Below are 126,023 nucleotides of genomic sequence, written 5' to 3'. Positions count from 1 at the left end.
TCACGGCTACGCCTCTGACGCTCCATGAGTGTTTTCGGGGAATCCAGTATTTTTCTAGTAAGATTGGATATCTCTACTTTCCATATATACCAATATTGCCATACTTTTATTGGAAATAACCACCCGATAAATACTTTTCTGGGAACCCATCTTTAAAGCATGAGATAAAACCACCACACTTCACAGTTCTGCAAGTTGAATAAATTTAAGCTTCCATATTTCATCAGACATTCGCAGGTGTTGAGTACAGTTGACTTCTGACTCGACAACCATTTATACAGCTGCCTGAAACAGAAAGATTACCTACAGACATTTGTAGAACATTTGATAAAATAAAGTTTTCATCTATATATCCAAAGAAAGTCGATTAACTGTACTCAGAATAATAATATCGTCGACGCCCGACTTTTACAATTATAAATGACGCGAGTAAATAATCTTACAGATTAACTTAAACGTTATTAAAGAATCACTTCAATAACGATATAAAACAGGGACGTAGATATTGAAACTATATTTTGCTCCGTCTGTGATTCATTGTCTTTATCACATTGTCTTAAAAAGTTATAAAAATTGGAAAATATTTCTTCTCTATGACTTTTAAGGAGTGATATCATGGCGTACATTAATATTACACTGAAAGCGTCATAGAATATACACGAAAATACACGCAAATCCGGTTAATTATGAATTTAAACATGATTTACGTCCTACATATGGTGTAAGTGATGCGATTGAAGGTAAAGTATACCCGGAAATATTAGTTAACTAGGTTGATATTCTTAGGCAGTTACATAATTTATTTTAGAAAATATTCCAAGATATATTCCTATGTAAACCCTGACTACAAATGCCTAAGTACATGTATATACTGAATTACATTTGACAGTTGAAATTCTAAGAAGATTAGGCGCAAATGTCACTGCTCGAACAGGTTTGGTGCCGAAAAGTAAGATGTAAAATCCCATTTCATTAGTGGATTAATTCTCTGGGACATTGACACACTTGTTTTGTTGTTATTAAAGAGACGAGTGTAAATCTTTTTCATCATATATCTTAGTAGTTTCTGCTTCATCATCTGGAACAAATGATGTGGGTTACATTGATCTATTATAATGTTTATTTATATAAGATGTGTTTTAGACATGTCGACTAATATATATTACAACATACTATACATGGGTGAGTATAATATTTCCATGCTTATCATGCCCGAGAAGATCTTCTCGGGCGTTTCTTTACATTTTTACACAAGAGTTTTGGTCGGAAATTCAAGATTATTTAATTCAAGAATGGAACAAAAATGTAACTTGACAATGGATGGATTTCAGAGCATGGCATGTTAGGATTAAGGTACATATACAGAAGAATTTGAACACGGGGTTATGACTTATTACTTGCAGAGAATGTGATTTATACAACTAGAGCGTCCACAAGATTTTTCAAGGTGATCAAGGGCCATAACCCTGGCAGTAATTATCGGAAATCGTTGAAAATCGATAGGCTTCTTCGTCTCACGACCTTAAACACTGTGTATAAATTTCAAGTTAATCCGATATTAAATTTAGTCTCTAGAGCGTCCACAAGATTTTTTAAGGTGATCAAAGGCCATAAGATTTTTCAAAGTAATCAAGAACCATAACTCTGGCAGTAATTATCGGAAATCGTTGAAAATTAATAGGCTTCTTGGTCTCATGATCTTAAACACTGTGTATAAATCTAAAGTCCATCGGATATTAACTTTTGCCTCTAGAGCGTCCACAATGACGCATTGTGGACGACTGACGGGGGGGGGGGGGGCGACGACAATATACGACCACATTTCAATGTGGGCGTATAAAAACACCCCTGGGGAAAAGAACCCACAAAGGGCAAGAAGCAAGTAAACTATGCCTTAGATGCACGAAAGTAACTATCAATAGTCGGCTATTGCATGCATGACCCAACAAATCAAGCGAACAAATCAAATTAGGTACGTTTTGGCAATCCACACTAATTTGTTCAATCTATTTAATCGTGGAAAGTAAATTTTAAAACAAATATGCAACAGGAAAACCGTTTAAGCTGACTATCAATGTTACCATTCATCGTGCAATATGGCGTCCACAAGTCTAACCATGTGGATGCTTTTAGTTTATCGATCAATATCTTGTATATCAAGGGTGTCGCGTTTCTAACATTTCCAAATGACATCTTGAACTCAACCTTTAATTTAATGTAGCGTTTAAACGGAGATTTCTAGACAGAATTTGTAAGTTTATCCTAGTAGCTGTTGCCATCCATCGAATGTTAAAATATATGAATAGGTGGACCATCTCCTTTAACTCAACCTACTCGGATGGCGTAAGCGAGGCATACTGTGGAAGATACAGGAAACCTGTAAATTTGTAAAATATTCCATATGAAAGGTTAATGATAGTAATTATGTATATGATGAGTTGTTTTAGATTTTCTGGCACGTTAAAACAGCAAGATGGATGATATTTCACCACTCATCACATCACAAGTAAAACTACGGTATCTGTAAAATGTAAGAAACCTATGTAATGATTGTTTTTATTGTAAACTATTTCACTAATAAAAATGTTTACTTTTTCTACAGAAATATTATGAACTATGTTTTCATAAATCTATTTCTATATTCAGAAAAGATTGATGTCTTTAATCCCCTGCGCCATTATTACACTCGACAATTTGGTTTGGATTCTTGTAATGGTTGTGGATAAAATAATATTTAAAGTCTATATCCGGGGACTGACTGGTAACCAATGATGGGTTTGCGAGAACTGGGATTATGTGACAGCGATATAAGGATCTTGTGACCATTCTTGCTTTGAGATTTTGCAATCGATGAAGGCGATTTAGTTGATTTTGAGGAAGGCCGGTGAAAAGACTGCTACAATAACCCAGACAAGATAGAATCGATGATCGCGCAAGAGCTGAAGCTGAATCATATGTGAAAACATGGCGCATGGAACTGATGTTTTTCAGATGACAGTAGCATTTTCTACACAGATCATCAACTTTTGTAAAGACCAGGGCCCTGTTTCACTAAATTTTAACTTAAGATAAAATCCGAATTTTAGTAGATACTTCAATTTTGATTGGGTAAGCACTAAAATCAGTCTAATATTATCCAATCAAATTACTAAAATTTTTATTTTATCTTAGTTAAAATTTCGTGAAACAGGCCCCGGGCTACTATTCAATAATACGCTTAAATTTTTTACCACTGATGTTGGTGGAAATTCAATATCTCCCATGTCCAATTTTAAGTGCAAGAGGTTCGATAATCGAGTTTTTGGGACCGAAAGGGATAAGTTCGGATTTATCCGCATTTAGTTTCAAGCGATTTAAATCCATCCAGGTTTTAATTTGTCTGATCTGATACTTATAGACATTTTTGTAAGCACCTCTGTTTGATTTGATACATGAATAAACGAATCTAAAAGTTGAGTATAGTCAGCATAAAGGTGGTGACAGTCAGAATTTTGATTTAGAACATATTCAAGTTGCTTTGTATACATGGTAGATAAAACAGAGCCTCGAGGAACACCACACACTAAAGGAACACATTCTGATTTGACGGAGTTAGCAATCACAGATGAAAGATAAGATATGAAACATCCCAAAACATTGCCGTTAATACAAAAGTCATTGTAATTATGTGAAGCAGGTTTTGGTGTCAAAAGCTGTGAAAAGATCTAACGAAACACGTCCCTGGTCGACACACATTTTATGGTCATTAACAACTTTGTTTAAGGCGGTTGCAGGTCCATGATGGGGTCTATAAGCTGACTGAAAATTTTAAAATAGGCTGTTTTTCTCCAGATGATAAAATAACCGTGTTTTGACTGGGGTTTTTTTTCTCCAGAATCTTGGATAAAAACGGCAGATTGGAAACCGGTCTTTTAAGTTTTAAGAATATTTGGATCGAGGGATGGGTTTTTGAGTAAAGGTTTTACCACAGCTGATTTAAAGAATGCGGAAACAGTACCGTATAAATTAATAATAGGTCCCTAACCGAATTCCCGCTATGAATGTTATCTGAACCTATTTGATTACTCTGCTGAAGTCTTATTGGTGTGTATTTTGCATTCTGTAAAAGCCTTGTTTAATGATAACCCCAGCTTGTTTATTACCCAATATGATCAGGGACCTATTTCACGAAATCCAAATTTTAGTAATTTGATTGGATAATATTCGGTTGATTTTAGTGCTTAGCCAATCAAAATTGAAGTATCTACTAAAATTTGGATTTTATCTTTAGTTAAAATTTCGTGAAACAGGGCCCAGGTGTTTATAATAATTACACTTATTCTAATTCCAGAACCAATCAGTGTCCAAATCTGGGAAGTGTGCTGCCCATGTTCAATGGCAAAGTGGCCAATGCATAAGAATTGTCTATATTCAAACAATAGACAAAAAAGTACTTTTATAAAAACTCAACAAGTTTATTCATCTATTAAATACATATATAGTGCTAGTAAAAAGAAGAAACAGATCTGAGTGTATAGAAACATACAAGTCTAAAGGCACAGTCGTGGTTTTATATGGATTCTTTCTTATACGTAAACATCAGAGCTGTTTCAAACAAATTATTTATAATAATACAGAGATAGTTTACACAGTAAAATAATACATAATATAATTACGCGGTCGTAATAATACCAACCAACTATAATTGATAATTTATGTCTTGTTTAGTAACAGCATTTCTGAAACTCCTCACCCGTACCTTGGAGGGATTTTTTGAATTTGACTTAGATAAGAATTGTCATAAATCATTATAAATTCTCCCTCTGCTCAAGAAGATTATCCAAAAGACCATATGTTTTTGCATTACAGTACTCGCCTGTTTCAAGCTCGAAGGTAACTTTCACACTATACAACACCAATGGATTTATAAGAGATAATACTCAAACATCCAAATTATCTCATATTTTATTGCATCGTTGTCACAAAAATTGAAAAAAAAATCATTACGTTGGTTGGTAAAATACTAAAACATAAATTTGGCACGATAAATAATAATTCTCTAAATCCGCCAGACCATTTACAATAAAAACAAATCTATAAATTGTTATAAAATGAAACAAATTTTATAAAATCATACCCTAACCTTTCATCAAACTAAACATTGATACCACTTCAATCCAAGTGTAAACTATTGCTCCATGTGCGCAAGGCAAGGTATGCTTACTTTGCTAGACCAACCGACGACACTTCTCATTTTAGGAGTTCGTGTACTTGACAATGTTTGTAGTAATATTGCATCTTGATTTAGATACTATGAATAACAAATCAAATTATCAGCATGCTGATAGATATCATTGGCATTATAAAAAAAATCATTTATTGAGATTCAGCAAAGTGCCACCGAAAACATGAATTTTCAGAGAAGTAACTGTACAGATCAAAACTAAGATTTATTTTCGAGACAAAAACAAAACTAACATTTAACATAATACTGAAAGCATGCAAAGTACAATATCAGATTATAATGATACTATTTACAAACATACATAGATTATATTTAGAAACATGTTTATAATGGTATAAAATGATGGGTGCTACGTTTTTGCTAATGTAGACTATCTATAGATTGTCGGTTCCGTATAATTTTATAACTCAAGATCCCAAAATAGGCTTACGATTTTCTCTTTGTGTGTGTATGTGAGTACGCCCGTGTGTGTGTTTGTTTTTTAGTTTATATTGACTAGACCTGTTTGAATTGGAGAAAAATGAGATAGTCGAGTTAATAAAGTTTAATGTGTAAATTTGCTTTGTAAAGTCAGTCTATGTCAGCATAAAGTTTTTAATGTTCACTGATACAGCCGATGTACAGACATATCCGTTTTTGTGTTACACTGTCGACAGTCGAAAACAAAACTAAAATTACTCAACGGAAGGACTTTCGCCTAATATTTCGCAACGAAATGTAATCGTATATATTGTGGTCGATCACTGTTTGAAAGAACAAATCTGATCAACCCAATTCAACATTTTATTCTCAACTAAATCAACATGTTAAGCTCCTTTAAGGGGGTTAATTTATAAAATCGCCCAGAACCGACAAAATACTAAAAGTACATACAAATGAACTGGCTATATTAATTTTATTATATTAAATACAATGATTACCTAATATTTGTAAGTTATATCAATATAAACCGAATTATCGCCAAAACATAAGGCGATTGTCCAAATTTAAGTACAAAAAGCAAGTAAGTCTGTTTAAAAATTATGTACACAATTATTAAAATTTCCATAATTTAAGGTTCCAACTATGGTTAATATATATATATATATATACGATAATGTTGAGTGAAGATATACGTATGTACACTAAGTTCAACAGAGACCAAAAACGTCACTAGATTTGCTAACGTCATTGTTTTCAGGGTAAAAGCTACACATTTAATTTTGAACAGAACTGATCTTTCAATGACGTGTTATGAAATTAATCTGTTCCCGACTGATAACTAATATTAAACACTGTTCCAGTTCACAAACGAGTACTCAGAATCTAGCTTTAACTAAATACAGTCCAGTATTATACACGTATACACAATCCTCGTCCTTTCAAACTTCACAACCATATAATCACGTTACTTTCATATAACGTGGTTGGAGTGTGCTATACAGCCCTCATGTCAACGCCAGAGTTACGTTTTCCTGAAACGTATCTTCGGAGGATGTTATGTTTATGTGACTTTAGTGTTAATTTATGCTTATTATGAAAATTCAATTGTTTTATTTCATTTGATCAAACACGCGGTAAGCGAGAGCATGTGCTTACCAATTAGTTTTTATTATCGAAGTTATATCGTGGACTAGAACTTCACACAACGTCGTTGGTGATTTTGGCAGCGGGCTTAGGGCGGTCGGATGGCTTAACCATCATTTCTACATTCTTTAACGACGAATACATGTGAATGCTGTTCCACTGAATACCGTCGCGCTGGAAGTAGTTGCTGTGGAAACCTTTGTGGTAATATTTGCCGTTGAGATGAGAATCGAAGCAGTTGTTGAACCACCAGGCACCATGGTAAGCCTTTGCGCAGTTGTCATAGTAACGACCGTCGTTATCTTTATCATGCGTACTGAACATCATACCGTCGTGATTTTCCCAATATGATGTCAGGGAATCGCCAGCGTTTCCGTGGTAACCACTAACATGGAGTCGGTAGTTTTCCTTTTCCCCTTCTACACTGAAATGGTCGTACTCGGCATATAAATGTTTACCGGTCCAATCTTCCATGTCCATGTGAACCATTGTGTCGTCTGCAAAATATAAGAGAAGAAACAATATTATAGTTTGCCAAGTTCAATAACCTTGAGGAACATGAAAACATAAAACAACTCTTCTTTCAAACCAAATTATTTGTTATTTCAACCGGGTTAGAGTAACGCGAGATCTGTTCAGCTTCAATGTAACCGACATGTTTTAATAACAACCTTGAAACATTAATACACGTTGCCAAAATGCCTTAAAGCAGGTTATAAACTTTGTAATCTAATCTTCTATACAAAGGGTGCATGTAGTCTGATTTTGCTAGAGGTTCTGCGACCAACCCCCAGTTCGAACTTTCTTTTTGAATTTGTTGTAGGCCTACTAATAAATGTTTTTCTAGATAGCGAAAAAATGATTCCTGCACATTGCTCGACGACCCCTTTTAATACCTTAAATGCCACGGAAGATTACCAGGACCAATCAAATGAAATAAATACATTCTGATTAACTCGTAATTTCTTTTTCGTCATCAAACCCTTTGATTATTTCATCGCCCACCAGGGGAGCGATATCGCGACTATTTGGGAAATACGGCTCTCACACCTCACTCCCAATTGGTTACACCACAGACAATCGAAATATAGATCTAAATCAAATGTTATCATATGTTTCTGATATCCGATTCCTTTTGTATTGTGGAATTAATAAATGGGGGATTATTTAAAGTATATTCAGATCTAAATTTGTTTTGATATTAAATATATGTTTTAAGTTCACGCAGGGCAAATAGTAAAATGAATATAATACTTATAAGAATAGTTTGAAGTAGGTTCTATATATTTCATGCTCTAATATTTCTTTTGGCTTTCAATATCCAGGTCAATATCCAGGCTACAGAGTTATTTCAACAGGCTGTGATTATTCAAGCTTGTCTGGTAAATGGTATTGAATAACTGTGTTAGATATTGAATTTTCTTTTAACAATACATGGTACGTTAACAATAATCTACTCTTCATAAACCACTTAAAACTATACTCCGTTCACATTTTGAGATATATAAGATCTCTATGTTATTAGCTTTACCTATAATTTGTCAAGAGTATTTTTTAAAATCCCATTTCATAATCTTAAAGAGACATGTTGCTTAGATCAAAATGTCAGATGCGTCGTTTAAGGGTTCGGAAAAGTGAGGTGTTGTGCAATGTTGCGGGTGTCTTGGGGAACCATGCTTAACTATGCCTGAAATATGTAATATTTCAAAGACTGTTTGGAGCCGCGATTACTGGACGCCGAGAGTAACGCTATTTCCAATGTTGCAGATCTATACCCAAAGTCTATTTTACAATATACCTTTGATATCGCATGCCACAATTGATATATGACGTAAATAAGAACCCAAATAGTATAATTTATTTTACGACATATATTTTTAAAACTCCAACAAAAATACAAAATAGATAGCATGCTTTATGAGGGATATATAATATTATCAAAACTATCATAAAACTAAGATCATTTTACAATATCCTGTATCAGAAAATAGACATTTTATCTATTACGTAGATTTGTGCATTTTAAAGAAAGGTATACCATACACCTAGATCTATCTATTGGAAGTCCCGTGTGTATATTTTATAATACAAGTTTCTAAAGACTAAATACAACAGACCTATTGAAATCAACCTTAATAGTACACTCACTAAGTTTTCTTTGAAATGATTTCATTGTTCGACAACTCAACTAATGTAAATACGTAAATAATCACTTATGTATAGGTAAAAGCAAAGTGGGGCGTGTTTTACAAAGCGCGACTCGTCCCTTTGACAAATCGGTCGCTGTCGACAACCAAATATTGAATCAATTATATCCGAATAGTTGTTATGTTCAACACAGAGGGGTGAACACCTTAGATCCGCCATTAGAGTGTAGTGTTCCGTCTTTCATGTATTAATAGTTTTAAGTTTAATTTGGGATAAATTGTGATGAATTTCAATAAAAATGCAGGTGTAATTTTGGGAATATTTTTGTGAACATATCGTTAAATGACAAAATGTATCGGCGTAACGGACCACCATCTCGAAAGGAGATGGAAACCCCTCGTTTAGAACTAAATGTATGGAGGGAACCCCGAGAAGATGGCTGGGAACACACTAGGGTAGAATTAATGGATCTGCACGACCACCATGTTCACGGTATAAATTGTGGATGTTTCCCGAAAACCAGCAATAGTTTTATTCCTTCCATGATCTACGACGATGTGCGCTGTCCCCATTACGAGAACGAAAATCTTATCCAACCCGGACAGCAACAGATGCTGGCGTATCCATGGACGGTTCAGACGTACGCACCACCTCGGGATTTGTATGGGAGAGAAGCCAGGGGTTCCAGTAAGATGTCCATCGGATCCTTTTACCGGACACCCTCAGTTCAGTCAGCACCAGCGAAGGTTCTAGATCGACCAACAGAATCTGCTTCCCTGAAGAAACGAAAACCACATGCACCGTTCACGGCGCCGGATAAACGCGACCGTAAATTCCAACCACCAGCATCAGCAGATTCATATAAATCGCAACAACGTATTGCGGTCACTCCCAATGTAACGACAGCTGACGGAGACGATTATTCTATCATGAATCCTGAAATCAACGACCCCGACAAACCTTTAGTGACGCAATTTGATAGTGTTAGTCAAGTTGCTACGATAGGTCGCCATGATTTGGGGGATTTTAAACAACCTAGAGATAGAAAGCAGAGGGGTCCACGCCTTGACAGACAATTTATGTTAACTCCTCCGCGACCAGCTCTCTCTACACCAGACCCGAGACCAAACAGTATCACTAGTAGTTTTAAAAATAGTCCAAGAAGAATATTTACAGGACAATATGTGGATCCAAGTAAGTATTAGACAGTTTCCTCAATATCAATTTCTATGAAATTATTATATTAATAATTTTATGTTTTAGAATTACAGGAGCCACAGTGGTTTCGTGAATATTATTAAGGAAGTCCCGGTGTTGGCCAAGACAGTTCCTATGAATTTTTTTCAGCCTGGTTTTTTAGTCGCCCGGTATTTGACAAAAAAACCCGTACTTGTTGGCGTGCACTGAAAAGAACCCCTGCTAGATGGATTTCGACGAATAGATCTGAGGAAAATCTCCTTCATAAAACACTCCATAGCATTAGCCCAGTTGGTGCAGAAACGTGGTTAATTCGTAGAATTATATCAACACTCATTAAATTAACGCCCATTTCAGTGATATTTATTGGTCTGTGTTTTCTAACTTCAGGAAGTGGTCATAAATATGAATACGACATTAAATATAAAAAACACAACGTACAGGGTAACAGGAAAAAAGTTCTAGCCGCTTTTTAATGGATATTTTATAAAAGTCTGAACTGGTTTAAATAAATTGAACTGATCATCAGAAGATGAGTTCTTTTGACAACGGCCTTGGCCTGTCTAAGAGAAATAACCAATTAAGTGAGTTGTGTATGCACTTGTATTTGAGATTTGATCACATGCAATTTTTAACATGATATCTTTAAAGATGTAACCACGTGAACCTGTGTTGAAGACTCTTCTACAACGTAATTAATTGAAGGGTTGTGTGAGATTTTTCTAGAGATGATATCAAGTGGACATTTGTGTGAGATTTTTCTAGAGATGTAATCAAGTGGACATTTGTGTGAGCCATTTTTAGAGTTTTGTTTTGGAGTGAATAGAGGAGAGCAGCCTTTCCATTAGCGTGGTTAACTACATAATTTTTCGTCGGATCTTCAGATGTGATTCTATATATTTTATGAAACTAATTATGTCAATTTAGACGATAAATTGAACTATAACATATGAATATTTTAACATGTAATTTAAAATTTAAGTACATGTCATTACAAACATTATACATGATTATACAAATAATAATTACATACTTTGTTTTGTGGTGGGTAATGATAACTAGAATATGGTTTAGTATGGAAGCGTATAAGGGTCAATAGCGCGATGGATACCGCGATATTAATAAGGTAATGTGTCAACATATTATGATCGTTGCAATTATTTTAACCCCGAAAAGACTACTTTTGCTGAGTAAATTAAATCAACGCACTATGTTGTTGGTCATCATTTCGCTTTAAATGCGCACGTGTGCTTTAAGATATTTTAACGCAAACGTTCACATTGTTATAAGTAAATGACGACATACAACATACATGTAGCTCGTTGATTCAATTAACACGGCAAAAATTGTCTTTTTAAGGCTAAAATAATCTTTTCAGGTGTAAAATCATAGCAAAGATCCCAATATGTTGACATATTACCGCATTAATATCGCGGTATCCATCGCCTTATTGACCCCTGCTTTCATAGTTTAGCGATATCTTTATTTTATACAATTGAATTGCGTTAACACGATCTCAACAATCTCGAGATTCTGGCGAAACATTGTGTTGGTCCCGCTAAATTAGTTCCATAATTCAACTAATAATCTGTCTATAAAATTAATTGGTCTATCTATACGCTTGTCTGTCTTATTTCGAGATGATTTTATGGTATCGTGTGCATAAATATGGTATCGTGCGTTATCATCATATATATAATATAAGAAAACAGAAATGCATTTTGATATTTAACCAAACAGCCCGATACCTACCTTGTGTTGTCAAAGCATGGATGTAGTCATTTCCTAACCAAAATTCACCTTCTAAATTACCAAAACCTTCTTTATATTCCTTCCATTTTCTGAAGAAATCCACTGAACCGTCCTGTCGTTTCTGGATAACAGTCCATCCTGTTCAAGAAAGACAAATATCGTTCAAATGAATTCAGACTAGGTCATATTATGGTTAAAAAATGAATTACTTAAATATTGGACGGAGTAACATAAAATAACAACAAATGGACACGTACGAAAACATCAAAGCCATAATGAACTTATATAGCATTTATAATAGTTTCCTAATGGTCTGTGTGCAAGGGCAGACAAATGTTGAAAATGATTAAACTTCACATTTCCTGTTCAGGCTAATAGCAACAACATCGACAAATGAATTTTAATTCGTACATTGTGCCACGTATTATTAAGCAAAATAACTTTGTACGCGCTATTAGAAGATTCTAAATGCCAAGATATTTACTTATTGCGTGGCATATTTATTTCACATGCGTAAACTTAATGTAAAGCCTTGCATTGTGCTATACAATATCTACATGCAATAACTATTAAGGGCACAGCACAACAAGACATAAAATAAATATTTATAGCTTAAAACAGTACAGACGACACGTACAAGTGCATTGCAGGTTGAAAGCGCGGTTAAATGAATGTTACTACCCTTATAGGTATAAACAAATTTATCTATATTTATATACAGATTGACCGTAAATGTAATCATTTATGCAATCTGCCTTCAAGGAAGTAACCACCATATTTCAGCCATTAAAAAACCTAATCACCACTGAATATAAATGTTTAGACTACCCAGAATTGATTTATCTATGATTAACTGACTTCATGTACACGAACAGAATTTACTAAACGCAAATCATATTATTTTGAATCAATTACTATGAAATGCTAATATAATGAAAATTACGTATTATCTCTCTTTATAGAAGAATTTCACCACGGTAGCTAAGCATAAAAGTTTATTTTTATGCGATCTGTCTGTGTACTCTCCGTTAGTGAATGGTGTTTAAATATACGTGCCAACTCCCTTAAGTCAATGAAGAGTAAAATATCCAAAATTATACTTTTCCTTATTGTGTAGTTACAACTATCTAACGTAAATGAAAACACGTACAAATAAGTAACGCAACGCACCGGGGCATACCAGCATGCTGGAATTTGAACCTAAATGTTCTGGATTTGATGAGTTATTAATAATCCAATTTATAAGGATTTTGTAATTATTTTTGTGATAATTTTCTTTATTCAGAACACGTGTAAATATGCCTTAGAACTTTAGAACTGTGGTTTGCTTTATATGAAAAACAACTGAAATACTGGTGGTTGATTTGCACTTTCCGCCCCTTTTGGCTATGTTTACTGAATTCTTATTAATTATTTCATATAAAACACAAAATATAAAATCGCAATAATTTGAAATTAATAAATTGGTGCGATCACAACATAAACTGAATGAAAAAATATACTTATACACTAAGTAAATAAAGTAGTTACTTTCGGACTACTTTTTGTAAATAAATTGTCAAGCCATGCTTTTGCAAATTAAGAAATGCAACACCTATAGTATAGCACACAAATCTACATGTAAATGACACACAACCGTGCAAACTGCAGACAACAAATCAATGAAAAACATATAGGAAACGAGTAAAGTAAGTAAAGAAATTAAAAACAAGCCGGTGAAAACATTCTCGCTTCATGCAGACATCCTTACCTATCTGACAACTATATAGATAATATACCAACAGCCTGTATACTACCATCGTTATGTATAATATAATAATGATATATTTAAAAGGACAGTCCATGATGTCTCTGGAAACCCTCAATGTATGCAAATCAAACGTCAAAATCCGAAAAAATAACCATTTGTCTGGTCTAAAAGTTGAAAATTCAAATATTGAACCGTTCGGATATGAACGAAAGATTTGTTTAGTTATTAATAGGTCTACATGGAATTTGGCGACGATTGCTTACCACTATAATATTGATTATCCAGCCAGATACATATCGTGGAGGCAGGCTCTTACGGCCAGTGAAAACTAAGATTTGGATTTCTTCTACAGATTTCGGTCAATTGTAAATGGACTAGGAACACTATTTCTATCAAAGAATAAGCAAGTTTTATTCCCCAGAACATATCTAAGACTGTCTGTTTAAATTAAATCGTAATGATCCTTCATCTGGATGATTACATGTACAATAAATAGATATTTTAATTTAGAATAAATCGACCACTATCAACTTAATAACCCTGTGCTATCAGTCAGAAACATCTAAAGAAACGTTGTCCTTCTTCGCTAACATCCCTTGGGCAGGCACTTATCCGCGATTGTGATTTCCGGAAGTCATCCTTTGACAATATAGACCTCTGAACCGACAGGTATCTCGAAGTACTTCTGAACCGATCAGTTATATTGAAAGGTTTATGAAATGATCCGTTAACTTTTGAACCGACCGGCTATAATATTGATAGAAGTTTGCGGGTGTGTCTCGACATAACAAACTATACTTACCTGTCAAGTGCATCATAATGTGGAAAGTTAATTCATATTTTATAAGAATAATAAAACGCGATACATACCTGATTTAGCCTTGTATATTATATATACTATATATATTATGACACATTTAAACAATTTATGAACTTGCTGTAATTTGAGACTTGCTAAAGGTGCTTTGGAAAGAATGCATTAGATTAACAATCCAGTAAAAACATTCAACATACAAACATCAAAATACACAGGCGCACATGTCAATTCGGTATACACAATATAAGAATCAACTTGGCCTCAAAAAAAAGTCCCAACCCTTCTCTTTATATTTGTAAATTACAAATCTGAATTTCTCATTTAAACAAACATACAACACTTTCAGGTTATTTAATTAAGCGGGTTGCTATTTGTTTTCATGGAGAATTATGTGGATCGAATTGACATTAGATACACTCAAGAAAGAAAAGAATACAAGAAAGGAAATGAACATAATATTAGTGGGTGAAAAGATGGTTAGTGATTATTAGTGTACACTCTAGTATAATATGGTGGTCAAAGGATGGTGTTGGACATCTATTTCAGTATTACCATTTATCCACAAGCTGTGAACAGCGTTGTATATGAAATTCCATTTCAAATACCGTCATATATTTATGGAATTCAATATAGATGCACTGTTATATAGCGAAGATTATCGGTGTTTACCTGAGTTATTAAAGACCTTGCAGTGAGCTTTAAAGGGTTTGTCTAACCCGTCTGGTTTAATCATGATGTAATAGTCTCCCTTGAATTTCATGCCATCCCAATTATACACTTCGTGACAATCTGAAAAATTCAAGAATAAAACATTAAGCGAGACCATTTATATTTTAAGCAGTTAATCAAATCTAAAATGCGTCCATCCTCATAAGCTTTCTCGCAATTTAAAGTAGTTTTTACTGCAAGGAGTAACCTATTTCCCCGCACTGGAGAACCAACGGCAATCCATTTCTTAATAAATAGTTATGTCTTCCAAATGGAAATTCACATTTTATGAACACGGCACCATTAATCAGAAATTATTGTTTTGTTATGTCACTTTGGCGTGGCTTTGCAGATCTCTATCGATAATGCTGATTATAAACCTATTTTATGTAATGTTCATAATAATCCCTAACAATTGTTTTGTTATTTCACTTTGGCGTGGTTTTGCAGATCTGTATCGATAATGCTGATTATAAACCTATTTTATGTAATGTTCATAATAATCCCTAACAATTGAAGGGACACAACTCTATTATGACACGAGGGAACGCCCTTCAATGAATGGCTATCGTCCGTTGAGATGGATGTTATGTTGCCAAGATTTGTTCATTACTTTGTCAATATGACAACGAGATAAAACCAGAAACATCGGCTCAATAACCTTTATGTTCAACAACATTCAACATTTGCTCAGACGATACGATTAGTAGTGGCTCTCGTAAGTGATAATTTTGTCAAACAGGCGGTGAGATAATATCAGAAGTTCGTTGACAGATGATACGAAAAGTTTTGGCTAAGAAATAAACAATCAGAAGAAGGGCGATGACAGAAATGTGCGATAGATATTGGCAAAAGTTCACTAGGTTTCAGTTAGATTACCACATCCCATACTTCAAAGTGTTTTAAAATAGGAGCTTAGATTAGAATCTTCAGTATTATAATATTTATCAGTCACATACCACCTTAGAAAATTCAAACTAAAACGAAATTCAACAAAAACAAAACAATATGTCACATACCACCTTAGAAAATTCAAACTCAAACGAAATTCAACAAAAACAAAACAATATGCCACAATGTTCATGCAATTACTAATTAAAATAATACATGGTATATTAATGTGATATGACCGAACCGATCATGGTTAGGCTTATTTAATTGGGTGACATTATGATGCAGTGTTTCATTGTGGTGTTTTATATGTTCTTTGTTCAAACAGTTACCTATTTAAAGAATTTCTATAAGACGTTTCTTAAAATAACTAATTGTTGATAAATTGAGGTTCCATTTAGATTTGAATATAAATAATCTATGTGCTGATCAGGGCCTAAAATAAGGTTAACTTCTCAGAGCACGGATTTAGAGTCGACCGCCCACGAGCGCCGCAGGCGCGAAACGCGCCGGCGGGTGGTCTGGGGGGCTTCCCCCAGAAAATTTTGAAAATTGAGAGCTTGAGAGCTGTGGACTATTCTGGTGCAGTTTACATAGGAATTTATTTTGTCGCGAGCAGCTTTTTTCGCATGAAAACTAAGCACTAGGAAGACAACACATCACTTTCGTTACGAGTGAGCCAGGTGATCTGATCTGATCTATGCAACTGACCACACCACAAGAACACAAGAAGAAACACCCAATTAGGGGTCAGGAGGCATCGTTGACTACACTTTTTTTTAGAGCACTACACCATTTTTCTGAGCACGGTTTTTTTATTTTCGAAGCACGGGTTTTTCATTTCGAGGCACGTTCGTGCTCCAAGGCACGTTATTTTAGGCCCTGGTGCTGATTGACAGAAGACATATTCATCATTTCCAACAACTTAAGTTGTAATTAGAAATATTTAAACGCAAACGGCAGACTTTTAGAAGAGTGTTTATTGGGGGTGGCTAGATGCCAAGGCGCTGTGATGAAAACGTTTATCCTATATATAAAGTTTAATATACCCACTTAAAGCGACGCCCCGCGTCTTATCCACGGGTTTGGAATAACTCTGTCGGAAACCATGATAGCCTGATTCTCATTTATTGTACATTATCATCTCATAATCCTCCTATTCTTATGTTTTTACCAGAAGACAAAATGCATTAAAGCCACTTTACCAGCACTTTTAAATCAAACATGGTGCAGATTCGCACTTTAAAATGTCAAAAGAAACGAATCGAAATGCTAGACTCCTTTTGATAATTTTCATATAAAGATGCTGGATATCAAAACTTAATCGATAAATTGGGCCACCCGATAAGTTGGGGGTTGGCATTTACACCCCTTTTATCTTCTGGCTAGACACATAATTCACAGGGAACTTACTGTAGAGTGGGCAAATAATCAGAAAAGACAGCTTAACAAAATGATCAGATCGGTTATAAGAATGGGAGAAAATACGAAACATTTCAGTGTTCTCTATAAATTTATGTTAAAGGAGCTATATCGCTATTCTTTTGGAACTGGAAATGGACATAAAATGGGTCGCGACGTATATAATAATGTATTATGAATGTATATACTCTGATTTACATTCAATCGTTTCTGTTTTCCTGTAATTTCTAATCATTTATGTTCAGCGAAATACGCGAAGTGTCCGAATTGAATGGCAGTCTTTGGCGTCTGGTTATTCCAGTTTACCGATAGTATTCTCCTGTGGGGTATGTTTAGCCCCGTTCATCGAGTCGCCTCAATACAAATGGCGATCGAAAGCATTCTGTCATGTGATTCGCGTGCCAATTTCAAAATTTTTATTTTGTCTTAAATATTGGACACGAGAAGCCCATCTTTTCGCGGTAAGATAACAGCATCAATGTTGATTTAAATGGACCAATAAGTCGTGCAATTTTGAAGACTGTGGATAATATTTAGTTAGCGACTAGGCCTTTAAAGTTTAAGTTTGTTACAGTATATATTAACGTTTTAATAAAAATAACAGCAATTGCACAAAATCGCTAACCGATATTTGCACGTACGATAATAACTTGAAACCAGTGGCAACAATCAAGACCACATTCGAAGAAATAGGGATTGTAAAATTTGAGCTATTTTCGCTTTAGTTTGGTACTTTAATATGCTGTTAAATACAGAGAGGACTTGTTAAGTTCAGCTTTTATCCAAACTAAAAAAGCCATTTTTATAGCGGTATAAGATGTAATAAAACACAACTTCAATCAGCGAGATAAAAGTTGTGTAGAATAAAATAAATATACTCTATGACACGTGTTTATTAAAACTATATCCACTCTGTTTCTTGTGATATTTCTTAAGGGAATACAACTACGATAAAATAGAAGATATTTGGATACACACCCTATAGAACAGGCCACCTTAAAGATGTGTAACGTGCATTTAGTGCCGTCTACCATCTTAATTCTAAACACCTTGTATTGAAAGATGTATTGTTTTAACTTGTTTTTCTTTCGCTTGATTAAACTTTGTCTGAAACAGTAAATGTTATCAGACCTTTGACATCATTAGTTGTCGCCTGTACAAAAAAAACGTCGTTACATTTTCTTTAAAACAATTTCCAATTTCATAGAGTATTGGTGTCCTTGAAGAACAACCCAGTCAGTATGCCTTCACGAACAGTCTGGGATAGAAAAGAAAATGTTTCAGTAAAGGAAGCCACGTTTTCAAAGAACATCAAGAGGATTAAAATTCCTTTTAAAAGTCTAAAGGCGAAGGGTTTAAACTAAGAAATAACCATTACTAAAATAATCTCTAAAGGCACACCAAAATATTCAGGATTACGTGAAATTTTTCTCAAGAAAGTTTACGTAGTGCGCATTTATTATTATTTTGTTAACCGTTTCCATTTCTGCACTTATTCTATAGCCAACGAACAATATGTCTACTATGTGAAAACAAAATCGTAAACAGTCTATGAGCCTATAGATGGCAAACGTGAATAATATTTTAATAATACCCAAGCTGAGACATTTGAATAACACATATGGCGTCTTCGTCTTTGATGAAAGAGCAATGAAGAAAAAAAATGGTTTAGTTGGCGTCTGCTCCTCTATAGATCACTTGAGATTAGCAGACGATATCTACCATTGACTATCCAAATCACCAGTTTACTACCTTTTAAGGCTTCGGTGAAAGAAATACAAATGATAGTCTATCAACAGCCGGCCCATTAGTACGGCCATTTTGACACTCTTATATTCAATCAAAACGCAATAAACTGTAAATTATTTCTGACCTACACGATTGTTCAAAGCGACTGTGTGGTAGAATTGTGGATTTGCCGACATGTTTAACAATAACGAACAGAAAATCGTTAGATTAATCAGACAATAGTTTCTTTTTACGGCCAGGAATTAAAAAAATTGACAAAAGTAGAAATAATCTTTGATGTAGATTAAAATGTCTAGATAATTCTCTTTTTTTTTGTAAAATCAGATTATATTCGGTACATTCATTTCATGGATTTAGGACTTATGGCCAACAAAAGTATATTATAATATAAATTTATAATATAAATATTGTATTATAGTGTAGGTAATAATCTTAAGTCAACATAATAGAAATTTTGTACATTGTAATGAAGGTTTGTTAGTTGAAAACTCTCATAGGTTAAGAAGTTGTATCAGGAGAGAGAGAGAGAGAGAGAGAGAGAGAGGGCGGGGGGTCTCACTTAGAAGAAGATGCTGCTAGGTAGAAAATTATAAAATGAATACAAAACTAAAATGAACCATTGATGTAAAACGTTTGCAAAATATTAGTCTGATTACAATGCACTAGTCTTCGTTAGTTCCACTTTAAAATACCTATCAGTGACGTGACAAAACTTTTTATCAATGAAATTAAATAATGTTTGCATCAAATAAATCTCTTATAAGTTAGTCGAAAGAAACAGCAAGATCATTATGGTAATGGCGCCCATCTATCATCAAAATGTCTGGGTGTTTAGTTTTACTTGTACAATAAATTCTCTCTTTAAATTTTATCTCATTCAAAATTGCCAGATTTCAGCACTGAGTCACATTATTTTATTTTTTTTAGAGATGTCAATCGTGTGCTCCCACGACCTTTGAAACACGAAGTTACTGGTGTTGCTATATACAGGTATATGTAATTGTGAAGGCGGTTATATAAAACAACATTGCCAGTATCCTTGACAAACCAGGATCTCTGTATACATTTTTAAGTCTGGTTCTTTTCTTATTGACAACCAGTACGCACAATACCAGTAGGCCCAATACACGGATTTCAAGTCGTATTTCGTAATCTCGTAGTCGCCTAGATTGAAGATTTGCAACATAGGCCAATAAACTAATTAAAAGTAGATCTTTATTTCGTTTCGGTTATTATAATATCGCCTGCGGAGTTCAAAGGTTAACTGCAGCAAAGTAAGGCCTAACGTTAATTATACTGCAAAACATCGAATGAAAGAGACGAAGAAAGAGCCAAGAACACACTAGCTATATTAAATCCCCCAAATCCCGGTCTATGTTATAGCTCCAGTTATCTATAAGTATTGGCTCGTTTGGAAAAACGAGGCACGGTATGCTAACTAGTTCGGGAACACCTGATGCCATTTGTTATTGAATGTATTAACAAAGCTTACTAATTTTTGATATATACTGTTGTATTTGCAGTTGAATAATATGAAGAATAATAAAATTGAAAAGGTTTAATTCGTCTTTTTGTATATGTGTGTAACAGATGTGAACCTGAGTATACAAAATAGTATACTAATTGTTGGATATGGCGGCCATTTAGGGAAGAGATGGATCTCTATGTGCATAGTGGTTAATAACACGACGTTGCAACAACAATCGAGCGATTAATACCCGCGAAGCCATATTGTCAGATTAGGAGCAAGGGCGAGATTTCGCATAATTATGCCGCTATCAGCCACCATAACCATCAATAAATATACACTTGGTCGTTATGCCATCTGTAAAACATAATGTACTTGCACAATCACACCAATGACAGGCTTGGGCATCACTATGACAATCTGATTAAAATACAGATCAATTTCGTTTCGTTTTTTTTTTTCATACTGTCGATGGCCTACACTACATGAAGATCTGACGAGTTGTACTTGGGGGTCGCGTCAGGGGCTTTTGACCCTGTGACGTCAGACATTGATTAATCAATCAGCGTTGATGTTTCTAGGGGTTTACCCACATTTGCGTGCAGAGCACGGCAAGAAGTCGCCTTAACAGACCGTTTCATTGGCCAATTCCTCATATCAACTAGAACGCCTGTTATATAACAACTCTTCCAGATTCTAGTCTTGTAAGGAAAAGTAAAACGAAATTTTGAACTATAAAAAACGAAAGGAAATAGGATCTGTGTGTTAATCAGATTGTCACTATGAATGTTTCGCATAAAACCATTACCTAGCCATACCAATATATATATATATATATATATATATATATATATATATATATATAAGAAAGATAGGTTGCCAGGCAACGAAACATACGCCCACAGCAGCTAAATCCTCCGGGCAGTCAACAAGAGTTGTCGCATACTTTTACTTTTTTCGTTTTCGGTAATGTAACATTTATAATACATGTACACTAAAATCTGATTAGGAGTAACAACTCATGAAGTAATTATCAGAAAACCATTAGAATTTGTTGTTTTTTTATTATAAAGTTTTGCCCCATGCTAACGTTTAATATACGAAACATTTAATATCATGGATTTAGTTGTTCAAGTCATAAAATTCATTGAAAATCAATATACTTGTTCGTCTCAAGACCTTAAACTCAGTGTATCAATCTGAAGTTAATTGGATGATAACTTTAGCCTCTAGAGCGTCACAAGATTATTTGAAGTGATAAAGGGCCATAACTCTGGCAGTAATTATCGGAAATCACTTAAAAACAATAGGTTTCTTCGTCTTATGACCTTAAACACTGTATAAATTTAAAGTCAATCGGATATTATCTTCAGCCTTAAGAGCACCCACAAGATATTTTAAAGTGATCAAGGGCCATAACTCTGGCAGTAATTATCGGAAATTGTCTCAAGATCTTAAACTCGGTGTATCAATCTGAAGTCAATCGGATGATAACTTTAGCCTCTAGAGCGTCACAAGATTTTTCAAAATGATCAAGGGCCATAACTTTGGCAGTAATTGTCGGAAATCGTTGAAAATCAATAGGATTCTTCGTCTCATGACCTCAAACACTGTGTATAAATTTAAAGTCAATCGGATATTAACTTTAGCCTCTAGAGCATCCACAAGGTTTTTTGAAGTGATCAAGGGCCATAACCCTGGCCGTAATTATCGGAAATTGCTGAAAATCAATAGGCTTCTTCGTCTTCTCATGACCTTAAACACTGTGTATAAATTTAAAATCAATCGGATATTAACTTTAGCCTCCCAGGAGAGAGAGAGACGAGAGAGAGAGAGAGAGAGAGAGAGAGAGAGAGAGGGCGGGGGGTCTCACTTAGAAGAAGATGCTGCTAGGTAGAAAATTATAAAATGAATACAAAACTAAAATGAACCATTGATGTAAAACGTTTGCAAAATATTAGTCTGATTACAATGCACTAGTCTTTGTTAGTTCCACTTTAAAATACCTATCAGTGACGTGACAAAACTTTTTATCAATGAAATTAAATAATGTTTGCATCAAATAAATCTCTTATAAGTTAGTCGAAAGAAACAGCAAGATCATTATGGTAATGGCGCCCATCTATCATCAAAATGTCTGGGTGTTTAGTTTTACTTGTACAATAAATTCTCTCTTTAAATTTTATCTCATTCAAAATTGCCAGATTTCAGCACTGAGTCACATTATTTTATTTTTTTTAGAGATGTCAATCGTGTGCTCCCACGACCTTTGAAACACGAAGTTACTGGTGTTGCTATATACAGGTATATGTAATTGTGAAGGCGGTTATATAAAACAACATTGCCAGTATCCTTGACAAACCAGGATCTCTGTATACATTTTTAAGTCTGGTTCTTTTCTTATTGACAACCAGTACGCACAATACCAGTAGGCCCAATACACGGATTTCAAGTCGAATTTCGTAATCTCGTAGTCGCCTAGATTGAAGATTTGCAACATAGGCCAATAAACTAATTAAAAGTAGATCTTTATTTCGTTTCGGTTATTATAATATCGCCTGCGGAGTTCAAAGGTTAACTGCAGCAAAGTAAGGCCTAACGTTAATTATACTGCAAAACATCGAATGAAAGAGACGAAGAAAGAGCCAAGAACACACTAGCTATATTAAATCCCCCAAATCCCGGTCTATGTTATAGCTCCAGTTATCTATAAGTATTGGCTCGTTTGGAAAAACGAGGCACGGTATGCTAACTAGTTCGGGAACACCTGATGCCATTTGTTATTGAATGTATTAACAAAGCTTACTAATTTTTGATATATACTGTTGTATTTGCAGTTGAATAATATGAAGAATAATAAAATTGAAAAGGTTTAATTCGTCTTTTTGTATATGTGTGTAACAGATGTGAACCTGAGTATACAAAATAGTATACTAATTGTTGGATATGGCGGCCATTTAGGGAAGAGATGGATCTCTATGTGCATAGTGGTTAATAACACGACGTTGCAACAACAATCGAGCGATTAATACCCGTCAGTTTACATTGTCGTGTCGTCGCTCTAATACTAACGCGAAGCCATATTGTCAGATTAGGAGCAAGGGCGAGATTTCGCATAATTATGCCGCTATCAGCCACCATAACCATCAATAAATATACACTTGGTCGTTATGCCATCTGTAAAACATAATGTACTTGCACAATCACACCAATGACAGGCTTGGGCATCACTATGACAATCTGATTAAAATACAGATCAATTTCGTTTCGTTTTTTTTTTTCATACTGTCGATGACCTACACTACATGAAGATCTGACGAGTTGTACTTGGGGGTCGCGTCAGGGGCTTTTGACCCTGTGACGTCAGACATTGATTAATCAATCAGCGTTGATGTTTCTAGGGGTTTACCCACATTTGCGTGCAGAGCACGGCAAGAAGTCGCCTTAACAGACCGTTTCATTGGCCAATTCCTCATATCAACTAGAACGCCTGTTATATAACAACTCTTCCAGATTCTAGTCTTGTAAGGAAAAGTAAAACGAAATTTTGAACTATAAAAAACGAAAGGAAATAGGATCTGTGTGTTAATCAGATTGTCACTATGAATGTTTCGCATAAAACCATTACCTAGCCATACCAATATATATATAAGAAAGATAGGTTGCCAGGCAAGGAAACATACGCCCACAGCAGCTAAATCCTCCGGGCAGTCAACAAGAGTTGTCGCATACTTTTACTTTTTTCGTTTTCGGTAATGAAACATTTATAATACATGTACACTAAAATCTGATTAGGAGTAACAACTCATGAAGTAATTATCAGAAAACCATTAGAATTTGTTGTTTTTTTTTTATAAAGTTTTGCCCCATGCTAACGTTTAATATACGAAACATTTAATATCATGGATTTAGTTGTTCAAGTCATAAAATTCATTGAAAATCAATATACTTGTTCGTCTCAAGACCTTAAACTCAGTGTATCAATCTGAAGTTAATTGGATGATAACTTTAGCCTCTAGAGCGTCACAAGATTATTTGAAGTGATAAAGGGCCATAACTCTGGCAGTAATTATCGGAAATCACTTAAAAACAATAGGTTTCTTCGTCTTATGACCTTAAACACTGTATAAATTTAAAGTCAATCGGATATTATCTTCAGCCTTAAGAGCACCCACAAGATATTTTAAAGTGATCAAGGGCCATAATTATCGGAAATTGTCTCAAGATCTTAAACTCGGTGTATCAATCTGAAGTCAATCGGATGATAACTTTAGCCTCTAGAGCGTCCACAAGATTTTTCAAAATGATCAAGGGCCATAACTTTGGCAGTAATTATCGGAAATCGTTGAAAATCAATAGGATTCTTCGTTTCATGACCTTAAACACTGTGTATAAATTTAAAGTCAATCGGATATTAACTTTAGCCTCTAGAGCATCCACAAGGTTTTTTGAAGTGATCAAGGGCCATAACCCTGGCCGTAATTATCGGAAATCGCTGAAAATCAATAGGCTTCTTCGTCTTCTCATGACCTTAAACACTGTGTATAAATTTAAAATCAATCAGATATTAACTTTAGCCTCTAGAGCGTCCACATGCTATTGTGGACGCCGGACGGACCGACGGACGGACGGATGGACGGGGGCGACGACAGTATACGACCACATTTCAATGTGGGCGTATAAAAACGTATAGAACAAAAAGTGTCAAATTACTGTTCTAGAAAGATATTCGTCTCTAGTATGCCGAGCGATAGTTCGAAATTAGGATAGCAGAAGCCGATGGCGTTGAACAAAATATCTGTTTGGACGGAATTGTGAAGATCAAAAGCCAAACCTGGTTTACGATATCGGATGAAAAAAACAAACGCGGTGACTTATCTCTTGATAATTAGACGTCAAGGCAACGCCAGATAAACCATGTACAACAACATACGCCATATCTCAACTCACCTATCTTCTACTACAGAAAATCACACAGAATTAGTTAAATACGAGTCATGTTTACTTCACACTTAATCTGTGTTTCGTCTTCAGTTTATAAATAACTTTTCTACTTTTCCTTGAACTATAAAGTTCATTGTAAGTAATGAAATACAATCGCCATTTTTTGGAGTAGAAGCTTGGAAACGAGAGTAGGATTCATTGAAGAACAAAGCATTAGGATATGAAGATAAAACGTAAAACTTGTGGGGGTGAGATTTACGGAGGATTTCTCCATGTGCGTTTACTTTTTTATCCCACTTCCGAACCTTCACATAGAAGTATAAGTAGGTTGCCAGGCAACGAAACATACGCCCACAGCAGCTAAATCAACAAGAGTTGTCGCATTTTTTACTTTTTTCGGTAATGAAACATTTATAATACACTAAAATCTGATTAAGAGTAACAACTCATTAAGTAATTATCGGAAAATCATTAGTATTTGTGATAACTTTAGCCTCTAGGGCGTCCACAAGATTTTTCAAAGTGATCAAGGGCCATGACTCTGGCAGCAATTATCCGAAATCGTTGAAAATCAATATGATTCTTTATCTCATGTCCTCAAACACTGTGTATAAATTTAAAGTCAGTCGGATATTAACTTAAGCCTCTAGAGCGTCCACAAGATTTTTCAAAGTGATCAAGGGCCATAACTCTGGCAGTATTTATTGGAAATCAATAGGCTTCTTCGTCTCATGACCTTAAACACTGTATATCAATTTAAAGCCAATCGGATATTAACTTTAGCCTCTAGAGCGTCCACAAGTAATTGTGGACGCCGGACCGACGGACCGACGGACGGGGGCGACAACAATATACGACCACATTTCAATGTGTGCGTATAAAAAGCAACATAATTATCAAATTTAACTTAGGCCTACTATTTTAAAAAAAAGTATATGTTAATAAGTTATAGTTAGTCGTATACATAATCGCTTACAAACTTACCCCACCCTTTCTAAATTAACCATATAATTTCGCCGCTAAGTGCATTGGCTTTTCTATAAATTCGCCATAATGATAAGCTGTCTAACAATTAGCGACGTAACTCACGTAATGTATGCATGCACCATATATGTAAATTCATGATCGTCTAATCTTATTTCTGGAATGTGTTTCAATATTGATATTTTTCGGTTTGTTTGCTAAATGTTTAATTTAATTTATCGTTTACTCGAACCTCTGTTCTCTTTTCAAGCACGTCATTTAGGCAAATTTGGGAATGAAGCAGTTTATTGATCAGTCAATACAAACAAATCGAACCGACACGTTAACTTTGATTAGAACACTTGATTAAATCACTGCCCAGAATTCCTGGAATATCATGAAATGTGTAAAATTCTTCTTTTGAGAAGACGTTTGTGGGTGCCCGTGGTGGTATCGTATTTCTAAAACGGATGTGGGGTGTGGGTGGGGTGGAGGGGGAGGGGGAGTGGACTGTAGTTACTCAACAGGGGATGTGGTGATCCTTGATGGTTGATAAAGAAGTAAACACAAAAGTTGATATCCATGTTACTCATAGGTGTGACAAGGGTGGCATCACAGACAAATCGAGAGGGGTTAAATAGACCATGCCTGTTCTTCCACCCCATTCATTTATGAATAAATTGTTGTTTATAAAAAAAAAAAAAATGAAAATTGTAGATCTTCACAATTTTGCCCAGGTTTGTAGAGTTGGTTAATATACCGGAACCAAAATAATAAGATACAATATTTTATATGACATCAAAGAATGAGAAACTCAGTCCACAGTGTATATTTACCTTAAAGCAATATACCCTCAAGGTATAAAACATATTTGTTGGTCAATATATGTATAATTAAGTGAATATAAATTAATGCTTCAGGGATCGACAAGAAAAGATCAACGGACATTCACATGATCTAACAACCTCGCGACTGAAATGACCTTATACTTAATATACTAAACATTTATTTTAGAAATAGTAGAGGCCCGGGAAGATTTTTGATGTGTTTTTGCCAAACACTCCAAAATTATAATTGCGTCGCTTGGCAGTTGTTTTTAATACATTTTCCAGAAATATATAATGTTGTAAATATATACATTTCTTAGAAGTTTTGTCTCATTTAAATCTAATAAGAAGTAAATTAGCCGCTGATTCATGAACAAGTCCAATCAAATACTAACAAATTACCGTGCAAACAGGTTTCTAAAAGAAATGTACGATATTTATATGTAAAGCCTTTAGTGGATAACCTTTTTACGTCAAGATATATAAGTAACAGATATGCTATTTATGGAACACTATGGCTTAAAACATAAGTAGAGTACTTGAATATTGTATCAAAACCGCAACAATTAATTTTGAGAACACTCTAATATTCTTTCAGAACTAATCGATATTACCTGCAACATTTTCTACCTGTTTTATTGAATTGCAGAAATCAATAGGTTCAGTTCAGGTCAGAGTAGAGTAGCATGCTTGCAGGTTTTCTTTTGTGGGATAAACAAAGTAATACATATAAGGGAGAAAACAAAAGAAGAAAAATCAACTCATAAGTCTAGAGAGACATTGAAAATGAATCCGTTATCATTCGACGTGGTACTGATCTATCCCAATCTGACAATCATCAGCAAATTCCAACAAAAAGCAACTTGTAACTTTTAAAACGTGCGCTAAAGATAACTCAATATGCCATCATATCTTTTAAATGTTTATGGAATCGTATGCATGGCAAAAATTATATCTCTTCTAAAAATATACAAGATTTTAGTCCTTTTTATTAAAGCGTATCCTTATCGTACAATTTGCTACAAAAAATGTCTTTTTATAGTAATAAGAGTGCATGTTATCTTATAAAACCACGGGAGGGTGTTAATGTAAGTATAATTAATATAGGTATAAAATGAAATGAAATAAAATGGAGTTTAACGTCCTACTGTTCTGCTCGGAACTGGACTAATGCAGACGGGCATACGCCATACATGGTGCTATGAGGAAAATTTTGCCCGGACAGCGGCACTACGGCCTACTCTTATATCGAATTCCAACTGTCAAGAGATTTTTTACGTTGCACGCCAATGTGTACACGGGGCCTTGGTGTTTCGTCCCATCCGAACGACTAGACAGCTGTCCTTGCCACGCCCTCCGTCTTGCATCACTGACAAGTGGGAATCACACGGGACAATCTGGATGGACTTTCTCGGCCTGGCAAGGGACAGCGTATAGTCGTTCGGATGAGACGAGAAACCGAGGACCCGCGTTCACATTCGCGTGCACGTAAAGGATCCATTGGCAGTTGTATTCGATCAAATTTCCCTCATAGTAAAATGTATGACACATGCCCGTCTTCATTAGCCCAGCATTTCATTTCTGTTCTCGTAAAATGTATGGACAGCGTGGTTATGAAGTTGGTGTCCGACCTTAGTAATTACCAAAATTTAAAAGAACACATGTTATTATAAACTTTATTAGAAATACTTTCAATGACAGGTTTTAGAGAATATAACTGCCTTTAATACCAAATCATGACTGTATCGGGTAGGCTAATGGTATTGTTATATCCCAATCAAGTCCTTTTAATAGGACAATATACTTGAACACTATCTTATCAGTGTATTGACATATTGCCATTATCAAACTGTTTCTCTTAAATTAAATATACTTGAATGCAAAAACACTGATATACATACTATAATTTATGAATGACTGGTGTGTGTAAAAAATTCCATTTGATAACATTATTTGTTCATTCATTAACACAAACATAGGGCCTCCAGGGCCGGGCTGTAAATACCCCATTTTTAAGGAGATATTTTACAATAAATGCATTATCTAGACAAAGCATGGGATATATTGAAATACAATTGATCATATAATCACACAATGTATTTAAAACAAATCAAAATCTTACAATTTTATATTGAGTATGGCATAATTTTCATCTGTCTAGGCCAGCCGTCGATCATTGGTGTTCAACGCCCATTCCTACTACACACACCATGTTTTCCGAGACAAAACTGCCTTTGTATGTTTAATTTGATTGGGCACGCTAAAACTTGAAGATTCGATTATGTTCATGTTGCAACGATTAACTAATCATGTAAGCCTCTAACGTGATTGTTTACGAATGTCGTTAAAACGACACGAGTTGTACGTCAGGAGTTCCCGCTAACAACACGAATGTGATTAAAATTTAAAATTCTCTATGAAAATACAACAAGGTGATAATCCAAATAGATTCCCATATCTTTGGAACATTATACTGCCATAACACGGGCTTTTAGTTTGGTTACTTCCGCTTCTTGTTAAATGGAAGAACAACACACTGCAGAGTCACCTCTTCTGATGATTGTTAACCACTTGCAGATTTTGGCACACCAAGATCTTGTCGTTAGAGGGGAGGCTGTATCAGAAGTTCCTCGCGACCTAGCAATCTTCACAGTTCCCGTTCATCAGAAAAATGCGCCCTTGCGGAGTGATTGATGCTGCAGATTCCACAGAGGACTCTTCCAAAAAGACACGGCAATAGATTTGTCTCAGATTATTTCATAACTACTGACCCCATCCTATATACGGAGTAGAACGCAATACTAAATGTTTTAGTTAATCCACATATAATCCAGACGTACCCTTTTAGAATTCAGGGTCATCAATTGAAGACTGCCATGGGCCAGAATCAGTTCAAGGGTTGTTCGGGCTTCTTCTAATCTTCCCGTGCGAATCTGAACGGTCATTTAGAGCATTGCGACATGTAGACAATAAATCTAACGTCAAAGTAGTGATCAGCGCCCTTTAATAGAATACGTCGTCAAGCAAAAGAAGAAGAAAATTGTTTAAGTTCGAGCTTTCATCTTATTATCATCCTTTTGTTTTTAATACAATTGTTTCCTTCTTTTCTTTGTCGACATGATTATCTCATAACAAATATTTAACTTAATGAGTCAGTACTCAAAGAGACACAAAGAAAACTAAGTGCCATGTTTTGGACTGAAAGAGGGTAATTGGAGAGTTCTGTATGTTTTGTTCTATTTGGGACAAAACACGAACCGTTCTATTATAATAGTAATCAGTAAGCTGGTTAAAATGGGGTCAAAGTTAACCAGACCCCATTACAAGAACTGGTATTGAAATAATGGGGTAATTTCCACGAAAACACTCCATATTCTTGAAATGATATAGACGAAACGGTTCCATTTTTCATTTTCGTCTTCTCCTATCCTCGTCTCGCCCATCACTTATAAATTACAAGGTGTTTTAAACCAGCGGCTGCCAGGCAGGATACGCCGACATTTTGCAAGAGATGGATAGAGAACAAGCTAAAAACAAACGCGATTTTTTGTACAATCAGGGGAAATAATCCAGAAAGTTATGGTCTGAAATGCGCAAATTAATATCAAAAGGGGCTGGGATCTTTGGGATATAAAGATATAATTTAAGTTTGATCAAAATCGGATAAAAATTGTGACATCTAGAGGGTCCACAAACTTCGTAGTACATACTTTTACACAATTTGCGTACAAAGAGCGGCCATTTTGTTGGCTAGTTTCATTTCAATTTTCCCGAAATTCGAATTCAGCCTTCAATATGATGGAATGGACCTTCAGTATGGTGGAATGGTAATATATTTGAACGTTTTTTAAAATCAAATCAAAATTCTTACCTCTAGAGGTTTTTAAAATCGGAAAAAATGTGACTTCTAGAGAATCCACAAGCTAAAAATGAGATTTTTCGAACAGTCACGTTCGGATATGCACGATTATCAAAAGAAACTAAGATCCTAGTGTTTAACGGTTATATATTCACACGTTTTTTTTTAAATCGGATAAAAATTGTGATCTCTAAAGGGACCACAAACTAAAAACGTGATTTTTTGTACAATCATGGGCCATAATTAAGGAAGATACGATCTGATATTCGCGAATATCGATAGGATCCAAGATCTTTGGGTTATAAACATGTATTTCAAGTTTCATTAAAATCGCATCAAAATTGTGTCCTATAGAGGGTCCACATCCTTGATATACCAGATGTTTACACTATTTGCGTACGAGGGGCGGCCATTTTGTCCGGCAGTTTTGGCCCGATCTTCACGTAATTCGAACTCAACCAAACTTACGGTGTAATGGTGATATATTCGAACGTTTTTTTTAAATCGGATAATAATGGTGACCTCTAGAGGGACCACATGCTAAAAACGCGATTTTTCGTACAATCGAGGGCCATAATTAAGGAAGTTACGATCTGATATACACGAATATCGAAAGCAACCAAGATCCTTGGGATATAAACATGCAGTTCAAGTTTCATCAAAATCGGATCAAAATTGTGACCTCTAGAGGGTCCACGACCTTGATATACCATATATTTACACTATTTGCAAACCAGGGGCGGCCATTTTGTCCGGCAGTTTTGGTCCGATTCAGGAAATTCGAACTCAACCAACATTATGGTGTAACGGTGATATAATCAAACGTTTTTTTTTAAATCGGATAATAATTGTGACCTCTAGAGGGACCACAAGCTAAAACGCGATTTTTCGTACAATCAGGTGCCATAATTCAGAAAGTTGCGATCCGATATGCGCGAATATCGACAGGAACCAAGATCCTTGGGTTATAAACATGCATTCCAGGTTTCATCAAAATCGGGTGAAAATTGTGACTTCTAGCGTGCCAATATCAAAAGGAACCGAGATCTTTGGGAGATAGACCTACATTTTAAGTTTCGTCAAAATCGGAGAAAAATTGTGACCTGTAGAGTGTCCAAAAACAAATTGTGGACGGACGGACGGACGGACGTGGGGACGGACAGGGGCGACGGCATAATACGTCCACATGAAAATGTGGGCGTATAAAAACGTTAGGCACAATATCACTCAGTTTAAATGAACGCCAATAAGCACAATAAAACAGTTTCGTTTATAAAATTCGGCATCGTTTATTGATAAAGACAACCCGTTCTATCATAATGACTTACAAGCCATAACTGCTATTTTGATTTAGGTGTAAAAGCTGTAATTTCTCGATACTTAAATGTCACATGTGACTATAATATGATAAATACATCTTCCTACATATGCACCGAAAACAAATCGGTAGCACTAATTGAGCATGATGCCTGGAGTCTAATCAAGGTGTTCGGAATTCCACGTAAGGAGAACCTCCCGTGGTTTCATTTCGCACCGATTCACACAGAATCGGTGCTCGTCTTATCATTCCCACCTGTCGAGGTACCTTGCCTATAAGACTAGAACAGACGTTATGTTGCAGTCATCGCGAGCTGTTTTTGTACGCAAGGTTTGCCTCAGACGAGCCCATAACGCCGAGCTGTAGTTGTCGGACAATATTATTTGAAGATACATTATGGGAGATTAGATAAAGAGCTGACAGTGCCCACTAAAATAGTTGAAAACTAGATAAGGCAAAGGGAATTTGCTGGAAATTTCAGTCACATTGATTCACTCTGAACCGAGATTTTAGCGATTGAATTTTTGGCCTAGCCTCGATCTTCATTACTAAAGTCGGTACGATAAAAACATAGTCTCGATTATCCATTTCATGATTAAATTACAAATGGAAGTCGAACAGCAAATCGGAACCTAATCCAATGAACATCACAGGCTAGCGATGCCACCGAGAGTTGATTATGGTCTGGATAAGTTAATTAATGTCTAATTAATAATTTAGATAACATTTCAGGCCTAAAGAAAGACCTGCAATAGGCAGATTCAGCTCTTGCATAATATATGTTTAACTGAACTTTGGTCAACAATCACATCCCCGAGGCAAAATTCTCGCAGAAATAAATCGGAGATGAATTTAGTCACAAGAATATAACAATAAATATGGTCATGCACGCTTACTATACAATATAAAGGTTATATTTGGAAGATATCCGTATCATGGATTATGGACAGGTGACGTGTTATAACAAAAGCAACGACAAATCTTGAAGAATTGAGACCAGATATCATTACCTTGCCAACTTCAACTGAACTTGTGAAAATACGAAACATATTCACAGGTATATTTATCATAAGAAAATGGTATACGTAAGAATGAACCAACTGAAATAATAAACATTATCAACATACATATCGATAACAAAGTAGAAAGCCTTTTGATGTAAGTATGGCTGATACAATAGGAATGGTAGTTAAATAAACAATCAAAATAGTGGTGCCATATTTCTTTGGAAAGAGTAAAACTAGCAATATTATTACTAATTTGAAAAAAGTCCCAACCTCTACGTGTTACATTTTATGCGATAATGATGTACATTAAGTACTTGCCCTTTCTACATAATCGTTTATCGAGATAATTCACTATATATTTATTGCTTATCGCATTATCATGTTTTGTGATAGTTCAGTTAGGTTATTATATTTAGTGAGTGTCCAGGAATTAAGGCATGCAGCCCACGTATTCATTTCTTTGTTAACATTTTCTGGTGTATTTTTATAATGAATGAATGAAATGTGGCTAATGGCACGTCAGCACCAACCCGGCTCTAATGCACCAAACATATGGTGGGTGTATTTTTATAACTAGCCCCAACTCTTATTTACTGTCCAATATCGTTATCTCAAGGATCTAGCATAGGAAGTTAAACAATTACAAACCACCAACTCGACCGCAACTATGCATATTTTGATTACAAACTGGGTAGCCACTTCTTTATATATACTATCTTATACCATGTTTTGGTAAACATGTTTATGATAATTTTCTCTCTATATTTTTGACAGTATTCCAGAACTTACGAGAAGTAGGTTAGGTTTACATCCGCACATTAACGAAGATGAAATCGTGGCTGCTAATTATTAAAAGATTATAAATAGTCATGAAAGATACGCTTAATCATAGTTATCAAATATCTGTACGTTTTCCGCCTCTTCTAGTCGATCCACTAGCATATTTTTCAAGCTGTTACGCGTATAAGACACAAACAAAAGATAGGTTACCAGGCAATAAAACATACGCCCACAGAAGCTGAGTCATCCGCGCATGCCACAAAGTTGTCGCATATTTGTTTTTGGGTACGGTAATGTGAGAATTTATAATCTTTTAAACACAGAGTAACCATTCATGAAGTAATTATCAGAAGTAATTAAAATTGAAATGGCTTCTAGTTCTTCCTAGTAGTAACATATATGACATTTATTATACAAAACACGTACCGTATTTATAACAATAATAATAACTAGATCTGCTAAGCAGATATTAAAGCTTTCATATTCACAGTCACTGTCACATGTCATAGAAATAATATGAACAGAAAAAAAAAATCATTATAATGAGTAAAAATTTGGTGAAGTTAATTCGATTTTTCACTGGTAAATAATTAAATAGACAAGTGGCATAACTTGACCCGCATCCCATCAGCTATCCTGAAAAATGCTGGAAAAATTAAACAAGTAAATTGTGTTTAGTACTGGGTTAATTAAGACAGGCATATGCCTTTGCTATACAGGATGACATGAGGGAAATTTAGCTTGGGAGGTGTAGGCCTGCAGCCAAAATTTCTAGCTAGCTTAGAAACACAACTCCGCTACACGGTCTTCCATAAAAGAAAAACTATACATTTTTGGAAAGCTTATGATGCCAGGAAGACAAAATCTGGGAGTTCCAAGCAAAATGTTTGCAATTTATTGATTTAGGGCCAGATGAAATTCGTCAAAATTGTCAAATAAATGCTATTTGTGTACTAACAATTCTAAAGTTGACATAAAATTAAATAGTTGGTAAAACACCTCATGCCTTCATCCTTGGCAATGAACAGTTTATTGGACAGATTTTGATGTAAATAAAAATGCTCAAAACACAAATGTCATGGGTGAATAAAGAATTGTGGAAATTCATTAACGGTAAAAAAGAATTATCTCCCTTTCTGTCAAATGCCTGTAATTGATAGACTATCAGGTCTTGTATGAATCATAAGACCAGGTGTGGGCAAACAAGCCCAATAATTATTTTGTTTGTTGGATCTCAAGGGCCTGTTAGGGTTGGTTGTTGGATGTTTGCTCAGAAATTATCGCTTGTATGGAACATGCTAGAGTCGATTTGTAGCATATTCTAGCCAGGGGATATGTTTGACAGTAGTTGAGTGATATGCTTTTGAAATAATGGAGATCAGTAGCACTTTATAAGCATTGAACCACATGATTTTTTTCCACTAAGATAAACATTCTAAACCCACATACATGTTCCCTTTCAATTAGCCACTACAGTATTTTTACAACTGTACATGTAGCTGTGAACTACTATTTCGGATATGATTAATGGTCAAATTACAAACATACATGTAGATATAAGTTAAAAAAAATAATTGTGTATCTGGGCTGGAATGAAGGGAAAGGTTAGAAAACAGGATGAACAGTTGTGAAATTATTTATTAAAGTGAAACAATCATTGAAAATCAAAATTAAACAGTTACTCTGCACATCAAATGTCATCAAAGTTAATCTTCATTATCATCATCACTGTCACTAAATGTATTAACATCAAATTCGGTCTCTTTAACAGTTTTTTTTCATTTTCACATTGACTACACATGCACAGGTCTGTACAAGAAAGGGGGGTTGGGATGGCCTAGAGTGCCGCGCTTCGACCTCTAGCTGGTCGGTCACCTCTGGCTTGTGGCTGTGGCTTTGATCCCAGGTGTGAGCGTATGTGGCATGGAGATAGAGGCGTCTTCTCAACCTCGTGGGTTTCCTCCGGGCACTCCGGTTTCCTCTCACTGCTAAAGACCCATACGCGCAAGCGAATTATTGAAATAAAATTGAAACTGTATGTTAGTCCCAAAATGACCTAGTTTGTGTTGAGTGGACTTTAAACCCCATTTCTCTCTCTCTCTCTCTCTCTCTCTCTCTCTGTACAAGACAACTTTGCTGGCCATTTATGATTCTTTCTCTTATGACATCTTCACAGAATATATTGTATGTGGTTTAATATTCGACGGAGGGCTAGTCATCTTTGCTGAAAAATATAAATAAACATATACATGTACACAATTAAAACAAAATTCTGGAGCTTGGTTTACTCTCATTAATTTCGTACAACAGAGGAAAAAGACACTTTCACAGGGGTTAACATCTTATTTTCATGCAGAAACCAGCTACTGAAGACAGGAAGGCATTAGCAGTACAAGGAGAGATAGAGAGGAGAATTGCGGTTTAACGTCCACTGGACAAAAACATAGTAATTTCAGGACTCACCCATGGTTCAGTTTTATTTGAATAATACCAGTGGCAAGAAGGCGGAGAATACAAATAAAAAAAACATCACAAATATTTACCTTTCTGATAACTGTCTAAGAAATTCAGTACATTAGCCACAATCCATGCGGGTGCTGTGAAATTTCTAGAGGAGGGAGCTGGAACCCATGAGCCCGTTAAATTCGCCACTGTAAATGAGCAGAGCTACATCAAACCTAATTTTGAGTCCCTCAGTGATAAATAACTTGATTCAAAATCGTATTATAGCCCCAACGACGATTTGATGAATGGAGACCGTAACGTTACGACAAAGTCTAACACTGTAAGTACCAAATAGTCATACGAGATATGTGCATCTCATCAAATTCAGCTTATACCATACCCACAATAATGTTACGGAGTCAGTGAGTTCAAGTTAGACAATACGCTGACCTTCCACTGACCATGCTTATAATATAAAATCTGTCAATGACAGCTGATTCATTGTTTAGTTTTTTATATGATATATTTAATATCAATAATATATGTATATGCATGCTTTATTTTACTTTACACGACCTCTAAAAATGCCCCAAATCGTAAAAATACGACTTTTTGGATTTCGATCTCCTTTTTTCGGCTACCCCGGACATTTTCAAAAAATGATACAATGAATTCACACAATAGGCCAGCTATTAGCCTCTCGATTGACAAGAGTTTCATCGCCCTCCATTCATTATAACCAATGTCATCGTGCCCTAAAGAATCAACAAATCAGCTTGCTTATCTCTGCTTACCCTAGGCAAAAAATGCTCATCTTTGAACTCAATCATGACATTGACCTAGTGAACGCCTACACCAAGTTTGAACATTCTAGCTTAATTAGAAGGAGAGTTCTTGTGTTCCAAAGTCCCGGCCCTTCTATTTTTCATTTTCAATTCAAAATGGTGACCATCACGTGACCGAAATCAAAATTCTGATCCGATAGATTTTTAGGCATTCCTTCCAGGATTCCGAAAATATGACGCCCGAGTCTGTAAGTAAAATAGCAAAAAAGCCTTTTTGATTTTTCACGTTTAAAGATGGTGGCACTTCCGGTTCGATCGACAAACTCCATATTTTGTGTACGAATCAGTAATTACTTGTCTAGTATCGAATTTTTTTTTTAGGTCATTCTGACCTATATTTCGACGATTTTTTTGAAAACTTTGATCCTTAATTTCACCAAGGGGAGATAATTTAGAAAATTTCCAAGGACATCATTGAAGTCGCATTGGCAAGATCTACTAACATTCTAAATTTCACGAAAATCGCACAACTATTAAAGAAGTTGTCAAATTGGTAATAACTTCCGGTTCGAAATGACAGCGACGAATTTTTGAAATGCCAAAATCCGAAATTGCAGATTTGAAGTAAATGTTTCAAGATACTCAAAGAAAAAAGAATTAGTAAAATAGGTCAAATAGTCACAAAGTTACAGCATTGTAGGTCAAATGCATTCCTTCGTAAAATTCGGTGATTTCGGATTCGTAAAACGTTTTGAAAATATATTTAATCAACAGCCACCACCCATTTTTGGGGGGATAGGTAAAAGTTTCAGAACGATCCTATGGTTAGATTCTGAGAAATCCGATTTGTGGACAAAACACAAAAAAAAAATAACAATAATAATCTTAACAGAAACAATAAGCTTTCATATGTAATATGAAAGCTTAATAACAACAGATTTATATAGCGCAAGATTACACTAAAGTTTCTAATGCGCTTCCAATTAACCAACACTATGAAAGAACTAAATGTTGAATAGGTGTGTTTTTAACTCGCGTTTGAATTGGTCAACAGATTTAATCATTCGTAATTCTTTGGGAAGATTATTCCATAGGTAGGGGGCTGAGAATGAGAAAGCTTGTTTTCCTAGTTCTAATTTCACAGACGGAGTTAACAGTTTATTTTCTGATGATGACCTCAAGGTTCTTGTGTTGTTCTCACATCGTTTTAACAGTTGTTTTAAATATAATGGTGATTTGTCATTCAATGCTTTATAATTTTGCAGCAAGATTTTGAACACAATTCGTTTTTTGACGGGCAGCCAGTGTAGGGAACGGAGTACTGGGGTGATATGATCAAATTTCCTTGTTATAGTTAAAAGTCGTGCTGCAGAGTTTTGAATGTTTTGTAGTTTTTTAACTTGATAGTCGGGAAGTCCATAGAGCAGGGCATTGTGGTAGTCTAGTTTTGTCGTGATGAAGGCGTGAATGAGATTTTCTGTTATTTCTGAAGTGAGATATTTCTGTATTCGGGAGATCTGTTTAAGGTGGTAAAAGGCTGATGAACATATTGACTGTATATGACACTTGAATGATAGACTAGGGTCAATGGTAGCTCCAATATTCTTTGCTTTTAATGTAGGGATAATTGTTTCTTTTAAATGAATATTTATTTCAGCGAATTTGGATTGTTGCTGTTTTGTTCCAAGAACCAAAAGTTCAGTTTTGTCAGGATTCAATTTTAGAAAGTGTCTTGTCATCCAGTCATGTATTTCAGCAAGACACAGCTCTGTATCTTTAACTGTTTGTTTGCAAAAATTAGTATCAAAGCACAAATATAACTGTGTGTCATCGGCAAACAAATGTATTGATAATCCATGTTAATGGTTTAGTAAAGATGATAAATAATATGGGTCCTAAAACTGAGCCTTGTGGTACACCGCATAAAAGAGAATATAAATAGATGATATAATTAGCCGTTCGAGTTATCGGAAATCTTGAAATTCAATAGGATTCATCGTGTCATGAACATAAAAGCTGTGCATAAATTTCAAGTCAATCGAATGCTAGTGATTATTCAAACTGACCAAGTAAGATACCAACGCCAACAGTGTATTGTATCGGTATATCAATAGGATTATTCGTCTCAATAGCCCCGTTTACACTTGGCCGCGATAAGCGTGCCGTTCTGGGCCCGGTACAAGGCCGCGATAAATTTACTCTTAATCAGATTTTAGTGTATTATAAATTTTTCATTACCGTTGTGTATCATGCATGTAAGAAATAGGTGCGTGGCTCACTATAGCTAATATAATGAGCGATCAATTCTCCAAAGAATTTCAATATCAAAGAAGACGCCAACTGCACCGACATATCTTGAAACTTGACACTCATATCGACCCATTAATGGTGTAACTTGTGTCTAAACACTTGTTACTCTACTTGTAATTTACTTCGATGGTAACGTGTTTGTCATCAGTAAAATAACTTATAAGAGGGTAATTCCCAGGGTTCACATTTCCTTCTATATCTCTTCTATGGTGTCTATTAATATTAATACATGTTGCCAAGATAAACATTTTATGCTATCAATCTATCGCCACATCGTATAATATAGATATATATATATACTCTTATTGTTTCTTTACATCTAATTTATCTGTATTTTTGTAACCCGTTCAATTTACCTTGTGTTTAATATAAGCATCCTCATCCTTCATTTAATATCTCTGAGATTTATATGGGTACCCATTTGTCAATATCATCCTGCGTTTGAATAAGCTGACTCATTCATATGTTTTCGTTTTCTTTTGCCTATTAATAGGTACCATTTTTAAAATGAAAAATACTTTCTAGAAATGCGGATAGGAAAACAAATGCACATTCAAGCAGAATATGTGATCTTTTTAAATATACGACCACATTCCCATGTGGGGATATAAAAATGAAAGTGTAAATCATTTAAACGTTTAATGTACATACATCACCATAGACCTTCCATAATATTAGGATTACGTAACTATTTATTAGGAAGGTTTGTTCAAAAACAAATTTTGAAGTATTTTCAAAGTTATTTATCATTAATAAAATAATATATATCAAGATCAAGGTACATATAGTCGCTGATGTTAGCGGTGAGTTTGGATGGAAGCCAAATAGATTAAAGAACATTATTAGAGATATTCATGTGGTTTACATTTATTATTATTATGTTATCGTATGTACAGTTAGTTTATATAAATAGTGATGCTAGTACCGATCATATGGTCCCTGTATTCTATCAAACGTACACTGGCGTGCACGTAAGACGGCCCTTTACTATTTGAATTCGGAAAGCCGTATGTTAGTCCAAAAATGACCATAATATTATTGTGTTTACGAGACATTAAAACTCATCCCGTTCGCTCCTATGAAATTCAACATTCATCAAAGCAAAATTAGAGAGAACAAAATCATAATCGTATGATGATGAATTATTAAGATATCATATTTAAAATGCTGCCAAAGCTATAATATTAGAACATTTCAAGATATTAACAAAAACAAATAAATTTGATAAACAAAAAACAAAAACAAAAAAAAAACGCATGGAATTTCAATTTAATTAGCACGTCTTGATCGCCATTTGATAAATTTTACATGACTCCACTCGTAGATATAAAATCATTTGGTAATATATAATACTTTGATGTGCTATGAATAATATTAACCGTAAAAATTATTTTCACCATAAATGATAAGTGTTTTGTTTTATATATGGAATGCATATCTTTAATTTGGTTTGCTTTATATGACGGCCTTCGATTGATTTAATGACACTTGCAGGGTGACTCAATCTTTCTAGAAAATCTGAAACCATTTCCCGTTGGTGGACAAGTGACTATAGATAGCAATGGCTCACTGACCAGGATGTCCGATAAAGTTCCTCGGGATTTTTGTAATCTAGTTGTGCAGGACGGGAGAGTCTGCCAAGGAAAAGGGTCTAGTCGTTCTGATGGGACAAAAACCGAGGTCCACTCGTATAGGATTCAGCGTGCATGTAAAAGAATCCTTGACAGTTAAAATTCGATGAAGAGTAGGCGGAAAAGCAAAATTTATCTCATATCATACTGCATGACGTGTGACCATCTTCATTAGCTTGTCGGTGCAGAAAAGTAACACTTGTGTGGGTAGGTTGCAAGGATTTGTTGTACTTTTGTATATCGTACATACATGCGTTTATTGGATATACATTATGCCATTTCCATTTTATTCACGAGCAGCGAACTATAGCTATCTTGACTTTAGTACACAAATTATGCATTTCTACCAGTACGAAACACCGGAAAACAATTATCAAATTGTAGTAGGCGTATCGTTGAAAGTGATAAACCGTTTTACATAATATCTATCCTTTCATCGTGCAAACTCGTTCTGAGTAGAAGGTCAATTATATTGGACATAAAACAGTTAACATTTCAGACCTGGAATCCCTATAACTTATATTGGGATGCAGGTTAATTAGATTTAATATCTCTAAATACTTTTAGGATTCTTAGGTTCAGTATCTGTTAGCTTTGCAATTCTTTGACATATAACATTTGTGGCGGAACAGTTTCACGGTATTTTAGTGGGCGTTTGTGATTCCCATCTAAGATATTACTTATCATGCTGAAACTAAACACATTCAAAGAAAGGTAGGCATGTTCTGTACATGTCTTACCCCTAATTCTGTTAGCCTCGTGACCTCTCAAGCATGTTTGAAATGTGAACGAAACGACTTAAAACAAAAACATCATTTACCGTTAACAATAACATAAAGATTCTTCTAATAATGTTTTTAAAGAGCTCAGAAAAACGTAAAGAATATCGAATTGCAAGAATTATTCACAACTGATTTAACGAGATTGGTATTAACCCTTATCCGTTGGTCAAAGAAATGAGGTCCGTTTGTCTGCTAATCAAAATAGTTTAGGTCTTTTTGGCGGGTTTGATGTTTCAGCTGTGAGCAATTAGCCTAGATGACCACTTATTGGTTTCAGATCAACACTTCAAGAAGCTGGTGAATTAGGTTCCAGACGTTTTCTACCAGAAAAAGAAAAATATCAATGTATATTTAGAGTGCAGTAGTAGGTCCTGTATATTATTAGAACGTACTCTAGTAAGTACAGTTCATTAACTTACTAACGTCCACTAAGTCTTCCAATATATAAGATAAACATTCTACAAAAGCAACTGCTCCACCTTTCTGGTTATCAGGCAGCATATTGTGTGCCAGTATACAACTCTATCGCCTCAGGGCTTTACATCGGGTGATTTTAGTCTTTATAACACAGTAAAACAACTTTTACTTTAAAATAAAACCAAATTAATACAAAATTGTCTAGACCATTTATTAATTGCAATGTAAGCATTTTTCTGAATATTGTCTGTCGCGCAAAGTGCACAGATAGCGGATAAAACTTTAAAGAGTACAGAATCAAATGATAAAGAATTAGCCATTCCGATCTGATGTCCAGAAAGTTGATTTTCATATCTAACTTTGTAAAAGAAATGAAATTTCTATGTCTGCTATTATAGTTTACACTATTTACGAAATATTGCTTGATGCACTGTCGCTTGTGGCGGAACTCAACATGACTGAGTTCAGCTGTTTTATATCTACTTTAGTTTATTTTACTTACAAATGCAAAGATTATTTCAGAAACAACAAAGTGCGCCAACGTTTGCAAATACTTCTGAATAAAACCTACACACGCATTTTGAGAAATAAAACATCCAGTGATATGTTGCACCGCAAATCACTTTACTTACATGCGTTAAAATGGCTGTGAGTAATATGTCATCATTAATTAGCCTTTAAATAAACCAACTGATGAAAATGCATATCAATTTAACAGTTTAAACTCGCAACTGTTGAAAATGCATATCAATTTAACAGTTTAAACTCGCAACATTCTCATCTTATGAACTCTAACCTTCTTTTGGTTGCTAACTTATTTAAGAAATAAGTTTAAGAATTCCAGTATTCATACGTTGCATTTGAGAAATGCAAATGTTTGTTAGATGCAATAAGTTTGTAGATCATGAACATAAGTGTATATTCCATGGACCTGGTTGGTTTTATAAAATCATAAAAATAACGCGACTAATCTAGTTGGTCTGAAGTGGTTGCTAATTAGAGGTTCCCGTTCAATATACACATTTAACACGGGACATATCAGGTTATATGAAAAGTTTATCAAGTAATAAGCTAACACAATCTAAGTGGTTTATACCTAATTATGTGTCAATTTTACAGTTTTTTTTATCTTTAGAAATTAATAATATCAATTTACATTATTAGATAAAATAAATATTGAATACGATTAGGGTATAATATATAACATAAATAGTGTATACAGTGATTAAATTTCAATTCCGGTTTTAAGTTATTATGTCGTAAGAATGTAAAATATGCTGTTATCAGCTGGTATCTAGAACAAAGCTAGTAGAAGGATTTCCGTACTATTGTATACTCTTTAGACAGGATTAGGGTGCAACATCAGATATTGGTTGTATCAGGATACTTACAACGGATGAATACAAAACGTAAATTCGAAAATAAATAACAAGACGTTCCATGAAGAGTGCAAATATGCCCCTCCCAGATATAACTGTTTCATAATGCCAATATAAAATAATATTGTGAACCAGATTTAACTGACAAGAGGAAACAATAGAAATTAATCATGTATGCATATTCAATAATACTTATTCATCATAATTCAATATGAAAGTAGAAGTTTGATTGATTATGACAGCATCAGTCACGCTTCCTGTATTGTATATTTATGTAAAATTATGTAAAACAGTTTGATTGACAGTTGTATATTTCACAGAAGATAAAATTAAATGTAGAAGGTTGTAGTGTAATGGACGTTAATTTATTTCCGCCCAACGATCGTGTGAATCGCGGAACGTGATCCGATGCAGGTGCGTTCTTGATAATAGTTTCATTAATACCACAAACCATGGTCTAAGTACTAATACATTTATAAACACATTATCTTGGTGACATGGCAATTACTTCACGAACTTCCACAATTCAATTTTAATATCTAGCTTAAATTAAGCACACGTCTTGCAATTCAATAAATCCATCAGAATATCTTAACAAACCAATATTATTTAAATAAAATGTAAATTTATAATTTTCTCTTCAGAATAAAATTTCCAATTAAAAAAAACAACAAAAAACCCCATATAAGTTGGACATAAAGAAAGGCTATTTTCAATCAGACCATAGCTGATTGGATGTGACGATATGCATATTAAAATATATCATGATAATAAATAAATATGACAGATACTCTTTTCAGTCACACGTTACAAATAAAAGAGCAACCTATTATTGAACAAGGGTTACGGTTGATAGACTAGCGTAGAATCTGGCTAGACTTCTTTTAAAGGACAATATTGGTGTGAGTCATTATCACATGTGATAGAACTGGTTAAGCACAATTCGACGAAATAATTGACTGTCACTAGATAAGAGAAAACGAGAAAAATAGAAAAGGTTCGTGCATTACCATGTTTTTATTAAGTATAAAATTAATAAAAACAAGGCAATGTACGGACTATTTCTAATTTTTCTCGTTTTCCCTTATCTAGTGACATTCAATTACTTTTTTTGAAGTATCAGATATCCTACCACAGCCTCACATAACAACTTTTGGTCTTCGAAGCAATTATTAGTGAGCAGAAATTCGCCGGTGTATCTGTTATCACTCGTCACTTCAATCAGTTTTATAGAAGGATAACTCGTGTTTTCCTTTTGCGTTCGTCACTTCCCTTTCTTGAAATCTTCATAACGCATCCATCGTAGCAATGATTTCTGTGTTAAAATTATATTTAGAACGTGTTTAACCAGTTCTATCACATATATGATAATGACTGACACCAGTATTGTCCTTTAAATGATCTACATCCACATATAGAGAAGTCACGGTTTAAAGCTATCATGAACTAACAACCATCAACAAACTCATACCCAGGTGTTTTGGTTTTATTGGGGTTTGCGGTTTTAACCTTATCTGTTTAATAAAGCTAACAATCAGTTTCCACGCAAGATACGCCCACATTTTGCAAGAGATAGACAGAGAATAAGCTAAAAAGATAGGTTGCCAGGCAACGAAACCTACATCGTCCGGGCAGTCAACAAGAGTTGTAGCATATTTTTACTTGTTTCGGTAATGAAACATATAATACATTAACATCTGATTAAGAGTAACAACTCATTAAGTAATTATCAGAAAACCATTAGAATTTGTTTATTTTTTATAAAGTTCTGCCCCATGCTAACGTTTAGTATACGAAACTTTTAACATCATGGATTTAGCTGTTCAAGTCATAAAGATTCATCGAAAATCAATATACTTGTTCGTCTCAAGACCTTAAACACTGTGTATAAATTTAATGTCAATTGGATATTAACTTTATATTGATAGGAACTGGGATATTTGGGATATAAACATGTATTTTAAGTTTCATGAAAATCAAATAAAAAATTGTGAACTCTAGAGGGTCCACAACCTTGGTATGTACATACTTTTACACTAATTACGTACAGGGAGCGGCCATACTTTCTAACAGTTTCAGTCTGATTTTCACGAAATTCGAACTTACCGTCATTATGGTGTAACGGTAATATATTTGAACGGTTTTTAAAATCTAATCGAACTTGTTACCTCCAGTGGGTCCACAAGCTAAAAACTTGTTTTTCGTAAAGCCAGGCGACATAATCCATTAAGTTATGCGCCAATTTCGAAAGAAACCGAGATCTTTGGGTTATAAACACACCTTTTTAGTTTCATCAATATCGAATAACAACTGTGATCTCTAGAGGGCCCAAAAGCTAAAATCGCCCCTTTTCGTTCGCACAATCAGGGGCAAAAATCCACGAAGTTATGGGCCGATACGTGCCAATATCTAAAGGAACCAAGATCTTTGGGATATAAACCCATATTTCAAGTTTCGTTAAAATCGAATCAAAATTGTAGTGGGTCCTCAAACAAATGTGAACGGATGGACACACGACAATATACGTCCACATAAAAATGTGGGCGTATAAAAAGATATAACGAAATGACTTTTGGTTAGTTCACGATAGATTTAATGCTGTAATGATATGGTCATTCAAAGCAAATCTCAAAGTTGTTTGTGTGTTTTTTTTTCAAAGCCTGTTTCGTTGAGATACATAACTTTTAAAACTATTATCACTTATCATTTAAAAATACTGCCAGGTTTAAATATTTGAAGTCAGTTTGTTCTGTTCTAATTGCGGCCAAATGAATGGTGTCGACTCGGTAGTCATTTAATGGACAAACGAGAAGAACTCCGGTCGCTTTAATTTAGACGTTGGCTTTGTCATTTATTTACTTTTGAGAGGACATTGCGCAAATCGTTCTGAGATGCATTAATTAATTAATGAGCGCAAATGGCGTAATTTTTTTATCGATAAACAAGAAGAGAAGAAGACCTATATTATATCCCATCCACATTACAAAAGAGGAACGAGGCTCTGCCAGGCCCTGGAACTGTACCCCTAAAATTCTTTAGTGTAAATGGATATAATATCTTGAATTTTATCCGAGCGATGAGTTCACAAAGCAATTCCAGACTGAAGCTGTTCGCCTTTTTTTACCCAAAATATAGCCCTTTATAAAACTTTTGTTGTTTTAATGTATCAAATACGTCAATAAGAAACTATGTGAAAGTTTTATGCATCTGGATCAAAGCTATTTCTTATAAACAGTAATTGAAAGTTGAGTAAATTCTTAACTTAAGTCTGAGAATGCTTTGATAAGGTACGTTTTATCAGGGTCAAATGTAAATGGGTTTTATATTTCGTATTTTCTGAACAAGGACACGATTTGACACATTCATTATACATGTACAATACTCCAGAGGCCTTCATATAAAAGAACAATATCATTGGTTTTCAAAAAAGAAAAAAAAAATCCCTCGGGTTTCGGGCCTGACGTCCCTTAATCTCTTTAAAGACATAGGGATTATCATTGTCTTTCAACCTATCAATAATACATATAAACTGGCCATTGATCTCATGGCGATCTATGTTTACTATTTGTACATTAACAAAAGGTATATATACTCAATCAAAACTGTTCATTTATTCACGTGGAACGGTTCTGGTTCATTGACCAGCTGTAGTGGTAAAGATGCCAAGAACAGCGATAACTAAATTTCTCCCAATTCATATTAATTATTCATAACAGAAACAGCGATGCGGATTAAAAGCTGACGTTTTATATGACGCATGGAGAACAATTCAAAAGCACACAAGGCATGACGAAAGCGACGACACCCCCCCCCCCCCCAAAAAAAAAAAACAACAAAAAAACCCCAACTAAAAACAAAAAAAAAACACAAAAAAACCAACAAAAAAAACAAACCAAAAACAAACAAAAAAAACCAAACAAACAAAACAACAACCTCGTACTCGATTTTGTACAACGAAAGATCCATGCGATGTAGAATAGTTTAGACCTTTTAAGGTAATTAAAATTATTATGTTGAACGATAAATTTCGTCTGTAATGTCACGAAAATGATAAAAGCAAACAGCGTAAAGCATTGTTTGTTTTTTTTTGTAATATTTGATCGCCATGATGTCATCGTATGACTGATGTTTTGTCTTCATCGATTTCATTGTTTTGTAATCAGTGTAGTTTTCAGTGATATCACCAGAGAAATCATGACGTGTCCTTAATTAAACATTCATTAGATGCGAGACATCCATATAGACTGATACACTTTAAAAGATAACTGGCTTAATTGAAACGTGAATCATTACATGTGAATCACTATTGTTCACAGACTACAATATGCACTGCCAGTATCATTATCTTTTGGTGATACGGGATTGGAGCACTACACACAGTCACAGAGAGAGAGAGAGAGAGAGAGAGAGAGAGAGAGAGAGAGAGTCGGGGGGGGGGGCAATTTACGAAAACTGAAAACCGTGTACGAGGCAGCGTTTGCTTGGACAAAAAAAAAATCATTATTTTTTTATAAGTTCACAATATAACTAAATTTTGATGCACTTTTGTAAACAGAATACGAATTAGTCTAATTGCAGTTTCGATCTTTTGTGTGTATACATCCGAGGCTATAATGGAACTATTTCATAAAGAAGCCTGGTTTCCCACCTTGTGATACTATAATCAATTAACTATTGTTAAATCATAAGTTATCATTAAATTAATCTATAAAACTAGTGTTATTACTCATCAAAATGGAATTAGAATTCGGTTTCATGTCGGTTCTTAGACCGACACTAATGCAACATGTACAAAAGCGACACACGTCTGACAGAAAACCATTTCAATTCATGCCAAGATGGTGAAAGTCTTTGGATAATCAGGCGCATCGCGGCGTCACAATGGGTATAAGAAGCATACTATGCTTGACCATCACAAATCCATTGACAACGGTCAGTGAGTGGTCAGGCCTAACATAGATGAATGAATGGGAACAAGATATCTAATCAATGTCCATTTGTTCTGCCATTCTGTGTATCCGTAATTAAATGCTCATTATAAAGTTATTCATGACAAATGTCGACACTTTTAGAGGTCATTCGGTGCAAATCGGCAAAATGAAATTAACTCATTGTTTCCGAGTACCGCTTACAGGAAATATCTGTGCAGACTACAATATGTCCCGTCAGAGGATCATTATGGTTCGCACTGTGATTTCTAAAAAGTAATTTCTGAGATTATAGACGCACTTACTGAAACACAGTTTTAGGACCAGCGGTCGAGTATAGCATTTGTTATTAGATTGAGTTTTTCCATTATCGAAAATTCCTATAAACATATTATGAGATTATAGGTTTAGTAGAAGGCAATTTCCTTTTAGTCAGACTACGCCATACTGTATTGGTAAGTTAGTAATTGTAAGCCGTAAACACTTTGGCACTAGTATGACCCGATTGTAAATCAAGACAGGATGATTCTTGATAATTCTGAAATGATTGGAATTACAGATTCTAAATAAATATAATTTAATGTACTAATTATTGATCATAGACTGTATGTGAGTTGTAGTTTTGATCGGGTAAACTACACAGATGATGATAATGGTGAGAGGGGGGTAGCTGGGACACTTGTCCAGTGGCCCGGAGTTATGCCGAGTAATTTTTTAAAAAAAATTGTTGGCATAAATTAATAAAAAACAATACACTGTTACTTAAAAGAAACCCGGTAACTTGTCTCAATGTGGGTACCTAGTGGAGTCGGTAGGATTAGAATCGGATTCTGTCAGTCCACTTTTTTTGGAACCAGCGGCTGCCAGGCAGGATACGCCGACATTTTGCAAGAGATGGATAGAGAACAAGCTAAAAACAAACGGGATTTTTTGTACAATCAGGGGCAATAATCCAGAAAGTTATGGTCTTTGTCCGGCAGTTTTGGCCCAATTTTCACAAAATTCGAACTCAATACACATTACGGTGTAACAGTGATATATTCGAACGTTTTTTTTTAAATCGGATAATAATTGTGACCTCTGGAGGGACAACAAGCTAAAAACATGATTTTTCATACAATCTGGGGCCATAATTCAGGAAGTTACTATTCGATATGCCCGAATATCAATAGGAACCAAGATCGTTGGGGTATAAACATACATTTCAAATTTCATCAAAATAAGATCAAAATTGTGACCCCTAGAGGGTCAACAACTTTGATATACCAGATGTTTACACTAACTGTGTACGAGGGGCGGCCATTTTGTCTGTCAGTTTTGGTCCGATTTTTACGAAATTCGAACTCGACCATCCTTAGGGTGTAACGATGATATATTCAAACGGTGTTGAGTAAATCGGATGAAATTATGACCGCTATAGGGTCCACAATCTAAAAACGAGAATTTCGTACAATCAGGGGCCATAATTCAGGAAGTTACGGTCCGATATGGGCGAATATCGAAAGGAACCAAGATCTTTGGGTTATAAACTTACATTTCAAGTTTCATCAAAATCAGAAGGAAATTATGACCTCTAGAGGGCCCACAACCTTGATATACCATATTTTTTACGCTATTTGAGAACGAGGGGCGGCCATCTTGTCTGTCAGTTTTGGGCCGATTTTCACGAAATTCAAACTCAGCCCCCCTTAGGGTGTAACGGTGATATACTAAAAGGTTTTTTTTTTAAATCGGATAAAAATTATGGCCTCTATAGGGCCCACGGGCCAAAACGCGATGTTTCGTACAATCAGGGGCCATAATTCAGGAAGTTACGGTCTGATATGCACGAATTTCAACAAAATCGGATAAAAATTGTGACCTCTATAGGGTCCACAAGCTAAACCGCGATTTTTCATACAATCAGGAGACATAATCCATGACGTTACAGTCCGATACATGCCAATATCGAAAGGAATCGAGATCTTCGGGAGTTAAACCTATATCGGATACAAATTGTGACCTGTAGTAGAGTGTCCACAAACAATTGTGGACGGACGGACAGGAGTGACAACAATATACGTGCCCGTGCTTTCAGATATACGCCAAAATGACGCTAGAGACCAAGTATCTTGCACAAATTTTCGAGCCCTGGGGGGGGGGGGGGCTCCGGCTCACCCCCTGGCCAAGTTGCTTGTTGCGGGCCCTGATATTGATAATGTTTGTGATGATGATGATGAGGATCATGTCTGTGGTGTTAGCCTCAGAACGTTTATATATTTATTGAGCTAGGTCCTGCTTCACACGTAAGACATACATACATATTATAATAAATCTGATCCTTTGCTCTGCTGAACTCACGTGTCCCTATCTTCTTTTTTACATTACATGCGTTTCACGAAACAGACCCCTGGAGTTTAACAAGATTTTAACGATTAATGTTTTGGTACGATTGCGCCAGTATTGCAAACCCTTAATTTGTTTTTATCAAACTAAACATTTCTAAAGTCATTTTAATTTTAGTTTCGTCTGCAGTCCTCAATTCATGATTATATTTGTCAATTCATGAATCAACTTGTAGAATATGACGCGTTAAAGGGACTATCTCAATTTGAACAGAGTCTCAAAAATAAAGGTCCGTGTACGTATGAAATACAGATGAATGGTGTATTTACCTTGTCTCAAAATTCAGCTCAAAATATTGAGTAGGTTGGACGTGAACGTCAAAACCGCATATCCGGACACGTTACCCTTTTAAGGTTTCGGGTCAGTATTTTCGTTGGGTGCCCTGATAAACGATTGCCGTTCCTTTGGAGGCCTATACAGTGCATCACCCAATTGCTGTATTTGATAACGAAAGATAAATTTCACGTACACGTTATTTTTATAAAGTAAAAGTCTGGTTTTATCCAGACACCGTATAATACAGCTTGGGACACCGGTCTCCATTCCCAGATGAAACTGACGAGTTTATGTTCTTTGAAAACGTATCACGTTTATTGAGTTAGTTGCTCGGTCCTAAGGTAGAGGATTTTAAGGGCTTTTAACACAAATAAAGCAGCGCTATTCTCCAAAATATAATCGAGATTGGCCCTTTAATAAAAGAAATTGTGTTCTTTGGTTGGATCGAATATCTAGTAATAGGGGATAAACTATTCATAAGATATGTTATAACAAGTTAATACGATTTTAATAAAACCTCAATATTCGTTTCTGGCATAACTGTGGATCAATTGTCAATATCCACCACATATTTGGAATATTTGACAATTAACAATAAATCTGGTTAATTCATAACTAGTTTACATGTAGGCGATTCGTACAATAGAATGTTTCAATTTAGAAAACAACGTTAACTCATCTGTATGGATATGGATATGAATATCATATAAACTACACTTAAAGGGGGTCAAGAATCTTTCAAATCTCGAGAAAGGTGATGCGATGCATTCTTTAGCGATTCAGCTTAGGCGTCGATATTTAAAAACTAAAACAGATGTAGTTTCGGTATTACCTTGCTAGCCTCTTAACAGAAAGATTTATATTCCCTGCTCTTTGAATTTTTTAATTTTTTAATACTACTACGGTAAAACCACGAACAACCATATATTATGTAATATAGTCCGGCAGAACCATGGCTGAACCTGGAAATTATATACAAAGTTTTTTTTATGATTGATTTTAGTAGCCGAGTGTGTCCTCATTCAGAATCTGGAGGGTGAACCTCGGTCACCCTTGGGCGTTTTGAGAAATTCAAGATGGCGTCCAAGACGGTCGACATTTCAAACAATCTAGGATGATAATTTTGTTGTCTAATCGTATGTTTTGGGGGCCAAGGAATACACTGAAATCGTTCATTATGTTGTCGGATGATTAGATGATAGTAAAATCAAAATTGCCAGACAATATGACCCGCTAACTCGATAGTGGCGGTTGGGGACGATTATTTCACCTAACCAAACATATCTAGAGGCAAACTATATATTTCGGAGCACAGGAGCATATAAGTGATACGATAACACCACATACATGCCTATCGACACGGGACGGCACTGAAAAGGGGGGCACAAGCTGTTTTTTGAACATTTAAAAAAACAAATTTTACCCACAAAACACGCAAAATAACCCCCACAAAACTAGGTAATATTCAGTTTAATCCCTTAGTCGTGTTTCTGGCTGCAACCAGTCAACTTGCTCCGTAGTCTATCATGTGGTTCATCAGATGCAGATGGAAGGGTGACACCCCATGTAGTACATTGCTTGTAGCTGCACTAGGGATGGCTTAGAATGTATAGTATTTTGCGCTTGTGCTGTCACAGGTTGCAGCCAGAAACACGACTAAAGGATTAAACTTAATATTACCTAGTTTTATGGGCGGTTATTTTCGAGTTTTGCATATAGAATTTGGTTTTTTAAATGTTCAAAAAACAGCCCATGTCCCCCTTTTCTGGGCCGGCCCATGTAGCCCTGGAACCCCTGATAGGCATGTGGGTGGTGTTACGTAATACTCATATGCTCCTATATCCAGAAATATAATATAGTTTCTCTCTAGATATAGTTTGGTTTGGTGAAATAATGGCCCCAACCGCCGCTAACGAGTAAAAGGGCCATATTAACTGTCATTTTGGATTTTACTATTATCTAATCACCCCACTATATAATGAACGATTTCAGTGTATTCGTTCACCCCAGAAACATAAGGTTAGACACCAAAATTATCATCCTAGAGTAAATAATATGGGGATTATAGGGGGTTATTTGAAAGCGTCCGCCGTGGACGCCATCTTGAATTTCTCCAAACGCTCAAGGGTCACCGAGGTTCACCTGGCAGATTCTGAAAGAGGATACACTAGGCTACAAAAATCAATCATAAAAAACATACAATTTTCAGATTCACTTGAAATATTGGGTTTGGCGACAAGACTAATAGGGAAAGTAGCGCCGGTAAATCGGACTTAAATTTACTTTAAATTCTATTATTTAACCTTGATCCCGAACTTGACTGTAAGAGAGGTAATAAATTTACGCAGTCGTATTCACAAATCTTTCAACTAAATTTAACACTAAAATCTTGATTATTTAGCAATACTTCAAAAATGGCCAAGGATCAATGCACGAAATGTTGGTTCGTATCTACCATCACCGTCTTTAATGCCAACATGACTTACAGAATAGATATCTCTACTCTAAAGTATAATTATTTAGACTCGTCAGTAGTCAAATACTCAAGCCAGACACAACACGCCGTGATAGAACTGACTGAAATGGACCAATATCGACAACGATCGTATTTGTTACACAGAGTAAATTGCAAATCTGTCGATAATTTTAGCATACATAACAATCAAAGTGATGGAAATCTGACGAGTAGATATTCATTTTAGCCCAAACCAAATATTAATTCTCTACCAATGTCAATGTTTATATGAATAAGGTCGGACTAATATGAATTCATCATTGCCAATTGCCTGACGTATGTAATTACTGGAAAATTACTATAACGTCTTCAATCGACATGGTCAAATATTTCCCCGTATTGATGATGCATAGTTTAACTAAAGATGGGTCGCCAGGCAATGAAACATACGCCCACTGCAGATACGTTGAATTTTCATTAATTTTTATCAATTTCAATCGGATGATAATTTCAGGCCGACAGATGAGGGTGACGACAATATACCGCATATCAAGTTGGGCGTTTAAAAACGCAAAACAGAAATCTGCTTAATCCGTCAAAGTGTATTTTGTGGGTAAATTTGGATCTACAATGACTCTTGCCTATATGTACCATAAAGTTGGATGTTTTTGCTATAAGTATCTATTAAATCATTTTAAACGATTATACCTCCTATGGGGTTATGACATTATAAACAGATTTAATAATAAAAACATATGATAAGGTAATAAAATTGCTTATAAAGTACTCTAATTTACTGTAATCTGTATACCATTTGAGTAAATTAATTATTTGACCAGACGCATGTCTATAAATGAAGTAACCATTTCTTAATGGCAATAGACCTTATAGACCTTAATATGTATGATACAGCAGTAGAGTCAGTCAAGAACTTGCTATGTTCTATGTCAAACGTATGTAAAATATGTTTTGAAAGATATGTTATATGTCATGTCAAATTGTAGGCATTATTCTATTTATAGAACATTGGAATTCTTAGCGCTAATTTCACAGTCTTGTATTAGAGTATTCTCGCACACAATTATAAATTTTCCAAGATTAAACTACCAGACATGCTCATTTTATTCATATTTAGTTTCAATATTGGTACGAGGTATTATTGTCATGTTTATCTGTAACTGACAGACTTGAGCATTAAAAACAAACCATTGTAGACAGAAAGATTAAAAAAACCCGGGTTTTTTGATTGGTTTCCAGTGAACGTTTGGTGGGCTGATATGCCCATGTCTTGACATGGGCGCTATAATGAGTGGTCGTAAATTAATTTGGATACTAAAATTGCGCGTTATATCTTCTTAACCGTTTCATGCCAAACATGCAAGAGATAACCCTGGTTCTAATTCGACATAACTGATGATAAAAACACATCGTCACTGACTAATTCGTAGGTGACCAAAGATATGGTTGTGGTCATTTAGCGGTCAACTGGTCACTATATATGTGTACCTTATCTACCAAGAACTGATAAATACATTAATAAGTAGCCTGAGTAATTAAGAGTGGGATTTCATACGCGCCCACTGATAATGACGAACACTGATGAAAGATTGATTGTCCAGATTACAGATATTTATTAAAATACACAAGATACTTGAATAACTTAAACTATATTTCAGTCTAATAGATAATTCAGGACAATTGCTCAAAAATACCGACATAACAAACGTCGCTAGAAAAAGAAAGAACAGATTAGTGTACATGTTGTTGGTAGGAGAAAATTGAGCAAAAATAAGTAGAGGTACGAAAGTAAAAAAAACCAATTTGTCAGTTATGTGAACTCCTCAAATAAGAATTGGTATCAGGAGAAAACAACATTGTAGTGAACCAATGGTGAAAATCAATTGGTAAATTACAATAACATCAAGACATTAGCGTCCTTCTATTCAACATCATAGGAAAAAACAACTATTCGACAACAACAATTTTGAATTCGCAGCTCCTTTATGCATATAAATTAAGCATGTTATTTTTTCTCGCCGAATTTTCATCTAATGCTGATTATGAAAGAGATTAGCAAGATCCATAGCGAATTATGCTGAATATCATTTATTTAGGTACCCCATTTTGACTGCATTTTAAACGAAGTGTATTTAATTCGAAAACATATCACAGTTTCTTTTTAATTGGTTCCGTAGAATAAAAAAAAATAGTAAAGTGAAAAGAATGAATGACGCGAATGGAAATTATTTTCGTTAGGAATCTTATTCTATACTGCAGTTGTGTTATTGGTATTTCAAAAGCAGGTAATCTTTTAGACTTATGAATATAATTGTACTAGGAAATAGTTGCTATTTCAAGAATCACTAAAACATTTCGATTCAAGACAATTATTACAAAGTGTAATAGAAACACGCTGAAATTTGACCTTCGTTATATATATAGACGAAGCAGACGGCTATATAGATTATACATTTTTATTTTACTGAAGTAGAATATATTATTAAAGTATTCTACATTCCAACGATCTCAACTAACACGATGCCAAGATGTTAAGACGCCAAAGAATTGCATTTGTATATACACGTACAAGCTATTGTTCAACCGTATCAGATAAAAAATAGTATGAAGTTTTGCAAAGTGGTTCTGTAAATTTAGAGATTTACCGGAAATACAAAGTTTGGGCGTTTATCGGATGGTGTCCATTATAGGCCCCGTGTCTGTGGAATATATACATAAAGATACATAAAGCAAGTGTACATTGACTTACATTACAAGTGTGCTATGGCTACAAACATTGCTCTTTCACATGCAATTCTATAATTTACCATGTGAGAACCAGCCATACATATTTTCTTCAGCATCAACAACTTCGTGTTAATGAACAATAAACAACAGGGACACAAACCGGATGCTAGCCATGAGTTTATGCAACTTGTAATGAATATGTAAACAATATCATAGGCTATGGTATTAACTATGGTTTGATTTGAGGGTAAAGATAGGTTGCCTGGCAAGAAAACATACACCCACAGAAGCTAAATCGTCCGAGCGGTTGAAAAGGGTTGTCGTATATTTATTCTTTTGTGAGTAATTGGGGGCATTTACAAGACAGTTTCATATAGATCAGATTATAATTTTTGTCCTTTAAGGGTTCACAAGGTTCTACAAACTGAAACAAGGGCTTTAACTCTGAAAGTAATTTACAGAAAATTTTGAAATTTGACAGGCTTTTTCGTTTCACTAATTTAAATAATGCATATGAATTTCATACAGATCGGATGACCACTTTTGTCATTCGAACGTTCACACGGTTCACAAAGTAAAACAAGGGACATAACTATAGAAATAATTGACGGGAATTGCTGAATTTCAATAGGCCTCTGTTTGACAAATTTAAATGATGCATATAAATTTCATACATATCGGATGATAACTTTTGGCGTTAGATCGTTTACAAGGTTCAACAAAGTGAAACAAGGGCCATAACTATAGACGTAATAAAAGGAAATTGCTGAAGTTTAATAGGATTCTTGTTTTTACTAATTTATGCTGAAATTAAATAGGATTCTTCTTTTTACTAATTTAAATGACGCACATAAATTTCATACAGATCTGCAGATAACTTTAGATGTTAGAGCGTTCAGGTGTATAAAATTCATACAGAGCAGAAGATAAATTTTGATGTTAGAGCGTTCACATGGTGCAACAAACCAACAGTGAGGCTGGTGTCCCCCGCCGAAATCCAAAAATAAGTAGATGACACATATTAATTAATCGCACATTTATTTTTGTCAAAAGTATCAAGCAATCAAACCGATTATAAACTATACACCAAGTTTCATCACTCTCTATCAGATAGAATCAAAGTTATCAGGTAACAAAGCACCGACCAATAAGATTGCTTAGCCCTGTTTAGCTTTAGCTTGAAATGTTAATCATTGAACTCAGTCAAGACATTCACCTAACGAACATCAACATCAAGTTTAAACATTCTACCTCAATTAAAAGCAGAGTTGTTATGTTCCAAAGACTTGACCAATCAAATTGCTTATCGATCCTTAGCCTAAGCAGAAAATTCTCACCATCAAACGTAGTCAAGGTAATGATATAATGAATCTATACTCGGAGTTTCATCACTCTCACTTAATTAAAACCAAAGTTATTGGCCCCAAAGCATCAACCAATCAGATTACTTATCTCTGCTTACCGTAACAGACAATGTTTATCATCGATTTCCATCAAGGCATTTACCTAATGAACGCCTACACCAAGTTTGAACATTCTACCACAAATTGCTTATCGCTGCTTACCCTAAGCAGAAAATTCTCATCTTCTAACTCCGAACTCCATCAAGTGTGAACATTCTAGCTCAATTAGAATGAGAGTTATTGTGTTTCAAAGTCTCGACCAATCAAACTGCTTATCGCTCTGCTTACCCTGAGCAGAAAATGCTCATTATCAATCTTAGTCCAGGTATTGATGTAATAAAACTGTACACCAAATTTCATCATTCTCACTTAATTACAACTAAAGTTATCGTGTCCCAAAGCATCAACTAATCAAATTGTTTATCTCTGCTTACCCTAAAAAGAAAATGCTCATCTTCGAACTCCATGAAGGCATTGACCTAATAAACATCTACACCAAGTTTGAACATTCTGGCTCACTTAGAAAGAGGGTTATTGTGTTCCAAAAAGTGTGACGGACAGACAGACAGACCGACGGACGAACCCTTCTTCGAAAGGCTGGGGACAACAAAGTGAAACCAGGGCCATAACACTACAAGTAATTAACAGAAATTGCTGAAATTCAATACGCCTCTTCGTTTCACTAATTTAAATATTGCATATAAACTTCACAAAGATCGGATGATAACTTTTGGAGTTAGAGCGTTCACAATGTTCAATAATAAAGTGAAACAAGGGCCATAACTCTAGACGTAATAAACGGAAATTACTAAAATTAATAGGCTTCTTCGTTCCACTAATTTAAATAATGCATATAACTTTCACAAAGATCGGATGGTAACTTTTGGCGTAATAGCGTTCACAAGGTTCAACAAGTGTCATAACTAGACGTAATGAACAGAAATTATTGAAATTAAACAGGCTTCTTCATCTCACTAACGTAAACAACATATATCAATTTTAAAACAATCGGATGATAACTTTTGGCGTTAGGGCGTTCACAAGTATATTGTGGACGACGGACGGACCGACGGACTCACAGACAGACGGACGGACGACGAACGGCGGCAATATGCGTCCACATTTCCATGTGGGCGTATAAAAATGATGGGGAATCCCCAATGTGTGACGACATATTAAAAGTTTTTAAATGAGATTAAAATATAGACACGAACTTTGCAACGGGACGCAAATACTGAATTTTGAAAATGGCTTTTAATCAGTGGAATCATTAAAGAACCAGCTGCACACGGGAATTAAACATATGTACGTAAAGGTATTCATATGCTTAGTTGGGTCCTATGAAAGGAAAGCATCCGAAAATCCATGACCATGTAATGAGCAAGCCCATCCTATGTTACATCTAACCCCCAACCTTAAATAATAAATTTGTGAGCTGTATTATGGTATTACAATGTGATGGCAATGCGTGCAATTGACATCTGGCATTAATTACGAAGCATGTTATGTCTGTAGTTACTGGCAAACAGTCGGTATTTCTTTCTTACCTAAATACGCTAATGATATTTTGCAGGGAAAATTAATAAAGGAGGTCTTTTTCTGTTTCGATCGGTATAGACAGGGTGTTATTTGTTGACAGAAGCATGTGTCACAATTACAAAATTAACAGCTTCCTGAAAACACGTTGTAATTCTGTGTTTTTTAAAATATTACTGCTGGCATTCGGTAAAAACTCCTACTTTGGATGTTGACTGTGCATGCAAGCATATTTATGTTTGTTGTTTATTGCTTGCAAGGCCTGTGCATATTGTGCGTCTTGTCCGTGGTTTTGACTTATGGGTTTTATTTATGTGTGGCGTGGTCTTCGTGCACTTACAATTAATAATATTAATAATGAGGACTGTCTAATGGCAGGGTCGGATTAAGCTTACACGGGGCCCAAGCTGAAAATGTCACTGCAGCCCTTGCATCAATAGTGAGAAGGTGGCATATTCTGGATTTTGGCCATTGTCCACCACACTCACAGAAACACAAATGCAATTTGTATGTCGGTATAGCGGTAATTTGTGGTCTCCTTTAACTAGCCGCAGCCCCCTCCTAATCCGGCCGTAAGTTTGTTTTTTTTTATAAAAAAACTGGGTATGTAACATTATACATTCCTTTTATTTATTCGTCTAGAGATCTTTCAGTTTATAGACTGGTATGTCGGCTGGTCTTTTTCTTTAGAATAGTCGAAAAACATACTACGTCGTTCACTTCTGCTCCGAGTGATTACTTAAAGGCGAGTTTAGCCAGAGAACTACATTGTAAATCATTCCGTTTGAGTTTACAGGGAATAATTTAAAGGGATGGATATCCTTATCGATCGAGCGATATTGTAACCACATCCAGATTTCGTTTGGTTCGTTAATTTCGAATAATCGTCTGACATTAGCAACCAATGTTATCTGTAATTAAATACCAGGCCGTGTACGTGTAGTATGTCCTCTTATTTAATTTTGCGGTTAAGAATGAAATATCCATGCACCGTTTGTCTAAACGCGCGATTAAAACGTTCCTCGTAGTTAGTTATAATATCTTCGTTGCGAATTATTTTCGTCTAATATATTTCGCAATTATCCTTGCACTCCGTTCTAATTACGAAAGAAGTTGTTTCATTTACGTAAGCGCCATTTTAAAGGCCTTAACGACTGCGTGAGCTTTTTCGTTTAGTAGAGGTTCAACCCACGCGAATCTCACGAATCTCATGAGTTATAATTCATTTACAGAATAAAGATGTGATTTGTGTGAACTGACCACCGGTTATTACACGATTTCCCTGCAATCTTTTATTCTCGGGGTGATGTAAATTGCACGCGTCTTGGATCCGAAGCTATGTCAGCGATATCACTTCGATGGAAGCAGACTGCTTCGGATTTTTCGCTTAGTAGCGCTTCAACCCACCCGAATCTCATGATGTGATGTCATTTCGATGGAAGCGGAGTTAAATAAAGCTATTTTAAACGCTTCGAGGCCATTTCTGCCATAATGTCCATTCGTTTCTGTATAATATGAAGATCATATGACTAATATACGACTTGCGTATTTCCATATCATTTTTGTGTGGTTCATTTCCCAGTGTCCGAAAGAGAACAGACGTGGCTGCGTCTTATGTGTACTTTAGATTGTTTCTTTCAATAAAAAATACCATTTAAACATATGTATAGTACAGCGACCCATGCACAGGCGCTACACAAAAAACTGCACCGAAATATTTACATGTCCATCGTGCCATGTCAAAAATGTCAATCAATTATTTTGGCACGAATGACAATTGACACCATTACGGAGAATGATTCAAGCCGACAAGAATATTGTAAATTATGTTATGTTGTAAATGGGAGGTGTTATCAGATCTTTGAAAGGGTACGCAAACCCTGCAATGTGCACGATTTATAGCGATGGTTTGGGTTGCAGAGGCTGAAACCACATTAAAGGCAATGTAATATAGAAATAACACTTGACATTTTGACCGTAAGTAAAAAATATGACGGTTTCCAAGATACTAGGAAATTACTTACTTAATCATAATCAACCCACCTGTATGTATTAATACTAATATCTAGTTTCTGTTTCAGCTCCAAGAAACCACGATTCAAATGGACAGTATATGTATAAAGATAAATGTCGCAAAAGATGGTGGTGGACGCTGTGCAACTGGTGATAAGACGATATGCGATTGCGATACCAGATAAAACAACAACTAATAATATTATTATATATTTATATATTTACCAATGTTTTTATTTAAAGAAAATGATTTTGACAAGCATGGCAGTAGAACATTATGGAAGGGTATCGCTGCCAATATTAAATGCTCTGCTAAAATGTCTTTTCCATTGATTATATGTAAAAAGTACAATGTACAATATCCTAAAACCGGTAATGATGACGTCAAAATACCTCTAAGGCCAAAGTTAAATGTAAAACGTCAAATGTAATATGTCAAATGACAAATGTTTGATTGGAAAAGGCTGTTTTTTTGACGAGTCTACATTTTACATTTCCCTCATTACATTTTACATTTGCGTTCTGTCGCATTTCATTTGATCTTCACGCTTTCTACATAGTATCTTACGCAGAGCACTAACTATGATATGCAAATATAGGATATCACGTGACTTATTAACATATCTGGAAACGAGGCCGAGATCAACCTGGCACACTATAAGCCAGCACACGATAAGGGGAAATCAACCTGGCACACTATAATAAATTTACTTACCTTGAAAAAAAAACCCGATCAAATTTGGATGGTACTAAGCTATATTACCATGATTACGGATAGGGGGGGGGGGGGGTATGCAATGTCAAAATACGAGTAATAATACGATATTTACGCTATCATGTTACATATCAGTGAAAAGCACGTTCAAGTATACTCTTTCCTCTAGCCTACATGTATATTCATTATTTGTTGGGCAGAATGATTATACTTTTTTAAAAAAAATGGATTAAAGTTAATTAGCCTGTACTAAAATTTAGAGAGAGTTATCGTGTTATATACATCACTGGAAAGTATGTTTATATGGCTCTTTGAATCTATCAGTTATTTCCTGGCACATTTAGAAATTTTGAACTATAAAAACGAAATGAAATAGGATCTGTGTTTTAATCAGATTGGTCAACAGAAATGTGTCGCTGTCCGACAGTAACCTAATTGCTAAATATAGACTATACTGTCAATTTATGTTATTTGTCAAAGGCTCGGATTAACTATACCAATCATATGATTTTATTGCAGGCACGGTCGTCCCGTGAATTTCTTATAGGTTGCCATGTTGATTGCCTCAATATCGTGGGGTAAATATCTTGTGTGTGTGTGAAATAGCTTTATTTCACGCCTGCTTCCACCGAGGTGATATCGCAGACAATGTAAATATCTTATAGTGTGCTGGCTTATAGTGTGCCAGGTTGATCTCGGCCTCGTTTCCGTATATGTTAAGTCACGTGATATCCTACATTTGCATGTCAAACTTGGTGCTCTGCGTAAGATGTTATATAGAAAGCGTGAAGGACAAATGAGATGCGGCAGAACGCAAATGTAAAATGTGACGAGGGAAATGTCAAAAGTAGACACGTCAAAAAAGGCACTTTCCAATAAAACATTTGACATTTGACACATTGCATTTGACGTTTTACATCCAACTTTGGTCTTAGAAGTAATTTGACTTTATTATTACCGGTATTAAGACTTTGTACATTGTAATTTTTACACGTAATCAATAGAAAAGACATATTAGCAGAGCAGTTAATATTGGCAGCGATACCCTTCCATAGAACATGTGCTAAATAAAATAGATGAAACGTCGAAGTTAGACTTTCATAAACAAGTTAATCATGCATGGCCCATCTCACTATTGATAGGCGGCGGAACGATTTACCCAATACTACCCAATACCACCCTAATACCACCTCAATATCACCACATACTACCCAATATTACAACATAATGATGTAAAATGTGCATATCAATTGAATTTATTCAAAAATAAATAGTTATAGCGCGGGAATTGTACTTTAAAGGCGATTATCGATCTCTGGCTGTTCCATTTGCCCCCCTATATTGGGTAAATCGTCCCACCCATTGATAGGCAAAATGTTAAGACGTTCACAGAAATACATATTAAAAATGTTAAACATACATTATGCAAGAGCTAAATCTGTCTATTGCGGGTCTTCTTTAGGCCTGAAATGTTATCTAAATTATTAATTAGACATTAATTAACTTATCTGCGATCTTTAGTGGATTATGAGCCGATTTACTGCATAACGTTCCTTCGCGATTTAATGATGATCGAGGCTAGGCGGAAATTTCAATAGCTTAATTCTCGGTTCATAGTGGATCACTTTGAATGAAATTTTCAGCAAATTGCCTTTACATTATCTAGTTTTTAACTATTATAGTGAGAACTGCCAACTCGTTATCTAATCTCCAATAATGTATCTTTAAGTTATATGCATCCCATTTTAAACTAAGTATCCTCTTTCTTTTTCTTGGATGTCTTCGATTCGCGGTTTTGTGGGTCCATGATCGGGGGTGTTCCGGGAATGCCGACAGACGTTGGTGTCCTATTTTGCCGCTAAACCAGCGTTAATCTGACCGACAACAATGGTGTTATAAACTATAATCCATTTCTCACTTACAGCAGAAAACTGCATTGATTGTAACAAATATAGCCTTTATTAAATAACATTAAATAATTTACACACAAAAAATGCGTTATATAGGATAAAATATAATAACAGGGCCGACACGTTCATGCTAATTGCTTCAATTAGTAGTTGTAACTTGATTCACGACATTTAAAGGCCATCTTGTATCAAAAAACTATTTATTTCTTTATCAAGGATTGTTATCTTTTAAGACGTCTAAAACTAGACTATTTATCAATTGAAATGGCATGAGAAACTGTAGACATCTACTTCACATGTGATTAATTATGTCTATCGATGTAAAAGATATTCCATATCTGTATATTCTGTACATATTTCATTAATTTGATTTTTTTCCCTTTAAAATCTAAAAAAAAATAGCTGCCTATTAATGTTGTGAAAAAAATGTCTTTAACAAAAAATGAATGGATTATCTACCTCACAGGGCAGAAGATATGTGTGGTCGTGAACTTTGCTCTCGGTTTATTTCGGTTGTGGCGTTGGGGAGAAGTGATATTTACGTAATGACCATATGGTTTGTGTAGCGTCATATTACGTCGCCATGTTGAATGTTTACTTTCCTCGCCTTCCATCACCGTTTCAAGCTATATTTAATTAAAAGCGGTCGGAAGTGATAAACTATGTTAATTGATTCTAATATTCCTAACACATTTGGGGGTAAGACTTCTTAAAGAAACACCGCCATAAACCCCGTGTTAAAAGTCATCGTCATGTATGTGTATGTACTTCTAAATCCAATGCTCCTATTACTTTTGTATTGGATTCACTTTGAAAATCTGAATCATAAAATTCAATTTAGAAAAGGTTTTTAAGTACATTTTGCACGTGTTAATAAAGTAGATAAACTTGTAACAAATTTAGAGCTCGATTTTAATCGACTGCACAGATTGAAAACAACTTTCATCGCTACATGTCACTGACCCTAACGTGTCAGTAAGATGTTAAAACACAATTTTAATAACTCCAAGGACTTGGCTATTAGACTCATTGTAATCTCTTATTGCCCTTTATTTCATTTCAGAAATTTACACAGATCACATATTTTGAGTGCGCTCTTATAGTTGAACAATTTTACATTTTTAGTAGTATACCATTTTGACAGCATTGTTCACATGCAATGCATTACCTTTCACTATTGTTTTTAACTAAATCTTTAATTGGTGCTGGTATGCCAAGAGTTTCTCATGTGACGCTAATGGGAATTCCTAATTCCAGTTGGTTTATTTGACAAAAACAAACCCCATTAGGTACATATTATATAACATGCCCCATGACATTTCTTGTCGTAATGTCGACCTTTCGGTATGACACTAGGCTACTGTTATGAACTAAAACAAACATTAATCTGAATATACTCATTCATGTACGTGTATATATATATGGTATTTCCATAGTGTGTGAAAACTGTATAGAATTATTTAATTTCATTGGATTTTGTCATGTTAAAATTTTACAATGAATTGTAACTGTAATCACTGTATGCTTTTTATTCTTTTAAACTAAAGACATGGCTGGAGCAGTGAGTGACGTGGTAGGGGTGGGGTGGGGCGTACATGTGCGGGTGTGTCCCGTTTCAAATTTGTTCAATTCTATCGAGTTTAATCTTCAGCCGGGACACCGATGAATATTATTGCAAATTCGTTTTATTCCTCAGCAACGTTATTGCTAACTTCTTTTTTTTTTAGAGGAAAATGAGCTTATGACCTAGTGGTTCGGCGAGTAATGCACCGGCTTGCCAACCAGGGGGTTCTGGTTCGATCCAGATCCAGGTAAAAAACTTTATTCGAGATTTTCCAGGATTTTGCCGGACAGAGGCCCTGCAAAGGAATAGCGTCAAGTCGTTCGTGGGTCCCGGGTTCACGTGGGTGTGCACATAACAGAACCCTTGGCAGTTGGAATTCGACGGCCATGTACCTGTTTTCATTAGCCCAGTAGATGCAGGACGTTAAATCCCATTTCAATTCAATTAGTTCCAAAAGGATGCTTCTATGATAGCTAGGAATAGAACCGTAAACAATTTAAACAGGAAAATGGGTTCGCAATCACTTTGGGATTGACATAAAACTTTTATTAAATTCAAGCAGTAAAATTACATAATAGTTACGAGCACATTTAACGAAAAGGATTTTTGTTGGTTTGTTTGTTCAGACATGCTACAGGAGTTAATCTATGATTATTTAAGTCAGTACTGGTAAATATGACTCTAACTCTCTAACATGTAAAACATAAATACAACTGTAAACCGCCAATAAAGCGTGGGATAAAACAATAACCAAGTTAAAACAAACCAGCAGACCAGGAGAGAATGCGATGTACGAATGTCTTGGCAAACACTCTCTGAGAATGGGTTGTGTTTTGTCAAAGGTGGGAGCTAAGTCGTTCGGGTAGTACACAAGTTTGTTGCTTATTTAGACTTTAGTGGGTACGACACAATACACTAAAACTGACCCTGGGTAACTATCTGAGAAGTAATTATCAGACATAATGTTTAGGTTTCTATGTGATAATTTGAGCCGTTCGAGTTATCTGAAATCGTTGAAAATTAGCCTCTGTATAAGTCAATCGCATGATAACGTTAATATCCCTAGAGCGTTCACAAGATTTTGTAAATCGTTCAATGGCCATGGCTTCGATAGTAATTATCGATAATCGCCTCATGAACTTAAACACTGCGTATAAATTTCAAGTCAATCGCATAACACCTTCAGACTCTAGAGCGTCCTCAATATTTTTAAAATTGATCAAGAGCCATAACCTTGAAGTAATTATCAAGAATCGTTGATAATCAACAAAGTCCTTTGTCTTGTGAAGATGAGCACTGTGTATAAATTGCATGTCATGTTCAGCCTCTAGATTGTGGACAACGGGTGGACAAAAGGAAGTGACGGCAATATTATGCTACCACATAAATTTTCTTGTGAGCGTATACAAACCAATCTGTCGAAATTCCGTCTAAAGCAATTAAATGGATAAGAATTTTAATCGTTACTTCTTCGGGGCTGATCTTTGAATCAAGCTGACAGTTCATCATATCCAGATAATCCTAGGGTCAAGATCACCAGAATAAACTCATTGTTCCTTTTATTAATAACATATAGTTTGACTGGCATGCGGATTAGGAAGAAATTAACACTAAGTCAACGATTAGAGCCCTGCCACAAAGGCTTCTTAAAAGGTGCTTGTTTAAGTTTAATGACACTTTGAAGGAACATTAAGCCGGCTATTAAAGGGATTATATGAGTGTCAGATGAGAAAGAAAAGCTTGTCGCGTGGTTCATCCTACAGATATTTGGAAAGTGGACAACTTCACTTTGAATTTATACAATGAGATAGGGTTGCTAATACAGTAAATATAATCCACTTACACGTGTTTAGGCAAGCCTCGAAAGTTTAATTAACTAATATTCCGTAAAAATAAAATAAATCAACAAGCCAGAGCATTCTGAATTATGATTGTGATATCTACAAATCACAAGAGTTTAATTGTAATTATATTTTATGATAATCTATTAAAACCCTGAGTCTTGCGGGAACTGGTAGACACCTGGTGTATTTTTCAGTCTCATTGCATCATTTTACATTTCGCTATTGAGATTCCAACAGTTATTACTATTTCTTCTATAAGTCCATTTAACAATAGTTGATTTTACATCTCTTTTTTTTAAACCAGACTATTTTGCATGTAAATACATTGTTTTATATATGACTGTTTTGATATGTGACACTTTAATAACATATACACCTCTTTCTCTTCTGGGGGATGGGTGGGTGGGAGAGTGTGTGGTGGATGGCCGAATGGTTAGCACGTGCGCGCTGTATCTTAAGGTCTGTCATTGAGTCAACTGGCGTGGTTTCGATTTCGATTGTACGTGACAAGGAGTAGGGTCGCCTGTCCAACCTCGTGGGTTTTCTCTGGGTCCTCCGGTTTCCTCCCACTGCTAAAAATTATTAAAATAAAACCCCAAGAAACAAATGACGTTGATTCAATGATCTATTTGAAGTATTTAACATAGGCTCTCTATGTGGCGTGTGGCGGTCATTTCAAAATAGAGCATTATTAAGAGACTTAATTCAATATTCGCCAGCTTCAAGTTTTGTAATAGACACTCACATATCCCTAAGTTTGAACGATTCACTAATCCAGGGTGGTCCAAATTTCAAACGAAATTTAATCATACCGTTTAATTTCATTTATATGTTTTTCATTCAAAGTAAATGTTTTTATTTTTTTTATTTACGCTTGAAGTCAAAAACCATGTGAAAGGGGCCTTTGTTCGTCGGGATTACTACGGTATCAATAACGCCTGTTCAGTAGGGTGGGGCTGGCAAATATATATAAATACATGCTGAATTGATGGGTCAAGGAGGTATTGAGTGTGTGTTTGATTAGATATTCCACGACTAAACGAAGCAACAGGATTAAGAGTTTCGCACAAATGTTAAAAGTACCGAGGTCATTGAAAGAAATAGTTGAATCTGAGTCATTTAAAGAAAAGAATCAACCCATGGATAAACTATTGCTTGTCAAAATATGTACACCATTCTTGCACCAAGGTGTGAGTTTATTTTTCACATATTAAAGCATTTACTGCACCAATATAAAGACATAGTTATTTGACGCGGGTTAAGTATAGGCAACATTCTTCACAGCTCGAATCGATGACTTTGGGTAAATCATTTATTTTTTGTTGCTGCTATTCTTTTGACGATATCAAATCTTACTTTACTGAACGCCGATCTATTCAACTATTATGCATCTTACGGAGTTGATAATTAAAATGACAGCGCTGATGAAATACAGTGAAGTAAAATCTATACAAAAATAATCATTGATCATATTGAATTGTCCAGTAAGTGGTAAAAAGGAGAATTCCCTCCTACTGAAAACTTGCATTTTATTCAATAATAACATATCTCGTCTTTCTGTGTATACTTGGGTAATTATTTTGGACTGATATAATAGTCTGCTATATGCTAAATTTACACAGCAAACAGTAATAACTCTTTAAAGATGGGCAGATGATCTTAATATAAAGACAACAAGGTAGCTAAAGAGTTGACTATTTTAGATACTAACCAAAGAAATACATCCTTTTGATTTTTTTAAATATCTAGGTAATTGGTGAAATATTGGAAAGTTAAACCCAGGTGGATAGATATTGAAGCTCATAATGGGTTCATTTGAAAACTGAGTTTAGATAATAGAATAGGGTTGTCTTATCCACCATTAAATCGAGGATAATTCCAAATGGCTGCTCACCTAATGAGAGATGTTTCTTGATGACTAGCTAACAGCCTGTTCAAACGCTTAATTTAAACTGATTTTAAAAAACCGGGAGATCTTTAAACCAGTTTTACTTTGTCGTCTGAACGCAAATGTGGGACAAATAAACCAGTTTAAACCCCCCAGCTGGCGACCTGTCTTCGAGAAGGCTTTTTATTTTAAACCTCTTAATCTTAGCCGTCTGGACGGGTTGGCTTTAAAACCCCGGCTCCAGCTGGCTTTGATCATGTGCAGTACGCAGGTAAGTTACATTCCTGGGAAAATATCGGGACCAGGCAGTGCCAGTGTTATCGAAAGCGTGCGAGGACCGAATAAAGAATATGAAGCTACCCATGCGTAGTTAACTCTAACCTCCGACCGAAGAGGTAAGAATAGTTAAACTGGTTTGGATTATAGTATGTGTGAACGCAACACAATCCTGTCTTAAAAACCCCCGCGATTTGAACTGGTTTTAAAATAGGGGCGCCTGAACGGTATTTTAGTCACGACCATAACAGATAAATCAATGGAGTTACAGCAAAAAACTTACCACATGGAACCCACACTTTCAATTGTCAAGTCATTAATAAGAACGTTTTAATTGGTACCCAGACAACCTCAGTAATTGAAGTTTGGGATCTAAGCACTTTTATTTACACGTGTGATTCCAAATATTACCCATGACGAACGAACTGGATAACGAATCTAATGAATACTATAGAAAACTACACGCACCACCGGTCGACTTCTTTCAGAAAAGAACCTGTCATGTGCTCGTATCTGAAAATACTTGCATAAACAGACACACAATTACCTCTTTCAGCTGATTCTCACAACTACTTGTCGCAAGTTCAAATGATTTGATAGTTCATTACTTTTGTTCGATTATTTTGCCTCTGTACTAGACCCATTTGACATTATGGGCTACACCACATTCAGTTTGGTTACACATTTGGTATATAGTTTTCTGTACGTAAGGCATTTATAAATATACACAAAGCATAGCTCGGCGAACTTGACTCGTGGCCAACCAGAGATTAGTGGTTATACCCAACACACCTTTTAGTCCATATGAAAGAAATACAAATTTCAACATATTTTCAATTCTTCGGCTGTTCAAACCTTTTTATGTACATTTAGATATGACAATGTAAAAATACATACATTTAAAGCGGCAAAAGTATGTTATAATTGCACACATTGAAACATATATTTCATTCTAAAAGACAAATACATACTTAAAATCGATATTATTCCAGAAAATCTTAAAATGTATCAATTCTACTTTTCACTGATTTTATGTCTTCATCTTGTCTTGTTTTCTCTAAGATCGTAAACTAATGCCTGGCGTATTGGAGCTCTAAGACATTCTCGATTTATAAGCATTTTCCAAACATAAAATTCATTTCAAGAAGCACTATATGTAAGAGCTAAATCTGCCTATTGCAGGTCTTTTTTCTGGCTTCAAATACCATAAATTATTATTTAAACATTTATTAACATGACAAGGCCATAATGAACTCTCTGGGAAATCGGATGGCCCCGGTTTGAACTAGATTAGAACACCGCGGCCATTCAAGAGTTTAACGATAAAATAATCGAGATCCAGTCTCGATTGTCAAGTACCGTAGCTACTAAACAATCTACGCTATAGAATAAAGTATTTTGACTGAATTTTTCAATATATTTTTTTTTTTCATAATCTAACGTTGAACTATTATATCAAGAACTGTCAGTTCTTTGTCTATTTCTTACATAATACATCTTTAAAATAATGGTGCACCTTTAAGCTATTTGGGTAAGCTATTTTTGAAATATGCGTGAACCAAAGATGCGCTTCCTTTAAGTAATATGCGTGAACCAATGGGCATATTTAAGTTATTTGGATATATTTGAAATAGGCGTCAACTATGTAGATGAACACATGCATTGTATTAAAGAGAAAATAGTATACACGATGATAAATAAGTACCAGTGCCAGAATACGTCAATTCTAAACTTGATGAATGTATTACATAAGACATTTTAGTACCTGTGAAAATTCCTATTACAACAAAACCTCATATTTCCAAATATACAATTCAAACAATTTGGCAACTAGATGCAAAGCCCTAGGTAAACTAAGCTTTCGAATTATAAGTTCCTAGAATTTGGTTGCCAAAAATGTGAGCTTTGATTTTCTACAAAATGGTTTTGGTGTGATCATGTCGACGATGTCCAAGAAGTGAAGTGTGATCCAGTAAGCACATATACTTCGTCAAAGATGCCAGCTTCAAAGAAATATGCTAGATTCACAAGAGGTGATTCACTATAGCCGTTAAGCAAGTTTAGATGGTTTATAAGAGATGATATACTCGACTTTAGCCAGAAACACTTAGCTAGGTGTTACCTAGGTCATCATCCTAGTCAAGATCATAAAAACTACAAAGAACCAAGGAGAGATACTATCATGTCTATGGATTTCGTAGTCTTCCCAGAACACGAATTTCCATTTCTTTTCAAAAAGCAATATTATACTTTTAACAAAACCCACACGTTTATAATATAATATTTTCTTAATCATAAGGATTCTTTTTAAGTAAGGCAACTCCTTACAATATGGAAATCAATAGCCGCACCAATTATCTGTTCAAATTCGAATTAGCATCAAATGTCAATGGAACGCAGTGTTAAGTTTGTATTCAGTGCTATTTTAGACTTGTTTAGCACTCTTTAAAAAAATAATAAAAAAAGAAACCCCAAACTCGGTAATCTTATCCACAACACAGTTCTATGGATAACAATCACTATACGACGTTCGACAAGATTTCACTGGTCGTATCAAGCATACAATTATATTATGTTCAATCTCTAAATGCCATTCAAGGTCCATGCTATGCTATTTTGTAAAATAAAAATGGTATGCCATGTCATGACGCGAACGGTCATCCTTTAATGTCAAGTGGAGTCCTGCTGGAGTAGTATCGCGTGTATAGACAGAAGGTGGTGAACTGGAACTATTAAATTTCAATTAAGAATCAAACCAATTAAACAGTAGTTAAAAAGGTCTGGAAAAATGGTACATTGTTCACGTGGGTAATTTCAATTCTCACCAGTCCCACTTCAAACAGTAATAAACGACACAGAGAAAATGTCGTTTAATTTTTTTCTCTCACGAGAGCTCATCAATTGTCTGAATCAATTTAACTCGCCAGTTGGAGCAATTCGGGCCGATTTCGCCTAAAGTACAATCATAGTAATAAAAGTGACATAACAAGTTAACCCCCTGGTTATTCAGTTTGATCTTTATGGTTGTACTAAAGGGTTAACCAGATGGCTCAAATGTTTTATGACGCACACACAGTCAAAATTAAAATTAAAAAATGTATATATTAAAGAAGTCAAATTTATTTGTTTGTTTTTTTATATCAAAAATATATTTAACGAAATCGGATTGAGTGATATATTATATCTTCTTTAAGTGGCATTTAGTAATTGAACAGTAACACACTAACACTATTTATGGAATAACAATTACTGGTTTATTAACATGCAACGTTTCGACGATGATACTCTCGTCTTTATCAAGCAAATGATGTCGAAACGTTGCATGTTAATAAACCAGTGATTGTTATTCCATAAATAGTGTTAGTGTAATATATTATATAACCGAATTCCACATACTGTTAAATTATGGTTAAAGTATCAATATAATGAATTGTGGAGAAGTGAAATCAGTAACTCGTCGAGGGGTGTTTATTATTGTCTATTTTAAAACAATTTCAATTTTGAACAATATTTGTCAATTTTACCGAAATATCTTATTAAACATCTAACTAAACTTTGAATAACAACAACACGCGAAACCTGTAGATGGATTCAAGTTCCAAAAGAAGACCGTATTTGTCGTCCATGAGAAAGTGACTTGGATAATGAATTTCATTAAAAATGAACTGACTTCTTGAAGTAATGCTCGAGCATATGCAAAACGGACCCAATTAGTTTTGTCTTTTATATTGAAAGATTATGTCAAAATTTGCCGTAACAGAAATAAGTAAAGGAAGACAAGGTTAAACAAAAAATTTAAACATCAAATAAAATAGACAAATTTAACATAACACATATTTGGAAAGGTAATGGTGTATCACAAACCTTTGAAAAACTACCTGAATATAGACCAAAAATAAAATATGTAATAAATTTTGTAGATACGTTTACACTGGATTTTAGATAATTTTGTATGAAGATATGGTTACACCCTTCATAAAACGCATGTACGGTTTATGTAAATCAAATCACAAACGTGTGATAAAATAACCCGGTGTAAGTGCCCTAGAATTTCTGATATGTCATCCTTAATAATGATTATTTTACACTATGAAATGAACGATAGAAAGTATACAGTGTGAATAAAGAGTGTGATTTCATTAAGTTGTTCAACCATTAAATTACTAGTAAATCTTTGAATGAAGTGAACCATTTGGTGTGGTATCCTGGAGACATAATTCAGTCTATGTGATAATCTATTCTACGAATTATGATCATCCGATCTTTTACATATTATACATGCAATCCAGAGCTTTTTAAACGTTATTTGATATTTGTACCAATGAAAGAAGGCGCTGGGTATTTATAGAGAGACATCCAATGGTTAGTCGGAGCCATAGTCTTTGGAGAACTATTTCAGCAAGCTTCAAGGTCGTCGGTGAAATTGTGGGCGGGGTACAAATTGTTGCATAGTTTAATCTCTGGAGGTTTTTTTGGGATACACGTAGGTGGGAAGTGCATGGAATGAAATGATTGTCAGGTTACAGTTCATCAAATAAACTTTCTATTGATTATCCACAAATACTTTCTTTCGGGATCCTTTGATGAATTCTAGCTATTTCAGCAGTACGTTTAAGTTTGGCTAAACATTTGTTTTTTGTCCATGTGGGAGGACATTTTTATCAACTTTCGCGGCACGTAAATTTATCCCTCACAAGCACATGTTCAAAAACTATTGGCATACTTGGGGAAACTTAAACTGTTGTACAATATCGTGCACACAAGAGCAATGACCAATTGACAATGGAACGTCTGGAGTGTCTTGATGTCTTTGAAGTGAAACATTTTGTTTCTTGAGAGTTTAAATATTCTGTACAATAAAAAAACAATGTGGTCCTTTATAAGATTTACAGGGATTGGCTTTATATTAACATGTCAAGTTGTCTATGGTTTTATTACAACAACTTTCTAATGGTTCGGGATAACTAACGTATTTTGTTTTACATACAGGAAAATATTGGATTGCGGAATATGTATATAGATAGTTGCTTTCGGAATAATAAGGAACATTTTAAGCCAGGTGTAGTATTTTCAGAATTCTTTTCTGGTCTATTTTTTGATGATAAATTTTGTAAATTTTTGTACGAAGCAAGCGAAGATTTTGGTGTATAACCAATATGTCAATCATTAATATACAAATCTACAGCATGTGATGTAAAAATATCAAAGCAAAGTAAATATGAATAAACTCTTTTATCATATTGCAATGGATTCTAGAGATTTGGAGGAAATCTATTAGAGTAGAGTAACCCAATAGTCATACAGTAAACACACTTGGATTGGCACTATGCATAACGCTTTTCATAATAATGCGAGAGATGTAATGGTCTAACTTGGTATATATTTCTAAAACTTTCAATTGTTGGAGATTTGAGATTTCGCGTATTGAATAAAATACCAAGGGGAGGCAAACATCGTATAAAGCATTAGAAATGGTCATGGTCCTCTATACCGGTGGTCCATTGCATTTCATGAGAAATGTCAATATTTAACACCAGGGCCATGTTACTTTATCTTATTCCAAAACTATGATATTTTGTCACAAGCTATGTTTACTGAAATAAACAAGCGAGGTCAGAGATATGGTTATCTCGCGCGCTTCAATCTTTGAATCCATTCTTATGTAACAAAATGTATATTTTGTGTATAACTGCATTGTAGGTATGTAGAGTGATACTAAGGTGGGCACGATACAATGTAAATAGATTTACAATGCACTTACTTACAGAGAGGTAAGATCGGATGTTAGTACATATAAACATAGACCTATAATGACTGCTTCTGTGGGCTTTGTATATACGTGTGGCCGTATGCTATATAAAGCATTAAAAGATAATGTGCGAACCGTTATTATAGTATTAATCTCTTATAAACTTTGTAAAAATAGCTTTGGTTTTTACATACTGAATTCTAATTACGGAAATTAAGCTTAACGTCTTGTGAACACATCCTGTGGTTTTGAAACTAACTAATGGTAATGCGGATATAATTCTGCCACAACTGGAATTAAATTCCAATTGGCTCTTAGTCTAAAGTAGATTGTGTAAAGCGAACTTATAATTCGACAAATTCCCTAAATTTAATAGCTATTGCAATTTCTAATTCTTGCGAAACATAAGAAAGATACATTCTTTGAAAATACCTTTAATTCCGGAAACAGAATGGTGAGTTTCAGTTTGTATATGGAATACACGTTGATATGCTTTCACTATATATTAATATAAACTGCTGTGGACAAACATTGATTGTTGTTGGCACTATCAATGTGTATAATTTATGATGATCTATTTCAGGCACTTTCGCGCGGCCGTTGTGAAAAATAGCGACTTCGACATTCATACAGTATGCCGGTTACATGTGTCTAGAAACAACCATAATACAAAATCTTTGTCTGACATAGTATAGTTTTTTAGAAGCAAACATTGTCGTGAACGTACATCTAAGACTAAGACAGATATTTTGATTTGAAGGCTCCTTAGACATGCGTACACATCATTAATGAAATTCCATCTAGAAAAGGGGTCGCGTGATGCGAAAGACGACGTTTCGGTATTTGGATAGCGAAGTGTTAAAAATATAGCGATGTCGGCTTTCTTCTCCATAATTATTTAACCCTAAAAAAGGCGACGCGAGGGCGACGTCGTTCTTTTCGTTGAGCATCACTTTTTAAAATGGCAAAGCGCGAAGTGGCTGAAATAGAACACCATAGTAATTAGTAGAGTCTGTTCTTTAGTTTATCACTCGCTGTACAGAATGGTATGGTGGTTATTTCATTTATGTTGTACTCTGTCAGACCCAATATACTAAGATGGGAGATTAAAACAGCAAATGAGGGCCACGTTGTTCTGCCTTTGAATAAAATCTCAGTACACGTATTTCTGTTTAGATCACTATGTTCTAGTCAAGATTACCATATACAGAAAATTCCCGATTATTTTGGAAATAAGAGCTCAGGACCCTAAACGTTTTGGGTAGAACGTTTTATTTGCTTCAACTCAAATTGTACTCTGATTTAGCCCCTATAGCGTCCACAGGCAATCCCGAAAGGACAAACGTGCGGACAGACGGGGGTGGCAACAATCTACAAACAAATTTTAGTATGGGAGTGTGACTATGAAATGGGGTTTATGACCCTGAACATTATTTTACGGCGTAGGATATGCCTATCAATGTATTGTTATTGTAGCTTAGCACATCTATTATTCACATATATTATATTCGTAATAATATTAACATGTTCAACGATAGCCTAATAAGTACTCTCTGTCTACAAGTTTTAGATCTCCGCAAATATATACATTTTATAATTGATGGACAAATCAATTGATTTACATATCCAATACAGACAAATCATTGTTCCTAATGATACGTTTACATAATAAACCCCTGGGCTTTTTAACATGGGGGTAAATCAATCACGCATGAATGATTATGAATGACAACTTATTTGGATAAGCATGCAAGTGTATGTTCCATGTCATCAACATTATTACAATATATCATATGTGAAATGTGTATGTGCTTTATTTGTAAATTTAACGAAGCTTACCTCGTGGGTATCCAGGGGGTCGGGTAGATATTTCTGTAAGTGGGGACGGTTGCATTCGCAGTTCTCCCTGTGCTGGCTGCATAACCTCAATACGATGGACAGCCTCGGTGAGGTTATTGACCACACCGTCCATTTTATGCAAAAGGGAAGTCAGTGCCGAAACATCATGTTTCTGTGTTAAGAACTGGTCTTTGATTGTGCGGATTGTTGTGTTCAACCTAGAAAGCACATCCTTTGATTCCTTGACATCGGCGGATAATTTTATAAATCTCCGATCCGCCGCCGAGGTCAATCTTTCGGAACCCGTTGGCATTCCAGGCAAAGCTGAGACGAAATATTTCTCTTCGAACCTTTTCAATTTCTGATCCACTATGGCATTGACCTCCGTCATGTATTTCTTAAGACACTTGCATCCTCTTCGTTTCTTTTTCGGAGGATTTTCATCTTGGGCAAACACCAGAGCAATACATAAAGTTAGCAAAAACACTCCACGAAATAATCCAAATGACTTCATTTTATCAAACTGATATTATCACAAATTCAATATCAATCAAATGATTTCAACAAATAAAGTAACTCCAACTTTACACGATTTGTTTCCTTTTAACAGACTTCAATAACGAGCTGAAAGGACCGTACCCCTATGTCCATACGTAGATCTACAGGTTTTCAATAAATAAACACTTGTTATAAATTAAAGTAATTCCAAGTCAGTTCGAATGATAATGCTTCGATTATTAGCAATTCACAACTTAGCATTCGGTCGATCAAATTTTAACTGACTTAAAGCCACAGACTTGGAAGAAGAGAGCGAGAGAGCTCGAACACGCGTGTACACCACAGCGGCTATGAACGCTATACTGACTGGCTCTGTATATGTTTACTCAATCAAACTCGCGTTACACTCATCCTCTTTGGCGATTCGCGGTGGGCGCAAGTGTTAGACATAGCCGGTGTTATCAAATTATCAGCTTGTGAACCCCAGGTTACGGTTCATTGAACAATCTGTTCATTTGGACTGTACCTTTGATAATTATTTTCCGTCTTAATGTATGGGACTGATTGAGTTTGATAGTTGTACATGAAATCAGACATCACCTCATTCTGTCTCGGACATTCATGAATCCTGCAATAACCGAAATGCCACAGATCGTCGGTAGGAAATGCCTTGTGACCCTGTCACTAATGGCACAAAAAGTCAGATCATTCACATATATCTCAAATGTCAAAAATATGTAGGCCTACTAATTTAATGCAATATTAGTCTTATTGTGAAATTAAGCACGGTGTCTTCGTGAATATAATGGGCCGTGGCGTGATTTCAATAAAAACTAATGTGTGAAATGATCACAAGTTCGAATTGATTACCTTTAAAGTAGCTTTAATTCAGTATCATCCACAGTCTTCGACATTGCAAACACAACTTATTGGTCAATTTAAAACAACATTGATGTTGTTATCGTACCGTGAAAAGATGGGCGTCTGGTAACCAATATTTAAGACACAGTGAAAATGTAAAAGTTGCAATTTCATATTTTTAAGTTATAGTTTTAAAATTTATTGAAATAAAGCCTTAAAATAGATGGTATCTTTAAACAGTCCTACCTTGTTAAAGAATAATCCTATTAATCCTATAATTCACTATTGCCTGTAGAGAAATTGGCAAAAATATCATTTTCAACTTCAAATTCATACGTTTGAAGATAGCTATTCCATGGGGGGGGGGGGGGTAGAAAACAAGGGAGGTAATTGTGTTATTCTTTCCGGGGTCAAAGGATTTATAAGTGGGAGAATAATACCTATGATCGTATAATAGTGAGTTGACAACCTATTGAGCAAAAGACATACAAATAATTATGTTTGTCTTTCTTAGAAAATATGAAATATTTGAGAAATTGTAAGTGGTGTAGTTGTGTCCCATGGTCTACTTTAGATATATTATTTTGACCAAAAGAATGGATCTTGATATCCAGGAACATAAATAATTTACATAAAAATATTGCTTCAAAAACGCTTCATTTTTCCACGTTTAGATTTTCCAAATACTCAATATTTGTGAATAATTTTGTTTGTCTAATGCATGTAGGGGTGAGAGGGTACGCTCATGTACATAGTAATTCACCTTACTGTTTTTATTTAACATTTACATATTTCAATTTTCACATATTGAAACATTCCTGAAAACATCTCGTTTGTTGTCGTGTTAGCACATATTTTAACAATTGTCATACGAAGTTGTGATGGTTCACAAATCTTTTTATATTTATTGAGCGCAGGGAAAATAATCTATATAAAACCACAGACGTAGGTAGTCGCAACGCAGTGTAAATTGTTGAACAAATTTATTGGCAAGGCGAATCGAAGTCACGTGTCCTTTGTCATTTATTGGTGTATGTGAACTCGTGATTTCAAATATGTACACGTGTATCTAATTTTCAAGGAGAGTTGGCACCATAAACATCGATATATAATATCAGTATTATACAAACAAACCTGGTATTTGCAAGGCTATTTTTTGCACGTTAAATAATAAGTCTATAAACGCCAGCTATTTAATGAAATATATTGCCTGGGCAGGTAGCAAATATAACAATTTACTGGTGAAATTATTTAGTAAATAATATTTTAGAAATGAGATGCTAACATTGATATACCTTGCATTTAAATTTGATATAGGTGGGGTGAAGCCGATACAATGGCCACTGGCCAGAGGGTGAACGTATAACAATAATTCGTCCAAAAACTCGGTATATTGCGTGAAACCGCTATGTTGAACAAATCTTTGATGGGTTGCAATCTAATATCGTTTTATCGAATTTGAACCTGTAACAATCGCCCCTTCGAGAATTTAAAAGTAAAAGCAAAACGTGTTCTGCGAGAAAGCTCCTAAATATGTGAGTTGAAATGGATAATAATTTTCTAATTTTTGTCAATTGATGACACGATTAAGAGATGGACATAAGGTAAATCTACAGATCATGGTTGATGGGATTGCAACCGACAGTCTTGAGTCTATTGTTAATGAAAGTGACATCATTAGCAAATAATTTAAAAGAAGCCGATTAGTAAATGAATCCAGTTCTTAGTCTATTAATTGAACAGTTACATAATTATAAGTGTAGTCTATTATTTGGAGACACGCATTACGAATTTCATAGTAGTAATTAAAAGAACAAGTATAACGTATGCCCAGCATGCACCCATTCTGGTTGTCATGGTGGTCAACCGTCATTATACAATATGGCTACTGACAACCGTATTTTCTATTTAAACCAGTGGGAATTTTGTTTACAAATTGCAACATGTAATGATTTTTCCCAGAGTAGAAAAATAACGTCTGATTATTTCTCTTTGTACAAAACATATATCTCTCCTTAGGGGTCTTTGCTTTGAAGCTGCCGCTCATGTCGTGAATTACACCCTTATCCTGGTGTGCGTTTGATTAGATTGGACAAACAAAAGCCATATAACAAGATAACCGATGTAAATGTCTGATTCGCGTATCCAGTGTCTTGCAATAATAGTCTATTGGTTGCTTAAATAGAGTCTGGATGAACAAACTAAACACGCTTGACCACCGACATGGTCGTAAAATAATATAAATGGGCCCTTCCTACATGAAGATCTGATTAAGAGATTAGGAACGATGAAGGAGTTGTAAATCCCACAACACAGCATAAATCCAATGTACTCTGACTGCTTTTATTAACATAAGTAGTCTTAAATAAAGGATATACAGCCACAATAACTATTCATTTATATTAATTGAATGTTTACCATGTTGGATGTTGTATAAATTGGTACTCATACTTATCATAGCTGTAATATATAAATTAGATTGTATGCAATATTTAAGACAAACCTTCCAAACCATTTTTGAGATAAAATAATTACCTCACAAAATACTATTTTGGATAATATTTCTTGATAATCTTTATTTCTTGATAACTTGATGTGAGTGATAATGTCTCGCCTCTTTGTCTATTGTAGTATGGTCAAATAAAATGAAATGCAATGGGATTTAACATTTGACCGGACAATTCCATAATTATGGTTAAATAATTTAATGTTATTTTAATGAGGTTTCATATGTGTTTTATCATTCAGAATTATGACTACATGTACAGAAATCTATATTTTCTGTTTTTATCCAGTCAAAATCTTCAAAGTGCCACTGATCGTTGACTAAATAAAAGTCTGAAATAATTTATAATGGGTTCTGGTTTGTAGAAATTTGTTACATCCGGTACACAAACAACAATCCTAGTTGCACTATATTTCTTTTAAATGAAACACACTTTATAAATACATTATGATGTTATCAGGGTTAGACATTATCACGTTCATCACTAATTTATGTTATAATCTCAGTCAACATCTCAGTTTCAGGCGGAATTTCTCGAAATATGTAGGGGGGGGGGATGGCTGAATGGTTAGCGTGCGCGCGCTGTATCATAAAGTCTGTCATTGAGTCGACTGGCGGGGTTTCGAATCCCCGGTTGTACGTGGCAAGGAGTAGGGTCGCCTGTCCAACCTCGTGGGTTTTCTCCGGGTCCTCCGGTTTCCTCCCACTGCTAAAGCCCCATACGCGCAAGCGAATTATGTAAATAAAATTAAACCATATGTTAGTCCCGAAATGACCTAGTTTGTGTCGAGTAGACGTTAAACCCAATTTCTCTCTCTCTCTCTCTCTCTCTCTCTCTCTCTCGAAATATGTATAATCATCGCCCCTTTCCGTCGTCCACAATTTTATGTGAACACAATACTCTAATAGTCTACGCTGATGTTTTCAATTTTTAACATATTGTTGACATTAATAGGACAACGAATCCTATTCAGATTTGGCGATTTCCGATTTCGGATAATAACTTCCAGGGATATGGCCCTTGTTCCTTTCGCAAAATCTTGTAGACGCTTTAAGGAGACAAAGCCATCATTCTAACAGCTTGAAATTTATATGCATTGTTTAAATTAGTGACACAAAGATGCCTATTGAATTTCAACAATTTCTGGTAATTCCTTCTTAAAAGCTGTTGAACGCTCCAACGACATCTAAACTGCTTGATGTATATTGGGACTTGTTCTCATAGTAAAATCATTATGGACAATCTAGCGAAAGCGATTATAACCCAACCCGCTTGCAATTTCTATTCAGATACGTGAAATGAAGATGTTTGTCAAATTCAACAATTACCAGTAATTAATTCTAGAATCATGTCCCGTGCTTTAATCGCAAAGGTCATCATAATTACATCAATTTCTGATAACTACTTATAGGGTTATTGTTGTTAATGTAATTATGTCTCTTAACTAATATTGGAGAAATGTATTGCTTCTCAGATAAAGGCCCATCTAGGTGATAACTGTTTGTATGAACTATTTCAAAGTGCTTATAAACAATTTCCCAGAACTGAAACAGCTTTAACCCGGGCTTCAAATGGCATTTTAATGTACATTTTTAATTTTATTAGATTTATCTGCTGCTTCCGACATGGTGGATCCTTCTATTCTTTTACGTAGACTTCTTTTTAAATTCGGTATTTGTGGCTCTTCATTAACATTAAATCTTTTAGAAAGCTATCTTGTGGGTAGAAAACATTGTGTTTTAGTTAATTGTAAATCGTTGTCGGAATTTGTTTTGTCATCTGGGGTTCCTCAAGGTTCTGTTCTTGGTCCGATTTCATTTACCCTTTATACGTTACCATTAGGTGATATTGTCAGGAAATATGGTCTCAGCTTTCATTTGTATGCCGATGATACTTAATTATATATTTCATTTACACCTAATGGTCAATATTCTTTCAATTTATCAAAATTACAATTTGAGAACAGTGAAATTAGAAAATGGATGTCAAAGAACATTCTAAAACTGAATGATGATAAAACCGAATATTTGTTAATAGGCTCAAGGCATCAATTAAGTAAATTTACACACGATAACCCCCCTGTTGTAATTGGTAATTGTGATATATTTTCATCTTATTCTGCTCGTAATACTGTTGCAATCTTTGATAGTTTTTATGCTTATGGGAGATCAAGTAAATAATATTTGAAAATTGTGCTATTTTAATATCAGAAATATAGGTAAAATACGTAAATTTGTAACTGTAGAGGCCACTAAGTCACTCGTTAATGCCCTTGTTACTTCTGGATTATATAACTTTAATTCACTTCTAGTTGGGTTACCCTTAAAGCTTAGAGATAAATTACGAAAAAAGTACAGAATATTGCAGGTAGACTTGTTACTTTAACTAAGAAATGCGACCACATAAATATCAAATATCGAATTGATTTTAAGATTTTATTACTTACTTTTAAATGTTTAAATAATTTAGCTACTGTTTACCTTCCAGATCTTTTAGACCATTATACACCTGACCGAACATTACGTACATCAGATAAACTACTTTTAAAGCCCAAAAGTGTTCAACTAGTCTCTTATGGTCAGCGCTCTTTTAGTTATCAAGCACTTGTTTTATAGAATAATCTACTATTTAGTTTAAGATGTTGTACATCTCTATATTCTTTTAAAAACAACTTTATAAACATTTTTCAGACTTTTAACTGACTCTGTATACAATCGTTAACATGTCCATAATTTTGTTCTTTATTTATGATTACATTGTCACTTTGTAAAGTGCCCCTGAACGTGTTATATGAAAGGGCGCACTATAAATATGCTGTAATAATAATAATTAAATAATAATAATATTCTACACTAGGTATAAACAATTTGGCTTTTATTCATTTAAATATTTCTAGTGAGACAAAATTTATGGAATACACTTAGTTGTATGCCTATATTTCATTGCTTGGTAACCCGTTTTTAATTTTGATGTAGTCTTAACAGAATACGTATTTAAAGAACATACCCCAACAAATAAACATGTAAATGGAGGCCACTGCCTACCCCAACCCTGTACTCAGCAATTGTTACTACTGATGAAAAATATGCCTATAGGGCGGTAAGGGAAGAGCATGAACAAAAATACACAAGGATAGTTTCGTATACAAATTATGAGCTATATGATTATTCTGAATGACTGTCGTGGTTGGTCCCGCTAAATTGTTGAATATACGAATAAAAAGAATATCATATCAGTGTAGAAGAAGGATCAATTTTAATATATATTTAGCAATGTTTTTATCTTGCCTGGTAATAATTTGCTTATTGTTCTGTTTCAGCAGTACCGTACCCATAATGTATCGTTTGTTCAGTTTAAATTTTGTTATTTAGTTGTCCTGCATTGTCTATTATGAAAATAGCCATGCTTGTATATATGACCGTCGGATCTGTATTTATATCGTCACAAATATTCACCCATATAATACTTGGCTATATATTATGTTCCCTGTCCGACTTACCAGCTTAGATTTCACACTCTAAATAACGTTCATCGTAAATGACTTCGGTACGGAAATGAAATGAAAATTAAGTGCAAATTTAAGTACTATGATTAATTTTAAATCCGAGTCTTTATCCAGTAATAACCGGTATTCGAGTTACATTTATTTTATTTCAGACTAAATGTGGTTAGAATTGCATTATAATTCTGTGTCATGTTTATGTATGTGTTTTTCTAGCTTCTAATAACCGGTATTCAGATTTCATGTAATTTTCTTTACTACTAAAATAGTGTGTTTGAGAATAAACCAACTTGATAAGAGTATGGGAACAATCTTTTCTCTTTCAACCATTTAAACTTTAATGTTGGTTATATGAAAGGTTTTGTCAATTTTACCATTAAGATACAAATCTATAACAATTTAATTTTAGAATGGAATATAATTTTGCTTTGCTGGCTTTTGCAGATTGAAATACTAATCGTTTAATTTATGGGTGTCACTTAATACTTTTCAGATAAAACTGATTGAATTTCATGGTTTCTTTGTGGAAGCGGACGTAAAATACAACTAACTCATCATCATGGTTTCTTTACGCCCTCCATCCTGCACCACGGTTAAGAGGAAACCACGCTAGAAAAATCCCCGAATCTCCTGGTTAGTGAGCCATATCATACTCTCAGATGAAAAAAAGTTTTGTGGACCAAACATGTGACATAGTTAAGCTCGTAAGAACAAGTCTTTAAATGGTCAGAGTAAATGTAGGTCAAGGATATGGAATTTTTTCGTACCATTCTGTACTACTTTTTCTCTTACGTCAGATATATTTTAAGTTGGCGTCTACTTCACTAATGGGATTTTATGGTAGATAATGTTTTTTGTTGGTATATCCAATAAAGTCTGATGAGCTTAGGTATTGATTTAACTCTTAATATTCCACATTTCATGGCTTCAGCTTCCAGAAAAAGCTCTTGAAATTATTTAAACTTTTGGGTACGTTATGCAGATCATCCCATCCAGACAGAATGTCTGTAAGTGTAGCACCTACTCAAAAAGGATGGTCTCAAAGAAAAACATGTTTATGGGTACAGATTCATAAATATCCTCAAGAACAATTTATATAATCAATTTAATTTTGTTTGATTGGCATTCAAACATTGCGACATTCAAGTCTAAATAATGAATTGATATCGGAATATAACCTTATTAAAATATCCAGTTAATTGATTGTCGGTGTAATTTCCAGGATGTCTACAACACAAACTCAAATTATACTGAATTGTTTACAATTTATCATAGAGATTGTTTCATTAAAATCTTACAAAAGTTCTTTCTATTGGGGAATTACACATTTATTATAGCAACTATATATTTTCCATCATCAAAGCATCAATTGCATAAAATGGATGTTTTCCGTTGCGGTTACACCCAAAACAATTCTGATGTTTCAGCGTCAATAAAAACCCATACTTGTTTGTAATTTGTTTCAACTCATTACAGAGTCTCTCCAAGTTTCTCAGATATGTTCGTGTCACCCTATCGTTTACATTCGATTACCTAGTCACACATTTTTTGCTTGCTCTTGTAATCCTTTTCAAGCCCCTGTGTACCATGTCCAGGCAATCCGCTGGTGTAACTGGAGTACCGATTAGATAATATAACAAGATAATCAAGTGTCACCAACAGGAATGTGACCGGGAGATCGCGTAATCTAAATAATGCTATTTGTCCTATTCAAGTGCTTATCTGATGGTCAAATTGTGGTTTAAAATAAAATGGTCATACCGCTAAAAATAATTTATCCCAATTGAATAGATAAAGGAAAATATTATGCCGGCCTCAAAAAATACATTTGGGTCATTTTCTCTGGAATTTCGCCATGGAAGCAAAATATAAGACTAGTAGCTAGGAATTCCGATTAAGATTAAAATGTCAAACATATGGGAGTCGTAAAAATTCCAGGGTGAATGAAGAATAAGAACTAACTAAACAATTAAATTAAGCGTCCATACAACAGTGATTAGGGGTGGGAAGATTAAATCACAATGGGGAGAACATGGGGTTAAATCTCTCTTCGATAATTCGATACTCCTTAATGACACAACATAAACTACTTGAACTACTTAAGAAAGTGAAAGACGATTTGGGAGATCAGATATCCAGTTGACGTGATGCTCTAACAATATGACTAGTATTTCTCCCACTGATCATGGAGTAACTTTATATATCGTAAGCAACACTTAAGTGTCACCAAGCACTGACAGAATTAATCTCAGAGAAATAAGGTACCGAGATTTTTACCTACCACCGATTTTGACACAATAATGCGGGTATATACAAACAGTTTTCTACCTGTAAGATCCTACTAAATGGGAAGTGGTGTCGGGTCTTCTAGAAAGATTAAACATTTCCTCTTTTGTGCGTGACACGTGATACAGTTGGGGTCAAGTTTGGAAACAAGTTTTATAAATACAATACAACTTTCGAAGTCGTTTAAATGATCAATTTCATTTGGTTATTTGATCAATTTCAATTGGTCACTCTATTTCCCTTACATCTTTTTTCTTAATTAACTTTGACGTTTTCATAAATGATTTCATATAAAAAAAAAATTTTCGGGGGGGGGGGGGAAATTATACATACTTACGATTTATTATGAACAGGGCTTTAATAAATCTGTTATCGAAACTCTTGGCCCTCGTGTTGCAACGCTGGACTAATTTAGCATCACACACACAGAACTTATGGCTTTTTAAAAAAAAAAAAAAAATAGGTTATCGCTTGTACTCTTTAACTTCTTTCTGAATGTTTCTTATGATAAGAAACTATGGTGTTGATGAGGATGTCACCATTTTATCACTGATCCATTAAGAAATTAATTTTTGACTTAGATAATTTATTATACATAATTATTGCTACACAAAGTTGATATGCCCTGATAGACTTGATGTTCTAAAATTCCACAAACTTATCAGTCATAATCAACAGTTAATAACGGGAGAATAGCCCTTTTATCAACTGTCAAACAGTTGAGGGAAACGTTATTGAAACATTTATAATCTGTATCGTTGGCTATAAAATGCTTCTTTGGAATTCTATCTGAATGGATGTATAACAGAGTTATGGGGCTGCATGAAATTTTCAAAAGAGTCATTCACAGAAATCATCAAGACGTCATCGAGACGTACTGTCACCTACCGACATATTTTACAATCTTATTAAAGATACATGTAATATAATTCGGTATCCAACATCGGTTACCAGAACCCGTGCAGATAAGGGATAAAGGATATCTGAATGTTGTGGTGCCCCCCCCCCCCCAACGCCCCCCGCTCGCGTTGTATTCATTAGTGTGTGATGTCAAGGAGCAGACTAGAGTAAAATTCTCTGTACATTTAACCACCCACCAACAGTTAAAACTCGCTATACTCTTTTAGAAATGTATATGTAAAGGAATTAATAAATGCTACAATGCAAAAGAAGATGTGTTTGGTGTCCTAATGTTCGTGAATATAATCAGAGGAATTGTCCAATTTACACTCTCGGGATTGACTGACCACAATATGAAATAGAATTACACATCCTTTAAAACTCTTTAGGTGTTACAAAGTTAGTAATCAATTAGCCAGAATTTCCCGCTTTCCTGATTTCAACAGCTTTTATTGTCTGTTTAACAAAACGAATCAGTTGTGAGTTATATAATGATCACCTGCACGCATGTCATAACCTTACAAATTGTTGAAACATTACTCAAGGAAAATATCCTTATTTATGTAAGAACGATATACCACTCCATCGATATGTACTAATTACATCATTAGACGGTTGACGATTGTCGTAAAAATCATTATTGACCTTAAGACTAAAGTAGTCTTAATTTGGACACATGTTAAATCACAACACATATGATGTTTACAATATTCAATATTCGTACATAGTTCAGTTTATATATGTTTTGACACTTACTTGGCTTATTTACCTTTTTTATGCTCTAGACCCTCTAATTGTGGTGTAGATTGCTATCGCTGATATCCATCTGATGGTCAACATTTAAATTCAATCTTGCTGAAATTGTTCACGCGATGTTCATCTTGTATAGGGAAAATAAAATAACTAATGAATTCAGGTATACGAAACAGTGTTAGTGCAATGTTTATGAATCTAGCTTTCTAAATGGATACTGAATGTTTACCAGGAAGAGAGTTTTTTTTTCTAACGATTTCTAATGATCACTGGTGGAAATTCTTGTGTATTTATTTGTCGAGTTTATCAGAAATTATTACAAAATTGTGTCATTTTCTACACACACACGAAAAAGAATGATTGTTGTTTCCTGGCAACTTCAGTTTATTGGTGCTATGATAATGAACAAACGTACATTGTTGTTTAGTCTGAATAAGAAGAGTATATAATAAAATTGATATTTTATAGTTCAGAGACACTGGTCCTCTGCGTTTCTGAAAATAAAACAGCTAGCTCACCCGGTTTGTCAAATTCGCCCATCGGATTATCTTCATCGTATGGCCGACCACGCTTGTCCATTCTAGTCGCATCTATCAACCTATGTATATCTTTTCTATGTTAAAGGGGCATTAGGTAAGATTTAAATAACGAGCTGACAGTTCTCGCTATAATAGTTCGAAATGGATAATGAAAACAAAATATGCTGACGATTTCAGTCAAATCGCTTCACTCTGAACCGAGATATCAGCGATACAATTATAGGCTAGCCTCGATCGTCATTACTACCCTTGGTACGATAATAAACAAAGTCTCGATTATCCATTTTTACGTTAAATCATCAGTCACAAAACGTATTCAGATCCACTAAATATCGCAGGCTAACGATGCCACCGAGAGTTGATTATAGTCTGGATAAGATAATTAATAATTTAGATAACATTTCAGGCCTAAAGAAAGACCTGCAATGGGGAGATTTAATTCTTGCATAATGCATGTTTAACTTTCGTCGAATTACTATACGTGTGTACGTTGAGCCCGGAGAACCCACTCCCCTCCCCCTCCACACACACACACACTGATTACGTACTTGGCAATAAAGATCGTACAGGCGGCCCCGCCATCAATGAAAGCTCATTCGTTGACACCAAACAATTATTCTGTGAGAATTAGGTCGAAGACGTGTATTGTGAAGTACCAATTTACCTAATGCAAGCAAGACTCGTCGTCTTAAGGTCACTGTGTGTGTCGTACGAATACCAAATACACAGAGGATAAGAGGCTAATAACACCTCCAATTCACAAGACATACATGTTTATTTAGTATTGGAATCTGATATGAACTGCCCATACTGCGATTGGTTGTGTCAATAATAACATTGTTTATTACACCCCGTTTGTTAGTGTCTTTTGCCAAACTTGTATTTATTTCACGACCAAACACTGGCGATTAAATTACCTTCATCTACGTCTATGTCCCATCACCGTGTTCATATTACCATTCTCTCCCCAGAGTCGCCCCCTACGTTATAGACCAAGAGCCAGTGACGAAAAAACTGCCTTATAAGTAATAGAAGGTTTGACCATATTAATTGGGAGCTATTGATAGGGCAAATTCAAAACACCCAGTCTTACGAGGTTCCAGTGGGGCCTTTGGCTGGGAGGGGCAGATAAAAAGGGCCAAAAAGGGCTAAAATTTGCCTCATAAGTAATAGGATCAGAATTATTTCTAAAATGTTGCCATACAATGTATGAATATAAAAAATATAAATCTGACCGGAAAAAGTGGGGCCATGCCCTTTTCTGACTGGCTTAAAAAGTGCCGACGGGGGCCAAAATTTGCCTCATAAGTAATATAGTTGAAATTGGTGCCAAATGTTAGCTATGTATGAGCCGATTCTAAAAATATCAAATCTGACTGGTTTCAGTGGGGCACATCCCTAATCTGACCACTTAAAATCTGCCCGATCTGCCACGTCCACAAAAAAGGTCAAAATTTGCATCATAAGTAATACGATCAGAAATAGTTTTGAAATGTTGTGGTGCTATATCTGAATCTTAAAATGCAAAATCTGACTGGAAAAAATGGGGCCACGCCCCTTTCTGACTGTCCTAAAAAGTGTGGACGGGGGCCCAAAAATGCCTCATAAATAATAAGATTGAAATTGGTGCCAAATGTTAGTTAATTGTGAGATTGTTCTAAAAATATCAAATCTGACTGGTTTCATTGGGGTAAACCCCTAATCTGACCACTTAAATGTGCCTAATCTGCCACGCCCACAAATGGGGTCAAAATTTGCCTCATATTAGGATATCCAAAGCTATGTTGTATGTAAATTGAGAAATAATCGACCCCCGTATAGGGACGATTAGATGATACATGAAGTGATATTTATGACCTTTAGGATGTTTCTTTTGTAATATATATTTAACCCTTTAAACTTATCTTTTAATACTTTAACCTTTTAATTTTTTAAATTGTATTTTCGTCACTTCATTTAATAATAGTGAGTTGTTATATTCCATCAAAGTTAATGCTTAAGGCGCATTTATATTCCCACGTATCACAAGATAAAAACATTGTTAACTAGAACTGCGATGCAGTAATGACGGGTTTCAACGGTGCCACGTTACCCTTGAACTTATATCACCTTCGATGCCACGTTTCCCTTGAAGTATGTGACTTCCGGTAACAATGAAACCGTTCAACAGATTTCCAGATAAGCATTGCAAACGTGTTATAAAATGGACGCAGAATCAACCAAATCCAGCGATATCAATTCCATTTACACATTTGTTACATATGTCAAAAAAGTGATCCTGACAAAATTTGTTACTAACTTACCGCTATGTTAGCTGATTCTAATGGGAAATTAAAATGCGAAAAAGTCTTACAAAGTGTTCCTGACAAAATTGGTTATTTCTCGACAAGGGAAGATATATTTTACCAAATGACATATCTTCCAATGATAATGAAAATATTAAATAAGTTCTATGAAATCAAAAATGGCATAAGGCATCACATGGCGAAAATTTTATGAAACTCGAATAATAATTAACACTTTTATCGACCAAAAACCATGAAAAGCAGTTAAATAAAATATTTATTTTGAAGGCTAAAATACAGTTTTTGCCCATATGATGCCGTTTCCGATGACAGTGAAAATGTAAAAGTGGATCCGCCCAGTCAAAAATGGCATTAGGCATCACATGGTGAAAAAAAAGAAAATCGGATTATAATTAACTCGTTTACGGGCAAAATAACATGAAAATTGACTTATGCAAAATTGCCTATTTCTCGGCAACAGCCAATATTACAAACTAATTTTGAAACATATTGTCATCGTATGGATTAATGCTACAGGTTCATGAAAGTTGTCAAGACATAAAAACTAAGCAAGACATATTTTTCGTCTTTAGTAGGAGCATTCAGCTTGATCTATTAGATTTATATAACATTAATATTTGCTTTTTAAAAGAACCTTCCACACGTCAAAATTGAAGTTTTGGGAAAAATTACGACACTGCCAGTGCAGACAGAAACTTTTATCGGTAGAAGAAAGTTAGGAATTTGTACCACGGAGCATATGGGCTTGTCTTTTACACAAATCAGGCAATAAATAATTAACCCAGAACCCATAGACTGAAATTAAAATGCGAAAAATCTTAAAAAGTAATCCTAAAAATTGGTTATTTCTCGGCAAGGGAAGGTGTTAGAAACACTTTTGTGATATCAATAAGACCGTATTTATTAATAAAATTTGTCCATAGGAATCAAATATCATAATTTTATACGAATAATGAATATCGCTTAAAATACTGATTTTGCCAAAATGACGCTACTTCCGGTGATAATGAAATTTTTTAAAAAAATGTATGAAATCGAAAATGGCATTAGGTATCACACAGTGAATTTTTTTTTATGAAAATCGAATAATAATTGACACTTTTATGGACCAAAAACCTTGAAAAGTGACCTGTTGAAAATCGCCCATTTCTCCGTAATTGAACTAGTTAGAAACCATTTTGTGATATCTATATGATCGTATGGATTCATTCTATTAGTTGATTTGGAATCAAATATGAAAATTGTAAACAAATAACAAATACGACTCATTTGAATAAATTATTTGTTTCGAAGGCTATAAATAAATATAAAAAAACTGAGCCAGATGTTTTCTGCGCCTTTACAGGGCACAGCCTTTCAGACATACCAGATTTGACAAAAAATAATATTTGATTTCAAAAAGTGGTACCGAACTGTCAAAATTGTAGTTTTTGCTAAATTTACGTCACTTCCGCTGCCGAAAGGTAACTTTACCGGTAACACCCCCCCCCCCCCCAAAAAAAAATGACATTTTGGACCACCGAGCATATGCATTTTGTTTTATAGAAATCGAACAATAAATAATTTATCCAGGACTGAAAGGCTGAATTAGCCAATGGCAGCCAAGGAAAATTACGGTGACAAAACAATGTTGCCATTTTTGGTCAAATCAGATGACTCTTTAACTCTGGGTAAAATACCACATAAAACATTCATAAATAAAAAAGTTTTTTGTAAAAATTTGAATTTTCAAAATCTGGCGCCTAATATCTCCGATGATTCGTCGAAAATTAAAAATCTAAAGAACCATGCCTTGTCTCTGGCTATGTCAAAATGTATCCAATTTTAAAATCCGACGATTATTGTTAATATTACGGCAATATTTCAAAAAACGACAACTTCGACGATTTCGGACATTTCGAAATAGCTTTAATCTCTAAGTCACACCCACTTTTCCAGTAAAACCGAAGACATAAAATCAATATGACAAGTAGTTTCTGAGATATGCTCAAGTGGAAACAAAATAATAATAAGAATAATTTTAACAAAAACAATAGTGTTTCCACAAGCTACGCAGTGTGAAACAAGCAATCGAAAAAAGACGCGTCTTTATCTGCTTCTTAAAAAAGTCAACAGATTAGGAATTCTTTATGGTCAAGGTAATGAATTGGTACAGTGCATAAAAAGCATCTATAACCGAAAGACTTATGTCTATAGTTCATGTTGGAAAGGAAGATTTCTTTGGGGAACATAAGATACAAGCATTGAGGTCTTTTGGTCATGATACAAACCACACAGCGTACAAATAATATAGTACACGGTTACAATACGCAGCAATTGTATTAAACTAGTCGTCATGCTTTCGAGTCTATGAGGTATATAAACAAAAAAGCAATAATATCATATTTTCTAAGAATAAATGAGCAAATGTTTTTTTTCCTGTGAGTTTTTGTTGGTGCCGTTACAACCATATGTGACCGCTATAGCGAGTGAAGCGGGCGGGGGAGGGCGCACCACAAACAAACAATTACACAAGACAAATGTACGGATGGGACACACTATACAGACACCACAAGCAACAAACGCACATTTCAGATCAAGTGAATAGATCCGGGGGCTAACTTTTCGAACAAGAAGTAGCATCACGTGTATTAGTCCCTACCATCCCAGTGTAAAGAATTATAGCTCCGCATGTGTAACGTGGGCGTTCCAAAGTAAACAAACGGCGAACAGACGATCGACGACAAACGCAGCTGACAAGATAGTTTACGTCAAATTTAAAAGTGGGACATAAAAAAGAGATCAGTCCGTTCTATAGTATATCTTTCATTGAAATACATTCATTTATTGAGACAAAATATGTACAGAAGACGAATACAGATGGCGACAATCATAAGTTGGGTGCATAGGACAATTGTTATACCCTAAGTTTTCTTTTATAAACTTTTATAGATTGTTGTTCGTCCTTTCTTGCATCGGAGACGCGGTGGCACAGTGAATAAGGCGCTTGCCCAATGGGTAAGGCGGTGGCTCATTAACCCGGAAGACCGGGGTTCGATCCCGGTGTTGGTCGAAACGAGATCCTTGGATTTTCCAGTGGGGTTCCCCCTTGTCAGTGGTGCAGGCGGGATTGCGTGTAGCGCCAATGTCCGGGTATAATTTCCCTCATAGCACACTGCATGACCAGTCGGTGCAGGTAAATAGCACTTTAAACTCCATTTCATTTACTTTTTGTATTACATTAATTTGGCCATTCATTTATGCTTGAAATAAGTTCATTTATATGAGAAGTTTGCATAGATAAATAGTGGACCAGTTATATAACATCTATTAACGAATCCTGTAAATTTTAAATTGTCTAATCTAGGAACATAATTTAACATTGGAGTTCTCGAACCTGGTTCTGAAGATAGAGAGTGATACTAGGAGAAAAACAAACAACCCAGACAAGTGAATTAACAGGTTCGTTTGATCGTCGGTAAGGGCACTAAGACAACGCAACATCTTCATAACTCCCCTCTTCAAACAATCAACAAGCGATGGCCCCATGCTATGTTTTGTCAGGTATCATCGATCTTGCGTAACAGACATATAAACAATGGATCCAGAAGCCGGTGAAATAACGATGTAATATTGTGGCCGATTATAACATAACCGTAACTTCCATTTCAATATCAGACCACACGGCAATCATCCAGAAACGGAACAATGTAATTTTCAACGAACCGTACATAACTTTAGCCTTTGATCGTAGAGTAAACATGTTGGTTTCTAGACCCTAGTTATTGTGTAGAGTTTGATTAACGTTTTGTATTTGTGATGGGCCGCTGAGTAGGTAATTCTATTTAATTTGATATCAGTTTGACTCCATCCATGGATTACCAGATTCTTTACTTAAAGGTACATTGAGCTGGTAGTTCTCACTATAATAGTTACAGCGGCTGCCAGGCAGGATACGCCCACATTTTCAAGAGATGGATAGAGAACAAGCTAAACAAAAAGCGATTTTTTGTACAATCAGCGGCCATAATTCAGGAAGTTATGACCCGATATGCGCAAATATCGACAGCAACCAAGATCTCTGGGTTATAAACATGCATTTCAAGTTTCATCAAAATTGGATCAAAATTGTGAGCTCTAAAGGGTTCACAGCCTTGACAAACCTTATTTTTACACTGTTTGCGTTCGAGGGGCGGCCATTTTGTCCGGCAGTTTTAGTCCGATTTTCACGAAATTCGAACTCAACCGTCATTAAGGTGTAACGGTGATATATTCATAGGTTTTTTTTTTAAATCGGAATAAAATTGTGACCTCTAAAGGGACCTGAAGCTAAAAACGTGATTGTTTGTACAATCAGGGGCCATAATTCAAGAAGTTACAATCCGATATCCGCGAATATCGGAAGGAACCACGATCTCTGGGTTATAAACTTACATTTCAAGTTTCATCAAAATCAGAAGAAAACTAAATTGTGACCTCTAGAGAGTCAACAACCTTGATATATAATATTTTTACGCTATTTGAGTACGAGGGGCGGGCTTTTTGTCTGTCAGTTTTGGTCCGATTTTTACAGACGAGATCTTTGGATTATAACCTTACATTTCAAGTTTCAACAAAATCGGATAAAAATTGTGACCTCTATAGGGTCCACAAGCTAAAAACGCGATTTTTCGTACAATCAGGGACCATAATCCATGAGGTTACGGTCCGATACATGCCAATATCGAAAGAAACCGATATCTTAGGGAGATAAACCTATATTTCAAGTTTCGTTGAAATCGGATAAGAATTGTGACCTGTGGAGTGTCCACAAACAATTGTGGACGGACAGGGGCGACGACAATATACGTCCACATGAAAATGTGGGCGTATAAAAACTAGATAATGTAAAGGAAATTTGCCGAAAATTTCCTTCAAATTGATCCACCCTGAACCGAGTATTTAGCGATTGAATGTTGGTCCTAGCCTCGATCATCATTACTAAAGTCGGTACGATAAAAAAAACATTCTCGAATATCCATTTTGTTTATTTAATCAGAATCAGCAGACCGGGTTCTAATCCAGTAAATATCGCAGACTAGCGATGCCTTCGAGAGTTGATTATGGTCTGGATAAGTTAATTAATGTCTAATTAATAATTTAGATAAAATTTTAGGCCTAAAGAAGACCTGCAATTGGCAGATTTAGCTCTTGCATAATGTATGTTTAACGTACCACTGTACTCCGATGATTCATAACAATACATAACTCTTACCAATTATTAACCTAGAGCTCTGATGGGGTTCTGTGTTCGCCACGTTGGCGGTGAGGTGAACGACGAAATCCCTACCACGTTGTATATCTTTGTTATGAATATTAAGCTTTTTATAAGGTTCAAGTGTGGTATTTCCAATTTCTTTTATTACTTTATATATCTAATCTTAATATTCGATGCTCAGTTCGTCGTCATATATTTCTACATAATTTAAATCTATGGTGGCTAATAGTGGTCAAGTAAAATCCTACTAGCACTGGGAAGTCTACACGACAAAGTGATCTTTCGATTTTATTGCGTGATTGTTGTAACGTTCACTTATCTCTTTCAACAAGACACACACATACTTAATTTACCAGAATGACACCATGCAAGAAGCTGAATGGATAAATATAAATACAGAGTTTTAGGAACAATGCGTAATAATTTAGTAAAATTTGTTTTCTCAATATAAGAGCAGTCAGACTGACTGAATGTTCAGCGCTATAGAAAACGATTATTATGAAACATTTTACGCATAAAAGTAGATGATGTCAGAAGTGGTATCGGGTGTTCTGGAATAAAAAATAATAACATGCCTTATGTACGACACCCGCCAATACTTATAGATAACTTGGTGATAGTTTAGACCAAGATTTTTGAAGGTAAAACTCCTGGGTAGAAGATAACACTGGAGTCAAGGCCACGCAGCCTAGTCACTACTAGCCCAGTGGTGTAACAAATACTTCTTCTAGCGAAATAAAGGTACACAATACTAAATTAAAAACAGTGTTATTTGTTGTCTTTAATGGTCAAGAAAGAGCGATTGTAGAAAGTGTACATAGTTGCCAACTTTGATGTATTGACCATTGTACCGTCCCCTACAGATCCAAACCAATTTATTAACCTACAGAAATATCTTTTAATTATTATTTTCATATATACTATCATTTCGTGATAAGCGTTAAACGTCTTGAACAGTAAGACTATTGCGTCCACTCCCTGCATGTTGCTTTAAAGTAGCTAAGTCTCTAACTCAATATCATCCAAAATCTTCGACATTGAAAACACGAATTATTTGTCAATTTAAAATTTAAATCAACATTGATGTTGTGATCTTACCGGGAAAATATAGGCGTCTGATATCCAATATTTAAGACAAAATAAACCATAATGAGTTTCAGCGCCATTTGTAATAAGGGAATCGAAGAAAGAGGCTGGGCATATTCCACTAGTCATGTGACACGGTGACATTAGAAAAAAATAATGAAGTCCCATTCCCCCAAAATCGTGAAACATAGTGGCCTTTTTTAGATGAGTTTTGAAATTATTAGGTAGTTGATATCAGAAATGTTATTTCTGGTTGTCCAATATTTCCGTCGGGCCACCGTTTCTCACTCAACCTGCTCGCTTGACAAGAATCGCGAACCGATATCATCGGACCCGGACTGGCAATGGGACCCCATTCCCACTGGCCCCCTCTCTGCGATAGTTGTTTCTGCTTAGAACTAAGTATATGACTTCCCGCCCTGGATATACTCCATAGACCACCATTTCAGGTCGAAATTTTAAAACATTTCTGGGTGTGTGTGTGTGTGTGTGTGTGTGGGGGGGTGGTCGGACCCCAAAAGGAGACCCCCTTAGGGTGTCATCTTGTCACTGGGGCCCGGCAGCTAAGCTGCCTCAGGGGACGGCGACCTCATGATCCGTCACTTCGTACGGGAGCAGAGAGCCCCTCTCCGACCCCGCTAAAATGTTAACTGCCCATCCGCAGCCAGCAGGCTGGCTATGGACCTGTCGATCACTCACACTGTCATATTATTGAATTCCGACTCATTGTGCATATGCATTAGCGTTTCTCTTTAAGATTATTTTTAAAAAATTGCTAAAACACATCGCATAAAATGTTTTTATGAAAATAATATGATTAAACAAAATTTACGAAAGATAACAGGTCTATTTTTCAAACCATCCGGATAATGACATGTCATTGGTAGATGAAAGGCATTTTCTGCTTAGGCTAAGAATAGATTTGAAGAGACCAATACACAAGCTTTTCAGTGATATGTAACATCATGGCTATAACATCTAGCTTCTCTCTAGATATAGTTTGGTTTGGTGAAATAATCGCTCCCAATCGCCGCTAAAGGGTTAAGAGGCCAAATTAGCCGCCATGTTGGATTTTACTATCATCTAATCACTCCACAACATAATAAATGATTCCAGTGTATTCCTTGACCCCAAAAACATACGGTTAGACACCAACATTATCACCCTAGACTATTTACTGTGGGAGTTATCAATGCTTTGGGACATGGCAGCTTTGATTCTAACTGTGCGAGAGGGATGAAATACTTTGATTCAGTTCAATAATACACATTGTCTGCTCAAGTTGAGTAGATTGATAAACAATTTAATTGGTGGATGCTTTGTAAAAAGATTGTTACAAGCAATTAATGAGTATCATCATTTTGTATTCGGATTCAGGTGGCGGGAGGCATCCACGCACTGTTGTCTTCTTAATATACTCTTCCAAAAAGTAGGGAATATTCAGAAACAATACAAAACTGCGGAAATGCACTGCTGTTTTTGTTAGAGGTAAGCAGTGGTTAATAACAGGCCAATTGCCTACAAATGAACATAAACAGTTCATATGGGCGGCTTATCTGACGGCCCCATTTCACTCGCAAAGGGATACACTGTCAAAAGTGAAAATGGACGTATTTGATTTTTGTCTTAATAATGAGTAATTGCTCGACCAATCCGCAAACATTCAGCAATGCATCGTGGCATGCTCCTAATCAACCGTCTAATCACGATAGGAAAGCAAACATGGATAGGATAAACCAGCACGCGGGAGTTTTCACCAACCCTTCCTTCATGAACCCCATTCACGTGTATGGCGCTATGGCGTGTCGCACGTGCAGTTCAGTGGTTCTGTTGGAGCAATAAGTCCTTCATCTGTGAACATACTCTCAAAGCATGTCAAGTGTCCATGACTATTTATCATGTCACAACCTGCATAGGTATTTGCATTTCAATATCCCCTACTTTTTTTGAAGAGTATATTAAGTTGATATATTGTCGTATCGTGCCAGTCACCATTAGTGTCTGTTTATTGATTCAAACTTTATTGCAATACTGTGCCATTAGTTATGATGCTAAACTAAAGAATATACGATCATACCCATAAGATCTGTTGATCTTTCTCCGCACCCCACCAAAAAGGGTCTCTCTTACCACGGATGATTTAAAATCTTTTCATCTGATTTAAAGATACACCGTATCTGGAGCTTTACTCTCCGGGGACAGCACGATGCCATCAAAGTGGACTACAAGACATATGATATTATATACCTTTATACCATTAAAGACGTTCATTCTAGGACGCATGATACCACTATCCATGGCTGTTCTACGTTTATATTTAAATCACTGGTTGTAGATTTGGTCGCAATGTTATCTTCTACCCAGGATTGTAAGCTTCTAAAATCCCCGTCTAAACTACAGCGAGACAATATCGTAATGCTGTCGTGATGTACTGTCAGGTTATGAAAAGAGCTAGAATTTTACATGATCCCTTTCATCCACCATAACTATCAGCTACCATAATAATCCTATTATATGAATGGTGAGAGTCACACACTCAGTCAAATACAGTAGCACAAAAATCTGAGACCCACAGTAAACAAGATCTTAAGCATTTGAACCCGATTCAATAAAAGTCGCATCTAAACTAGCAAAATTACCTCTAATACCTGAATAGGATGGGAATTTTATGTTAATTTACATGAATACCGTGTATGAGAATAAGCCATGTAATGGCGATTAAGTCACGAAGGGGGACCTGCTGTCTGTCAATAGGGCCATTCAAACGACCGAAAACGATTTGGCGCCGTGCCGGTTTTTCAACTGTTGATTGTATCCAAGTTAAATAAGTCCAGCAAAACATCAGAGAACGACGTATCGTTGTTTTCTTTGTAACGGTTTGTAATATTAGGTCTGTAAACAGGGTTAGGCCGAGTGGGCTATAAACATTCGGTGGATTTCTCGTCAAGTCGAAAAATTTATTGTATAGATTACCCCGAGACAAATTTGCTATTTTGAAGCATCTTGAAGATCAAAGGAAACTGCTTAGCGGCATCTTGTTGAAAATTGTATCCCGATGTTTTAGCTTCAAGCAAATATTCTTTGGCCTTAATTCATAAATATCTTCAACATAACAGTGTAATATCTCTATAATCTAACAGTTATAACAAGAACAGAATTTTTGCTTTATTATAATCAGTGTGAAAGGATATAAAATACAGAAATCTAGAGCACACTTTGTCTTCAGAAAGTTGTCGAAAGCCTTTGATTTAGTAATATCCCTTACTAACCAAAGAGTGTTGTAGGTAAATACGAATGCGGGACTCGACTAAAACTTGACAGAAATAAGAGAAAATGAAATGAAATGGGGTTTAACGTCCTACTGTTCTGCTCCTATACTGGAGCTAATGAAGACGGGCATACGCCATACAGTGTTTTATGAGGGAAATTTTGCCCGGGCAGCAGCACTATCGCCTACTCTTATATCGAGTTCCAACTGCCAGGGGATCTTTTAAGTGCATTCCAATATATACACGGGACCTCGATTTTTCGTCTCATCCGAAGGACTAGACAGCTGTCCTTGTCAGGCCCTCCGTCCTGCATCACTGACAAGGGGGAACCACGCCGGAAAATCTGGATGAACTTTCTCGGCCAATGCAGGGATCGGACACCCGATCACCTAGCCACGTGATTTCCGAAATAAGAGAAAACCGGGAGAGTATAACTATGAACATACAAGAAAGATAGAGTTGAATTTAGGACCTAATCGCATGGGTAACACGCAAAAGACTAGAAAATGTTCTATTAGGCGCTGTCCACGTTTTTGTCGCATAATCTAATATTTAACCTTTGTTTTTAATTAATAATACCTAACATACTAGTTTATAGACTCCTCATAAAATATTATTCATATTGAATAATAAATTATACTCAAATTACACTCAAATGGGAGCGACGTTTTTATTTTACTAATACTATTATCTATGTCCTCTTACCCTATAAATAAAGATATCAAAATATCACCCCTAGGGAAACAGACATGAGATCTATGAGTTCTACTCTGTGAAGACTTGAGGTTTACATCAACACCAAACGGATGGGATCCTTAAGTGATCATTCAGAGGGTTAACGCTAGTCGGACATGCCTACATGAAGGGATTTCGGTGGCCTGGAAAGGCCCGTTTCATTCGACAAAAGTCAATAGCACGACATCGTCTAGCCTGGTGAATGTTTACTCCTCAACTGGCCGGGCGCAAGTCAGACAGGCGGTGGCCCCTAGCCACAGCTGCTAGCCAGATCTACTCTCCATACCAATCCAGCATTGACAATATCATATCCTTAATGACAACGCGAGTCAAGCTGCACACGCTCGCCAACATTCCCGCTGGTGACGATGCAAATGCTGGGCCCATAAAAAATCCATTAGCTCACCATATCATGGCCTGGCCTGGAGAGAGAAACCAGCAACAACAACGACTACGATAGACGAACTAATTTTTTTCAAGTATATTACAAATCATGGGATTATAAAAGCATGCCCACAAACAACCAATCAGAACACGGCGTATTCCAACTACCACCAGTTCGTACCACAAACAGAAAATATCTAACCAGTTCGTCCCCAAACACGTTTCGTCCATAATCCCTCTCCTGGATGTGACGATATCCAAAACACCCACTATTACCGATGCGATTACAGTGAACACATTTATACGATTGATCCATCACACACCGTCCGAAGTCTATATTTTAAAGCTATTCTTCAACACAGAAACACTCGATGTTCGAGAGAAACACTATTACGATGTGCAATAGGAATTCCAAATTACTGGACAATAAACGATGCGATTGACGATCCAAATTCCAAATATTCACACACAATACAACACTATTAATACATATTCCAAAATTCGATGCGATAGACGATAGTTGAAAGAATTCAAAAACTCGTATCTTAATACACTAAGATTCGATAATCGATGCGATAAAAGATAGAACGATAATCGATAGACGACGATAATCAATAGACGATGCGATAGTCGATACAATAGAACACTATAAAACTCTTTTAATATTATGCTCCAAAGGACACACATGATGAACTGGTCTCTTGATAACAGAATCTCCAATTCTAACATCCACAACACGTACTTTATTATCAACACCGGGATACCACTTGCCCCTAGGATTCGACTGGTCGATAACGAGAACCATATCCCCTTCACACAAATTGTTATGTGGAGTCTGCCACTTAGACCTATTATTAAGTATGGGAAGAAATTCGCGTATCCAACGTTTCCAAAACTGGTTCACTAGATCCTGGATCCGACGCCATCTATTACGAGGATTAAAGCGGACATCATCTATGACGTGAGGTGGTAATGATCACCTACTTGACCAAACAAGAAATGATTCGGAGTTAAAACCAGTTCGTCCCTATGATCATCTCCTTGGTAACAAAGTGGTCTTGAATTCAACAATCCTTCGGAATGGACAATTGCGGAGAGTAAGTCTACATCTTTAATGTCAGCATTGCCGAAAATCGCTTTAATTGCGCACTTAGATTTTATTAGTGATTCGAATACACCACCAAAATGCGGTGCTAAGGGCGGGTTAAATCTTCATTTAATTCCCTTAGATGCCAGATTATCACCGACTTTCTGAGTATCTAATTTGTATAATTCACGGAGCTCCCGATTTGCACCTACAAAATTAGTCCCATTGTCACGTAACACTAAATTCGGCTTTCCCCCGTCTATATACGAAGCGATCAAATACCATTAAGAACGATTGCGTGTCCAACCCCCAAGCCATTTCTAAATGTACAGCTCTCGATGCTTAACATGTAAATAGGCACAAATCACGCTTAGCCTGGATCTTGCCTCGCCTTTACATTGTAATAAAAGGACCAGCAAAGTCAACCCCCAACCTTCGCGAATGCTCGAAGTGATTGTTCTAAACGATTCGAAAGGAAGCGGCGCCATGACCTGCTTAGCAGATTTGCATTTACGCCGTTTACATTCGGCACAATGAAATTCAACAGTCTTAATTACCTGTCTTGCGCGAATTATCCAATACTTTTGACGAAGGTGACTCAACGTATGAAAAAAGTCCTAAATCGTGGTTTCCTTCTGTATGAAAGAAAGTTACTATCAACGTGTAACCTCATGGTTCCTATGCAAGATCACAGGAAATCGAGAATCGTATGGAAGATGACTGGCTTGAAGTAAACGTCCGTCAATGCGGGTAACACCATCGTTATCGACAATAGGTTTTAACGAAGCCAAATTCGAACGACGGTCCACAGGTTGACCCAAAACCAAGGATTTTCGTTCATCGTGAAATTCATCACACTGCGCGATACAAATCCAAAACTTTTCAGATTGTGCTTGTTCTTTAACAGAAAGCCCATTACTCAAGTTCCGACGTTGACAAGAGTACGACAGGATACGCCCACATTTTGCAAGAGATGGATAGAGAACAAACTAAAAACAAACGCGATTTATTGTACAATCAGGGGCAATATGCCTGAAATGTGCAAATATCAAAAGGGATTGAGATCTTTGGGATATAAAGATATGTTTTTAGTTTCATCAAAATCGGACAAGAATTGTGACCTCTACACACTTCTACACAATTTGCGTACAAAGAGCGGCCAATACGAATTCAACCTTCAATATTGTGGAATGGTGTTGTATTTAAAAGGTTTTTAAAATCGGAAAAAACTGTGACCTCTACAGGGACCATAAGCTAAAAACGTGATATTTTGTTCAATCAAGGGCCATAATTCAGGAAGTTACGATCCGATATGAGCGAATATCGAAAGGAACCAATATCGTTGGGCTATAAACATGTATTTCGAGTTTCATTGAAATCGGATCAAAATTGTGACCTCTAGAGGGTACCACAACCTTGATTTACCAGATGTTTACACTATTTGCGTACTAGGGGCGGCCATTTTGTCAGACAGTTTTGGCCTGATTTTCACGAAATTCAAACTCAACAAACATTACGGGTTAACGGTGATATATATTCGAACGTTTTTTTTAAATCGAATAATAATTGTGACCTCTAGAGGGACCACAAGCTAAAAACGCGATTTTTCGTACAATCAGAGGCCATAATTCAGGAAGTTACAATCCGATATGCACGAATATTGACAGGAACCGAGATCTTTGTGTTATAAACTTGCATTTCAATTGAGTTTCATCAAAATTGGATCAAAATTGTGGCCTCTAGAGGGTCCACAACTCTGATATACCAGAGGTTTACTCTATTTGCCATTTTGTCCGGCCATTCTGGTCCGATTTTCATGAAATTCAAACTCGGACAAAATTACGGTGTAACGGTGATATATTCGAACGTTTTTTATACGCCCACATTTTCATGTGGACGTATTATGCCGTCGCCCTTGTCCGTCCGGACGTCCGTCCACAATTGTTTGTAGACCCTCTATAGGTCACAATTCTTATCCGATTTTGACGAAACTTGAAATATAGGTTTATCTCCAAAAGATCTCGGATGCTTTCGATATTGGCATGTATCGGATCAAAACTTCATGGATTATGGCCCCTGTTTGTACGAAAAATCACGCTTTTAGCTTGTGAACCCAATAGAGGTCACAATCTTTATCCGATTTTGTTGAAACTTGAAATATAAGTTTATCACCCAAAGATCTCGGTTCCTTTCGATATTCGCGCATATCGGACCGTAACTTCCTGAATTATGGCCCCTGATTGTACGAAAAATCGCGTTTTTAGCTTGTGGACCCTATAGCGGTCATAATTTTTATCCGAATTAAAAAAACGTATTATTATATCACCGTTACACCCTAAGAACGACTGAGCTCGAATTTCGTGAAAATCAGCCCAAAATTGACAGACAAAATGGCGTAAAAATACGGTATATCAAGGTTGTGGAGCCTATAGAGGTCACAAATTTTATCCAATTTTATTGAAACTTGAAATGTAAGTTTATAACCCAAAGATCTGGGTTCCTTTTGATATTCGCGCATATCGGACCGTAACTTCCTGAATTATGCCCCCTGATTGTACGAAAAATCACGTTTTTAGCTTGTGGACCCAATAGAGGTCATAATTTTTATTCGATTTTAAAAACCGTATCATTATATCACCGCTACACCCTAAGGGGGGCCGAGTTCGAATTTCGTAAAAATCTGCCCCAAATTGACATACAAAATGGCCGCCGTTCGTTCTCAAATAGCGTAAAAATATGGTATATCAAGGTTGTGGAGCCTATAGAGGTCACAATTTTTATCCGATTTTGTTGAAACTTGAAATGTTAGTTTATAACCCAACGTACTCGATTCCTTTCGATATTCGCGTATATCGAACCGTAACTTCCTGAATTATGGCCCCTGATTGTACGAAAAATCACGTTTTTAGCTTGTGGACCCTTTAGAGGTCATAATTTTTATCCGATTTAAAAAACCGTATTATTATGTCACCGTTACACCCTAAGGACGACTGAGTTCGAATTTCGTGAAAATCAGCCCAAAATTGACAGACAAAATGGCCGCCGTTCGTTCTCAAATAGCGTAAAAATACGGTTGAAACTTGAAATGTTAGTTTATAACCCAACGTTCTCGATTCCTTTCGATATTCGCGCATATCGGACCGTAACTTCCTGAATTATGTTCCCTGATTGTACGAAAAATCACGTTTTTAGCTTGTGGACCCTTTAGAGGTCACAATTTTTATCCGATTTAAAAAACCGTATTATTATGTCACCGTTACACCCTAAGGACGACTGAGTTCGAATTTCGTGAAAATCAGCCCAAAATTGACAGACAAAATGGCCGCCGTTCGTTCTATAGAGGTCACAATTTTTATCCAATTTTGTTGAAACTTGAAATATAAGTTTATAACACAAAGATCTCGGTTCCTTTCGATATTTGCGCATATCGAATTGTAATTTCCTGAATTATGGCCCTTGATTGTAGGATAAATCACTTTCTTTTTAGCTTGTTCTCTATCCATCTCTCGAAAATGTGGGCGTATCCTGCCTGTCAGCCGCTGGTTTTTAAATCGGATAATAATTGTGACCTCTAGAGAGGCCACAAGATAAAAACGCGATTTGTCGTACAATCAGGGGCCATAATTCAGGAAGTTACAATTCGATATGCACGAAAATAGAAAGGAATCAAGATATTTGGGTTATAAACATACATGTCAAGTTTCATCAAAATCAGATGAAAATTGTGACCTCGAGAGGGTCCACAATCCTGATACACAATATGTTGACACTATTTGCGAACTAGGAGCGGCCATTTTGTCTGTTAGTTTACGAAATTCGAACTCAACCATTCTTAGGGTGTAACGGTGATATATTCAAACGTTTTTTTTTAAATCGGATGAAAATTGTGACCTCTATGGGGTTCACAAGCTAAAAACGCGATTTTTCGTACAATATATATCCAAGCGGGCCCGTAGCCACGAGGGGGGGGGGGCGGGTGGCTCAGCCCCACCAAATTTTAAGAGCTGGCTACGGGCCCGTATCCAAGCTGTTACGCGTGTTAATTTGAACCAACTGGAATAACACGACGGGGCTAATCTTCCAAAATCTTATTGTACACGCTGCGTTACAAATGATGTTAACTGTTTAAGTCTAATTTATTCAAGTCCTTCCTGTGACGGTTCCGTAATTGTAACGGGTCTGATAACTTTATGTTCATGATCGCGTGTTTTATTTTTGTATTAGGAAGCTGCAAGTGCTCGAACCGTTCTAAGTTTCTGAGCCGTAATTGTACCAAATTAAAATTATTCGAAATTTGTGGATTACCATCTTTCCAAGAAATGTCAACTATATATCGATCCCCATTAAATTCTAAGTTCGATTTCGATTTATCCAATATCTTTTTCATAAGGTGTAACCTCATTTGAGTTAACAGCTGGAGTTTCGAGTTTCCACATGCCACGTAACAAATCATTTGTCTCATCTTGTGATGTGAAAAAGGTTCGTGCTAAATGGTTATACGGTGTACGAGGGTCTACCTCACATAACGGTCCAATACAAGTCCATCCCAAAGGTGTTAATCGTGCTATAGGTTCACCCGGGCGACCACTAATTTCAATGAGAGTGCGATGCATTTCCGGTAAATTCAAACCCAATAGCAGACCCGAGTGTTTTTTCTACTCTTGGCAAGTTGATTCCCTGTAAATGGGATCAATTATGGACATACTTTGACCAATCAATCATTTACAAGTATCCCGTAACATTTTTCACCGTGGATGCCTTTATGTTAAAGCAAGTTTACCATCAAGGTTTGTTATATCACAATTCACTAATCGACATCGCGATTGGTCAACTCGCTTCCCTCCTAAAACGAACACATTCAAAAACGATTCATGTCCCCAAAGTCCCCAATTCTGAAGCGATCGATTCACTTACGTAAGAGTCAGTTGAGCACTCGTCTAAGAGGGCATTTACTCGAAGTCTGCGTTCACTATTACTTAGCCATACCTTTTCACCTGGAGTATCAAGATACGGGTTTGGTTGAGTACAAGTCGAGGTTTCCTGTTCAGTGGGAGCAGAATACCTGTTGTATCCCCCTCCATGCAACAAGGAGTGGTGGGATCGACGACAATCAACATTGCACCGACGAGTATACTTACAGTTACTTCCATGATGGGACGCAGAAAGACATCGAAAACATAATCAGTACTCTTTAGCTACTTCCCATCGATCAAAAACGTTCAATGACCTAATGTAGTACAATCGACAAGTTTACTATTAGCATTACACAAAACACATGGAACACCAGAAATGTCCTTTGAACTAAAAGTACGTGGCTTTCCTACATGATTATTAGCATTTGACGGTTTGGGATACGAACGCGATTGACTGTAAACATTAAAACTGTCAACTTCTTCCTGTGCTTCTACACGAAAGCGAACTTCTTGAGATAACCAAGAATGCAAATGAACAAGATTTTCAGTTTTCTTTTCCAAAGCAGACCATCGCTTGAAATTTGCAACATTTAAGGGTGATAATTTGGATTTGGCAACGGAATAATACATTGAGTTGACTTCAAATTCTTCCACCCTACCGGCATTTTTAAGAGATATTATAGAAAGTTCTAATTTATCAGTGAATTCTTCTAACTGTTTTAAATCATTAAAATTAAAGGGTTTCATAAATTTTGACGAACACTATCAAGGTGGAGTAACACAGTACGACGATGACTGCCGAACTTCTAATCGAGTCTATTTTTTGCAGCGGAATTCCCAAGTTCAGTGGCTGAAAAGCCTTCAATAGCGTGAAGGGCTTCCCCCTCCAAGTATTGTCGGAGTTGTAACATCTTGTAACCGTCACTACAATTTACTTTATCTATACATTGTTCGAATACATCTTTAAATAGGGGGTAATCTCGTTTGTTTCCTCTAAATTTTGGTATGGATGCACGTTGTAGCTGTTGGTAAATATCTCTTGTCAATTTGAAAAGTGTTGGTACTCGAAGGCGGATGGGGAAGCCAAACAGATTTGATCATGCTCATTGGGCCCTTGGTCGGTCGACGATGTTTGTCTACTTGAATTGTCCATCACGTTTGACAGCACTTTTAGCGAGTCCGAGGCTCTCAACAAAATGTCTGATAACTCGACAATAGTGTATTGATAACTTCGGTCTGTAATCTTAACACATTATCAATACTATTTTTCAATTGCTCTGTATTTTCTGGAGCAGAACAAACAATACTAATAAGATGAGATCTGGCTTTGGTAAACTGAGACTTTGCTAAGCGTTTCTGTTCAAGTATTTCAGATAGCCGATCAGACTCGATATCCTCTGGCAGCGGAATTTCTGCCACATCGACTGCTGCTTCAGACATTATTACTTGTAAAATGTTTTACAATTACCAGATTAAAAGTTAGTTGAAAGCATGTTATACCAAAATGATCCTGACTGTTGACGATGACTGTCGATTCTTGTTGACGTGGAAGATGGAATGCACGTGCAGCTTTCTCTACCAAAAGTAGGGCATATCAATACACCACAAACCATAATTACGAATAACCGCAGCAACCACACTCTGTTACCAAAAATAGTGACGATGCAAATGCTGAGCCCATAATTATTTTTTATTAGCTCACCATATCATGGCCTGTAAAGCGATGAACAAAATATTCGATGCGATCGGCAGTCTGGGAGAGAGAAACAACCAACAACAACGACTTCGTTGGGCGATCTAATTTTATTCAAGTATATTACAAATCATGGGATTATAAAAGCATGCACACAAACAACCAATCAGAACACGGCATAATGGTACCAGTTCGTACCACAAACAGAAAATATCTAACCAGTTCGTCCCCAAACACGTTTCGTCCACCCGCGGTTCTGTAACATACTCTTTTACTTGTACCGTGAGAAACTCCTTTGGATGAAACTTGGATGTAAAAGACATTTTCTGTCTTTACCCAATGAAAACAGGATCGAATAGGTCCCCTAATCGATCTCGCGTCTCCTACCTATGCAAGACTAAGCCTAATTTTGGCTCCTCTGGAAAGTTCCTCAGGTGCGATATCACCCAAGGTGGAAGCGGACGTCAAGCCTCAAAGAACGAACGTATTACCCTTTTCAATAGTTTTACACAAACGGACTAATTAGTATGAACGCTAGAGCAGTGTTTGAAAATAAATGTTCCCTGGATAATAGGAGCTATGCATCAAAAGCGAAAATATGGTAACGTCACCTCGATTATGCAGACGCTGGGCCTTAATCACATATACGAATGATTAGCGAGAATGGACTGTTATCTACAGGGCATATTACACCGTGAAAAACATTGTAAAATCTGGCAAGATCCTTGTAAGGATAACCTAAACTTAAAAATGGGAGATTTTGAATTGTAAATACAATTTCGTAGAGTGTCAACTTAGAACCGTCATTAACAAGTCGCTAAACAAACAAATATGCGATATAACAAGACTACTCATTATTTTTTCATCCCAAATGTATAAAATATTCATTATTTTTGATGTGTAGAAATTCCACCGTGACTTTCTTTAATAGCTATCCCAAAGTCAATAAAGTTATTGATAATCAAATTAAAAAGGAATGTATGGAATTAATCGACTGTTCGTAACACAAAAGAATTGTATTGGTAGCCGACAAAGTTAATGAATAGATCAAAAATCGAAATAGGTTTTATTTGTACGACATGTCTTGTTTATTTATGTTACAAATATTAAAATAAAATGAGAATATTGAAATCAATAAGTGAATAAATCTTAATCAATGTTGATCATTAGGATATTGTTAAAGGTACTATATTTCACTTTCGAGTAAGCATCGTTTAGAGAAATGTGTACCAGCTAATACAATAACACACATCTTATTTTTTTTTACTTTGAATTTATATGAAACTGCGCAAACTTTTGAAAAATTCAGATAGAATACAATTTACATAATATTGTTAGATATGTAAAATATCTAGAGATTACACAGTATGTAAGTATCGTATTACTAAAACACCTATTATTATGAAATAGAAAAATAATAATCTTTGTCCCCAGTTATATCAATCTGATTAAAATACACATCTTTATTTCGTTTCATTTTTTATACTTTCGATGGCCTCTACTACATGAAGATCTGACCGGTTATAATGGAAGGTCGCGTCAAAGGTCATACGAGCGGATTTTGACCGTATGACGTCTGGCATTTTATTAACCAATCAGCGTTGTTGTTGCTATTGGGTTACCCACATTGTAGTAATATCGTTGTTGCGACATTGTTTTTAAATTTATAGACAAGGAATAGAGATATAAGATGGTTTAAACAATATTTGTATCTTTACAAAAAATTGTTCTCTATTGTCAATATATTAGCTATGGTATGAGTTTATTTAAAACGCAAATTAATTGTTTATGAAATAGCGTGAGAATAACAGGACAGAGGGTCTAAGTTCAAGGATAGATTGGGTCAAGAAACATGTGACTGGAAATTTACCTATTGCGACATTTGGTTTAGGAAAAAGATGTAGCAGTTTCTATCAGCAGACTCGCCCAGCGAGTCTTGCTGGATGAAGTTTGAGAAAATGACTTTATTCTATTATGCATTGTACCATATGTAAGCAGCTATGATATATAAAATGTAGAAACGAACTGTTGCATTATTATTCCTGGTAAGACAAACGTCTAAAGAAAACAGTAAGAAGTAAATACACAGCGTGAAGCAGAAGCAAAGACAGCTAGAGAGACAAATTCTAGACGATCACAAGGCTACAGAAATATGTAGTAAGAAAAGATGCATGGGTCGTACGTAGGATGTGGCGACCGGTTAGGGTCACCCGCTCTCCACGTCAGACAAAAGACGCATGGTGCTACAACATTTCCGTGTACCTCACGCAAAAAAAACTCGCCGTAACAGACCGTTTCATTAGCTAATCGCTCACAACGAAACGAAATAGGATTTGTGTTTTAATCAGATTACAGTTATATAGAAAGAGCCACATTGTCCAAGTAATGTCATACATATGTTACAGCATAATGGGATCTTTTATAAAATCAAAATGTTCGCGAAGAAACACCTTTTGAAAGTAAAAGAAATTGAATTACGTCTAATGATACGAAAAACTGTTATGGAAACTCCTCAAAAGAAAAATGGCGCATAGTGTTTAAGAAAAAAGAGTAAGCAAACCTTGCCGAGTATAAAAAAGTAGTCTTTACCTATATTGGGCGATTTCAGATTCCGAAGCTATTATTTAGGTCCAGGTCCCCATTGATTTTGCTACTAACTTTAATGTTAATCATCTTCTCTTTTACCGTTGTCTTGAACTATTTTCAGGTCCAGCCAGGATATAACCAACAACATAGTTATCATTCCAGTGTTTATTATATATAGGGGTGTGTGGATTTTTTTATAATCAAATTTAAGTTTGAATAATCCAGTAAATTATTGTAGATCGGGGTACTGGTCGTCATATTAGACACGAAACCCATTTTAAAAACCATGGTTTCAGTTTGGGTTATCAGGTTTGTGCACGGACTCTGAGAATTTCTAGATTTCACGGAGTCGGCATTAAACTTAGCCAGTCATATTAATGTTTTTATTTCTCTTGAGCAGGCCACCGCTACATAGATCATGTAATGAAAGAATACATTCTCTTATTTGTATGATGTAATGTGGTATAACATGTGGTAGTCTTCTCGGCAGATCAGAACACCCACCAGTTATGGGGATACATGTACAAATATGAAAAGCTCAAACTTACGGCGTTGTAATAGTAATTGGAATATTTTCAAAGATAACCTTTTATCCTTACATTTTCACCTGACAGGATCTCAAGTTCATCATTTATCTCATGATATAATCTAGTCTTAAACAGCTGTTTGTTTTACCCTCGCTATTAGTCTTCTGGAATAAATTATGAGATATTGAACACACATACCAGGATAGCATGGAACCTGTTATGATATAGGTAAACAATTTGTTGAAAGGCCAGCTATAACGTAATATGCCATCTAATTAATTAAGATTGTAAAGCATTAGCAGCCAAAAATTGACGTGGGCAATTAGTACGACCTAATTATCGCTGTAATTCTGATATAAGCAGTATTGTGTGTCGTGCAGGGGTTAAGGTATGCTTACTTTTTCTAAAACAACTAAGATTTGTTGTTATTTGATGACTTCACAAAGCTAATAAGCCTTTGTTGTTATTTTGGATATCATAACAATTAACCTTATGTACTTTAATAATACGACGCTGCCAAGTCAAAATGATCTCTTACAGCGCAAAATTATAAGGAATTGAAATGTAGAAAGGTATAGATCTGTCATTCTGATATTATCATTATACTATTTATATATCTCTCTGAAATGGTGAGCATATCTCTTAAAATCATTAAACTTTATCTCTTTACTTGGAAATAAGAGAAAAACTTGACTAAGGGTGACTCAATAATTATGTATGGACCGGTATAGATCGACCGTGGGTCACCCAGAACCTCTTAATTTTTAACGTACGGAGGATCTGGGCCAATTGTGGATAATCAACCAAAATCCCGCCACGCATGGGCTGTGGAACTTATTTTTAAGTCAGATTGAGTTGCACTCCTTCTCGTGACGACGAATTAAGATTAAGAAAATCCATAGATATGAGGTATAATAAAAAAGACCTAGGAGTTTTGGCTGTTGAGCATGCAATGCAAACTGATTTGTCTGAACAGGCAATTCTTGGAAAAAAATGTCATGGGTGCCGCCGTCTTGTTTTGGGTCTATTTACCTCCCCTAATACGCTCTCTATCTAAAAAAAAGTTGGTATCGTACAAGGTAACATAAAAGACCGGATAATCTAGCCAATGACGTAGATATTATGCTCAAATGTAGAATATTCGTCTGAATGATTGAGACAGTGTTTATCGAACTTTTATCCAATCTTTTATCGATTTATTTCGACTTGGGAGCGAAATTTGAATAAAAGACTGTCCTAATAATGTCGTTTGAAGCATTATATTTACACATAGGTGTTCACCAATCCAAATTCAGATATTTACTGAATAAAAGTATTGTTTATAAAACAACAAACACAAATATAACTACATTGTAATAAAACACTTTTAAAAGATAACAGGATAAAAATAACAAGCGGTTGCCATGCAAGATACGCCCACATTTTGCAAGAGATGGACTAAAAAACAGCTAAAAAAGTGATTTTTCATACAATCAGGGGCCATAATCCAGAAAGTTAGGGTCCGATACGCGCAAGTATTGAAAGTGACCCAGACCTTTGGGATATAAACATATATTTTGAGCTTCATTAAAATCGGATAAAAATTGTGACCTCTAGAAGGTACAGAACCTTGGTATTACATACTTTTTACATGTCATTTTGTCGGGAAGTTTCGGTCCGATTTTCACGAAATTCAAACTCAACTGTCATTATGGTGTAACGGTGATATATTTAAACGTTTTTTTTTCAAATTGGATAAAAATTGTGACCTCTAGAGGATTCTGGCATTGTACATGTCTAAATAAGTGAACCGGATGCTGATTTGCTTCCCCACTTTCTTGGGATATTCATTCAATAGATTAGACAATTGTCACCATAATAAGATGCAACATTTTCTGTAGTTAAAAGGCCCTCGAATGGCCCCGTGTTACACGTGCACAAGATGCAGGCGTTGTGTCTGCAAATGTAAACAGGGCGCTTTACTTGTGCGACGGGCTAATGCAGTATTCAGTTGTGAAATTTAACCGTGTATTAAGTTCATAATATATCAGTAAAATAACAGTGAAAAGAAAGTGCTGAATGGTCTGAACTATTCAGCAACTAATCCCTTGAAATCCAAACCAAATCCGCAATATAATCATGTTATAAAATTAGTCAGCCTTTACCAATGAATTCTCGAAGGTAATTGGTTCGGATTAACGTCATCACTCATCACATTTCCTTTCCTTTGCGCATGATAATAAAATACTAACCATGTACGGGTTATTAAGCATTACCCAATGTCGCCGGAAATTCTTCACCGCTCGGCTAGCGCTACTCGAAAAAAAAGTAATTTAAAAGATTAAAGAAAAAATGTAATTTGATAACAGCTTGGCATCGATGTTGGCAGATACAAATCAAATTATATTTTTTTAGAAATGACAAAGAGGTATACAGATGGCGGCATGCAACCAATACAAATTACTGTAAACTTCAAGTAGACATTACACAGAATTGGTATATTTGAATATGTGGAGCAAAACAGGTGTAGATTAGGTCTATTTTTGATTTGTTCTTTTTTTATTTATTTTTTATGGCAAGACAGGTTTTGGTTAAATATTATTTGATTTGTTCTGGGATGCCCTCTTTAAAAGGGATTTGCCCGGAACTTACGTGTATAATACGTGTAGTTTCTATATACTAATTACATATTGATATGCCCAATAAATAATTGGCGATTTCCTGCAGTCTATCGACGTTTGCATATTAAAAAAAACCCGTTCATATCCATTTTGACGAAATTCTTCTGTTTGTTTATAAAGTCCGTTATTGGGTATACCAGGTAAAAATAAAACAAACCCGTGGGTGAGCTGAATATCTGTTGTGAAAAGACCAATAAAATAGTTAATGTCTCTCATTATACAAACCGTAACTATAAGACAAGATATATGTACTGCATTTATCATTCATCGCCGAAATTTCGGATATTTTGGCATACTATATGTGTGTACTTTAGCGTCTACAATAACATAATGGCTCTGTAGATGGACATCTGTAAAGTAGAGGGAAATAAACACACTAATAGTATTGATATTGCAACTGGCGTGTCTTCAGGGATTAATTATACTTCCAATGTAGATACTTCATATTTATTTGCATTTATATATTCAGCTAATTCTATGATATTATGAAAACATCTGCACCTCTAGAAAAGAAGCTATCAAGTCGATAAGTAGGATCTGATGAATAATAATAATAATATTCGTATAGGAGTTTTAGTTTGTTAATGAATCCGTGAATGTGTTTGTTGAACGCGCCAATAAATATCTTCATCTGTTTATATATGCTGTTTGTTTTCACACGGGATCCAAATTATCCGATATGGTTCTGAATATCTTGTTTTATAATTAAAAGAACACATTGAGTGTGGTTATTGATTAGATTAACGTTTCACTTTTGGCCACACATTTTCAATTAGCTGCCTTAACATTGGAATGTGTTCAGATTAATAGTTTTGCTAAGTTTTGTTGTAAAACAGGGGACTTTAAATTGGAATAAGATTTTAAAAGTACAAAAGATCTTGTTGTTATTTAGTCAAACTGCAATACATAGTGGAGTTAAATCTCAGTTTTATTCTTTTACTATACAATTAAGTCGAAAATCAGGATCATTTTTATTCAAGAAAAGTACGATTCCATGCAGTAAAACATACTGGCAGAAGTCAGTCACCATATTGTTATAAAATTAACGCAGCTTACAGATTTATTTCACAACGGACGTTCGCGTACCGAAATGAAAAATTAATTATATAGAGATTTCTTCATTTCTAATCGAGATGATTATGACAATAGAGCAACAAAAATCAAAAATTTAGTTTGACATAAATGAAAGATGTCTTGCTCTTAAAAGTAAGTACTTAAATAAATGTAAAAAAAACCCCAACAAAGACAGGGTGGCAAATACAATACGGCTTATTGCAACCACCTCTCAACTATAATAATTATCTTGATATTTTGTTATTTCGGGTAATGACATTAATTGTCCAGAATGGAAACATCAATATGCTATCAATCTATTATCTGATTTTAAGTAGATCTAAAGTAATTTTCAAATTTCCGGAGTAGCTGGCAGTTCTGATTGCTATCTCCAGAATAGGTTTCGTTTGAGTATTTCTACATGCTGTAAAACAAGCCAAAATAAAACAACCAGTGAACTAAAAGGACGGCCAATAAATGCATAGTGAGAATAACTGCGAATTTTAGCTTCCTGCCAAAAATGTAGCCCCAAAACAACCCATCTGCATACTCCCGTTTCCTTTGATAAATTTACTCACTACATTGCTATATCAACGTTTTTGTATTTCCCTCTGTTGAAGTACCACTACAGTCTACTGGCCAGTCACAAAGTCTATATACACACCATGAAGTGTTTTTGACATTCTTATTTTCCTTTCTGTATCGCTCAACATCAACTACTACTCTCAATATTTTAGATAAATATCCCTGGTTAATCCCTATCTAGTTTCTTATGTATATTATTTGGCAAATTTAAGCTAAATGCGTTAACCAGTCATAGTTTGTCGCACTGTATAATTAGGCCTTTGTCGATTGACCGTACAGATGCAACAAAGATGAGTATCAATAGGAACCGATTCTTTAATATTTTCAATCATAAACAGTCATTGACAAATACGTTTGTCATCATCTGTCTGTCCCAGTCAGTATTTTATCATTATACACTTAAATCGTACTTTTTACATGGATGAAAAAGTATGAGTGACAAATCAATGATATCAAGCGATATTTCTTATTACTCATATCCATGTCAGTACTGATGATTCCATCAACAATTCCATGTTGTTGTTTTTTATGTTATTAATATTTTAGTTCTTGTGTTTAATGCGATTTTAAGTTGGTATGACTAGTGGCACAGTTACACACCATGTCTCGATTTAATTACATTATGGGTTGTGTGATAAACGTTGACAAAAGTTTGATTAATCCCAGATAGAAGTGTCCGTGAACAACTCTTTCAGATGAAAAAATAAAGTTATTCTGTCTGAAATATTAATTCTGATAACCCACTCTCTTGGGATATTTCATTCAATAGATTAGAAAATTGTCGCCATAATAAAATGCAACTAACATTATATTTTCTGTAGTTTAAGGCCTTCGAATGGCCCTTTGTTACACGTGCACAAGATGTAAACAGCGTGCTTTACAGTATGCAGTGGAATTTAACCGTGTATTAAGTTCATAATATATATATAATTATATATAAAAAAGCATAACTGGCGATTTCGGCGTTCATCGTATATTATCACGATGAACGCCGAAATCGCCAGTTATGCTTTTATAACCGTGAAAAGAAAGTGCTGAATAATCTGAACTTTTCAGCAACTAATCCCTTGAAATTCAAACCAAATGCGAAATAAAATCATGTTATGAAATTAGTCAGCTTTTACCAATGAATTCTCAAAGGCAATTGGTTCTGCTAAGACATTGACGTCATACCATTTCCTTTCCTTTGCGCATGATAATAAAATGCCAACCATGTACAGGTTAATAAGGATTACCCAATGTCACCGGAAATTTGTTTGATTTTAATTTTATATGTTACTACCTTCTATCCCTGTCCAAAAGGACGCCATTATCAAAAGTTACAGATATAACATATGTACAACAATATTTACATCATAAATCATGAATTGGTGACATTGCAAATAGATTACATAAATAATTTATAATAAATAATATATAATGTAAGAACAGGTTTGTTAGAGCAAACTTTTACGATAGTTTGTAACATTATGGATATACATATAATTTGAGAACAATATATTATGAGGATCACTGGTATTTGACACGCTTAAATAATTATGTCGATTTAAATAGAACAAATCAATAGTATCGAAAGAAATCGATCTTATATGTTTCGATTTACAACATTCAAACATAAAATGGTATAAATCTTCTTCACATTGGTGACATAACGAAAGGACAAGTGGAATCGACAGTTAGATTTCTCTTCAAAAAAATGATTTGGTGGGTAAACTTTGTAATTTTACGTTTATGTTTAAAGGGAATATTACTTGATAGTAGTATACGCCCATAACGAGGTCCGGTTTATATGTCTATAATGTTTTAACCCTATCGATTACTATAAAGTCCCTTTTTTGAAATTTCTATGAAGTGGAAAGTTATAAATCGTTTTCTTCAATGTACGTTGATGTAGCTTGTAATTACATAGCCGATAATATTATTCACTAAAATAATGCAAATATTTCCCCTTTTCGGGGATTGTCTCCCTTGTTGTGAGTTTATTTTCAGGTCTATTCTCTCGATTGTATAATAATTTTGATGTTTATTGCTGGCAATGTCCATGTATTGTGTATCCTGTTCACCAGTTTGCCTGGAGTGTTCTCTGTGTGTGGCGTGGTTCACCTGTACTATTAGATCAGAGTTTTCGCTATTCGCACTGAAGAATACCGTCTTTGTTCAGCTATGAAAACAGATCTTCCAAGCAGTTCACACACATAGCAAATTTTTGTTGAACTTTACAAACTATTTGCCTTTTATATTTCTTATAGGTGTATATTGTCATGATTCCTATCTGTTCACATTTCTTGCAAAGGCTTTACGCTTGTTCATCTACTTATAAGATACGGAGAAACACAATCGAAATTCAAGTCGAGCATATATTTTTTTAAAGAGTGTTTGCCCCTGTCACCGAACTCTTTTAAACGCTCTACAGGTCAGAGTTTTAAAGGATACTTTTCATATTTATATTGGGTATATTCATCTCACTGTCGTTTACATTTCTTGTAAGTGTTTTACAGGTCAGAGATTTTGCGTTTTTGTTTCAAATTTATAAGGATTGTTCTGTTGATCATGAAGAAAGGATCATATTGAAATTCAGATTCAAGCATCACACTCTTGAGGAGTTATTGCCAACTCCTGTAATTATTAGGCTAGCCATAAGCAGGATTCGGAAATTCAGGGACATTATTTTACGCCGAGTTATTAACATCTCACCAACGTATGTACTCTTTCCAGATCTCAGAGTTGTTGCCTCTTTGACTCAGCTGCCACGCCTGGCAGTGCTATGTTTTAACGTCGATTAACAAGAAAGCGACTACTTTTTTAAAAACATATCTGGCGGAAATAGTGTCATGAATGCACTAATCATTTTTTGTATCGATAATGGTTATTTGCATCGTATTGTAAAGCCAGTCTGGAATGAATTATTATGTACCCCAAGGTCACCAAATTGGGCAATGCCACTTTAAGAAGCGTTTTGTTACACAAAACTGGTCTAGAATGTGCTGAAATCTACGAAACTCTTTTCGTTCCTTCGGTCCAAAATCTGTCTATGAAGAAGACATCATATGGGATCTTTGTTAAAAGGGGCCTCGGATTTTAGGGAACAGAATTGGTTAATTATGTGTGAACTTACCTTAGAAAAATGTTTCCTAGTCCTGTGCAACTATGAAACTCAGATTTAAATTCTAAAACATACTTTCATTTATCGACTCCCCTTGAATGTCAAGTACCGATACTTAAAACGAGAAAATCGAAAGTTATTATATTATTGTCTCCTTTAGTACCACGCGACCTATAACCGTCGCCTAGCTATTTATGTTATATTATGTCTTTACAGACGATGTTTATAGATCTATAATAATTATACTTATTTACGCTCAATTATTAAAGTAAACATCACTTTTCAGACAATTTACCTTATAATGAGAACAATGCCAGAAATAGTCATTAACAAATACAATACATATTGGATTTTTTCTACAAATTATTTAATGCTAAAAGTCAATTTTATTGAAATGTTACAATTATAAAATCTCATGTGCATAGTTGCTAATAAGAAAATATTTTTCTAATGTTTATTTATAGGATATGCCTTGGAGCATTAAGGGTGGAATTTGTTCTATTAAATCGACTCTAAAGAAAAATGTTTGGTTTATTTTTCAGCCATTTGTAATTAAAATACAGGTAAGATCGATATTTAATGAACAAATTGTGTCAACAGACGACGTTATATAAACCCCTTTTATAATTAATATCACAACTTAGACACTGTCAGCAAGGGATCTGAAAAGACTGTCTTTATAACCGGTTAAATATATACCAGTGCTGGTCACAAACGCAATAGATGCCAATGGTACTCCCTTTATCCACCAATTTGATAGTACATAGATTAAATTACTACTATAACAATATTGCACTCTATTCATTTATAAAATATTATAGCGAGGTATCTTGTGATAAAACAGAGAACCCTGGCCGCTTAAATTACTATTTATAAATAGAGTGAGCAATATACTTGTAGTATTTATTGGATGCCTAAAGATGGATTTCTTTTTGGTATTAAAGGCATAGAAGCAAGTCCTTTGCCGCCATGCTCACTGGTATTAACTTTGAAAATCAAGAGAGCGAATTATATTTGTAGTGTCTGGATAAATGCGTCAAAGAATAATCTCCCCAATTTCCATCCAGAGAATAGAGGGTGGGTTTTAAATGATGATGGGGTGTATGAATTAAAGTGATTTGATGGTGATGTTGCTCCCGTGTCAGTTGAGAGTATTTGCATAGATGAAGATAGTGACCAAGAAAGCAAGGACTCCGATGACGAATCAATCAATTCTTGTAGTGATGATGGAAGTGTGACAGATTAACTGTTGGCATCACCCAGCCACACTTACTCACTTATTTTAAAGCATTAAAATGTTATGCGTAACAAATATTTACCAATGAAGAGGAAGGATAACTAAAGTTATATGTATTAAAACTATAAATAGATTTCAGTAATTTATCACTGACTAACATTTTTAAAAATCCATTAGGTTGTTATTCATTATCGAAGATTAGGAAAAGAAAAAAACCCATCGAATTCAAACCAAAGCAACTTATTAATGCATAAATACTTTCGAAATATTTGTTTGAATTTTCCACTTTGTTATAAGATATTCTGAATCATTGTTGAACGGGTTGTTGTGGTGGAATACAGAACGTTTGAAGACATAAATTTAACATCAGTCCTAACTATCTATTCACGATGTGTCGTGAATGGGGTATGACATGCTTACTCTTCCTACAACACTTGATACCATAACTCATTTTAGGATTTCACATAGCTAATAAACATTTGTTCTATTTTTGTGCTATAATTTTAAATCTTGATGCGGTTCAACAATGTATTATTGATATAAGCTTTATATAGAGGAGGTGGTTGGGGCTGTAATTTTGAGGCCCGTCTGACTTGGGGAAAGTCCCCGAATTTATGGTTAGATTTTCGAAAAATACATTTTTCATGCATGGAACAATATTTCTGGTAAGTTTCAGTCAAATAACTGATGAACATATAAAAAGTCCCATTTTTAGGGCGTGGTCAGGTGGACTTTAGGGCGATCTGACTTGAGGAAGCCCCAACATTTTTGGTTAGATTTTTGAAAATTGTATTTATCAAGTGTGGATCTTTGTTTCTTGTAAGTTTCAGCCATGTAACTTATGACCATATAAAAAGCCCCATTTTTAGGTTGTGGTCGGACATACTTTAGAGCGATCTGACTTGGGGAAAGCCCCCAAATTTTTGGTTAGATTTTTGAAAATTGTATTTACCAAGTGTGGATCTTTGTTTCTGGTAAGTTTCAGCCATGTAACTGATGACAATATAAAAAGCCCCATTTTTAGGGTGTGGTCGGGCATACTTTAGAGCGATCTGGCTTGGGGAAAGCCCCCCAAATTTTGGTTAGATTTTTGAAAATTGTATTTACCAAGTGTGGATCTTTGTTTCTGGTAAGTTTCAGCCATGTAACTGATGGCCATATTATTAGCCCCGTGAGGCGATATTGGGCGTGGTCTGACTCGCGGAAAGCCCCGGAAATTTTGGTTAGATTTGTGAAATATTTACTCCGACTATGGCTACCATTGTCCCTAGAAAGTTTCAGCCATGTAACATGTGACCTAATTTTAGGCCCCACGTGGGCTTCTTTAAGGTGATGCTGCGGCTATACGCCCCAGCAGTGCCCGATCTGACCAATTGATTTTTACTCATACCGACACCTGCTACAAATTTGATGGGTGGGGTTGGTCAAACCTTTTGTAACTGATGACCATATTATTTTTTGTCATTAGCTCCTGGACTAATATAACATAGTACAGTGGAATTTGTTGTGATAAAACACATTGGCAAGGTAGCACAGGGTTTTAAGTGACGTTCTTTATAGTTTTGTTTAACTTATTTTACAATATGTTTAAGACTTTCATTTCAAGTTTTACAGCTACAAGTTCCTCCCCATGTTGGTGATGTTATTATACGCAACCTAGCAACAATTTTAGGTAGTTTAAAATACTGTTATCTAATTCAAAGACCACAAACCACCTGTTACTGACGCAATGGACCGAAAATAAATACAAGGCAGAAAAAATTGGACGTAAATGGAGTTTGAATTCACTTTGCTTGGCACTCACCGTGTTTCTACTCGTTCTTATTCTCTTCTGGGGAATTGGTTAAGCAGGAATAAAGTGATGTAAACTCTTAACACACCCAAACCAATATTGTTACCATATGTTAAATAACAATACTGCATAAAGTTTGGCTCTGTTTGACTAGGTGGCAATGTACTATAGAGAGTAGAACTAAAATAATGAAATATGAATAAACGAAGATAAACAATACTCCCACTCTGCTAAAAATGGGATCAAGGTTTCACAGAGAAGGTGTTAAGAGACGAATAATAAGGATAGGATTTCCTCTTGTTCCGTTTTCTTTGATCCGATTTATTTCTGCGTCATCAAGAGAAAACAATGTAAGGTTATTCAGATCATAGAAATATAGAACGTCTGTCTATACGGTTTATTGCAATGTACCTGTATTTACGTTTCTTTAATCGGTATATATTAATATGTTTTAGTCTTCGTCTACGTACTTGGTAGAAACAAAGTTATTGATACCGGCTTTGTGTTTGTGACCATTAAATATTGGGAATATCAGTTTTAAATAAGACATGTTCCTTTGAACATAATTAGGTCATGGAATGAACCAATAAAACATAATAATGTTAATGTAACATATTGGTATTTCTAATGGACAGAAGTTTTTAAACCGTAGACTCAAATTGCATTATAAGTCTACAATCACTAGTTTACAAATATTAATTATTGCCGGGTATATTTCAATGTTTTCACCGTTGTTGAAAGTCATAGTACTGCCAGCACAAATTTGTTGAATATAAAATGACCATCGTTTGAATTATCATATTATAAAGTATACAAAAATATATTTTGTCCAATCGTTGGTTTTGTATCTAGGATCTCTACAAATAGATGAAACGTGTTCTGGTAATTTATTGGTTGTATTATACAAACGGGGATTATTTTTTTTAGATAAATCTAAAAGATAACAGCCTTGAAATATCACGCAGAATATGCCTTATACTTTCTGGCTTATTAAATACAAATTAGTGTCTGGGATCAATTTGATATCAATGTACGGTTTTAAAAAGAGAACAAAAATACATTCAATGAAAGATTTTCTTTTTTAAATCTAAAAAGAATATAATTTATCTGATTTCGCGTGCCCCTCTAGCTCGAATATTCGTATAACTTGGTCGAATAATCAAATTAAAAGAAACTCTTATAATATTACTGTGTTCAATTCCTATCCAACTATGCTTATTGTGGCTAAAGTAATCTATCTTCCCCTTACGGTTACAATAAGTTATTTTCCAATGTTACATATAAGGTGCTTTTGGTTATGGCATGTCTTTAATTGGCGTGTTCAGATGTTATAATCCACAAATAGAAATAAATGAACTGTTTTAGAGATTTATATGTATATTATATACTTGTTATTGTTAAATACTGAGGGCAGTGCACTGATGAAACTCATAATTCAAGTGTCTGTTTGATTGTTTGAGAAATTGAGGACGAAGAACACTTTATTTTTAACTGTGTAGTGATAAATACTCACCAGTTAGAGGCGATATTTGTGCCAAAGCCTGTCATTATAACCCTGATTTTAATCATGTATCAAACCAACATAAGCTTTTAATTTTAATGACAAATGAACAGATTTTACCCTTTTTTGCCTCTTGTATTTTTAAGATGTTTGAATTGAGAAAGAGCTTGTTAGTGATGTGATATTTTAACTTCGTGATTTGTTCCTATTTTTCTTGTTTTGTTCTTATTTATGTAATTTATTGAGTATACTAATGTGAAAATTTTAACCGCGTCTCATAAGTCGTCATTGGCTGGCATCTACTTTTTACTTTTATGTAACTATATGTTTATTGGAATAGGTTCCGATTTGCTGTACGACTTCCATTCATGATTTAATCATGAAATGGATAATCGAGACTATATTTTTTTTTATCGTACCGACTTTAGTACTGATGATCGAAGCTAGACCGAAAATTCAATCGCTAAAATCTCGGTTCAGAGTGGATTAATTTGACTGACATTTTCAGCAAATTCCCTTTACATTATCTAGTTTTTAACTATTAATAAGTGAGACTGAGAACTGGCAGCTCTTTGTCTAATCTCCCATAATGTATCTTTAATATTTTAAAACTTTTGTATACATGTAGATGGTGACACGTTAATAAAATATATTTTATCTTTATCTTTCATCTTTATCGTTGAAGGTCGGCGTTTACACTCCTAGTATAAAGCCATGTAAGAACCTTTGAAGTTGACATTGGTAATTAAGGAATGGTGT

General features: G+C 35.2%; 2 protein-coding genes across 2 annotated transcripts; one reads left to right on the top strand and one right to left on the bottom strand.

Annotated features, from left to right (window-relative positions):
- Window positions 1-4,430: 4,430 nt before the first annotated feature.
- LOC126823285 (fibrinogen-like protein 1) lies at window positions 4,431-78,537 on the bottom strand. The gene is made up of 4 exons (XM_050552026.2): window positions 77,666-78,537; window positions 15,124-15,243; window positions 11,888-12,025; window positions 4,431-7,287 (listed from the first exon to the last, which is right to left on the bottom strand). Exons 1-4 carry the CDS (start codon window positions 78,177-78,179, stop codon window positions 6,845-6,847), a joined length of 1,215 nt encoding a protein of 404 aa, XP_050407983.1. The 5' UTR covers window positions 78,180-78,537; the 3' UTR covers window positions 4,431-6,844.
- On the top strand, window positions 9,083-11,172 carry LOC126823296 (uncharacterized). The gene is made up of 2 exons (XM_050552046.2): window positions 9,083-10,132; window positions 10,526-11,172. The coding sequence occupies exons 1-2, from the start codon at window positions 9,289-9,291 to the stop codon at window positions 10,609-10,611; spliced, it is 930 nt and encodes a 309-aa protein (XP_050408003.1). The 5' UTR covers window positions 9,083-9,288; the 3' UTR covers window positions 10,612-11,172.
- Window positions 78,538-126,023: the final 47,486 nt, after the last annotated feature.

Source organism: Patella vulgata, chromosome 6 (assembly GCF_932274485.2).
Source record: "Patella vulgata chromosome 6, xgPatVulg1.2, whole genome shotgun sequence".
NCBI classification, from domain to species: domain Eukaryota; kingdom Metazoa; phylum Mollusca; class Gastropoda; family Patellidae; genus Patella; species Patella vulgata.
This window is presented reverse-complemented; position numbering and strand designations above follow the sequence as displayed.

Excerpts from the sequence above, each read along its gene's own strand:
- LOC126823296 (XM_050552046.2), top strand. The coding sequence starts at position 9,289 with ATGTATCGGCGTAACGGACCACCATCTCGAAAGGAGATGGAAACCCCT. Across the intron at positions 10,133-10,525 it reads AGGACAATATGTGGATCCAA|GAAGTGGTCATAAATATGAA; the intron begins GTAAGTATTAGA and ends TTCTAACTTCAG.
- LOC126823285 (XM_050552026.2), bottom strand. The coding sequence starts at position 78,179 with ATGAAGTCATTTGGATTATTTCGTGGAGTGTTTTTGCTAACTTTATGT. Across the intron at positions 12,026-15,123 it reads CAAGGTCTTTAATAACTCAG|GATGGACTGTTATCCAGAAA; the intron begins GTAAACACCGAT and ends TTTCTTGAACAG. Across the intron at positions 7,288-11,887 it reads CCATGCTTTGACAACACAAG|ACGACACAATGGTTCACATG; the intron begins GTAGGTATCGGG and ends TATATTTTGCAG.